Genomic DNA, 139,443 nt, shown 5'->3' with positions numbered 1-139,443 from the left:
CGGGACAGCTGATGCAATCAGCAAAGAAGTTCTGTGAAGGAGAGAGTGGGGCTTTATGAAAACAATCTAAACAGTCTGTACATTTCTAAATGTGTCTGTATCTTTGTTGTTTTCTGCGGCGACTTGACAACTTGAAAACATTTGTGGCTGTCAGGAAGCGATTGTTGTTGTGTATGTCGGTGTGTGTGTATGTGTGTGTGGGTATGTCTGTGTGTACGTGTGTGTACGTGTGTGAACGTGTGTGAACGTGTGTGTGTACCTGTGTGTGTGTACGTGTCACACAGAGCGGTGCTGAGTATGGGATGGCGTTGGTGGCCGTGCTGCCTCTTCCTCCACGTTGCAGCAGGAGGCCCAATCAGACAGGACCAGGGGGTCTCAGCCTGTCTGGCCTGGTAACAGGCCTGCTCAATGGGACGGAAGGGGGGGGGGTGATGACATGGTGTGTGACAGAGGCTCATCATTTGAACGCGATACAAGTATTTGAGCGGCGCGGCTGCAATGTTGCCGCGCTTGTCTGGAAAGATTTATTCCAGATTGCTGAGGACCCGGGGGTCAAAGGTCACACATGTGGGGGAGCAGAGGCAGAGGTTTAGCAAGAAGGAGTGGACTCTACTAACATGCTCTATCTATCTATCTATCTATCTATCTATCTATCTATCTATCTATCTATCTATCTATCTATCCCTCTTTCTCTACCGCTTTCTCTACCGCTTTCTCTGCCTCTTTCTCTCTCTCATCTCTCTCTCTCGCTCTCTATCTCTCTTTCTCTCTTTCTCTCTGTCTCGCTCTTTCTCTCTCTATCTATTTCTATGTATCTATCTCTTTTACTCTCTTTCTCTTTTTCTCTCTCTCCCCCTCTATCTATCTCTCTTTCTCTCTCTCTCCTGCTTCATCTCAGTCTTTAGTCTCATTCCTCTGTTGCTTTCACGCTTCATCTGCATGCGTCGTCCACTGGAACACAATGAATTTCTCTCCCCACCAAAACTTCAAATTACAGGCTGACTCCCGTCTGCCAGACAGGAGCTTTTATTTTTTGCAGTGAAAAAGAAGATGTTTAATCCCACACCCACTGGGAAATGAAAAACTAATGCGTATCTCACATTTCCCTCCTGTCTCCCAGAGAGAACAAATTGAAATTTTAATGCATTTCAGTTTTTCAGCTTGTTGTTGTTGTCGTCGTGGTGATTCTTTTCCAAATGGATGAGCTGATAGACGCCGGCACGTCATATTTACAGTATGAACACCCGCAGGTTTAATGCACTCACACAATCCCGCCGTCTCCAAGTTCCACTGAACAAAAACATGGAACATAAAGGGAAAGCAAAGAACAAAATTATTCCTCCAGCTTTCCATCAAGCTTCTGCATTCATGGCAAAGTCTAAAGGGCATGTCAGCCCTCCTGCCTCAGAGAGAGAGAGGTAATTATCCTTTTCCTGTCAGAGAACAACAAATGATAGCCAGCGACGAGGGGGGAGGGAGGGAGGGAGGGGGAGGGGGGGGGGGGGTGCATTTGCAGGAGCTGAAATTTGTCAATAGCAAGGACAACGAGGTTTAATTTTCTGGCAGCTGCATATCTACTTTTATCACGACGCGTTCAATGGTCATTTGTTGTGTTTTTCTCTCCATACGTGCTGCAGGGCCGGAGTGCTGTTTGTTTATGTCTTTGTGAAATCCCCAGGGCGTATTTACCTGGCCTCTACATTAACATATCTATTTATAGTCCTACACTTTCTTACAGTTATCTTTTTTCTTTTTTTGTTGTGACCATTTCACACATTATATATTGCCCAAGTAATTTCCCTTTCAGCATCTGTGTTTTTTACCTTTCAGAAAGAGCAGTGAATGGAGGGAAAATTATCACAATTACTCATATAATTGAGCCGTCTTTGTAGCAAGTGCAGCTTCAGTAGCCCTTTTTTTCCATCAGCCCAAAATGGTTTCATTATATGGGTTTTTCATATTCCCTGACACAGCGCTCTGCTGAGGGCCTGGCGCGTGGATGAGATGCAGGGGGAACAGAGCCAATCATTAAGGTCACAGTAGGAATAATTATCCCAGCTATGGAAAGAGCATCTACAGCCTTTTCTCTCCCCCGGCACAAATGCGATGTCCACGGCTTTTAGTCACAAAGAACTTTGTAACAAATGGAGCTTCCACCTACTACTTATACAAAGAAGAGAGGGGGAGAGCAAGACTTGTATCAACATGACAATTTTCCATCATTAACACTAATGACAGGCACAGACTGTGGGGATCAAGGGGAGCAGAGAAAAGAGAGGCGCATTCAGGTGTTGGCTGAGTGCTGACCTCTTTCCTGTCTTTGTTGGCGACTTAACTCTTAACAAAAACTAAAAAGGGCTTCCAGACTAAAGGCTCAGTGGCAGCTGAACTTCAAGCAGCCCGGCTCTCCATGGGCAAATGACTTAATTGGCGAATTTGCATGTTTTCCATTTGCAAAGGAAATTAATTCAATGAGAGGCGAAGAAAGCTTAATCAATCATTGTTTTAACGTGGATCAGAATGATTCCGCAGCTCGTACGTCACTGTCCAGTTGTCCGCAGAGGCTTTGTCCCGTCCCGCTGACATCTCTGTCCCAAAAAATGGATCCTCTGATTATCTGATGCCACAGTTTTCCCACTTAACACGCGAGACGCTGCAGCAGCATTAAAAGTACGAGGTGTGTGTGTGTGTGTGTGTGTGTGTGTGTGTGTGTGTGTGTGTGTGTGTGTGTGTGTGTGTGTGTGTGTGTGTGTGTGTGTGTGTGTGTGTGTGTGTGTGTGTGTGTGTGTGCGTGTGTGTGTGTGTGTGTGTGTGTGTGTGTGTGTGTGTGTGTGTGTGTGTGTGTAACTGTAGTTTCTTTTACAGTTTAGCTGAATTAAGTAAAAGCCATATTTTTCTAAGTCCTCTCTCTCTGCAGCCTTCACTCAGGTAATTGGTCATTTTGCAGCCTATTTCAGCAGGTTGGAGACTTGCTGCCATGTCCCGACCCCTGCTGCTGCTGTAATGGGGAAAGCATTTCTACCAGTCTGCTGGGGGGCTTTCCACACTGTGACCCCGGCTCCCAGCACACACAGGGGACGGGGAATCTGTAATATACAACTTATGATGGACGCTTTACACATGTGGTAATGCTGCTTTCCTTATTTTCAGAATGTTTTTGCCACTGCTAGAGGTCTGGATCAGGAGGCTTGTGTGTGTGTGTGTGTGTGTGTGTGTGTGTGTGTGTGTGTGTGTGTGTGTGTGTGTGTGTGTGTGTGTGTGTGTGTGTGTGTGTGTGTGTGTGTGTGTGTGTGTGTGTGTGTGTGTGTGTGTGTGTGTGTGTGTGTGTGTGTGTGTGTCACAGAGAGATAACAGATTAATAAAGGGAAGGATTTGAGATGTAAAGGACAATACACATGTGTAAAAATTATTTGGATTTAATTCAACACCACATCAAGCATCATCATAATCCTTCTCCTTACCATCTTTAGTTCAGTCCATCCAGTCCAGCTTGAGGTCCATCAGTTCAGCCTGAACCGCTGTGATTCATTTGTAGAAAACCAAAACCAAACTAATCATCATTTTCCTCTGAGCCCTTAAATTTGCTTCTTTATTTTGCTGCTTAATTTCACTGGAAACACCTTTAAGATATTCTCCAACTCCAAAAAAGGTGAATGATCCTGTTGGTTTGGTGCTTTAAAATAAAAATGTAAGCAAAATGGCAGCCAGAGCATCAAACACCTGCTGCCTGCCTGCATCTCCCTGATCCTCGCCTCTAAATCTGCATCATTATCCTCTTCTGATACTCGCAGCTTTAAACAACCAGGAAATCTCTCAGGACATGAAAACATACAAAGCATACAATAACAATATGATTTACATATGATGTAGGTAAAAATACATTACACTTATACGAGCAAAATGTCCCTTAAACCAGAACATGAGATACTGACAGTTCATAATATAATATAATATAATTACAGACAAGACTATTGAGGAAGATAAAATAAAGTTTGTCATTTCTAGTGTCTTTTTATAAAACAATAACTTTACACACTGTTTCCTCCTCTTGGTTCTTATGATAATGTGATCAATGAACCAATAAGGCAGCTTTGTCTCCGGCTCCTGTGTTTATCTGAGACTCAGTAAACAGAATCCATTCACGTTTAGATGCCACATTAAACATGAAAATAACATGACACTGAATTGACTTAATTGTAATGAATCTGCGTGCAGTCAAGCTGCAAATGACAAAATGGCAGCAAGCAGCAGAGCCGGAGACTAAAGGGGAAATCTTTAAGGGTTTTTTGGAAACATTGGCAGCGGATTAAAATGGAATAAGACTTTACACATTCACTCAATCAATGACTTATTTGTATAACTGTGTGTGTGTGTGTGTGTGTGTGTGTGTGTGTGTGTGTGTGTGTGTGTGTGTGTGTGTGTGTGTGTGTGTGTGTGTGTGTGTGTGTGTGTGTGTGTGTGTGGCCGTGTGTGGCCGTGTAAAGGGGATCACTGAGGGATAATTTGCTTCCTGAGCCTTAAGTATTTTTCCTTTGATATAGTGAACACATGTACTTTATGCAGAAACATGAACATTTGATCAAACATGAAAGAAATAATTTAATTTGACATTTTCATCATCAGAAATCATCAAAATAAAATTCAAATATTTCTTTTTTAAAACGTGAAGTCAAAGTCATTTAGCAGCAGTTCATTTCAATTCAACTTCTGTGTGTTACTTGTAAAAGATAGAAGTGTGTGTGCGGCAAAGGGGAAGAAATTAAAAGCCACATTTATAAAATAAAAAAACACATTAAAGGGAAATCGATAAGAACAAAACCAGCAATTGTGAAGTGAAGACAAATAGTTAGGAATTCGCAGATTTAAGAATTTGTAAGCTGAAAATTGCGTGATAATTATTTAGCAAATAAACACAAACACACACACACACATACATGATCCAGCACGAGCAGAGCTATACAGTCACAACACACCTGAGCTGTGTGTGTGTGTGTGTGTGTGTGTGTGTGTGTGTGTGTGTGTGTGTGTGTGTGTGTGTGTGTGTGTGTGTGTGTGTGTGTGTGTTGCCTTGGGCAGCAGAACACCTTCATGCTCGCTGGCTGATAGTTGGTGACTGTTAAAAATGAGGGTTTGGCTTTCTATCTGCGGACTGAAATGAAGTCTGTGTGACATCTTGGCCCCCTCCCCTCCCCTCCCCTCCCCCCTCCCTCTCTCTCTCTCTCTCTCCCCTCCACCTCTGGCACGGCTCGCTCGCCCTCAGGTGAAGAGCAGCAGGTGTTAAAACACTCTGAGCCGCGGAGCTCCTCACTCCTCTAATGAGTCCTGCCTCCTCGCTCTCCATCCATGCATGGAGGACTTTATTTTTAGTGCAGACTGGTTAGGGCCCCTGCCATGATTCACCCATGTCCGCCCTCCTACCCCCCCCCCCCCCCCCCCCCCTATAAGGAGAGGAGGCCCCCCGTGTGCGCTGCCCTGCCGCATGAAGACAAATGAAGTCTGAAGCTGTGCTATTCCACATTATCTCAGCAGAGTCTGGCTCCACTCCAGCTGCACCCAGAGGTTCTAATTCTTATTACCCTTATTATTGTTTTGCCATTTTCTCCTAAATTCCGTCTCCGGCTCTCCTCGCGGGCGCGTTGCAGTCTGCAGATACTATAATCGTGAGGAAAATAATGACAGTTATCAGTCTCACCCACCAAGTGCCCATAAAAAATCTGTCCTCTGTTCTGGAAGATGATAATTATTGGTTGTACTGGCATTATCATGGTCGTTGTTGATAGCGTGTGTGTGTGTGTGTGGAGGGGGGTATGTGGAGGATGAAGGGGGGGGGGGGGGTCTTGAAGCATTTTCCCAAAGTAATTCCAGAGAAATCACTTCAAATTGGCCCATTTCAGGGACAGAGAGCAGCTTTCCTCATATACCAGAGAAATCTTTAAATCCGCACATACGGATGCTTCATATTGTGCGCGGTGATGTCAGCTGTGCATTTTTTGGTAACACAACTTGCTACTTGCGCGTGTGTGTGTGAATATAAGTGTGTGTGTGTGTAAGTGTGGTGTGTGTGCGTATGAGTGTATGCGTGTGTTTTTTTTTTTTTAGTCGACTGGCGTAATTAGACCGATAATGACAGTGATGGAATTTAAGTGGCTTTAATTTGTTGTTCAGGTGGAGCTGCATGCGTGGAAGGGAGCGCGGATGGAGCAGCCAGCCTGTGCGGTCGGTGTGAGCTCCGCACAGACACCAAAGCAGCTCTGCAGCCCTGCAAAGCAACAAAAAAGACCACAAAAACAACAACAAAAACCCGTGAAATGAAGAGTTGGACCCTTTTCTGCTTCCACCCTGCGGAGCGGCTCTGCGGCGGGACTGATCACCTTCCTCCCGTCACATGATTCCCTTAAGTAAGTGCACAAACATTGATCTCACGCTCTTCTTCTTCTTCTTCTTCTCTCTTTGTCTCAGCTTCTGCTCTTCAGCTTTTGTTGTTTTTTTTGTAGTTTTTTTGCTGCGGAGGTTTAAACGTATCGAGGAGGAACAGAAGCAACGTGTGTGTGTTTTTATTAAGCCGTGTGTCCGTTTAATTAAATGAAATGTCCGTGTGTGTGTAATTGTTGTCGTGAGCCTGTGGGGGTTTGGCCTCACCCCCCGTAGATCCACGCTAATCAAAGATGCCACTGTTTAACAAAACGGCTCCTTTTAATGGACACAAGTGAGGGGGGAAGTTGATTTTAAAGCGTTTGATTGAGGACAAAACGAAGCGATAAAACTCAAACGAAAGAAGAATTAAAAATATGCAGCAAAGTGCCAAAAGCTCAATTTCATTTTTGTAACAAATCGGTCGTCCTGTGCCATCTCGGTGTGTTGACATTTGTCTAGAATAGAAGATAAAGTCATAAACCTGAGGGGATCATTTAGTGGATTGCCACATAAATTCAAACACAATTAAAAACTAACGTATCCCTCTTTTCAGCACCATTATGTCAGTATTGAAGATATAGTATAGGAAAAAGTCGTCATGTCATAAATGATTATTGTATGTGAGCCAATGTAACTTTACATATTTCAATCAGGTCCGCTGCACATGCAGGTGTGACTGAAGTGTTAAATACATGACTAATTACTGGCCTACTTATGATAATTCAATGCCAGTGTTATGTTTATATGCTAATGTTTCTTGCCCCAGATCCAGGGCTGAGCCTTTTAAATAGAAAGAAAAAGAAATAATAAGAAATAATAAGAAATTATAAGAAATAATAAGAAATAACGTTTAAATTAAAAATACAACAACAAATAGATCAAATTAACAGGATAATAATAATAATAATAATAATAACAATAATAATAATAATAATAATAATAATAATAATAATGGGTACGTTGCCATGGTGAAGGCACAGTGAGTGTTTTTGCTCTCCCCAGTCTCGCTCGCGCTCTTCGGACCCAGCCCCAGCGTCGCCAATCGGCTTCCCTCTTGGAGAGAGCGGACCAATCAGCGAGCGTCTTTGATGAATATTCATGAGTCCGAGATTCAAACCTTTGAGCGAGTTTGTCTTGGTCCACAGCATCATACCTTGGACTTTTCACGGAGACAAACTCCATTTTCTTATGAATGGAAAGAGAAAAAATCAGTTCGCCTTAAATTGGGAGCCGTCCTTCACTGAGATCATAGGAGCAAAACAACAAAAGCGGGAGACGGAGATCAGCCAGAAGAGATGACAATGACTACAATACCAGAAGGTCTAAACAGTCCTGCCTCGGGAAAAACCGTTTTCATGGAGTTTGGACCCCCAAGTCAACAAATGTCTCCGTCCTCCATGTCTCACGGACACTACCCCATGCACTGTTTACATTCTGCAGGTCATACCCAGCACGACAGCTCCTACAGCCCTGCCTCGTCCTTCACCAGATCGCTGGCTTATCCATACGTCAACTCGGTCGGCAGCCATTCCACCAGTCCGTATCTGAGCACAGTGCAGACTTACCAGAGCAGCTCGGCGCTCACGCAGACGCGCCTAGAAGATCCAGGTAAGAGTCCGAACACACGCCGCGTCTTGCTCCTCTGTGCCCGGGTAGAGACGCTCGGTTCTGTCGGAGCTGCTGCACCTTTCTAGTCCTCGTTGCATTGAAACAACGACCCAGATGTTGGGGAATTAGGCTTGGTAATTATTTATTGCGTAATGCTATAAACAATGTATGCAATTAAGGGTAATTATACCTAAAGTACAGGCTGTAAAACTTGCGCTGGAGTATTCATCGCTGCGCAGCACAGTTGGACGGAGCTGCCTCCTTCCTAACTTTTCTCCCCTCCTTTTCACCTCTTTCCCCCAGCGCCAGAAACGGAGAAGAACACGGTGGTGGAGGGAGGAGAGGTTCGGTTTAACGGCAAAGGGAAGAAGATCAGGAAACCGAGGACTATCTACTCCAGTTTACAGCTCCAGGCTCTCAACAGGAGGTTTCAGCAGACGCAGTATTTGGCGCTACCCGAGAGAGCAGAACTCGCCGCCTCGCTGGGTCTCACCCAGACACAGGCGAGTCCACCACGCACACACAAACACAGACAGACACACACTCACACACACACAAATAGCTTCACTCTCACCAGAACCTTCATCATTATTATTATTATTATTATTATTATTATTATTATTATTATTATTATTATTATTATTATCGTCATTATTATTATTATTATTATTATTATTATTATGCATCTTGGTGCATTATTTTTAGCCTATTTGTGTGTATATCTTTAATGTTTGTAGTGTTTTTATTTTTTAATATCATTCAAATTCCAATATCAATTACGTCACTCTCATTAAGTGAAACGTTGCATATCAAAAATCTCCATATTTGCTCATTTGCAGCTTTCCCACACATCCCTCGCCTGCGTAAACCTTGCGTCACACGCGTTAAAACGCTCTCTTTAACAGCCCCGTCCATGCTCTGATCCAAACTCTCTCTCTCTATCTCTCTAGGTGAAGATTTGGTTTCAAAACAAGCGCTCCAAGTTCAAGAAGCTGATGAAACAAGGCGGCGGCACCATCGACCCCAGCGTCCTCGTCAGCGGCCTCACCGGCGGCCTAACCGGCGGCCTCACCGGCGGCCTCACCGGCAGCCTCACCGGCGGCCGCGGCCTGTCCGGCGGCTCGCCCACGGTGACACCTGTGTGGAGCTCGCCCACCACCGTGAAGACGTCAGTGGGGACGACGGGTTCTTACATTCCCAGCTACACCTCCTGGTACCCGAGCACACACCAAGAGTCTATGCAGCAGTCACAGCTGATGTGAGCGCAGACTGGAGCGTCCACGGCCCCTGCGTCAACGGCTCGCATCGCGCAGCCGCTCTGCGTGGCCCCGCACTGCCCAAAAGCACGACACGTATCCAGGGGGTTTGCTCCCGAGCCGCCGCCGCCGCCGCTACCGGCCTCACACAGCGGCCTCCTCACGGCAGGCAGTGGAAACAAGGAGCCGAGAGACCGCATAGGCACCCAAAGCAGCGCGCCCAAGGGAGACACTCTGTCCTCTCTGCTCCCTGACAGGCAGCGGAAACAAACACAGAACACACGGATCCTTTTTTTGGCTGCTGTTCATCATTTTTGTGACTTTTATGTTTTTTTTCGTGTGTGTTCGTGAAATCGCAAATCTATAGTTAAGATTTATATACGTCTCGCGAGAGCTGCAGCGCGTTACCGGCCCAAGATGACGACATGATACAAATCAATTAGACTGTGAGGGATTTAGTTTTTTGGTAAACATCCCATAAATTCTCCCACGCGGGCCGGAGTGCAGAAGCTCAGATCGCTGTGTTATGTTGTGTTTGTGTGTTCCGCTATTTAAGTTAAATTAAATTATTCATAGAGTTTCTTTCTCTGTTAACAGTCTGTGCTCATTTTTGTAAGTGTGTGTGTGCGCGCGCGTGCTTGCGTGCGTGCTTGCGTGCGCGCGTGTGCGTGTGCGTGTGCGTGTGTGTGTGTGTGTGTGTGTGTGTGTGAGAATTGACAACAACGCGGTCGCCGCCGTGTTGTGATGCTGCACTAAAGCTGCAGAGCCCCGACGTTATGTGAACACGTGAACGCCACGGACGAGTTTGCTGCTTAACATTGAAGAACAAAAAAAAAATATCCCGGAGTTCGAGCAGCTGATTGGTCACTGTATTTTGTACATAATAATATTAATGATAATGATAATAATGGACATTTTCACCTTTGTTGTGTGCTGTATTGGATACGCTGTGAAACAAACAGGGTCTTAGGCTTTCTTGTATTCGTCCCAGATGTGTGTTTGTTTTTTTTCAACATAGACACATTTTTGGTTTTGTATTGATCCGTTTTAATTTATTTCCTCTGTTCCTGGAGTTTATGTACAGAACGTGCAGAAAAGCAGTAAAAAAAAAAGTGATTTAAATGATGTAAAGAGAAGTGTCTGATTACCCCCCCCCCCCTTACACACACACATGCCACACACACACGTGTAAAAAAAAAAAAAAAATCTTGACCGTGGCTTTAATGTGAGCTGACACAAAGCAGTATCATGTTAGTTATTAATAACAGGCAGCAGAAGCCTCGTCATATAGATTTATGCTCATGTTAGCATTTAGCCTCTGCAGGGGTTTGCTGCTGTTGCTGCTGCTGCTGAGGGTCCAGATGTTACCAAACCTCTGGACTCCAATCTAACTGAGCAAATACAAATCATTTTTATTTTAAACTCATTAAACTAAATGCACGTTTGAGACCTATGTCACAATGGAGGTTTATGGAATATATCTTATTATTATCTTATATATCTTATATTCTTGTTTACTTTCTTAGCTTCTATTCTTTGTGTTCTTCTTCCGGCCATCTCCGCAGTTTCACGCCGTGAATACAGGACAGTGATTGTGCGCGTTAAGTGAGTAATTGGGGGAAGAAGCAGGTGCTGCTAAAGGAGCAGGAGCCGGACACAATGTGGATCAGAGGAAAGTTTATCGCTTCATTCCTGACACAATAGTCCACTTTTCTTCAATCATTAGTTTTTCAAAACATTCAAAAGTGTGTCGTTTCTTGCTGCAGCGCCAGAAATTGAAATGATTCGCTTTTACAAAAATATGAGCCTGTAAAAATATACACGAGACAAAATATGATTTGATGCTACAACTTGTTCTCAGCGTGAAGAGGAAGAGGAGGGGGTAAATATTACTTAGATGAAGATGATTTTTATGTAATACAAGACAAAAAGATAGAAAGAAAGAAAGAAAGAATCCTTCAGTCAACAAATGTTTTGCAATTACAGTGACAAATTGTATGTGATCTGTAAAATGTAAAGATTCAAACCTCCCGAGATTAATTTAACATTGAATTTCTCTCCCTGTTATTATTATTATTAATATTATTATTGGTAAGAAATTAAAGCCCTTTTTGTTTAGTTCTCCAACCCTTTTTGTTCTTTTTGTTCGCCTTTGTCTATACACACTTATGGAGCTGCAGCCTGCACGCTTTGAACACTCTGATGTATATTTCCCTACCTTTTAAAAAGAGAGAAAGTGTCCTCACGCTGGAGCAAACACACATCTAGAGCGGCTGCCTGCAGCTCTAGAAAGAGGCGCAGCTGCACATCCAAGAGGGTCAGTGTTATTTCGCTGCATTCTCCCCTTGATTACGAGCTGAGCCCATCAAACCCAACATAATTACAGTCATTTTGCCCTTATTTATTCTAATGCAGTTTCCTATCTCTGAGGTAATTATGAGCAATTTTTTTTTTCTCGCGCTGAGAATCTTTCTGCGTTGACAAAAGAGATAGAGCTCTGAAAGAAACGTGCTGCTGCAATAGAAAAAAAAGAGCGAAATAGGTGAGCTGCCATTTCGTCACCGTTCCCTTAGACTTAGTCTATGTATACGGCGGGCAAATTGCTTGCAGGTGTACATCAGCGAGCTGTCAATTCCGAGAGGAGGCTTCAAAATTAGCAGAGCACAATGCAGCAGTAATGAAAACGCAGAATACATCAGCGAGCATCTTTATATTCCCTCTGCCCGCCTACGTTACATATAAGATACATGACCTTCTTCCCTGCAAAAACACGTTATAAAGGTAGAAAGCTTGCGGGGAGAAATGTGCGCAAATCTGATTTATTCATAAGGTAAAAATGCGCCAAATATGACTTGAGGGATGAGGATGGAGAGCAGGGGATATTTAACAAGCAGGGGAAACGCAGCAGCAGCAGGATTAAACCGGAGGAGAGTAAAAATAAACACATCTCTGCTGGCGCGTAAACATCAAAGCCAAGGCGCCAAAAAGCGCGATAAAGAGGAATAACGGGTTTATTACACAATTATAACGATCCTTAATGCATCCAGGCTGCTTTTTTTTTTTTTTTTTTTTATTGCTCTGCCTTCAATGTTATAAGAAACAAAAAAATAATCATACATACCATCCTCTTCCTCAGTATTACAGCCCCGGGGGTAAAAGTCAGATAAAGCAACAGCAGCAGCATCATGCAAACGGAGCGTAAATCCCATCCAAAAACGCGTCCCGGTGCTGCAGCGAGAACAGCAGACAGAGTTGAGAATATGACTGCAAATGTCTCTTTATTTCCCCTCTTTATAGCTGATGGGGAAAAAAATGTAGATTATTAGCATAAATGTTTACTCCTCATTACGCTGATGACATTGTGCACTCGAGATCTTGGTAATCTTTGGGGGGAAATTATGAGTAATTTTTAAAAATTTAAAGCAGCAGTTACCGCGCAATTCAGGCTAATTCTGCGTTCTAGGCTCGGCGCGGATATAATTACCGCCGAGTCAAGATGTTATGCTAAAAACTATGCATTGATATTCCCATTTATTATGTACATACAACTTTGACAATGTTGATGCTTGAAATAGCGGGAAAATTGTCTTGCGTAAAAATTACACCCCATATTAGGACATCTGAAATTGCGAAGAATTATATAGTAATTGCAGGCTTTCACATCTGAAAGCCAGAATGCTCAAACCAGAGCAAATGTGGATGAAATTACAGATGAGGGTATAAATTAGGATATGGGGGGTATGTGGCATTTACAAGTTGCCTCACCGGAAGTATCAAACCCACAGCAGCTGTAATCCACAGATGAGACAAAAGCGCGTGGAGACGATGAGAGATCCGGTTTGGTGATGAAACTGCTTTGATTTGTTGTGTTGTTTTGCTTATTTCTCATACTTTCACATTAACTAAGGCAGTAAATAGCAGGTGAGCAGTTTGGGTGTAAAATCTGTAGTGATTGCGTCAGAACTGGAGGGGAAAATCACATCAGATCGATACAGAATGTGATGAAGAATGGGATTTAACCCGCACAGACTAGTACACTGCGTTAAGTGTGTGTTGTTTGCGTTGTTGTGTGTTTTTTTGGGGAGGGGGGAACAGGGATCTGGGACCCCCACCCCCCTCTCCCGGGGAGGATCCTCCATCATGGAGCCTAATAACGCTGACAAGCTGCAGTCCTCATTATGGGCGAGGAAGCGGTGCCGCTTTAAAATGCGGCCCGTGGTGGTTTCAGGGGGGGATGTGTGTGTGTGCGTGTGTGTGCGTGTGTGTGCGTGTGTGTGCGTGTGTGTGTGTATCCTGAGATGCACTGTCAGGCCAAATATAAGTCATATAACGAGTTAAACACACCAGGTTAAATACAAACATCCCTCCATAGATGCTTATTTTGTGTCTTTATAATGTTCATGTGTGACGTCACTCTGGTGTTGTTTATGTGACGATAAATTAATCGTCATTTTAATATAATTTAGTCCAATAACAGACTTACTACAGGACCTCCTCAAATCACCATAGAGACGTCTACACATTTCAATAACTGAACTTTACAGTGACGATGCACAGGTGTACCTAATAAACTGGTACCTTGTGTCAGTGTGTAGAATAAGAAATGAAATAAAATAATGTTGAAATAAAATAAAATAAAATAAAATAAAATAAAATAAAATAAAATAAAATAAAATAAAATAAAATAAAATAAAATAAAGTAAAGTAAAGTAAAGTAAAGTAAAATAAAATAAAATAGAATAAAATAGAATAAAATAGAATAAAATAGAATAAATCGTAATAAATGTATGGTTTTTATTATGTGATCCCTCTGTTTTCCATAGAAAACACTTTTTCCACATAGGCCACACAGATAAATAGGTCAATGTGCTGCTGCTCAGAGATCAGAGACTTTGCTTGTGTGTGAGTGAGAGGTGAGAAATGTTTCCATGCTGCTGTAGCTGCAGGCTGTGCTGGACCTACTTTCTGTCTGTGTGTGTGTGTTGGGCTGGGAAACATGCAGCTCCGTGACTCCACACAGTCTGAGGAGCTGCTCTCTCTCCCCTCTCACATGCCAGGGCGCGTCGCTGTGTTTGTATGTGTGTGTGTGCCCCGGGCTCTGCTGCCTGCACCCTGCTCAACTAATCATCTGTTGACTGGGGGAATATTCAACATATTTCTTCAAATCTAAATGACGTAATTGCTGAATGACCAAAAATCTCAACAAATATTCATTTATGTGTTAAAATCGATCCATTCCATACATCAATATATGAGGCGTTTGAGGTCCACACGCTTTTCGGTATAAAAAAATATGAAGAAAAAATGTCTTTCCCCTTCAACCCATTCAAAATAAAATAGAATAAATAGCTAAACACGTTATTTTGGCCTATAAGAACAAGAAAAGAGTGATAGATTTGCACAGAAAACATTTTATTTAAATAACGTCTGATCATATATGGAACACTGCTAAAATAAATAAGACAAAAATACAATAAAGAGGTGATACAAGTAAATCAGAATGTAGCACGATCGGGATCAGTAGCTTACAATGTTTAATGGGTCTGCACCAAATATAAAAGAGTCAAAGCGACGTGATCTATCAAAACAAAACCAAAAAAAAAAAATACTGTGTTTGCAAAATATTTACAAAGGTGGATTCAGACACTTACCCTCCTCAAACAAGCAAATCAAGCAAAGACATGAAGATGGACAATGGATCAGCTGTTTGTTTGTTTGTTTCATCACAACAAAATGAGGTCATATTGATCAAAAGGCACCATAACAGTTAAAACTTGTGCTACATTTGTGACGTTTCGTTCCTGCTATAGACGAACATTTGACTCGCAGGAAATGCCAAAAAAGTGACGTCCGTCCGCGTGAAAAAAAGGGATCGAGGCTCGGCCTGGGCTGTGATTGCTTTGGGTAATAGTGGTTCACTCATCCCTCGACATAAACAAAATAAATAAATACAAAAATAACTGTAGAAATCTGTGTCTAGTGCGTAAACTGGCAAAGGTCCATCAACTCCTCCATGGGTCTGCGCGTAAAGTTCACACCAGCTCAGCAACGTCCGACTTAAACCCCTATTATTATTATCATTATTATCATCATCATCATCATCATCATCAATCATTTTTTGTTGTTTAGAATAGCGTCCCGGCGCTAATGGCGGAGTTGTGGTGATGCTGGACCAGAGGAGGCTGCAGATGAGCCGTAGAGTTCGTGGCTGAGTACCAGGAGTAGTTCGCCAGAAAGGAGGAAGGCGCAGCCGCGTTGTGGGGGCTGCTGCCGGTCTGAGGTAAGCTGGAGGAGACGCTGGTCATCCGCTGGTTCTGTGGAAAGTCCCAGGCTGCTGCTGCTGCGGCTGCTGCGGCGGCGGCGGCGCTGATCGGCGGGGACACGCAGGGGGGAGAGTCGCTGGAAGCAACATGCTGCTCCGGGGGGATTTCTCCACTTTTCCACAACTTCTTAAACTTGGAGCGGCGGTTCTGGAACCATATTTTCACCTGCAGAGATGGAACATGATTGTTAATGAGAGAGATGATGCGTTCAATGACCCCCCTACCCCCTCTCTGCAAATACGAGTTGAATTCAATTGGGCATGAAAGTGATGTAAAGTGTGTGTGTGTTGTGAGGCTCACCTGTGTCTGTGTGAGGCCCATTGAGGCCGCCAGCTCGGCCCGCTCCGGTAGCGCCAAATACTGCGTCTTCTGGAATCTCCGTTGAAGTGCCGCCAGTTGAAAGCTGGAATAAATGGTTCGAGGTTTCCTGACCTTCTTTGGTTTTCCATTAACCATCCGGATCTCTGGCTCAGTCTCTTCTTTCTCTGAGGGAAACATTCAAAAGCAACCGGCGTCACCACATGAAGGCATGAAGGGAGAGTTTCAGCCGCATATTAGGCTTTTCTCTGGGCGTCACAGTTTAACTTTGAGTCCAAGTTTGATCTTATACATTACTGAGCAAAGAACACAAAGAACACGGAGCAAAGAACATGCAAACCTATGAAAACACATCTGGATTGGGTTCATGATTGATCAGACTTGTTGTCCAGATGTTTCCATGTTAGTTACCGCCTGTGAGGCAGCAGTCAGGCCGCACAGGAACTCCTACTCACCGGTGTCTGCAGGAGTTGGAGAGGAGCTGGAGCCGTAGGAGCCGTACCCGCCGTAGGAGCCGTTGAATCCGAGCTCGTACGGCTTCGCGTTGTACGGCACCGTGCCGGACGCAGCGCCGTGGTACTGGTACGAACCCAGCTGGCCGAACGGAGAGCCGGCGCAGTGTCCCGGCTGCTGGCCGTTGTAGTAGCTGCTGTCCGTCGCCGTGGACACCGGGAGCGTCGGAGACTCCTGCGATTTGTGCAAGCTGTGGTAACTGCTTGAGGTAATTTGGTTCGAATGCATATCAGTGTTTAGATTCTCGAACACTCCGGTCATCTTCAGAGCGAGCCGAGGACGAAAAAGCCGTCAAACCGTGGAAAACAAACTCCTGCGTAAACTAAGAATACGAGTCAGGTCTGGGACTAGAAAGAGCTTTACGTGGATTAAAACGCATTCCTGTGAAACTTTACCCAAGAAAAGTGTGTGTGTGTCCCCTCACGGTGGTTCGCCGTGTGATTATCTGCTTGGCTCGGCGGTGGAGGCGCATTTATGAGGGAGTGTGAGAGGCAGAGCTGCTGTGTGTGAGGCGACCAATGGCTACGAGCGGCATGACTGACAACTCCCCACTCCACGACCGCCGGCGTCCAGCCTCCATTATTGGCTCAGGTCGGTGTGTTTGTGTGTGTGTGTGTGTGTGTGTGTGTGTGTGTGTGTGTGTGTGTGTGTCTGTGTACAGAGTTTTTCATCAAAGCATCTCCACAGAATCAGAGAAAGGTACCGTGACCAGAGCCCGTAGAGGCCCAGTGTAAGTTCGTAATTCACGCTGACATCCGTGACACACACTCACACACATACACACACGAGACATAATGTGACTTCAACACGTGGATGAAATGTGTACATCAGAAAAACGCGCTTTTTCACGGTAACGAATCTGTTCATTTTACGCTCCTTCCGGATATTTTTGCGTATTACGTCATGTTACGCAGGGCTGATGGACATATATGAACCTAAAGGTCTAAGTACATTATGGTTATACGCACGCACGCACGCACGCGCACGCGCACGCACACGCACACACACACACACACACACACACACACACACACACACACACACACACACACACACACACACACAAGAAACAGGCTCTGTGTAGTTAAGACCAACTCCAAACTGATGCTGAAGGTTTGTGAGCGATGATTTCAAACAGCTGCAGCGCCCCCAGGTGTTGGAAACCCGAACTGTACCAACTTTCATGTTACACTTCCGTTTGTCTGAAACTGATGAGAAACTGAACTGTTCTACACACAAAGGCATACAACTGCACACGAAATCAACCACTGCAGTTATACGCAGAGTTCGAGTCCCGCTTGTTCTACATTGTCACGAGTCTGAGCGCTGCAGACTGAGTGAGGGAGGAGACGGAGCGGTTTGGAGCGCACCTCTCTGTATGGCCACAAGATGGAAGCAGAGTTCCTTTTATTAATACAGATGCCCACTATATTGCTACAAGAACAGAAAGCAATTATTACTGTCATCGATTGACTGAATAATGAATACAACAGTTGGGGAAAAAATGGAAATTGAAAAAAACGTAAAAATGTTAACCAGAACATAACTGAGCAATGATTTATACCAGTGGAGATGGAGCAGGGACCCCCTACTATATATATTGTGTAAATTTGTGTTTTATATTAAACTGGGCCCAGTGCCATGTATAAACATAGCTACCCTGTTATTGTGCATTCAATTCTAAGCAATTCAGTGACGTGCTGTGAGATTTACGGAGAGGTTTGTGGCTGGGGAGGCACTGACTCTTTCAAAATCAGATTTACAAATATATGCATTCAAGAGAGAGAAATGCACTCAATTGCAACAAATTCAACCACATCTAGATGCAGCAAATGATCCTAGTGCCATCTAGGTGATGTGTTTTAAATTCTGGAGCTCCAGCTCTTTCCTTGTCCAAGATATGGGCCTTTTACATAAATGACCCATTTGGTCCATGGTTACTATGAAGTGCCAAATAAATGATACCATTGCAGCCTGGAGGCTGTGTCTGGCATTTTAGCTCTATAGCTCCTTCCTTTTCCAAGATATGGGCTTTAAAGTATTTCTCTAAAAAAATTCTCACCAATTGCAAATGGGGAAAAAGTTGACCCCGCAGTCATCGTTTTGTAAAACTAGAGGAATCCTTAAATTAAAATAATATAAAGAAAAATCTTATCAAACACAAATTTCGCGACCCCCCCTGCAGTACCTTTGCAGACCCCCTATTGAAGACCTCTGATTTATACCATTATAGGAGGTATCACTGCTATACACTGTGTTAGATATGTGTTTGCCAGGCTCACAACTCTACAAAACCCACATGCAATCAAATGGGACTTGACCCCTTTTAAGCAGATAAACATTTGTGGCTCATTTAATCACCACAGATCATTTTCTTGTTCTGTCTATGTGTCCGCCATGACATGCTGGCTGCACTCTGTCTGCTCTGTGGCAGCTTAAATCCAGTGGATGTTTCTGTCTGTCCATTGTACTCCAGAGATGAAGCGCTCCTATGCCACTGTGAGCCAATGGGGACAGCATGTCACTGCTCATTAGGGGAGCACAGTCTGTGCATTCAGCAGCCTCAGATCACAGCCAGATCCTGTACGGCCTGAGAGAGACTCCACCAGCCAGAGACACAAACTGGTTCCAGTCATTATGTTCATAGTTACACTGGAATATTCTAGAAACCGTTTTCTAAGCAAAACAAATCACCCAAGCACCTTTGTCCTTTGAAGCTTCTTAGTGTTATACCTACTTTTAAAATGTGTTCTCTATCCAGACATGGGCTCTAGATGAGGAGGAACACGTGTTAACACAAAGTGTGACTCAAACAACTTGACTCAATGAAGCTGGTTGAGATTTGTTGCAGCACAGTCCATCAGGTCTTCTCGTCCTTATGTGACCCCTGTGTTTCTAGAACAACTCGGGTTGATTGAGTGTCAAACATTCCCATCTTGTATAGAGTGAATGTAAATGCTGTCAGATGATGATCATGATTGGAGGGAGCAGGTGGTTTCTGTGGAGAATGCTTGAGTCATCAGTATCACACAGTGGACTGGAAGGGTTTCACGATGTACTTCTACAGTCTGTAGTGTGTTCACGCTCGGCGGCAGGATGTGCCACAGTGAAGCTCAGGCTGGAGCCAACCACCGAGCAAATCAGCTCGGAGTAATTCAAACTATTTTCCATCCTTCAGCGTGAAATTGTCACAGCTCCTCGTATTCTGGAATCGTCGCCATCAGCGGTTCTATTATCACGGCGGTCGTGTCCGCTTAGCTGATTATCATCCTTGTGTTTCATCCTCTGCCACTGAGCAGCTGGTGCACTGGAGCTTCTCGGTGTTCAGTGACATGAAAATGATGCCAAAAGACAAGACACAGATGTCAGCGGCTCTCACAACGTTTTCCAAATTCTTTCTTGTACAGCGAATCTCCTTGGTTTGTCCCTCGAGCAAACCGATCGATCAGATTTGAGTATTTAGCAGCGTTGCTTTCCTGTACAGTATAGTTCTTGGTCACGGCTCATCTTTGTTTATTTACTGAGTGGGGAAAAGCATAATGTAACTTTTAGTGCCTCTCTGTTTGTTTTGCTCGGCTATCCATTATTTATCCTGACGCTTATTGAATAGTTCATCCATTATTTATTCCTTCTCATTGCTGTTGGGGCAGAAAGTTGGAACATTGCTGCTTATTATTAGTGATTATAGATAAAATGGTCACTTCATGTTGTCAATTTTGGAGTATTAACATGTATATTAGTGAGTTTCATCATCTCTAAAGGGGCCAAACTGTCTTTAAGGAATACGAACAAAGCGCACAACTTTATTGATCATTGATTTGATCTAACTTTGCCTCATGATTGCGCAAGCAGCCAAAGCCAAGCACACCTGACACCTCACTTGTGTTGGAGACTGTGATTGATCAAAGCCCCATGTCTAATCACAGCACATCCTCACCACAAACACACACACGCGGCCTCCTCCTATTTAATTACGCTGCAGCTTATGTGCATCAATATTAAATTACAGCCTGTACAGCGTTTCAGCTCCTCTGCTCCCCTGGGAAAGGTTGTAGCTGCTCTCCTGCCACCTTAACACCGGCTGCTATCGACTTTTTGTTTTTTGAAGAAGCAAAGTGCGCGCAACAGGAAGTCATTATGGAAGATAACAACCCTGACATTTGCAGCGCTTGATTGATCTTTCAGCGTCTGACACATTTGATCTTGAGCTCCGTCTTGTTATCTGTCTTGTTGCTGGTTTTGCAGGAGCTCAGAGGAAATATGAGGGTCAAGCTGAGGTCTGTCATGACGCATTGTTCCTTTGCTCGGGGGTTTAAGAAACATGGACAGAGGTCGTTAGGTTGTTAGAGTTCTGTTGTTGTAATCACTGCCGTCTGCCTATTCTGCCCCTTACAGACAAGACAATGCCACTGCACTGTAGGGAGGAAGCTGAAGAGGATGGAAACACTTCCTTCCTCAGGTGCAGAGTTTGATTAATTCAAGGATAAAGTGAGAAGTTTCCTCTGGGATCATAGAGGAAACGTTGCAGTCGATGGTGATGAAATCGCACTTACACATCACCTGTATTTGACAACGTGTAGACAGTTTATTTACTCTACTACTGCATTTCAACTTGTACTTGTGAGACATTTTGTTTGTATCCTCTGTATTGGATTGTTCAGTTTGTCTTCTGCAGGGCAAAGCGTTATTGTGTCCTGGTTGGCAGTGATTGTCATACTCTAGATTTGAATGAGGATCCACGTCTCTGTTCTGCATGTGTGACAGATAATATTGACTATTGTTGAGTTTATATTTTGCTGGATTGAGTGACTCTCTCACACACACACACGCGGCAGGCGGCAGGAAACAGATGTGATGTATAGATATGAACCGTCTCTGGGGCCAAGCTGAGTCAAACACGGTGTAAGCATGCAGGCAGGTTTGAAGCTCAGCAGGGAGATTTGGCCGCAGGAGATCAGCTAAGAGGAGCATTCATCGCCATGGCAACACCTAATCACATTACTTCAACTTTCTCAGCTTTGGTTTTAAAGTTTGAATATAAATAACGCCAAGAAAATGCTTACATAACAAAGTATTGTGGCAGAATAACCTCAAATAAAGAGAATCTACATGCATCAGGATGAATCTGTCACAGGATCAAATGTCTGCAGGATTTGTAAACACACCGTCGTCTTCAGTTTGCTTCTTTGACCTGTTTGTTCTGAAGGGTTCAACCTGAGCTGCAGGCCTGCGGATGTGAGCGGAGTTGAAGTCAGAATCCTTGGCTGTGTTGACGTTGGAGCACGTGCTTCCTCAGCATTACTCACACTGACTTTTCCCCCTGATGAGACGCTATTTTTAACAACAAAAGCCTGCGGAGGGGAGCGCTGGCAGACAATAACAATTGAAAGGAAGTCCTCAGTTTTGAGCTGATAACCGATGCTCAGGTTAATGCTTAATACTTGATTGTGGGACATCCTGTTTTGAAGATCACTTATGTTTGACTGACTAAATCTTTACATTAAACAAGTGGGCTGAAAAGGTTGAAGTTGGGAGTGAAAATATATCAATTGTCGGTGATTTGTGTTCTTTTCCATGATTTGATTCTGAACTTTAAAGCCTGAAAAGACCTCTGACATTTTCTATAAAATGCTGTTGAAGCCGCAAAGTGAGTTCCAGCTCAGATGTTGTCCCTCAGGGCACGGCGGCGTAACACTAACACACACTAAAGGCATTCCACCGTGCCAAAGCTGAACGATCCCGCACTTTGCCGAGGCAACAAAGGAATCCCCAGAATGCCCTGTGTCATCCGCACGGCCAGCCTGAGAAAGAATTCATTGAGGTCTGCCGGGTCCCGCTCGCTTCATTGTTGATTCAGCGGCACGCACGCATGCACACACACACACACACACACACACACACACACACACACACACACACACACACACACACACACACACACACACACACACACACACACACACACACACACACACATACACACACACACACACACACACACACACACACACACACACACACACACACACACACACACACACCCCACCCCCCACACCCCACCCAGGACCCATAAATGGAAGCGGCCCTTTTGTCAGAGGGGAGTGGAGCAGATTTACTGCGGCTGGTCTCCTTACAAAGGCCCAGGGCTCTGTCACAACAGGACCAGGATCAGCTGCCCCACCTCCTCTCCCTCACACTGTGATTTAACGCTTCACACAAACACTGACGCACACACAACTCCTACACTCACACACGTCCACTGTGCAGTAGCGAGAGCTCACCGTCTGCCCTCTCTGGACACTGAAATGACCTCACACACACAGGCACACACTCTGTCACAGCATCTCGCAAAGATCTCACATCAATCTCTTCCATTCGTCACATTTCCTCCATTTTAACCTTCAACCTGCCAAGTTAAAACAGAATGACACATCACTGACGGCTGTGGATTCACGTCTTGGCTCGGCCGGTGGAATGTCCGTGCCAACTGGGCTGGTTGGACATGTCTCCCTTCCTGTTCCGTTACTGGTGGGCTTGGTTTCCTCCTGCAGTGTGTCATGTTGATTTCATTAGGCTGACACTTAAGACGGTGGACACCCACTCTAATCATGGCCTCCAGTTTCAGAGCTTAGTAAATTTAATTCTTACAGCACCAAGGTGGCAAATCAGTGAAACATAACTAGGGCATGTGCTTGTTTGACCTAAACCTGCTGTAAGAGCTGGAAGGAGGTTTGTAAATTATTATTATGGTTTACTGTCAAACAATGTGAAGAAGTCGGGACACGGTAGAGCCTTTGAATCCTTTTGTGACAGATTCACTTCACACTTCTATTAACCACAAATCAGCACCTGTTAGCTGATTCTCAACTTAAATTACAGCTCCTCACCCCCGGGGTCACACAGAGACCTTTGCTCACCTCACCCTTCATTTTTGCTCCTTTAAGTGCAGCTAATCAGTGAAGAAAGGTTTGGTCACCTGTAGGGGTCCACCTGTGCTCCCAGTTCAGGCTGCACCATCTCTCCGGTTTCTCCCGTCCCAATGAACCCAGACAAAGCAGGGCGGGTGGGTCCACCTCCCCAGACAGCTCAGATTACACAGCCACCCGGGGCAACAGCGGACATGAAAGTGCCGTTTGTGTGGTCGGTTGAGCCCAGGTAAAGAAAAGGTGTTTAGCCTCTTTAGCTTCACAGAATCAACCAGGAGACACAAAACAAGCCACAACTGGATCAGATGGAATCACTGAACCTAATGACAATCAGACCCTCGATAGAATTTTGAATCTTTACCAGATCCAGATTGCTGCTGAAAGAAACAAAAGCCAAATTATGACCAAAAAAAGACAAGATATGATTACTCTGACAGTTACAGCTGTTAGTATGATGTGTCTTTATAGTCTGCGTCCTTTAGAACGTGCTGGCTCCTAAGTCTCACAACCTCCGGTCACGTTTTCAGGCGATGCACAGTAAACGTTAGTCAGAGCTGCACGGAGGCAAACAGGATGACATCAGTGGGGAGGCTGCTGAATGTGTCAAACCACATTATTTAGGTCTGATGCATCTGTTACCAAGCCCACCACAACAGAGATGCCATTCACATATCTTACACCAGAACCTCCCAAGTCATTTGCTGCAATTAGGAATGTGGCCAGACCCCAAACTAGAGCCTGCCGACACACACACACACACACACACACACACACACACACACACACACACACACACACACACACACACACACACACACACACACACACACACACACACACACACACACAACTTGAACAATGCTCACATTGTTAAATTCAAACTTCATGCCACTGTCAAACAGCGGCAGAAAAATGAGCAATTTGTGTTTCCGCCTCTCAAGTTCCTGTTTTTTGGCGGAAAGAAGAAGATGCTGAGTTTGTTAAGTGTTGTTCCGTAGCAGTAGACATGATTTCATCACAGTCTTCCTCATCTTTGGGTGTAATCCTTATGTTAGAACCTGAACATCACTAATCTGAGGAGCTTTTGCCATGAAAACAGTGCTGTGTGTGTGTGTTAGATAAAGAAAGGAGCCACATCGTATTTGTGACTGATTAATTATTTATGGAGATGGTTCTGGTTCAATTACTCCGAAGTGATGAAGCCACACATTAATATTTTATTAGATTTTTCTCAGATGGATGATCATGGAAGCCCAAAAACTGAGAAGATCCATAATAACAAAACCACAATTTCAAAACAGTTATTGATTCAATTTCTTTTTCAGTCAATCATCTCTGTTTCCTCTCCACTAAATGCTGGAACTGACATGAACCTTCCGCCTTTCGAAGACATCCAGAGACAAATGTCCAGATTCTCAGTCAGTGTGTCTCACTGTCTGCCTGCTTTATTTGTCCAGCTGAGCGACTCACTCCACTTGTTGTTTATCTGCTTCAACCCAACGAAAATAGCAAAACAACATTCATGTCTGTGCTCTTTGGCTGCTCCATCTGTCGTTCTGCTGTTTAAGGACTTAAACCTTCAATAACATGGAGATGCTTTGTATCAAAGGTAAAATATGAATACATCTACAATATATAGGTCAGCTGGAGGTGATCACTATGACATCATCATTTGGTGATAAGCTTGATTGTTTTTAAAAGTTAATATACTATGAGATAATGGTAATATTCAAAACAAACACTAAACATCCTCAACATTGAAAAAAGAAGAAGACTGAAGTAAATATAGCTTAATTTATGTAGTGGGTGTCACTATAGCAACACTGTCCTTACAAAGGTCCTTGATTCAGCTTCAAATAAGGCGTTTAGTGAATGTTTACAAATGTTTCATGCAGGTTACGTGAAACAGTCAAGATGCCCGAACGTGTGAATTGTCTAAGTGTGTGTGTGTGTGATGCTGGGATATACTGTACTGTATTTCATGTGATGTGATTTTGTATGAAGTTCCACCTGACCGCCGACAGGAGCGCTAAAGAGCAGGAGAAGCGGGCAGAGTTCTGGGGGTAAAAGTGAGCGCAGTGGAAGAGAAGTCAGTTCACACACACTCACTCATGAGCCGCATCATGCTGCTGCAGGGAGAACACACCGCGGCGTGGGTCACACTTTTATATTTTCTCCATCCCGCGCTGGTGTTTAGCTTCAACCTGGACACCGGTAATGTAATCAGGAAAGCCGGGGAGCCGGGCTCTCTGTTCGGCTTCTCTCTGGCTGCGCACCGGCAACTCAACCCGGATCAAACAATGTGAGTGATGCGTTTACTGCTCCGCGTTTAAACGGTGTTTCAAAGTGTGACAGCGGGTTATAAGCTTCAAACTGAACTTTTTACTGCTATAATGACTACAAAAAGAAGACTTCACTTTTGAATTAATCGCAACTTGAACACTTTTTGTTCTTTTACTAAAATGCCTATTTTAGACCGATCATTTCTATTATCAAACTGATTTTCTACCCAGTCCGCCCCTGAAATACACAGACGGCAGCTTTGTTGCACATTGTTTGAGGAGAATTTATGTGTCATTGTTCTAATTTTCAATGGGGATCGACTGTCTCCCCGTGAAGCCTTGAATATGAAGTGAGAAACAACAAGTGAATCATCAATGGTTATTATTGTCATGCAGATTTAGCCTATAAGGTCAAACTGAGGGAGCAGAGAGGAAGGTGGGGTAGCAGTTCCTCTTTTCACTTTCAGTCATACTCTGATTCTCCCTGATTTCAGCAGTTGCTATCTGTATGTGGTGTGTGTGTGTGTGTGTGTGTGTGTGTGTGTGTGTGTGTGTGTGTGTGTGTGTGTGTGTGTGTTGAGTAGAGGATGGTTACTGGTGTCTGCTGCCACACCTTTTAGGCAAATATTCACACATACACAAAGAGTCAGAGAGGTTCTCAGGATGGGCCAAAATGATAGTAAACAGCACTTATCTCATACGGTTCTTCTCCATCGTGGCATTTTAAGAATGCCAGCTGGTGAATAGGATTGAGGGGGTTTATCCAGGCATACACTGATTCATTTCCTTTGACCGACCCTCAGGGGGCAGAGAAGAGGCTGTCGGCGCAGAGAGGGGGGTTCCTGCAGGTTACAGTGTAGTGTGTGTGATGGGTGGTGTGTGTCCGAAGCCTCCGTGGTGAGGCTCATTAAAGTTATTGTAAAGACACTGCAGCAGCATGTTGAGACACATAAAACGCTTGTGTGATTTTATCTGGATGATGTTTTGGCTACTCCCAGTGCAAAGCAGCTCCCGGTGCAGTGAATGCATCACGCACCAACTCACTCAAAGTTGCAGTTTTCTACATTTTCTAGTTTCTTTTGTGGATCTTTTTTTCTCGCATTTGTTTCAGCAGAAGCCTGCATACAAAATAAGAGGCACTTTAACTCTCCCAATGGCTGCCAAGTGTGTAAAGAGTGAAGAGTGGTGGAAGTGAAGGTGATATTTGTTGAGCAAACAGAGGTTTGGAATTTGACGGTGGCCTGAAAGTTGGTCTGCAGCCAACAAAAGTCAGAGGAGAGTGAAGTTTCCTCCGGCCTGGCAGACAAACTGATTCATGACAAAGCTCTCCCATCTCTGCCAGATGTGCTGCATGATTGCATGTTTGTATACATTTGCAGTGAAGTTAACCAATAAAAGCCTTTAAAATCACACAGCTGCTCACATGAAGCTGTACTTATCCACATTTATAGCTTGATTAAAAATGTATGGAAAGACTTTGACGCCATCTAAATGCCACATTAGTGAAATTGAGGAAAGCCTGGAGAACAGCAGCTCAGGCATGATCTCAGCTCTTAATCCTCATGTGACCCTGGGATGATCAGCCGACCAAGTGAGAGCTCAGTGAGCACAGAAGTAGATCATGAAGAGCTCTGTGTAACTGAAACAACATCTTACACTGAGCTCATAAAGCACCAGTCAGCAATGTCAGACAAACTATGAATCGGCCACTTTAGTTCTTTGGTTTATATGCTCCTTCTCTCCATTCGCTCCACCTGGCCTTTCATCTTTTCGTTCCACTTTACTAAGCTGCCTGTGTGATGTTCTGCAGCCTCAGAGGATGAACCCTCTCCCCTTCACGCTTCCTGTCTTTGTGCGCATTGGAAAACAATAATCCAGTGATGCTCTATTGTTTGTGATCGTAACTTTTCCTCTAATAGATTTAATGAAAACGCCACTCCGGATTAACTGTTGCAGTTTTCTTTAGGGGGAAAATGGACCTCAATGTCTCGTCCATGAATAATCTGTGGGGTTAAGAGCACGGCGGCATCGTCCTCCCACTGAAACCGGAGAGAAATCCATCTGACTGGACATGTGAGGCCATCTGTGCACGTGTAACCTGATCGCTCCAATGCATCACTGTTTCATCAGATGAGACATTCCAGGGAAAATCAAGCATCCGAGTTTTACTAAAACACAGTCAGGAATCAGTTTGTTGATAAGTTGATGAACTATATGTAAGTCTATTATTACATAATCCTTTGGGTAAAGTTGCACTTAAAGAAGAATCCATGCATTCACTAAGCAGCCAATCACAGGTCAGCACCAGGCACAGTGCATGTGTGTGTGTGTGTGTGTAAACTGAAACAGTTAGAACAGCTGCAGTGGTCCTTGTGGCAGTGAGTGCACAGCTGTGGGAGCGTTGGAGCACATCTGTTAACAAAGGCCAGTGAGCTCACTGTGCTCGCTCATCAGTCACTCTGTTCTTCCGTTTACACGCCGCAGCGACAGACGTGCTGCATAATGTGCCGGGCTCTCTGCTCCCGTGCGGCCTCGCCACCCGTCGCCCCTCCTGCTCCTCCTTTCTTCTAACAGGTGACCGTCCAGGCAGAGAACACGGCCCGCGGCTTCCTTTGGTTGAATTTCACCGCTTGTCAGTGTAGTTTGATGTTGCTTTGAGTGTTTTGTTTCTGGATGTCTTGGATTTGGAGAAGGGATGTGTGTGTGTGTGTGTGTGTGTTGTGGGGGGGGGGGGGGGGGGGGGGGGGAGGAGTTCTAGCCTTAGTATGTTTCATCCTTTTCACAAATTCTACTTTGGAAAAAACGAAAAGCGTAAGATTCAGGCTTTTTTCTGCAAACTGTAAACCCGCCTGTTGCATGTAATTGTCAGTGTCGGCCATCAGTTACTTGCTAAATTCTACACGTGTGGGTGTACAGAGCAGCAGAGCAAACCTCCTGTGTTCGGCATTACAGCGCCCATATGTGGTTTCCTGTCCCATCTCTTCAAAAGCATTTAACAAGAAGCTCCACTACACAATACTAGAACTGCAGACTTTAGTACATTATTGCCTATAAATGTACTGACGCATGCATTTTTGAGCCTTGAATCTGGGGAATGCAACCTAATACAGTATAGTAATCTCTTTCCTCTGCTCTCTGCTCCCTCACAGCAGCTCTGATCACACAGACTACATTAGTTGCAGGCATTCCGCTGAGTTATTTACATCACCGTATAATTCAAAGTCGTCCACCTCAACAAGCTGCAGTGTTACAATGACAATACCTCTGTCATGGCTGTTGTGCGTATTTGCATTTCACTGGCTGTTGTTTGATGACCTCCTGAGAGGAGACGTTGTGGGAGCAAATGAAGAACCACACGGTGTCCTTCAGAGCGAGAGTTTGGTTCATTACAGGAGGAGCTGCAGCGTCACCGGGAGAGGAATAGGGTGGAGAGGATTTCCTCCCCATCCTTTGAGTAAATTCCCACTCTGCACTTGTAGCTGCTCAGTTCCCACACTACTTTATATATATATATATTGTACGTACGTCTACAGCAGACTCTATACATCTGACAGCCACCCTCCTCCCTCCTCCCTCCTCCCTCCTCTCCTTTGCTTCCTCCAAGTTGTAACATTTTCTTTAGTAATGTGTGTAGATCAACGTTGCTCTGCCTCTAACGTCTCTCTCATTCTGACTGGTGGAGCTATAGATGTAACCAACAGGAAGGTTTTGGTTTGTGGTTCACAGCCTCTCTAGTGTCACACACTTATCAGCAAATCCGTCAGCCTTTAAGACATTTAGTTGTGTGCTTGTTAAGACTCAGTCAGAACATTGTTGCCGTGTTAAAATGCTGGACAGAACAATTCCTGTATTGAACACACTTCCCAATTAGATTGTCTGCCTCAGTGCTCCTTTGCCCTGTGAAGAATGTTAGCACAGCACACTGCTCCTCTGTTTGCTGTTGTTTCTACTGAGCTCCACTCAGAGAGAAGCAGCCTTTCTCCTCTGAGCGCCGCTGAATTCTTACACATATACAAAATCACTGACTGATGATTCCTCCAGTACACAAGTGTGTTAACCATTATGTTTGTGTGTTTTACTTTAGGCTGTTGATTGGAGCGCCCAGAGCCAGAGCCTTAGGCAACCAGAGAGCAAACATCACAGGGGGGCTTTACAAGTGTGAGATCACTGAGGCCACTGGCTGTGATCGCATCCAATTTGACAATGAAGGTGAGGAGCCGGTGTTTACATTAATTTACAGTGTTGGTGCTGGATTAGATTAGCCAAAGCTGATCTGTAAAATCGTTTCTCTTTGTGGCTGGATCTTCAGAGGACGTGCGCATTGAGAACAAGGAGAATCAGTGGATGGGGGTGACGGTTCAGAGCCAGGGCCCGGGGGGAAAGATCGTGGTGAGTCATGCAGTCAGAAAGAGTGTCTGTGTCCTTCTCTCCAAAGATCCCGTCCTCGTCCTTAAAGCTTCAAACTCTGTTCTGATTTCAGACCTGCGCCCATCGCTACCAGAGGCGTTTGTTTGTAAACACACCCCAGGAGTCCCGTGACATCACCGGGCGCTGCTACGTGCTGAGTCAGGACCTGACCATCGACCTGTCCTCGGACGAGGACGGGGGGAACTGGAAGTTCTGCGAGGGGAGGACCAGGGGCCACGAGAGGTTCGGCTCGTGCCAGCAGGGTCTGGCTGCTACCTTCACTAAGGACTACCACTACGTTGTGTTTGGAGCGCCGGGAGCTTACAACTGGAGAGGTCACTGTCTGAGCACTACTGCCAGTTAATGCAGTCAGCTTGTTAATATGGCCGTCAAGCCGTTTGTCCAAATGAAATGATTTTTTAGAAGAAATGATGTCTGAGCTAGATCACTGACAGGTGTCTTGTAAGCTGGAGCAGCTGTGGTGATACTCGACGTTCACTTACCAGGTCTGTAGTAACGCTGTCATCTGTCCATGGTCCCATATAGAAGCACAGAACCCAAGGAACGCGTGGAGAAGCTTCTCAAACCTATTATGAATGACATTGAAGCACAAGTGTCTACTATGTTCTTGTTCTGTTTTGATTTTACCAACAGCCTTCTCTCAAACTGCTGTGTGTTTGGTTGTGCAGGCACGGTGCGGGCGGAGCAGAAGAACAACACGCTGCTGGAGATGGGACACTTCGACGACGGCCCTTACGAGGTCGGAGATGAGAATCTGTTGAACCCCGACCTTGTGCCTGTGCCTGCCAACAGCTACCTGGGTGAGTGTCTCTCTAACCACAGAGCTGAGTCAGCATCTCTGCTAAGCTGTCTCTGTGTGTTCTCATGCTTCCTGTTAGTCTGCAGCCACATATTGAAGTTATATCTGTCATAACCAACTTAGAATTTACTTACATTAATGTGTCTCAATGGGGTTTGTGTCCTGCGTTGCCTCTTTCATCTTCTGTAGGCTTCTCCCTGGATTCGGGACACAGCATCACCAAGAGCCGCGGCCTGATCGTGGTTGCCGGAGCACCCAGAGCAAATCACAGCGGAGCTGTAGTCCTGCTGAAGAAGGACAGCCTGTCTTCATCCCGACTCTCCAGCGAGCACACGCTGTACGGCCCGGGGCTGGCCTCCTCTTTCGGATACGACGTGGCAGTCGTTGATCTGAATGGCGACGGGTGAGTGATCACACATCACGGCTCTGTCACGTCTGGATCCAGATCTGTCGAGTTCAGAAAGTTGAGGAGTTGAATAGTGACAAATGGTGAAATTAGACTTGATTATCACACAGAAACAGAGTCTGAGAAGCAGAGAGAGAAGACAGCTGGAGGTCACATGATCTTCCATGTCTTACCTCTATTTGCTTACATTGATTCCCCTCCTCTTTGATCTAGATGGCAGGATATCGTCGTAGGAGCTCCTCAGTTCTACATGAAGGACGGAGACGTGGGAGGGGCCGTTTATGTTTACATCAACCAGGCGGGGCGGTGGGAGAAGGTCACTCCAGTCCGTCTCAACGGCACCAAAGACTCCATGTTTGGCCTGGCAGTGGAGAATATCGGCGACATCAATCAGGACTCTTATCAAGGTTTTAGTTTTGATTGTTTATTTAGAGCCAAAGAATCTTTATCTGTGTCTGTCGCCGTCAGATAAACTGGGTTCGTTTCTCATGCAGACATCGCCGTCGGAGCTCCGTATGATGACGCCGGAGCCGGGAAAGTCTACATCTATCATGGCTCTGCTCAGGGGATCAACACCAGGCCTGCACAGGTTGGTAGGGACCCAGACTCAGGGTATCTATAGTTGGAATTTCCCCTTCTTCAATTTGAATTCCCTCATTTTCTCTTGGCAGATCCTCTCAGGAAAAGAGCACAACATCCGGATGTTTGGATATTCCCTGGCAGGGAACATGGACCTGGACGGCAACTTCTATCCCGACCTGGCCGTGGGCTCTCTGTCAGACACGGCGCTCATTTACAGGTAAGTACTCCCTCATTCATTACAGGTCAATTGAATCCCTGCTGCCAGCGGTCACAGCTCTGGTTATGCTTCCTTTTTTCTTTCAGAGCGCGTTCGGTCATTAGCATCAAGAAGGACGTCAAAATAAGTCCAAAGGAAATTGACCTGACAAAGAGAAACTGTGGCGACAACATTTGGTAGGTTTTTTTTGTACGATTTAATCTTGGGTTTCGTTTCAAAGAGAGTCATAATTGGCCAATAATCCATTTTGTGTCCATAGCTTCACAGTGGAGGCGTGTTTCACCTACAGAGCAAACCCAGCGTCCTACAGCCCCAGACTAAGTGAGTAAAGATCACTCCAAAGATCACCGAAGCCCTACGAAGAAATACAAGACTATTGATTTGTTCTTTCCCCTGTACAGCAATCAGCTATTCCTTTGAGGTGGAGGGGGAACGGCGAAAACAAGGTCTCCTCTCCAGAGTGGTGTTCCTGGACAGAACCCGCACAGACAAAGACTACCAGTCCACCGGCACCTTAGACCTGCGCGGCCAAAACAAAAGAGCCTGCGTCAAGGCCACGGCCCAGCTCAAGGTAACGTCTTCACTCAGCCAGCAGACGATGGAGGAGTTTGTGCAGCGATGTAATCAGACTGCAAAATGGGAAAATATAAAACATTTAGTTGTTGCGAAGAAATGCGCCCTTCGTCTCCTCTTCCTCCTCCTCTTGCCTTCATGTCCTGCACATAACAAAGGCTCGGTTGTAAGCGCAAGTCTTATTAGTATCCATGGAGACGGGCGTCCACTCATAGCGCAGAGAAGCGAGTGTGTCCCACAGTCAAACAGTTTTAATCAAACACACGTGCATTTATCTGCCATAACTGCTGCAGTAAAAGAAGGGAACTTATCTCAAGATGTCTCCAGATGTCAGATTTATCAAAATGTAGTAATTACAGTAAAAACACAATCTAATCAAAGAGGGATGCCAGCCATGATCACACTTGTTATGTCACAGAGGTCAGATTCATGTCAGCCAGCTGTTCTCACATGCTGAATAGACTCGACAAGACCAGGAAACTCAATTTGATGCTCACATTTATATGAAAGTGGAGTCCTTGCTCCTCTAATCCGACCCATTTAGCTGTAATTCTGCTCGTGTGTCTCTTCTTTGCCCAGGACAACATTAAGGACAAACTGCGCAGCATTCCCATGGAGGTGTCTGTGGGCATCGTGGGCACCAAGCGGCAGAAGAGACAGAACAACCTCCCTCAGCTCGTCCCCATACTGGACTCCTCCCAGCACAGCAAAGTCCTGAGTGAGGTAAACCTTCGCTCCACCGCCCCTGCAGCTGAACACAGGGAGACTATGGATGAGATCACCTGCAAGAAAAGCTCTGCATACGTGTGTGTTCTTATTCTGGCAGATCAACTTTGTGAAAGAGGGATGTGGAGGTGATAATGTGTGCCAGAGTAACCTGCAGCTGCAGTACAGGTTATGCTACAAAAAGAGCAACCAGGACGTGTTCGCCCCGTTACCCATGTGAGTGTGAAAGTGTGTGTTCTTCTAAACCACCCAGGATGTGTTCAGAACTCATATCTCAAATCTGACTGGTCCTGTCTGAGCGGTGATGTCATTGTTGTGTATCTGCAGGGAGAACGGCGTCCCTGTGTTTTCTGTGAGTGACCAGAAGAAGGACTTGGCGGTGCAGGTGACAGTAAAGAACAGGAACGGAGACGACGCCCATGAAGCAAAACTAGTGGGGACGTTCCCACGCACGCTCTCCTATTCTGGGTTCCGCTCGCATAAAACAACGGTAAGAAAAGTAAAAATGAAATGGTGATTTATAAAAAATAGTAGTAAGTCAGATTTGTAACAAAATGTCTATGATCTTCTCCTTTACAGAAGGAAAAGCAAATCATCTGTATAGCCAATCAGAACGGTTCCCAGGCCGACTGTGAGCTGGGGAATCCCTTTAAGAGAGACTCAGAGGTGAGTTGAGTAGTTGAGTGTTTCCTCCAGCTCCTCCCTGCTGCTTTACAACTGTCAGTCAAATGTGAATTTTATTTTTTACCTTTTGTTTCCCCAAGACAACATTTTACATCATCCTGAGCACAGCAGGCATATCTCTGGACACCACCGAGATCCAGATCGACCTGCAGCTCCAAACGTAAATACAGCCGCTTAACTACCGCTTCATCTTCTGATCTGGGATGGGTTCTGTTCTTTGTAATGACTTGAAAATGATAGCCAATGTCTCTATTCTAGCTTGACAATGTTCTTAGAGATATGCAGAAGTAATAAATATTGTCCAATGTAACCTCGATTAATTCACAAGTTAGGGTCACATACTCAGAAAGAAGATGTGAGCTCAGGGCTTGTATTCTGAGACGATGGTTATTTGACTATGTGCCAAACCTAAGTACTGTTGCTGTTAGTGTTGATCTTCGTTGCCCTGTGCAGTAAAAATGTTTAGACAACACAACATAATGACATACAACATGGAGTTTAAGAAAATAACTCATTTGTGTCCTTTTACGTCTTTCAGAACCAGTGTGCAGGACAAGCTAGCCCGGGTGAAAGCAAAGGCTCAGGTCTTCATTGAGCTGTCTCTGTCGGTCAGTGGGTAAGTGCTGCTGAAGATGAGATTGAAGTGCTGGATGAAAGTCTAGAGATAATATACGGTGCTTGAGAAGGTTTGGCTTGTTTCCCTCAGGACAGCCAGGCCGTCTCAGGTTTACTTTGGAGGCAACGTGAGAGGAGAAAGCGCCATAAAGACCGAAGATGAAATTGGGAGTTTGATCAACTATGAATTTAGAGTAAGTTTACCTGTCAGATGTTTAGATAGGATCGTTGAATTGTTCCTTTAGTCTCACTATATTGATTTTCCCCTCAGATAAATAACTTGGGCAAGCCTTTGAAATCCTTTGGCACAGCCTCCCTCAACATCTACTGGCCCAAAGAGAACGTGGACGGGAAATGGCTGCTGTACCTGGTGAAGATCGGCACCTCGGGCCTGGAGGACATCCCCTGCTCTCCAGAGACGGAGATCAACTCGCTCCAACTCACACAGGTTCTGTCTCTGTCCCTTTAAAATGGAGGCTCCAGTCGTGACCTTCCCTCAAACCTAAAAGTGTGAGCAAACCTTAGAGCAAATCCAGTTGAAATGACAGTGACTATGTGCTTTCAGGAGGCGTCTGTGTCCAGGAAGAAGAGGGAGACGCCAGAAAGGAAAACAGCCGGGGGGAAACTGTCCTCACTGTTGGACCAAAGGAAACGCAAAGTTCTGGTGAGCCTAGTTTGGACGTATTCACAGTCTAACAGAGAGATGAGATGAAGATCAGATCTGATGTGGCGTGTCTTTGCCTCTTAGATGTGTGGGAACGGGTTTGATGCCAGATGCGTGGTGATCAAGTGCCCCCTACAGGGACTGGACAGCACTGCAGTTATCTCACTGAGGTCTCGCCTGTGGAACTCAACGTTTTTAGAGGTAAACACACCTCTGAAAGGTCGTTATGGTTACGTGTTTCCTGTTAATGTAACAGTCAGATTCGCAGGTCACGTGATCGTCTTAACTAACCAGCTCTTTTTTGTTTTTAACACAGAATTACGCAGCTCTGAGTTACCTTGACGTCATCGTGAAGGCCTCTCTAACGCTCGATTCTCCTGCTGAAAACATGATCCTGAGAAACGCAGAGACTCAAGTAAGAAGCTGGAAAACCTGGAAAACACCAACACAAGGATAAACACATCACAGCATCACCTGACCTTCCTCTTCCTCCTCCTCCTTTTGTCTGGCAGGTGCGAGTGACGGTGTTCCCAGAGAAGACGGTGGCTCAGTATGGAGGCGTCCCCTGGTGGATCATTCTGGTGTCTGTGCTCGCCGGCATCTTGATGCTGGCATTGTTGGTATTTCTGCTGTGGAAGGTGAGTGTGACTTCATACAAGACCACAGAGAGGGTAGATGATGAAGATGTATCCTACAATTGGGCCGAACTGACTCTGTTGTCGATGATGACAGCTGAGTGTCAGCCTGCGGCCTTTCCTCAGTGGCCTGTATTCACTCTGGTGTGTGTGGAGATGTTTAGTTTGTCACCCTTGCTTCCTCCCCTCAGTGTGGTTTCTTCAAGCGAGCGCCTAAAGACCAATACGACGCCGCCTATCACAAGGCAGAGATCCACGTTCAGCCGTCTGACAAAGACAAACTCACTGCTGAGGCTTAGACTCTGCACCGGGGTAAAGACGTCGGCATGAGGCTCAGACCAACCTGCCGCTCTCTCAGGGCACAAAGCCTGAATCAGCGCACAAAATTCATTCAGACGCACACTGTAACTGTAACAAAACCGTTTCACACAAAGCTCAAAGTTTGTCAGAAACGTTGTTACAGTCGGCGTCTCTGAATTTTGTCAAGAACTCTTAACATTTTCAAACCAACAGGCTTAAATCGTTTCTTCTTCCTCTTCCTCAAATCCCTCTCATGGATGTCGCCCTGCAGTTGCTTTGTGCTGACCTGGCTCTCCTGCTTTGCTTTCCTCCTGCAGAGCCGCATGCTTAACACTCCCACCTGTGCACCTGAACACAACGCTCTCACTCCTGTGTGTGTGTGTGTGTGTGTCTTAATCACGCCCCGTCTCTCTTTCAGTGCGGCTTCTTCAGACGCTCCAAGTCGGACGACAGCGTTCCTCGATACCACGCCGTGCGCATCAGGAAGGAGTCTCCTCGCCATGACGACAGAAAGCTCAAGATGGATCCCTTTGAGAGGAAACACTGGATGACAACTTGGAGTGAGAATGAGAGTTACTCATGAATGAAGGAGGCCCAACCAGTGGTCTGTACATAAACTCTCATGCATGTGGATCAGAAGGCCTTGGTCATGTAAATGTTGTACATATATAAATACTTCTGCACACTGTATATTTATTATTTTGATATAAAATCATTTTTCTGCTGCCAAAGGTTTCTTCTGTCTGCTTTGGAGCAGAAGTGTAAATGTTTAGGTTTTACTACTGGAGCTGTACAGGAAGAAGAGTCAAGCTCACTGTAAAGATGACAGGAGTGTGTGTGTGTGTGTATAAGGTGTTCACAGCTCCAGGTACACTCAGCTGTGTAACATGTTAGTGTTTAAGCCTTCATGTCTCTGTGCCAATCAAGTTAAGGGCTGTTTGAGCTCCCAGGGACATTTTGGTACAGAGCTTCACTCTGAGTAAAGATGAATACTGGACAATGTGAAGAGTTCAGTCAGCTGGTGCAGATCTGCTCCTGCCGGTCTCCTGGACTCTGATATCAGGTCCAGGTAGCAGCTGCTGCACTGTCGGCCCTCACTGAAGGAAGGAGGGATTTAGGTTTCCAGTGGCGGAGCTCTGAAGGGAACCCGGTGCAGAGGAGGCAGAGCGACTCACCTGATTCTACATGAATGTCTTATCTGTCTGTGTAGCGTTTAAAGATGTCTTAAACATAAATGCCTGTAAGTACATGTCTCTTTGTGACTGAATAAACGGCATTCCATGTTTCTATTCAACTCAAGTGCTGTGTTTATTTATAAAACAGCGTTGCTCCAAATATTCATTTCATCAGACTATACAGGCCAAACATGAGGAGAACAAATATTACATGAAGAGGTGAAGTACTGCAAAGCTGAAACTCATCCTGGGTCTAAGCACTGCAAACAAACAGAGCCTGTGTGTGTTGTGATATGTTAGGTGTGAACCCCTGAAGTCCATGTTAAAGTCTAACTGCATCACAAACTCAAACACAAACTGTAGATCAGTCGAATGTTAGACGAAAGGTCTTCTCCTGCTCTTTGCGCTGGTTGTCGCACAGCTTGGACACGTCCTCCACCCGTCTCTGCAGCAGGACCGAGTTCTGATCGATCCACTGGAGTGAGTCCATGTGGGCGTTGAGAATCTTGCAGATCTGCTGAAGCTGAAGACAAAAACAGGAAGTGTGTTAGTTTAAGATGCAGCAACACATTCTGGAGTCAAAGTGAGGTCTTCTCTCAGGACCAGGACAATGTGCGGTGTCTTACCGGGTCACTGGTGTCTGATGGGCCGCCGGAGGTGTTGAGGTGCTCGATGATCTCCTTCAGGTCCTGTGACATCCTCTTCAGCTGGGCGTCCACGTTCTCTGCCAGCTTGTACGTTCTCTCGCGTTCCTCGTCGGCATTCTGCATGTAGATGGTTCCGCCCTGCTCCTTCACAGAGTCCTCAAGCGGGCAGAGCAAGTCCTCCAGCTCCTTCTGCTGGGAGAGGATGAAGTCCAGCTCCTGGTTTAGCCTCCTCTGATCCAGCTTCACCTTTTCCATTTCCTTATGGAGGGACGTGATCTTCTCTCCGTTCTCCACCAGCATGCGGTCCCAAGCGTTCACCTGAGTAGCCTGCTGTAAGAAATGCTTCTCTTGGTCCTCAAGTTCAAGACTCCACTTGTTTATGAGACCCTCTAACTGAGCGTAAGTCATTACAGGAGGAGCCGCTGCTGCAGCGATCGTGCTGATAGTTGCATGTGCTGTACCGAGTGTGCTGGACACGGGTTTGAGTCCCAGTGAGAAAGCAGTGGCAGCAGCAGCCGTTGTTGCAATCGTAGGCGCAGGTACAGCAGCTGCAGCGGCGGCAGTGGCTGCAGGGGTTGCAATGGTGGCCGGAGCCCCCAAAGGTTTGAGCATAAAACCCAGACTTGCACTGGCTGCCGGGGCGAGTGCAGGGGCGTTTGTTATTGCTGAGGTTGCTGGGGTGCTCATAGAGAAGCCTGTGGCCGCAGCAGTGGGGGGGGCCCCCATGGAGGCCGTGGCACCAAACAGGGAGGGGACTACAGCCGGGGCCACTGCAGCCTGGGTGGTGGCAGAGGGAGCTGGAGTTAATGAAGGTTTTATTCCAAAGGCAAATCCTCCACCCTGGGGTGCTATGGCAGCAGCAGCAGTCGGGGCTGGGTGGGGTTGGGCGCCCAGGGTGAGGGTGGGCGCAGTGCTGCCACCAAAGCTGAAACCCCCACCTGCTGGAGCCGGAGTGGGGGCGGCTGTGGTTGCCTGGACCTTGGCGCCACCAAAGTTAAAGCCACCAAAGAGGCCGGCGGCTGCTGTAGGTGCTGCTGCTGCTGGGGCCATTTGGGTTTGGAGCTGGGTTTGGAGCTGGGATTGAAGCTGGGCCTGGGCCTGAGCCTGAGCCTGAGCCTGTGCCTGTGCCTGAGCCTGTGCCTGAGCTTGGGCCTGTGCCTGAGCTTGAGCTTGAGCTTGAGCTTGGGCCTGAGCCTGTGCCTGAACCTGAGCTTGAGAAACCGCACCAAAGGTCATGTCCCCCCCTGCAGGGTTGGGTGCGGTCATCTGCGCGGACATACCCCCGCCCAGGGTGAAGCCTGTTGCCGGGGCGGGAGCAACCATAGCAGCGGGGGCAGCAGTGGAGCCCAGGGTCATACCCGGGACGGAAGCCTGAGCTGCCGGTGCCATGCCGAATGTGCTGGCGGGGTTGCCGAAAGAGAACCCTCCTCCTCCGGCTGGAGCTGCTGCTGGTACCGATGCGGTCTTGGCGGGGGCGCCGAAGCTGAACCCTCCTCCGGGGGCGCCGCCGCCGCCGCTTTGGGGCGGAGTACCAAAAGCGAAACCCCCGCTGGCCGCCGCTGGTGTGGAGGTCGTCATGCCGAAGCCCGTGGTGGGGGCGGCTGGGGTCGTCTTCGGGGCTCCGAAGGAGAAGCCCGTATTACCGAAGTTGAAGCCGCCGCTCATTGTGTTTTGCTTTTAAACGTATCGAGTAAGACAAACTTCCTCCACCGGGCAGCTTTTGGCGGGCAACAAATGACTACGAGCCGCTACCACCGAAACTACGTCCGGTATTTAGCCTTCTAGCGTAACAATCTTCTAGTTGGTAACGTTTGATGGATTGACTGTGTGTGAACGTTACCGTAATCAACGCAGCGAAGTCATTCATCACATATTCTTCTCAAAACGTGGCTCACAAACTCGACAGTAGTTCCAACAACGTTGTTCTTCTCTTTCTACGCAGTTTCCGGTAAACTGCAACAGGCTCTCCGTCGCGATGCTGCTCCCTACAGTACAAAGCACGCACTCTTCGGCCAGTGAAACGAAACAAGATTTTAGATTGTTAATTATAAACACAAAGCATGATAAACAGAATCCCGTAACCAAATACAAATTAAACATTCAAACGTTTAATTTAGGTCCTGATACAAAACGTTTGTGTTTTTCCTGCAGGCATTTCTGCAGTTGCCTAAAGGACAGATCTTTTTTTTCATTTCAAACTTTATTTATAACCATAGGTCCAAATAACACCAAGGTACTGTACATTTTGTTAGTAAATGTTGAACAGCACCACAAAAGGATAAAAAGTATATAATTGAACACCTCTTTATGCGAAAAATGATTATTTGGATCAAATTAAACTAATATGATTGACAGTCTACATAAAGTAATTATTTTGATAAACTAAGGTCAACAGTTTCTCTGATTGCATGAAGTTACGATTCTTAAAATAGGAAAATATTTTTTGTACTAAAATACCAACGCTGATAAAAACAAACCATCGCGTAAATCATTCGGAACATGTCACCGGAGTTTCTTCAGCGCAATTTAAATTAATCCGTAAGAGCGACAAAGAAGAAACGCTACGAACTTCAATTAAACACTCAGGACTTTAAATAAATCGACTGGAGAATAAGAAGAATCTACCGGTAAAGAAGCAAGCTGACGGAAACCAAACACGGTCGTAAGTGCTACACGTCTTTCTCTTGGACACCTTTAATCTTTGGATGAGCTAAGTGCCCCTGACTCCATGCTGAGCCACCTGGACATGTTGGCACATCGGTATGCGACATAAACAACGGACTCTGCTCATATTATCGCATTATTTCGCACATTGAGCTGTAATAAACTCCGTGTGTGAACCTGTTTAACAAGGCTGCTCGGTGACAGGACGGTACTTTAACGGGCGCGTTGCAGTGCGGTGAAGAAGCTAATGTCATAGCTAATCCTGTGCCTAGAGAGGCGCGTGCGTCCCGCTTCCTCTTCAGCTAAAATGCATCCTTAAATGTTACGCACGCGACAAGACTAGATAATCTTCCTCTAAATAGTTAAATAAGCACGAAATTGTCAAGTTAAACGTACTGTCAAGACCCCTGTGTCGCTTCCAATGTTGCTAATAACACTGTCAGGCTCTAAAGTGCCTAAATAAACAATAGTGATGTCACCAAACTAGCAAAGTGATGTCATCCCAAACAATCGTAGTTACAACGCCAAATTTGGTTCGTCTTTGGTTCTTCCAGTACCATTACCTAATGTTTGTCATGTGACCAGGCAGAGATTGACATGTTGATGATAGCTGAGACAAATGCAACTATACTTCCAAACAGGTGAGGATCTGGATCAGACAGGATGAGGATCTTAAGATTCCTGAGGAGCAGCATCTCCATAGGGAAGGACATCGACTACTACTCCAAATTCTCCCCATCTCCTCTTTCCATGAAGCAGTTTTTGGATTTTGGTTAGAAGCCGCACCGACATGAAACTGACATTGAATCCTAACATACCACATGTGCGCGTTACATGACATGAATCACTTTGTTTGCACCCGCAGGTTCAGAGAACGGCTGTGAGAAGACCTCCGTCGTCTTCCTCAGACAAGAGCTGCCGGTGCGGCTGGCAAACATCATGAAGGAGATCAATTTGTTGCCGGATAATTTGCTCAGGACGCCATCGGTCCGGTTGGTCCAGAGCTGGTATGAAGGTTTGGCTCACCCTGTTCTCGCTCATGTCTATGATGATGGCACTTACGTGGGAGATTGATTGTTTGTCTTCTTCATCCAGGTACATGCAAAGTCTCCAAGAGATCCTGGAGTTCAAAGACAAAAATGCAGATGATGAGAAAGTGACATACGAGTGAGTTGAGCCACACAGACGCTCTTGTTCTGTCCTGTGAACCCTCTGATGTATAACTGTCCCTCGCTCAGTTTCACAGACGCTGTCATAAATGTTAGAAACCGACACAATGACGTCATTCCGACCATGGCCCAGGGAGTGGTGGAGTACAAGGAGACGTACGGCACCGACCCCATCGTCAGCCAGAACGTTCAGTACTTCCTGGATCGTTTCTACATGAGCCGGATCTCCATCAGAATGCTGCTCAACCAGCACAGTGAGTAGATCTGTTAGCGTGTTGGACTCGGGCCTGCTTGTGTGCCGATGAGGTGAAACTTCAGTCCTACATGTTTGCTCAAGGGCTCATGTTGCATATTTGATTGAGCCACTTTGGAGGGCGGCTAAGTTAAAGCTGCACTGTCAGCATCAGCTTGTTTTTCGGTGCACATGATCTTTGTTTTTCTGAAGAAACCGCACCCAAAGACATTTTGAAAGGCACAGCCAACCTCGCTCTCTCTCCCTCCCTCCCTCTCTCTCTTAAAAACAAACATGATAAGACGTGTACTTTGTATGAAAGAGCAAACACAGCTGTGTATTGATTAACTACACACATCTCACTACACACACCTGTGATCACGTGCGTGTCCTTCCAGCTCTGCTCTTCGGTGGGAAGGTGAGGTTGAATCCCGCCCACCCCAACCAGATCGGCAGCATCGATCCAAACTGCCGAGTCAGCGAGGTGATCAAAGGTGAGCGGGCGATGACGTGCAGCATCACGATTAAACTTTAAACTGTGTCGGCTCTCTCTTAACAAAATATCTCTTTCCCGCAGACGCATACGAAAACGCCCGGAACCTCTGCGACCGCTACTACATGAACTCCCCCGAGCTGGAGCTGGAGGAAGTCAACGGTAACATGGACGCAGACAAACTTTAAAAATGTGGCACATGCTGGGCGAATCAGATCGTGGCATCTTTTCTCCCCCCAACAGTGAAAGACAAGGACAGTCCCACCACCGTGGTCTATGTTCCATCCCATCTGTACCACATGGTGTTTGAGCTCTTTAAGGTAACTCTCCTCCTCCTCACTGGCAGCAGCATAGTTACCCATGATGCATTTCTCACGGTGAAGCTCCTCTTAAGTGCGTGCTGTATCGTTGCAGAACGCCATGCGTGCCACCATGGAGCTATACGGCGATTCCATGGACTATCCTTCTATCAAAGCACAGGTCGCTCTGGGCTCTGAAGATCTGACAGTGAAGGTAAAAGCTGCTCTGCACGCTGTCTGAAACATTGAAGCGTACGGCGTTCATACAAGTTCTCCTCTTCCTCAGGTGAGCGACCGCGGGGGAGGCGTCCCACTGCGTAAGATCGACCGGCTCTTCACCTACACCTACTCCACCGCACCTCGACCCAGCAACGATGCAGCGCGGGCGGCCCCTCTGGTGAGCTGATTCATATAGAGCAGTGTTTCTCTAGCTGCTCTAGTCAATGGATAGAATTGAATGGAACTCAAAGTGTTTCTGTGGTCAGGAGAATTCAGGACCAAACCATCTTGGCAAGTGAAGAGTTGGTGAAGCGTTTAATTATTTCCACAGCTTGGTTGCTATAGGAAACCAGGCAGCGAGTGTTGCTACTGTCGCTGAGTCACCGTCTCAAACTTCACTTTACCACGGAAAAGTTAAGGCAATCTTGGAATATAACAGCCAGGTAATTGCAGAGAAATTAACAATGCTTTCTTTTGTCTGCAGGCTGGTTACGGGTATGGCCTGCCCATCTCTCGCCTGTATGCCAGGTACTTCCAAGGGGACCTGAAGCTTTACTCTCTGGAGGGCTACGGGACCGACGCCATCATCTACATCCGGGTAACGAGCACAAACTTCCACTTTAAAGGACAAGAGAATAAATGTGTAATATACCTGCATTTCTAATTTTCCTCTCTCCATCGCCCGCCAGGCGCTGTCTACAGAGTCGGTGGAGAGGCTGCCGGTGTACAACAAGTCCGTCTGGAAACACTACAAGACCATCCATGAGGCCGACGACTGGTGTGTCCCCAGCAAAGAGCCCAAGGACATGACAACGTTTCGTAGCTCCTAGATCCTCACTGCTCAGACTTCACACAGACGTATAGTACATTTGTTGTGTGTGTGTTTTGCAAGATTTAGTTGGCGTGCTGTGGTAAATGAGTGAATGTGTGTGTATGTGTGTGGAGGGGATGTTACAATGGTCAAGTAAGATTTCTTTTTTGTACACAAAGTACAAAACATTTTCTAGTGCTGCTGCTTTAAGGAATAACATCTGGTCACTACACACAGCACTTCTTAATTCCTTAACTGTTTACGGTTTAAGGTGTTTACAGTGACAACATGTTTTTAGCTTTTATTTGTTTCTGCTTGATTGCTTAGCCGCTCTTATTTAGCTGAAGATGCAATTTAGTGGTTATGGTCAATCTGTTATGGTCAATCTGTTTGCAGCTCACAGGTTCAGACGCTTCTACTGCTAGAAAAGTCATTGTGCTTTTATTTATTTATACATGTATATATTTTTTAACATATAGGGATCATCTGTAACAAGAACAAAATGTTGGGAACTTAAACAAAAAGCAGCATTAAGTGTAAAGGGGAGGTTGGTGAAGCATTTCTACATTCATTGCTCATCAAATGTGTTCTGATCTTCATCCAAGTCACAGTAACAGAGTGAAGCATAAACAGTCTGGGTCTTAAAGTGAAGTCAACCTTTTTCAAATGATTATTTAAGTCAGATGGGATTGAGGTTTGGGTTCCATGCTCACAAAATCTACGTACAGACTCAAGAAAAGCTCTGTTAATGTGAACAGAATAAGTCTTAACAAAATGTCAATTATGATATCAAGATTACATCACACCGAGCAATCTATGCATGAGTTCACGATGGTCCTACCTTTAGGTGCCACAGGTAATCTGTCTGTTTTCTTGTCATTAAGAAAAGGAAACGGCATCACTAAATTGTAGCGACTGAATTTATAAAGCGGAGGAAAAAAATGTATAAATGATTACAATGTATTGAAATGATGCTACAAAACAGAGATGGTATTTATTTCCCACAGAGGCACCTTTGGTTTGCTCTGATTGTACAGTTGTGACGCCTTTCAGATAAGCTACTGTAATACTTACTGTGTACTTCTGTCAACTCCATAAACAGCTGTTTGGAACGCCTCACTGTCCTGTAGTGGGTTTAATAATGAAACATGAGTGAGTCCAACATCAAACTGCAACCTTGCACCTGTGATCATCTTACGTATAGTACGACACAGAAAACACACAACCATAAAGTGAAAATTAATTTATTGATACTGAAGTACAGAATGTATCAAGACACGTTTCAATTTCAGAGGGGGTGGAAAAAGTGTATTTGCCGTCAATCGATTGAATTGAAGGAAGATGAAGCGTTTGCGTTTTGGCTGTGAACACTCAATCGTGCGCGTTCATTCGTACTCACACATGACATCGTGTTCCGACTCAGACAAGTCCTCGTCACAGGCACATTTGATTCTTTGGACCAGTGAGGTGTAGACCAGCATGTCGTGTATTTACATGTGTCTATGTACATCACGGTACCATGTCAGCGACTCAGTGCATCACCCAGCAGCCACAGTCAGGGACAGAATAAAGCAGCATCCACCTCCTTACCTGACATTCAACACAATAACATTACTATTCTACTTAGTAGAAACAAGTAAGTATAAAATGAACCTAGGTTAAAAAAAAGTTATGCAGTTAACAGGCACGTGTATAAAACGTCATTTTACATTTAAAACGTCGTCGATTGAAGCTTGAAAGACAAATATAGTGCTTTTATATGTACAGCAACTGTTCCGGCGAGACGTTTGTCTGTGGAAGCGGGCAGTTTATAGTTGCAACAATAAAATCAAATGTTGAATAAGCAGAAGTGTGAACATTTGACTTGAACAGGTTAATGTGTCCCTCGCCTGCAACAACCACACCTCATCTAAAAACACCTTCAATTACAGCCTCCAGCTTTAAAGTGGTCAAAAATGTTTGGTTACATTTTTTGGTCACATACCTTTTATCATTGTTTTGACATTCCCTCTCCCAGTGTAAACGGATCATTACAATTAAAATTATCTTTACTGTTTGAGGGGGGAAATGGATGAAAATGTATCCAGGAGAAACAATCGAAACCAAAAACATTCACAACAAAAACAGTCGCTAAGACAGAACCTCAAACTGTGCCATCGCCCGTGGTTACCCATGACTTGTGCACCATGGGGCTCCATTAGATATGAGCTTGATGGCACTAACAGTCTGCTCAGGGTTCATGATGGACACAGGCGTCCTCAGCAGACAGAGTCTGTGCCCAGTGGTAGTTTCCCGCTGCGCCGGACCTCTTTCTCCCTTTTCTCTCTCTGCTTCTCCAGCTTCTCCTGGGCTCTGCGTATGTCCTTCAGCTTTTTCTTGATGGCTGAACGGTCACTCTGACTCGACACACCAAGGACCTGAAGGAAAATAGCACACAGATACTTTTTAATTCTCTAGTCATTGTACCAATTCAATGTTGTCATGCTCCTTATTGCTCTAAACATGATCTCCCTCACTGATGTGAAGGTAATGGGAATCAGACTTATTTGTTACCACAGGGTGGCAGTCACGAGCTGATAATCGCTGACCAAACAAAGACTTGAGTGTTAGAGAGACTTTCACCATCTTACTGCATCTTGAAAAGTTTTTTTGTTTTCACCTTTAACTTGTCGCTGTCCAGCTGCATGAGCTGCTGGCCGTCCACTCCTTTGGCGGTGAACTCAGCTGTGTACTGCTCCATATTTATGCCCATCAACCAATGACAGACCTGTTGATTAGTCCAATCAGCTACGGGGCGGTTCTGCCATTGATACTCTTTTCCTGTGGGCAGTGGTTCATCATCTAAAGTCTACAAAGGAACAAAAAGGTATTAGCACTCATTACTTTTTAGAATTCTCACCATCTACCTGTGTGTGTGTGTGTGTGTCTGGATCAGTGGTTCTAGTCACCATGCCAGTAAGAGGCCATGCTCAAAATCACAATTTCAATATAATTTTGCATAAGAAACCTGTTAGTTGTGTTTCGGCTAAATAAATGCATCCCAAATACTTCACAGCTGAATTGTTGTGTAGCTGCTGATGTTGGCCAGCGCCCGACTGAAGGAGCAAAGCCAACTACAGTGTGTACAGCAAACAGAGTGTAGTACAAAGAGCACGTAGAGCCCCGGGCCTGGGCTGTATGACCTTAAGTTAGTGTGAATAAAATGTTTAATAGATATTGTAATACATTTAAGTGCATAATTAGAATTTTACACTGAATACCACAGCGTTTAATTCCACTTTTACAATTAAACTATTGAATACATAAAACCGGTCACTGAGCAAAGTCCTGATGGAATCAATGAGTGACATAAATAGCTGTCAGAAGTGGAACACGTTTTAAAAACAGCACTGCAGGGAGGAAGTAATTGGCGCAACACACAGGTGAACATTTGTTCTGGCTCTGACTTCTAAAGCCGTCATTCTCAAGCACTGAGCTACAGAGAGGATCAATCCAGCAGAACACATAACCATGACTGATTGACAAAGCCCTCCACTCTGACTAATGCTGTGTTGGAGCTGTACTGTAGCTCTCTTCTTCTTCTCTTCACACCCCTTCAACAGTGAGTGTGTTTAGTCATGCGGTGAAGCTGATGGTTGTGTATTATATCCAGCCTATGGGAGGGATTGTGGGAGCAGACAGTTGCTCTGGATAGACGCATTATGCATCCAGCATTATGAAACTAAGCATGCAGAGGGAGCAAGTCATGATACCAGGTACATTCACCGCAGCATGCCAATGTGCATCTTCATGTTTGACTGAAGCTTTAATACTAAAGACGAATTCTACTATCATCCTAACTAAGATTGAAACAACACTGAGCAGGCAGCAGAGCAAACAAACAAAGCATCTGTCCATTGAAAGAGGCACAAGTACAAACTGTTGTCATCCCGGCTGATCTAAGAGCGACAAGACTTCTCTTGATAACACAAAATAGCATCGACACACATGCAACAGCCCTCTGTGCTCTTCCATTCAGGATGATTGAATCAGCTATGAAGGAGGGGGGGAGGGGGCGGGGTTTCAAAGAGCATGCTTGATAATGTCTCCGTTCAGCCGCATCAAGGTGGCCCACACAGCTTTTGTGACTGTGCAACAGAAAGAGCACTCACCTCGCTGGAAGAGAAGATTAAAGTGTGTGAGCGCCCAGACAGATTGGGTTCAGCGACTAACCCCGAGAGGTCTGAACTGGGACTGGCAGGGTTGGAATCGTCTATGACTGACAAACTCTGGAAACAAGTGGAGACAAGGAACGCAATTACCCAATTAACATAGGAACAAACACGTCTTTGACAGGGGAGGTAAACAAGCGCATTGCTACTGAGGGTGAGGGAGGGGAGGGGAGGGAGGGGTGAGTTTAAAGAGTGATCCCTCTGTTCTGCAATGATTAATCAGATTAATCATCCAAACTCCCAATACAGCAACAGCAATCCATATCAGTGGTTTAAAGATTAGGGCTCATCACAGGTAAGGCAGGGAGGTCACGTGTCTAGATTAAGCACAATATTCAAAACACTTAGACAAACAAACACTACACCGACAAAACTACAGCTACACCCTCTACACACATCTAGAGGACGAACACAAACGACACACACAACACTGAAGGTATGGGGTAATGTTTCCAAACAGACCAGGGTGCAATACTTGGTATTAAGTTAGAAAAACAATAAGTGTGTTTACATGTACAAGTTAATCTGCGGCTGCTTCACCAGACATGGATTAGTCTAAATCCTGGAATAAAGGAAATATTTGGCAGAGCAGGACGACTGTAGACTTAATCCATTTCCTCTGAGACGGGCTACCAGACTTGGATATTGAGCAGCTACAACACTACACCACATACCCGCTACAACTACAACTACAACTACTGAAAGACGCTTTGACAAAGGAAACACTGAGATGTGGATCTAGGATTTGTTAGTGATGTTCTAGGGTGAAGAAAGTATACTGTACCAAATCTAACGAGCGACTGAATAAAGAGGACCAGGAGAGATTTGTCTGTTTGAAAGAAGAATGGTTAAGTCAGAGCAGCAAAGAGCCGACAAAAAGTGTCAACTGACTTAATATACACACACATAACACGCACAGACACAGTGGCAGAACCAGCATCCTTCCTTCTTTAGCTGGTGTCCTAGATGTAATAAACAGGATCATAACCGCAGCGAGTATGACAGAGAGTATGTGCACAGTTGTTCTAACCATGGTTCAGCACAGCTCACTGGGAGAGCTGGTGAGTGACAGCTGTACAGAAACAGGAAATTGTCCGCTTCTTATTTGCCCTTTTCAATTATCAAAATAACATAATGACAATGGAAAGTAGACCAAGTCATCGGTGAGCTCAGGCAGGGCGTTGTTAGTGGTCCAGTAGATGTTGGTGCATTTAGTGTACTTGTGCTTGTCTAATGTTGCTATTGTGTTACCTTGGTCTTGCGATCCTGGCTTTGCTCGCTGCAGGTCTCGGCGTACGGTAGACTGCTGCTGGAGGAAGACGGCTCCTTGTCTCTGTCCCTGTCCCTCTCTTTGTCTCCAAACCAGGAGAAGGGCATACAGGTAGGAATGGAGGTCATGGACTCAGCAGGGGACAGATTCCCTCCAGACTCCTCCAGCAGCTCAGCCGAACCCCTTGACATTTGAGAGGGATGAGAAAACCAACTTGAGACCTTACTTGCTCCCAAACAAGAAGAATGTTATAATTAGTAACAGTTGAATATAAGCAGTAGAGCACCTGCTGTCCAGAGATGCTCTCGTGGCCTCCTTGTCATGTTTCTTCCCTTTGCCACCTGACTTCCGGAGGCCCCTGTGTGGATCATTAACATTGGATCAATTGTTAAAACAACAGTGGCAATTTGAAACCTAACAATAATAACGAATGTGGAGACTTACCCGAAGTCTGGGAATCGTCTTTTGGACTTTCCTCCTGATGGGGGTTCATTTAAATCCTCTGCAATGGAACACAAAGAATCAGGCTGCAGGCTCAGTAACAGCGTGAGAAGCTGAATCATTCTGCCCTTACATACCTTTGAGCTCTTTGCTCTTCCCTTTAGACTGTCTCTTCTTAGTGCTGCGCAGGAACCCTGAGGGGGAATGTTGCGAGGTGCTGTCTTTTTGGGGCGACAGTGAGGGGCTTCCAATGCTCTCCGCACTGTCTCCCTGGGATGGCGACAAAGATGGGCTGCTGGAAAGCTCCAGCTTATTCCTGGATCCATTCCTACTCTCAGGTGGATCATCTTTCTGTCCATTACTAGGATAACAGACGGGCACTGGCAGGGACAGGCTCTCCTGAAAGGAGCTCCTCCTCCTGGGAGCTTCCTGTTCCTCTTGCTCCTCCTCCTCTTCTGTTTCCTGTTGAGACAAAAGTAAGCAGTGTTTACAAGAACACAACGCTATGCTCAGCTGTATTTTAGGACAGACACTGGCTTTTTACCAGTATTCTGCTTTCCATCAAAAGTGCTGACTTGTACTGTATTCTGTACTAATAATACAAAAAGTGGTTCAGGGAAAGTGTTTCTGTTCAACTGGTACTGTTAGTATGAGCTACACAAACAAAATCACATTTATTTTACACACACAAAAAAGAAGGTAGAGGAGAAGCCTGAATTAATAGTCAGCTACCTATTTGATATGAGATGTAAAAAGACATTTATATGTACATTTAAAAATGACAACAGTTTCAGCATAATAACCTAACTGACCTGAGAGTGACACGAGGACACTGCCAGGTTCTCCTTCAGTTTGCTCCGTGAAGGAGGCTGACGCTTGGCCTTCAGAGCCAGCAGGCCTTTGGCTTTATGGGCACTGGTGTCCAAGCGCTCCGTCTCTGGGAGTAATTCATTCCAGTCTTGATCTGTAGGAAATCACAAAAAGACTAATTCAGACTACATAAGTGACAGACGCTGTATCCCATTCTTGTCAATGTCAAGGCTTTCATACAATATAGACACACTTGTGAATGTATGCAACTCCTTCTCATTCACTCATATAACAAAACACACCAGGGAAATTGTGACACATGCATCGTTCTTCCACTGAATGCGAGTGAATGTACCTAGCAGTGAGTCAACAGATTGTGTAGGGGGGACTTGGCATTGACCAAGCGAAGTCTCTTCTGCTCCTGTGTCCCGGCCAGGCTGATGCTCCACACACTCACTTGACGGCCCTCTGGACTCGAGCACGGCTATCTATGGACAGAACAGCATCATCACCATCATTAACACCATCAAGTCCTTTGTGCGGTGTGAGCGTTTGTTCTTTAAGCTGCTTTCTTACCCTGTCTTGCAACGTCTCTAGTTGCTCCACATACCACTTTTCCTTTTCATCCAAACTTTTCTTCAGCTCCTCCTCTCTCTTTACGAAGTCGATCTCCCTGGGTGAGACACAAGGACACGGTTTCAGTCCAGTCATTGAGCCTTTGACCGTTTAAATAAAAACTAAACAGTTGATTGACGGGATTCATTCTTCCAACAGTCCATTTTCACCAAAACGTTGTGCCCTTGGAGACAAACTCACTTCTGCTGGTAGTCCTTGAGCAGTTTCTTGGCCTTATTGTACTTCTTGTCCAGGGTCTCATACTGGGCCTGAGTCTCCGCTAATTGTTCATTGACAGTTTTACACAGAGTCTGGGCCTCGATCCAGTAACTCTCCAGTTTCAGGATCTTGTTGTTTCCATCCTCAATTTTCTGCTCCAGCGCAACTTCCCTGGCATCCCACAATGATTTGTCCTCTTCTGAAGCCCTTAGCTTTACAGAAATGGGAAAATGATTGTTGTTCTGGTTGGCTGAAGTACATTTGTTTAACATACAACACTATGAAAAGTCAGGGTTTCACTTTTTATACAAATTCCCATAACTATTTACATAAAATACTTTGTAAAAGAATACTATATTCATAAATACAATCCTTATAGATCACCAAAGGTTTATAAAACAATGTGTTGATTTAGTTTTGATCATACCTGTTCCTTTAGTTGGCTTACGTCAGCGACTACAACACTATGTTTGAGCTGGAGCTAAGGGATAGAAACAGATCGGTTATATCCATCTGATTTACATTTCAGAACAACACTCACAACATTCACGATGTGGGCAATACCTCTTTAAACTTGCAGCTCATCTCAGAGTTGCTCATTTTGGTGGGCAAAAACAAGTCCTCTGTATCGGGCAGCTCGAGCACATCTATGGTCCTCCCTGGAAGGAAACTAGAGGCAAGGATCTCCTCCTCAATTCTGTCCTCATCCTCCTCATAGTGCTCCTCCTGAAAGATGACATCATCTAGCATTAGAAGAGTCACCGGTCCACACATGAAGCGTGCCCACCATGTGTCAACAACACCGCTCCCAGTGTTACAGTTCACCATGGGCCAGGTGGAACGTTACAATAAATGACATCATATCCAAACTCCAGGAGGGGCAGCAGAAGTGAAGTTACACTGAAGGACATGTGAAACGTAATAAACATTCTGTTGGATACAACACACACACACACACACACACACACACACACACACTCTACTTTTCTTTTGTGTCCGCAATCTCCACAGTTAAAATGCCTGTGGGTGGTTGTGCCTCAAAAATATATATATATTTCACAACCCCAGCAGACAGGCGGTGGTTGATTGCACCTTGCAAACACAGCAGAATGGTGCCACGTGGCTTAATCACGGGAACTATTCATTTCCTGTTAGAATGTCTGGGATTGGAGTGGGTGTAACAGAGCGACAGAGGTTAACTGGGCCTTCTCCGGCCTCCCAGACAAGTTGACTGACCTCCTCTGTGGAGGGTTCGTAGGGGTCGTCCAGGTGGTCGTGCTGCTGGTGCTGTTGGTGAAGCTGGTTCTTCTCCTGCTCTAGTGTCTCGCTGATGAGACGGGATACCTCGCTCTGTGTCCCCGGCTTCTCCCGACCAATCAAGAACCTGTATGTGAGAATTCAAGTTATTCAAGTCATATCAAAGGAACTTACTTGTTGACATGAAGTACCATCACAGACTAATAGACTATTTTGCTATCCGACTCCCTATATACTGGAGAGATGCAAATGTTGGGATTTAGTACAGACCTGCCATTGTCAAATGTGTGTGCTTCATTTGACTAAAGTAAATCATTAACATACAGTATATCACGGTCCTCTAGGTCAATCTCACAGTCAGTTGAACAATTTTTACAAACCTCTCTTAATCCATGGTCGCTGGGCTTTCAATACTGAAACATACTTTAAGAACGTTTTAATGGGGTTGTTTTTAGAGCCCCAGGAAGAAGGTACAAGAGCTTTGAGCTGACCTCACTGTGCCTTTGGTGTTCTTCAGAACTGTAGCAGCAAACAGCTGTGTGACTCCCACCAGACTGACGCCATCCACCTCCACTATCTGGTCATTCACCAGTATGCTGGAAGGACAGAGAGGTGTACCCAGTCATTAGAACCATACACTGCAATGTACATAGTCATCAAGCTGGCAACAACATCAAATTGGCTTAGAAGTGGAAGTAGCCATTAGCGTGAGTCTGGGTCCTGGGGGAATAAGGAATCTTTAGAGTTTGACTTTTAAAAGCATTTCAATGCAGTACTGTAACTCACCGTCCATCTCTTTCTGCTGCTCCTTGTTCTGTTATGGTTTTAACAAATATGCCGAGCTTCTCCAGGCCCTGGTCAGCTCCCACTCCCATACCAATGATACTGATACCCAGGCCATTGTCACCTTGATGCAGAGAAATGATCATGTCAAATTTGTGCTTATTGATAAAACGAAAAGTGTTTGATTGGTAGAAAATGACTGAGTGTGTGACTTTAACACTAACCTTTCTCAATTTCCACAGGAAACACATCCATCTTCTCCACTCTCTTTTCCAGCTCATACTCTGCTGATGCTGCCACAGGGTCCACATCATCGTTTCGCCGATCATAATCCTCATTAGAGTAGGTGTTGAATACCTGTATTGGTAGAAATGAAGATGCAGATTAAACACAGTCCACCCTTTGATTTCTACAGGCAGAATCTGCAAACAGCTTCTTGATAATGGAAACCAACTGTATCCGCTCAAATATGAGATGTCTTTTCCTGGAAACTGGAAGCATTACACTGCATAGACATGACAGCCTTACACCTGAACATCAGAGGTCTACTGCACTATTTCAAGAACACTTCAGCAACAGCTTTAGAGAGATGACAGCCCTTTGATGATGAATGTATCGGGTGTCAACAACACTTAAGGCACTACATCAGAAGAAAAAACTAAATACATATCACTGTGGACATTTGTTAGACTTTTGAGGATCTGTGAACTGTGCAGGCAGGTCTAACAAAGCACTGGACCAGTCCCAGAGGCTGCTTCCTGGTTGGGATTATACAACACACACACACACACTCCCTCTATGGCAGAGCTTGAGCAGTCCTGAAAGTAGGACACAGCTGGGGAGAGCTAAGCAGTGCATGCAGCAAGGATCAAAGTTTGTGGATGACAGGAGCTGTCATCAGCACAACAAAAATAAAGATACAATAAAGACTGATACAGATTAAATGAAACCGCTACCACGAAAGTGCTCAACACCAGCCGCATGAAAAATTATATATATGTCACATCACCATGTGCTATTTACTTTGCATAGCACTGATACTACAACTAATGAGAAATGAGATTACCACCTGTTGGGACAAAGTTGGTAGAGTTACTAAGCATTTACAGATCATTCCTTTGTCTCGTAGTTTATTCTTAACCTAAGGGAAACACCGGCTTGATTAAGTCAATAGATTAAACTGTGCTGTGCACTACTAAGCCATGCACGACCTTAGACATGTGGAAGTGACTAATCCTTGTCCAGTCATTTATGCTCTCATGAAGTCGACAGTAGAACGTCAGGTTAAACATTCTAACAGCGAGCAAAATTGGCCATTTAGAAAATAAAGAAGAGGGAGTGAGGATATAGGATTACAGAATTCAGTGAGAGCTTTGCTGTGAGTAGGTATGATGTAATCCAGTAAACATTTCCATTCCAGTCTGAGGTTTACATCTTGCAGCATGTCGGGACCTGAAGACCCAGTCAGGAGCAGCCCTGTTCTCCCTCTGTCTGTCTTCCCGCTCTGTAGCCTTTGGACTCAGTCCAAACTAAGTACAGATAGTAAGTTCCCCGTATCACTCAGCCGATCTTTTTGGTTGTGAATGGGAGCCTCTGCAATTTGTCAAAATGAAATACTGCTACTGTTTCCATTTTAAAATAACACGCTAATGTCTTCCCACTACAGAATCCTATTGTGTTATCTATAAGATCTACACATGCTGATATGGATACGAGGCACCTGCAGGTCCCTTTCATTCAGGCAGCGTCCCAAGAAACGGAAGACTTCGCTCACTGCTGCAGTTCTGTAGTGAATGCAGCAGTGAATCCATTCCATTTACACTTGAGCATCTTATTTTGTCTTTTATTCTACTTATATTATTATCATCATAGATCTAGACCTCTTTGATGCTTCAGCAAATAACACATTCCATGTTTCACCTGTACCATAACGGACAGGAGTAATACAAATCATATAACTATTGAAATCATATTTGCCTCGCGTCTGTATCTGTATTATTTTAATTTTGAGCTCTAGCTGGAGACCTTTGTAATGCTTGACTGTACATTGAGCCGTTTTAGGTACTGTCTCTTTAAGGACGTAAGCGAGGACAACACAAAACAAAGTATTCAGGGCAGATCAGGACCTATGGGTTTGTTTTACTGGATGCATTTCTGTTTTGTGTGAATGCCGAGCTTAGCACCTGTGTGGGAAAATGTTTAACACATACTCCCACACTATCAAAACCAGGAGGAAAGGATATGAATGTTTCAAAATGCAGGATAAGAGAATAAGGGAACTACAGCCCTGCACACTGGGGCCCTGTTGTACCTCTGCAACAGCAGTTTGCCTTCTCCCCTCCCGACTTCCCTGTTGCCAAGGACTCCACAGGCTTTTTCAAACAATGTTCTGTTCTTTGCTGAAACCTAATCACTCAACCACTGTCTTCCTCACAAGAACGACAGAAATCAACCTCTTTATTAGCCAGCCCCCGAAAACCAGCCCAAACAAAAACAGCTTGCTCGTTATCGCCGTCTCTACTTTACACACCAATTTGATATTGTTGTTCAGCACATGTCGCATTCATGTCCCGGGAGAAACACACACTGTGGGTGAGGTATGTAGTGAGTGTTGACAGGTAAAAGAGGAAAACCTAAAATGACTTCTCTTCAGCTCCACACAGAACGATACACCCACTGCTTTCAAAGCCAAATTCTTCCCCTGAATTATTCAAGCGGTCACTGAAATTGTGATGTGGGTTAGTGAGCTGCTATGGCATGTTCCATTTCCAATTCTGTTTCCAATTTCTCCAAAAGTCTGGCCCCTAGCAATGTGTGTGGGCCGTCTGTCGGTTAGCATTCATCCACCCAGTAAGAGCTACAGATGTCTGGCCTCCGTACCTGTGCTCACATGCACACATGTACACGTGCCCACACCCAAACCAAAACTCTTTACCCCCATTTCCTCATTCCCCCCTCTGCACAACAAAATACCAGTGTGGGGAAATGAGTCAGCAACTGTGAGGAAAGTAATCTAGAGATCTCCTGCCAGCGCAAATGGAGGGCTGACCACCGAATTGGGGAACTCGTCATGTAAACGGGTCTGCGAAAGACAGACGATTAAAACGCAGGGAGTGTGGGAGTGCGCTGGGGCAGGGCTGGCAGCCGAGCACGGATCACGGGGTTATGAGGAAAGAAAGCACCGGGCCCAGTTTTCCAGGCATGTATGAACACAACAGTAAAGAGTTCTGCGTGATCCTATCTGCACACTCCTGGAATTATCAGTATTTTGTATATCCACACTGACTTTCTACAACCAAAACAACAGAGTTTATTTTTGGTAGCCTCAAAGGTCACAGTGTTTAGGTAGGAGCGACAACGGGAAGAGGTGGAGTCGGAAAAAGAGCAGAATTCCATAATGGAATCACGTATCCAAGGTAGTGCAAAGATAAACAGGCTGAGCAGGTTTGTATGCAAATGGACAACAATAGTTACTTTTGTCCTGCGAGAGCTGCTGCAAACTTTAAGACAAATAATCAGTTTTAACCGAGTGAAAACACAGCACCCACTGATGTGCTTCTTTGTAATCATATAATGAAACTGTTTAGGGACATCGCAATCAGACCTAAACTCATCCCATGCCAGGCTGTTTTAATGAACAGCATTGAGCCGGCTGCATTAGTATTCCACTCCATGTTATCAGACAGCCACCCACAGTCGCAGGTGCCTGGAGGAAACCCAAATCTTCCCAGTGCTTCTTTGCTTGGTGGAAGAGGGCGGAGGCTCGACAGGCACAGCAGAAGACCCAACTGATCTCAGATAGGAAATGGAAAACATAACACAGAGGAGAGAGCCTCGGGCTACTCTCACAACCGCTGGTAGATAGTGTTCTCTCACAGCAGTCCCTTTGTTTACATGCATGTGACACAATACTTTATACATAATTAAAATGTATACATGGACATTTATAATCACATAATCTAGGTCTGTAACTCCGACTGTGCGTTCTTCAACTTGTAGCACTAAGTCATAAAAAGCGAGTAACTGATAAACCACTATCTAGGAGTAGACACCTTCACCTTCAGGCACCAATGGAGTCACACTACAGTATTTGGACACACATCAGTAAGCATCAACTTTACCCCGACACATGAACAAGGAGCTCTGGACAAAGTACTTATTGAAAGGACACAGAGTTAAACTAACAGACCAAGGTGCAGAGTTGAACACGGACCGTTGTGGATGGTATGATCAACCAAAGGGCAAACAAATAAAGAGATGCCCAATTTATTTTCTTTTTCAGTTACAATGAACCCTCGCCACAACATTTGTATTCGAGAGCGGACAATGCCTTCAACTTCCTGGGACAAATTGGGGCAAAGCAGCAGGTGCACATCCTGGTACCAGCCGGTTTCTTTTGTGTTGCGATCAACTGGTATGTTACGATTCCAAATGTCCTAGTCTGCATCAATGTAAATATTTAATAACAACCTGCTTTATAAAGGTCCTTATACAACAAAACACTGAGAATAGTTGTATAAACTGTGTGCAAACAGGAACACACCTGCGCAGGGAGTGTTACCTGTTCTATAAACCTTGGCTTGAGGCCATACCGTTGGGCTCAAGGCAAAGGTGAGTGTGAGCAAATACAAAGTTGTGCGCTGCAGGACAAAAGAGATCGGAGGATTAAAGTTTATTTGATAAGAACATGCCCGTACTAACCAGTGGCAGAACATTTATAGTGCTCCTATTGAGGGTATAACAGACTTATACACTGACACAGCAGGAGAGGGAATGCAGCCTGTAAATGTCCTACTAAAGAGAGGCTGTGGGTTGATTTGCTGCATATCCACAACAATCCTGTAATCAAACAAACTACAAGAACAAAATAATCTCCAACTTCCGACTAAAACTCACACCCAAATGTGCGCAGTGCTCAACACAAACACTGAAACCTTTCTGACCTAAAGGTTCAAATAAAGTATAACCCTACCCTGCAGATACATGCTGAGAATGGACTTTGGTTGGGGAAAAGGTCTTTCTCACACAAAGGACACCTCTGTCCACGCTCAGGTTACTGAGGGAACCTAATCGTGTTGTGAGGCAGAATGGCTCAGGTCCTCAGCTGTGATTGAAGGGTACTGTACATCACTGTACATCATAAAGCAAACTATCTGTCCATACATACCACCAGACACTGGATCCAAGAGCACATCAGTGCTTTGACGAAGCTCTCCATGTGACTTTATGCAAAAAGCACAAAGGAAGCTTCATCAGCAAATAAGTGGACATTTTCTGGTTAGCTTGCATTTAGCATGTTTTTCACTTTCCATGTTCTCCCTGTGTTTTGCTGACAAAAGGTAACAAATGGACAGAAAACCATTTCCCTCTGGAACTCTAACTTTCCATTGCAAGTTTTGTGCACATGGGCAAGTTTTTACAAGCTGACAAATTTCACATGAAATGGGGTTTTCCATAAAATGACGTGGGGAATAAAGGCTTGCTTTTCTCATCCCAGGATATTAAGATGAGAAGCTATCAGAGCAGGTTTCACACAATCCAGTAGCTCTCTGAGAATGAGTCTTAGAAATCTGTTTCTCATAGCCCAAATGCTTGGGCTATCAATGTTACTTGTACTCTACAGATTCTCTTGCAGCTCTTGTTAAATTCTTGCATTTGTGCTGTTGCTCTGTGCAGTTGTAACTACAAATCTCAGTCTCCTTTTTGGACACACACACACACACACACACACACACACACACACACACACACACACACACACACACACACACACACACACACACACACACTAAATATAGCATCCTTCTGCAGACATCAGTTACACCCCGGAAATAAAACACTAGATGTCATGTCCTATGTAACCACTTTTTTCAGATGAGTGTTTCTATTCACAATGTATCAATACACAACTTCAAACTGTGCCAAACACACGTCAATGGTCAGTCCTCACTCTCACTGCTACAAGGATTAGTTTGAGTCCTGCCACAGAGACTGAAACCAGTCTAGCCTATTGTTGTGAGTTGTAGAGACGAGTTCATCATGTCTATCACTCCCTTCTGTTTTTCGTGTCCCCCTCGGGGTCAGTATCTGGTCCCCTCTCCCAGGACCCCCTGCTGTGATGGCTGGGGGTGGAGGGTTCCACACCCTAAGATAACAGCACATTGGAGGGCCCCATCCAAAATCTGTTTGTCACGGACTGATGTGATTTATCTTCCCTTTTTCTAGCAATGTTGCTTGATATGGTTAGAATGGAAGATATCACCAATCAGCCTCTATTTTTACACCACACCCCTAAAACACACTGACAGTGTTTATCACACATGCTGTGGGGAAATCACCTAAAGAAGAAATAGCCCCCGATTCCACATATCCATATTAGTCAGAAGTGTAAATTACGTATGTATGACAAATTTCCACAATGGGATATTTAAGCAAGAGCAAAACCGCTCATCTGGTAGTGACTCACTGATGTGACCATGACGAGTCACAGTAAAGTATATCTCTCCTCATTGTTGCTCTGGTTGAGCTTTGGCTCTGCTTGCACAAGTTTCCATGCAGTGACAATCTGGCCATAAATACCATATAACCACATTCCGACTAAAACCCAGACTTCTCCAACCCCCTCTGATCTTTACAGGGGTTAATGTACAAGAAGATGAGTGTACCAAACTTCAGCATTCCTGGACACTATGACTGAATACATCACCGTTTTTCTGACACGGCTTGTCTGATGAGATCAGTGTGGAGCGGCGGCTGCGATGTCAACACGTCACACAAAAGCATTCATTCTCCACCTCCGCCGGTTTGTTATGTGTGTCACTTAGCTCAGGCGTCGGTGCTGAATCAGTGAGCCTGTGGTTTTTAATATGGGTGCTGTGTGACATGTTTTCAGACCTTGCATCACAGGGGGACTCCGCTGAGACGACACATTGCATTCAGTACACTGGTCAACAGCTCCACGTGAAAACAACTAGCTGTCATTAGTAATGTAAGCATAATAGAAAACACCTACCAGGAGCGGTTCTGTTGAGAAGTTGATTTTCCTCTTTGGGGGAGGCTCCTCCTCATCTGACAGTCCAGGGATCTCAAAACATTCACCATACTCCATACACTCCTCTTCCCAGTTTTCTCCTTCCTCTTCCTCCTCATCCTCCTCCTCTTCTTCCTCCTCCTCCTCTTCCCTGAGGATCTGGTCTACATCTCTGTCGTCCACAAATGCCGCGTTCTCAATCCCGTACACTACTGGAGAGGCCGCTTCTTCCTCCAGCTCATTCTCATCCTCTGCTACATCCTCATCTTCACCATCTTGACTCACCACAAAGGTGTTGTTCCTTCTCTCCTCTTTCAGTCCGAATCTGTCTTTGTCCTCCGAAAATCCTACACTTCTTGTACCCACAGTGTCTGCTACACTTTGTGCCACCTTTTCAACATCACTCACTCCTGCTGGAGTTCTACCACCTAGTTTATCTGCTGATAAGCTCCTATTCGGATGTGTTGGTGGGTCTTTAGGGCTTTGCACCTTCTGATCCTCAAACACACTATCTTCAACATTCTCGTCTTCATTTTCCTCACCCTCTGAAGACTCATTCTGAACTTCAACCAGTTCGGCCCGTACTATGCCCACCCCCCTGGAATCCAATGAAGAGGCCTGGCTGGGCGACTTGTCCTTGGTAGAATTGTGCGCTACGGTGCTCTCAGTCGTATTGGAATATCTGGATCTGTTACCGTTTTGCTCACAAGGCTGTTGTCCATCCCTTGGTGGCGGGCTACAGGGTTTGCCATCACTGGATGAGGAGGAGTGCTTGTACCCCTGGTTGACTGAAGGTGTTTGCTCTGCTGAGGGGGGTTTGTGAGTGGCATGAGTGGTTGGAGAATTTGATTTGTACGCTGCGGATACAGGGGTGGAGGTTTTGTTAATGGCACATGACTTCTGAGATATGAGACTGGCATCAGTCACGGGTGAAACAGGGCTTTTAGTGGCTTCTTTACCAGGAGAAGTAGGTTTGTGGAAGCTGTCCCTCGTTGGAGAGGTAGGCAGAGAGTGTTCGGTGGTACAGTGTTTAGCAGACACCTTTCCCCCCTTTGCAGTGGTTGTATTGGTACCTTCTGAGTCATTCTCTGCCATAAAATTCTCCAGCCTCTTGGAGATGGGTCCAGCATTCAGAGACACCTTTGACCCTTGCTCCGCATCAGCTTTCTCCGTTGGTCGACATTTACCTGTTGACGTAGGAGAAGGCTCTGATTTGATGCTGGTTTCCGATGATCCAGATGTTCTCCTTGTGGTTTTCCCCTCATCAGAGACACTTCCAAAGGACAATCGACTCACTACTCTGTTTGGAGACTGCTTCTCGGTCCCTGGCTGCTCTTTGCTGCCCCTTTCAAAGAGCTTTCTGGTTACAGAAAACTTCTCTGCCAAAGCCACTTTGTCAATCTCAACATCTTCCCCTTTGGGAGCTTTATCTAAAATGAGTGGTTCTGGGCTTGTAGCATTGTTGAAATTAACCCTTTGTGTGTTGGCTTGAAACGGAACCTTCGGTGGAGAAATTGGGGGCAAATCAGGTTTTGCAGTTACTTTCACATCTGGGCATTCCTGTTGCTGGCCATCCATTTGGAGGAATATGTTCTTTATCTTGTGAACTCGAGTTCCAAATGGCCTCCCCCTCGAGTCCTCCCGGGTATCACTGGGATCATTTGCATATAACTTGGCGGAACCCTCAGATTTAGCCCCATCAAAGGAACACTTGATGGCTTGGAAGTCAGACTTGTACGCGTTTCGGTGAGGGGACGCGCTCCTCAGGCTTCTCTCGCCGGCTTTGCTCTCGCCTTTGATCATTTTCCCCCTCGATTCTGTCTGCAGCCCAATTCGAAATTCCGTTTAGAGAACTGTTGGTGAAGTATCCCTCCCTCCACCCCCGGCTACTGCTGTGCAGACGGTGCCATGGTCCCGGCCAAGTGTCCTCGGAGCATTGTTGTCTCAACTAAGCACTCAGAGCGAAGTCATCTAGAAGAAACGACAAACCAGTAAAACCTCTCAGTAAAGACACATGATAACATTCCCTCTGAATTCCATTACGTCACGATCAAACTCCTACAAGAAGAATCAAAACATTGTGAAAGAAAGAAATTGAATTTGAACTAAGTGTTGGTAACGCAGAGAGCTGGTTAGCAAACAGACGACTCGAGTGTGTCTGAGCTACTTTGTTGTTAAAACTCAAACAACTCAGAAGCAACCGTGAATAAAACTTTCAGCATATCAGTTTCGCCTGGTAACGCGCTGTAGTGAATTAGCAACACACAGCTAAAAAACGCTAAAACTGCGAAAGAAAGTTGAACAAACCGGGCCGATAGTTGAATTCAGACCCAGCGCCTCTATTCATTGTTGCTGGAGCACTAACCGTGGGATTTCAGACGGCTCCCACGCACACGCACACACACACACACACCAAACAAACTTTGAAGCCTCTCACCTCCCACTCGCCTCATCGTGCTGCGCGCCCAAAGCTCGCCCCGTAACGCCTGGATAGTCCCGGTCTAACACTCTCAAACTTGCCCTCTCTCCGTACTCACCGCCATCATTCCGCTCCGCTTCCAGCGTTTTCCTGCTTCTTCCTACTTCCAGACCTGCCGCGAGGTGCGCGCGCACGAGGCGTCCGGGGCGTCACGACGACAACTGAGGGGAGTCGGGAGCGCGCGCACATTCCAGGACTGTAACCCACCTCCTCCTCCCCCAGCCCCCCTCTCTCTTTCTCTCTCCCCCCTTCTCTCCCCCCCCCTCTCTCTCTACTCTCTCACTCTCCCACCTCTCACTTTCTTTCTATTTCTCTCTCACCCTCCCTCTTCCCCTTCTCTCTCCCTCCCTGTTTCTATTCCCCCCTTCTCTCTCTCTCTTTCTATTTCTTTCTTCCTTCTTCTCTCTCCTCTCTCTCTTTCTCCCCCTCTCCCCCACCTACTCTCTCTCTTTCTCCCTCCCTCACTCTCTCTCCCCCCTCTCTCTCTGGGTAAGACCTCCACTGTATATCACGGCTCACCTTCACTTCTCTACTGCTGGCCTACTAAAACAACACGGCAGAGTTCACTTTCTCTGAGTCTGTCTTGGAGCCAAAGCTTGACTGGTTGGGGCCCACTTTCCCCTTTCCCACCAGTCAACGCTCAGTGCTCACTGACTGATCTCAGCTATATGATCGGAGCATTAAATATGCTGAAATAACAACAGTCTCTACTCTGGGCAGCCAACATCACAGGAAGCAACATCAGGAAGTCACAGGTGTGCTTCATGATATTACTGTTGGCTCGACTCCATTGAGGTGTGTCAGTGCCAGGGTCCTGTGTGTGTGTGTGTGTGTGACGCATGCAGTAGCTCACTGCCATAACTTCCTGGCATTTTAAGACCTGAGCCATTGTCATTTTTTTAATGATACCTTAGTAACATGAAGGCATGATCACAGCGTGCACTTTGATTGATTCACATGTAAACAAAAGGGCTGGCACATCACCAACACACACCAATGCACAAATGCTTTCTCAAACCGGGTTCTTATAAAGGCTAGGAAGTATATAGAATATATAAAACAACATCTAGGTCATCTTTAGTGCTTGTGTATAGCATATCTTGATATCTATGATAGCATTACTGTACTGACCTAAATGTATATCCTTCATGTATCTATGGCTCAATGATACAGAGATCTCTCATACATATTGTTCTTAGTCAAAAGAGGTCTCTTCTCCAGGGAGAACTATATAAGGCAGCATACAATAAACATGAACACTGACTGACATCATAAAGGGTCTCTGAGTTCTTAGCGATCAGTCAGAAATATACTGAATGGGACTGAGATTGGAGTCAGATTTCCTTGGTGGCTGAGAACCTAGTTAGCAAAAATATCATCCAATCAAAGTGACCTTGAAGACAGAAGCCAGATCATATGCTTTGATATACAGAATGCTTCTATGGATTTCACACGAGGAGAAGATAGAAACCAAATTCATTCTTTCAGGCAACATTTGTCAAATGCATCAAAACATGGATCTTCTTCTCCACCATATTGTTCCCACAGTCTTGGTGGCTCCTTATGCTACTGAACATGAGTGAGAGGACATGAAGGGTAGAAATTATTGATCAAATATGAAGCAGACTTTGCGGCGAGTGAGACAGATGGCGATCTGTTTATTAGGCCATTACATGTTGAACATTATTACAGTAGCCTGAAGTGAAATCCCATCTACATATTTAATCGAGCAAAACATTAAATATTGAACCAATTTCAACTCTCAGAGCTCCTTTTTGTGTGAGGTTTATGTACATGTGAGTCCCACCGTCATTAAATTGTGTTATTAAGATTCTGCCTTCAAAGCTCCTTTAGTGCAGTTTATCAAAGAGACATTTTTCTGTAGACGTTCTCATTCTCAGGCATTTCCTTTGGAGTTATCTCTCTCACATTCCATTGACTTCTTATCAGATATGTGGGGTTTCATATAGCTTCTCCAAGTGCCTCACGTCGATACTGTACATGGAAATGTGTTGTTCATGCTCACAGTGTAATGTGGCTTTTATAGTAATTTTTGTCAAGTTACTTTGCACAAATCAGTTTCATTTGGCTGCTTCATCGTCGGCTCCTGAACCTCTCAGGATGTGAGAGCTCAGACTTTGAGGGAAATGTCTAAATGACATCAACTGTGGGTCACACCAAACATTACATATCGTTACATATCTATTTGTTTGGACTCATTGTACCAACTAACTATTTTAATTATGGCTGATGTGTTTACATAGAAAATATGACTGGAAGAAACAAATATATTATAATAGGACACTGATGATCAACAATAGTTGGACATACCAGAGGAAACAAACTTTGTGCCAAATGCTCATCAGCATCTGAAATGATGCTTTGTGTGCATGCATGTGTCCCGTGTTTACCATTACAAGCTTACTGGATCATATCCTAGCAACTGTGGGTCTCAAAAGCCATATATACACACACACACACACACACACACACGCACACAGAGTCAGCGGGCTTTCTCCAAGGGGGAACATGGCAGTGGCAGGCCCCAGGAAAGCCAATGGTCCCTATGGTAACCCTTCAAACAACATCTAATGAACACGACAAGTATGCTTAAATCAAATGGAAACAGGAGGACGGGAAGATACTTGGTCCATGTGGCCAACGGAGATTATTAGTCAACGTCTCAAACTCGGTCCAGACGGGCAGCTAAAAGCACCAAATGACCGTTACACCTGACATTTCCCTGCTTTCCTAAACGTCTCTTAAACTAACTTTGGCTGAAACGCTTTTAACTAATGAGTCTCAAGTCAACCCTATGAAGGATACTGGGATGTTGGCATGTGGGCCATAAAAGAGGAAATGATCTTCTCTTCTGCATCCTCATCTGAACTAAACAGGACAGTCTTCCAAACTGGATATTTAAATGGTTGTCCTGCAGTTACGGTGAAAGGAGAGAGACAAAGTAGTCAGGGCAAACTATAAGTGCATACGTACAGTGACACGCCTTTGTTATGCTGGTTGGTCTGTAGTTGCTGTGAATTTGGGGTATGCAGTATTGCAGGAATGTGTCCTGTGTGCTGTGTGTGCTGTGTGTGCTGTGTGTGCTGTGTGTGTGTGTGTGTGTGTGTGTGTGTGTGTGTTGTGTGTTGTGTGTTGTGCATGCCCAAGCGTGAGCGTAGCTTTCCATCCCTGAGGTTTATCTGAGCAATACGGAGGGAGGGAGGGAGAGAGGGGGGGAGAGAGGGAGGGAGGGAGGGAGGGTCACTATGGTGGCAAGTGCAAATACTGATCATTCTAAAAGTACCATAAATATTTCAGTGCCAGCACAAGGCCTTGGGTAGGATCCAAAATAACATATATACAGTACACATATCCAACTTAAGTCAAAGAAGAAACCCACAGGTATACAAGTGTGTTTCAAACATGATTTCACACACATATATTTCACTTATTTTGCACAAACAATGGGGTTTGAATCAGAATGTAAAGTGTTACTGACTCAGCAATTTACTGAGGAAATGCTGCCACCCTCTGGTTCATAAAGGTACACGCGGTTACAGCGATACATTGCAGCAATAAAGTGCAAACTCCAGGAAGAAAATATCTTTAAACAGACTAATGTGTGGATACAATTCAAAGACTGGAAGGGTTGGACATATTTAAAATCATATGGAAGAGACTTAAACATTTTCAATCATGCAATATCTATAGTTGATGTACAGATTGGTGCAGTATGTGCCTTAAAAACATCATCTAACCTGTTACTTCTTCCTATCCTATGATTTGCTTAATTCTAATAACATATCAAGAGGGTTCATCTTACTCTGATCCTCACAAAATAAGAGTTTTTAAGCTAAGACACATTGTAATAATAAATTCTAAGACAAAGCCAGACATCTAGTTATTAAGACACTAAAAAGAAAAACTAATTACGGAGCCATAAAGACGTTTGCCTGCACAGTTTTGAGAATGTAGTAAACACTGAAGCTGCACTAATGAAAGCATCAGTCTCCGCACATGCAGTTTGTTGCCAAGGTAACTGGCAAATGACCCTTCACTTTATGTGTCCTCTTATTACAAAGCACCGTTTCCCAGGGCCATTATAGATACATTAGCACCGTTATAGAGTGCGTGCCTTCATCACACGGGGAGAAGATGTGGAGATGCATTCAGGGACAACTGCTTTTACAATCAAGCATTTCATTATTAGCCCGGATGCGTTTACAATAGCTGAGAATGTTTCTATATATTCCTGCTCATTCTATACCCATAAGGCTGCCATCATGCCGTCTGTCCCGCTCTCTCACAGCATACTAATATCCTGCAGTGGAGAATCCCTTAATGTGCTGACTGGTCACTTTATTCCTCCAACTGCAGGGAGTTGCCATTTGCTTCATGCCCACTTTTTCAGCCACACACCATCTGCATCTCAGATCTGTTTCTCATCTTCAGTTCCATGTCCCTAGTAGAGTGTAATCACTCAGATTAGAATAATTCTGTGTTAGATAATATTTCTTCACCCAAGGGAATCCATAGATTTCTTGGACATCCTGCCAAATAATGCAATTTGTTATATTCAATGGCAAAATCTTTTCTGTGAATATAAACGCACTGCAAAGATCAAATGGAACACAATCTGTCTTCTGATACTGTAGTTTTCAGCAAACTGTATAATTAACCTTCTCATATAAGTAGTGGACTTCAGTGTGTTGTGGGAGGTAAACTGGCAGAGTCTCTGCTTTGAGCCGCCGCTGCTGCATGTAGGCTACATTTCACACTAATTGTTTAAGCTATTTATATTTTTCGCCAACAGGGAATTCTCAGTCTTGCACGACCAAAAACAAAAAACAATAAATCAACACAAAGGCACATGAGACTATTTGTTATTGATACAGAACAAACAGCCTTTTTCACACAAAACAAGAATTCAAAATAACCGAACTTGCCGTGACTAGAGAGAATTGTGGAAACTAGCAGACAGAAGACAGAAGTACTGGGCTGTTTACTCATTCAAAGTGAATAAAGAGCATTAGAGGATACAAACAACTATCAAGTCTGGACTAAGAGAATAACAAATAGCAGACAACAACTGAATTATTGAATTTATTGAAGTTTTCTTATGGTGTTTTACAAGGAACTGTATCTATTATATGCTGCAGTAAAGTATGGATACAGAAGAGGTGCAGCCATGATTGTTGACAGAAAGTTGTTCACATTCAATCGAGGAAAGAATAAGAATAATAGAATAGAATAATAGGATGATTATCTGATATTTAAACAGAATGTGGGTCAAACATTGGCCATCACCTGCCATCTATGCCATTAGAACAGAGCAGTTGCCGCCTCTCTGACAGCAGTGTGTGTGTGTGTGTGTGTGTGTGTTGTGGGGTGTCAGTGGGCAGAGTGAGCAAACTGCGTCCTCCACATCGATCCACAGTGAATCAGTTTGGTCTCCGGTTAATGAGTGCGGAGCCCGGTGATGCTCTTCTCGGTCAGGTGAGAAGCAGCAGCAGCAGCATGATGATGATGATGATGATGATGTTGATGGTGATGATGGTGATGTTGCTGGTGGCCTCTCTGCTATGATCAAGTGAGTGACAGCTGCTGTTGCCGCTCTCTTCCTCCTCCTCCTCCTCCTCCTCCTCCACCTCTTCCTCCTCTTCTTCCTCTCAGCAGCGACATCAACATGGTAGCGGAACACACTTCGGCGCATTCATCCGAGTCTCCAGAGTGGATTATTTGTCTCGATAAGAGGTAATTTCTGCATTTCTCTCTGCATGACTGTGTTGAAGTCCACGTCCGTGCAGCAGCACCGTTCAGAAGAACGATGCGCGGTGATACGACTGCACCCAAACTACACACACTTATCGATGCGAGTTGTTATAACTTCCCAACGCAACCGGGTCTGGAATTAGGACATGAGTGAGGACATCGAGTGTGTGTGTGTGTCGCAACGCTTATAACAAACGGGACACAGATAAACACATTAGTGTGTGTGTGAGGGGGAACCAGTCCTTCACCTCTGACAGGTGTTGGATGCTTTAATAGAGGAATGGCTGCTGTTCTGTTCCTGAGCAAATGCGGGCTCATTGTGTCTCTCAGAGCTGCAGCAGTGTTGAGCTTCATCTTGCTGGATCCTCAGAGAACCTTGATGGTGCTTGACTCAACAGAAAATGCATAAATATGAAGTTTGTCAATATTCTTTGCACCACTTAGAATAAATGAAATTATTCAACATATAGCTTTGTATGTTTGAATGTCACAAAGTAGGGTCATATAGAACACGCACGCACATGCACACTCACACACGCACACACAAAATCACAGCATGTCATATATAGAGTGTGTTGGTGCAAAGTGGTGACAAACTTCATATTTATGCATTTTCTGTTCAGTCAAGCACCATCAAGGGTAAACAAAGATCTACAATCCGGCCCAGTTTAAGTCATGATTTGGAAGTAAAGGTTTACTGAGGGGACAAACACACCCACACACACACACACACACACACACCCACACACACACACACACACACACACACACAAACACGCACCCTTAAGAAAGGTCCAAAGTACATCAGCCACAAATAGCCAAGTGACGCAGCTGACCAGATGTGTTTACACAGCCGTGTTCTTTTGTTGGTGTGTGGTGATGTCGACTGTGACGACAAATCAAGTGCTTCTTGTGTGACTAACATTTTCCATGACAGTAACAAGCGTGGCTCTTCTTATCACCCTGCTGCTAATTTTACACTGAAATGCAACATGTGTGCGCACTGGAACACAGGATTCTGGAGATTATAATGTTTTGAGATTACTCAGAGACGAAGAAGAAGAAGAAGAAACCCATAAGGAAGGAAGGAAAGAGATTGATACCAGGTTTTCTGTCTCTGGTATGAGTTTCCACGTCTTTGTCTCCACAGTGCAGTGTTTGTGTGTGTGTGTGTGATAAAGTACACAGTGGGGAAGGCTTGGAAAACAAGGTGTCAGCGAAGAAATTGGCAATATTTAACCAGAGGCTGTAACACTGCAGAGGTCTAGAGCAGAGAAAATGTGAAAAAGTAGATTCTTCTTAGATTTTCTTGAATGTTTATCATATATAAATATGACCTTGTTCTCATTTAAATGTTTCTTTTTATTCCTTATGTGATGCTAACAGCTAACACGGTCTTATCCACTTGCGAGTTATGACTCATTGATGATGCCTTTAATTCAGCATGACTGCTCAGAGAAAACAATATCAAACAACACGCAGGCAATCGTATTAAGAGCCACAGGATCAATAGTGAACACAACTGAGGCGAGGGCTTGTGTTCCTTCTTAAAAGACTGATAGGTTTGGTTTCTCTTTATGGAAATACAAGCTGACGTAAGCAACATCCACATGCTGCATTCAGGTGCACTGTGTAATGAATACAGAGCCATTTAACCACACAGAAATCTGTCCAGGTCTGATTTGAGTTTCGATTTTTATAGATATTCTAGCATGAAGCCAAAGGAGTGAATCTGTATTGGTGTCACACATATTCTGCCTGGTTTCAGGTGTTTTTTAGAATCTAGGCCATGCTGCACTCAGGCTCTCCTGCTGGCTTTATGTTCATTTATTCACCTGTATGTCTTCTTCTCCTTCTTCCCTGTGCTGTCCTCCAGACCAGCGGAGCGCTCGGGGGAGGACGTTGACATCATCCTGGCACGTCTGAAAAATGTCAAGGCCTTGGAGAGATTCCACCCGAGTCTGCTGCAGCAGATATGCCTGTGTGGGTTCTATGAATGCCTGGAGAGGGGCATCACCTGTAGGTCCACTAAGAAGCTCACAATCTGGAAAAGCAGAGAATAGAAAAGAGAATAGTAACGTTTCTCAAACTGTGCCCTTTCTTAAGTGTATCGCCAAGGAGACATCGGCACCAGCTGGTATGCCGTCCTCTCTGGTTCACTGGATGTTAAAGTTTCACAGACAGCAAACTATCAGGTGTGTATGACACAAATCTACCAGCATGATGAAACACAACAGAAGTAAGAATTCAACTTAAAGAGGTCATTTTGTGTTGCTTTGTCGCTTTGCCTGAGTGCTGCGAGTGGCACAACGTAGCGCTGCATCCCTGTCTTCCTCATTGCCTCATCTGTTGTCTCCGTCTCCTGTAGGACTCAGTCATCATATGCACGCTGGGGGCCGGCACAGCCTTCGGGGAGTCCATACTGGATAACACTCCGCGACATGCAACCATCGTCACGCGGGAATTCAGCGAACTCCTCCGCATCGAGCAGAGGGAGTTCAGGTCTCTGTGGGAGGTGAGTACCTCTGTGAGCTCCATCTGTACTCAGACTCAGCCTACGGATATGTTCTCCAGCTACAGCACAGTTTGTCACGCGCTAAAAGAGATTCAGTCAGAGCGAGTGCAGGCGTCAGGAGATTGGTTCGTTTACTTTAGTCTGATTTGCTTTGTTGTGTTCCAGGAAAAAGGAAATTGATTTGGAATTTAATTATCCACATTTCTCAGTAACAAAATTGATATTCTTGTAATGTATGTTCTCTCTTATTTAATAGGAATAGAACAATCAGGAAACCAGCCAATCGTCACTGTCAGACGAAATGTAAATTCTATCTGTAAAGGCCTCTGACATTGATGCTCTTTTGTGGCAGCTTTCTTACTTGACTCATGACCACTAGATGGTAGTGAAGAGCTGTAAAGAAACAGACCCATCCTCCATTGTGTGTACTGATTCAGAAGAATCCGCTCACACATGAATGAGACTCACTCACTCACAGCATCTCCTCATAGCATCACACCATCTTATGAAGTCTATCTGTATCTCTACAAACATGAATATTATAATTATTGCAGATATTTGACTCCAGCTTGCAGACGAGATTCTGAAGAGGAAGAGACAGCTTAAGTCGGAGGCAAAGTCAGAAACTAGTCGTGTCCCAAACTCCTACGTCCTCGCACAATAACATCCCTCAGCTAAGCAGGAAGACAGCATGTTGTCTTGTTGTTGTCAGGGGCCCCTCTACCCTCCTCCCCCCCCCCCCGCCCCCCCGATAGAGCGACTGCACCGCGTGAGGCAGCTTGCTCGTTTCCTCCGGGAATGATGAAGGTCGCGATGGCTGTAAAACGATGGTGTGTGTGTCCGTGTCACTGCACTGGCCCCACACTGTGAGTGGATACTTCAGCCCTGTCAGGATGCGTTGTGCTGAAGACCAGGTGGAGATATACAAGAATACACAATCGACCTCTGACCTCTGAGCGTCCTCTTTAGAAAGATTGGTTTCAGCTTCTTCTGATTCCCGCTCGCAGAATGTTCTATTCTATTTAGATCGTTTGAAGAGGGATCAAAGGGGAGAGCAAATACGAATACACAATCTCTCCCTCTCTCTCTCTCCATCAAGACGTCTCCTCAGGGTTTGACTTTACATATCGTTGCGTTTGGGGCCGTACAGCCGTGACGAACGCTGGCGGCATTAACATCAATCTGTTGAGCCGTTGTAGTCAGATGTGCTGAGCCGACTGTGTTACAGAAGTTGGCCACCCTGTGACCAAAGGATTATTCAGGCAGAATTCCCAGTATCAGCTAGCCGACCTGCTGCATTACACAAGGCTCCCAATATTTCAGTGTGACTGTCGCTCCCTTAACAGTCACTCTGCCTGCCAGGGGTGCCGGCTCATTTCTGCCTGTGTCGCCTGCCGCAATGCAGAAAGATTTCTTGCATTGTGTTCTGTCACTGGCGACATCAGCCTTCAAACTTTCTTAAGGCGTTTAACAGTGTGGTTAGTGTTACAATACATCACTCTGCACTAGGATACGTCGCAAATTAAGTTTGCTCCCGACGGCTACAAGCTGCCTCCGACTTCCCTCAGTAGATTTGTGGTTTAATTGGAGTTCACTTACTTAACACAGGCGTTTATTAGAGCCGGCAGCCATCTGTAAATATGTTAAAGTAAGATAAGTATTCATTCTACTTCCTCTGCTGGAGAAACACTTGAAATGGCTTTAGTGAGGAATACTGAGCATTCCTGTATTGATTGATGCCAACTGATGTGTGGGAGAGATGGCATGGGAGTGAAAGAGGAACCTCCTTCGCCCGCTTCGAGACACACACACACACACACACACACACACACACACACACACACACACACACACACACACACACACACACACACACACACAGCACACACACCTCCTCCTCCTCCCACATAGATCTGTCTCCCTGCAGAATGCCTCGGGGCTGAGCACTCTTCCTCGTATGCCAGAGTGAACACAGCAAAGCCCCAGTGAAGGAAGGGATATTATTTTTTTATGCGTAGCTGCCACGGTTATTACTTAAAATGAACTCTACTATTTGTTTAGTGTGTTTGTTTAGTGTGTGTGCGAGCATCTATGAGTTAATGTTAACCACAGGCTTATACATTTGTGATTTGTTTTATTATTGTGTTGGTTTTATGTCTGGTTCAGGTTCAGGACTGCTGCACATTAATATGCATGTCAAATTTCCTGAAATCTTGGTCGTCCTTGGTTACCACTGGTGTCTAAGGTATTAATATTGTATTTCATTATAATGTGGACCAGTAAAGCCACCGTGTCGATGGCTTTGGAGCAACTTGGCACATGACAAATGCTGACTCCTGCTCTCGGTGCAGTCGCTCTGTGGCTGTTTGCTTAACAGAGCAGACATGAGTTGCTCTCAGCACAAACACACACACTGGCCTAAGCTCCATCATCTCTCTACTTTGTTTCCTGCTTCCGATGGCCGGCCTGATAAAAACAACACAACTGTGATTTGTGTTTTTAGGGTCACAAGGCAGCGTCTTAACTGGATGTGACAAACCATGCATCACATGAGCTTTTGCAGGCACATGTACTGTGCGTGCTTAGAGCTCCGTCACGCCTGTAGTCGTATGCATGCTGACTGTTTGTTGTTTGTTTATGTTAGGTGCTTCGCTGAGAGAGTGGGTGCAGGAATGGTTTGTCACCGTATCATCAGTCTGTGGGGTCGGCCTGCTGGGCAGCCAGGGCAGCGGGCTGATGAACAGGATGTGGCAGAGACACAGTTTGCCCTCTGGGCCTGGAGGACTGGGTGGAGGGGTCAGAACAATGAGGTCACATGGAGGCTTTGCATCAAAGATTGTATCCAAACATTTGATTCTCTTATCTCTGCTCGCAGAGTAATTACTTTATAAAAAGCTCAGAATTCCATCCTGTAAAACAAAACAGGAGAACAGAAACTCTATTGTGCTGAATATTATCAACAGGGATTTACTGTACTGCTTAGATAAGTTCATTCAGAAGGAAGTTATGAATGATATGATGTGTATACTCACACTCTCTCTGACAAAAACACCAACACATTGTTTATAGTGCACAGTAATGTGTCCAGCAGACAGGAACAGCACTCAAGTACAGCAAATCAGGCATAAACTACATTTCTCTTAAATTTTTTCATCCATGCATCCGTCTGTGGAATGTTTGAGTGTGTGTGTGTGTGTGTAGTTGTGACAAGCGATTTGCTTTGTTTTTTGTTAAAGCTGTATTGTGAAAATTAATCATAAGGTGTGGGAGGTAATAAAATGAGCTCAAACCAGCTGTCAAATGTCAAACAAATACCAAAAATTAATTATGTAACAAAAGGAGAAAAGGAGGTGAATTGTCCTTCAGTCTAATTGACGACATTTAGCAGAGAAATGACATTTGTTCTTTAAAGATCTCCTGCAATTGCAATGCAAGACAAAAAATACTGTTCAGTGACTACTCACTATTTTCTTCAGTATGTTTTTGTCTTTATAAATATGCAAATATGGATCCAGCAGCTAGGTGACAGTTGGGACAGGAAATCTAAAACCTATTCGAGTTCAAGCTTAAAACTGCTGACTTGGCACGTTCACACTGTACTTACAGAGGGTCAGCAGCTCTGCAGAGGCATCTGTATCAAACTAATGTGCACAGAGGTAAATGAGCGTAAGGTGTTTGTGTGTCAGCTGTGATACGGTGACACACATTCACACCTGCTCCACCTTTATTCTTACCCTGTCCCCTCTGTGTCCTCACTTTCCTCTATTTCTGTACCTCTGTCTGTCCCCCCAATACCTCAACAGGATGGATCTCATATAGCCTACCTATAAATAAGGCAAAGGTACAAAACAAAGGTAAATTCAGATATAATCACAAAAACTAGATGAAGTTTAAATACTGCAGAGTTGACTTGTAACGCAGTTTAGACAGCGGTGTCCCAATAACTCAAACACGTTAAATTTCATTATTGAGATTCGTTGTTTGAGCCACTTCGCCTCAGAAAGTGTTGAAGAGTTTAATTTAAAGAAGCTGAGCATAATTCCATAGCCACTCTACGATGCTTGCTGTCATTACCACAGCTGTGTTCCATACATAAGCAGGTATTGGTGCTGCAGGCCATAGTGCAGCTCCACCTGTAACTATGAGACATACATATGCAAGACAGGATCATGTTGGTCTGCCTGCAGCACTGGGTAAGTTTGAATGCAGCTGTCCTGTTGCTTTGATAAGTTACAAGGTTACAGATAACAAACACAGTCTGCTCTCTGTCCATCAGAGGAGGAAGGAGCTCAGCGATAGGAAGAGGATACTGGACGCATTTTAGGTTTGGCATGGATGCAAACATGATGAATGCCAAATATAATGGTTCTATAAAGTTTTATTAAAGATTTGGAGGGTATGTTTTACATGATCTATTATTAATACTCTCAGACTGGGAGAGTAATTGATCACACTCCCTATTTTGGTTCTTAGCTGCTGACCTTGCTTGAAGTTGTTACTCTATATTGTTCCCTGTGCTGCATGCGTAGATTAGGCAGGCTACTGAGGGAGGGAGTGAGAGAGAGAGGGGAGAGCGAGCAAGAGAGAGAGAGAGGGAGAGAGAGAGAGAGAGAGGGAGGGAGAGAGGGAGCATACACTCCAGCGTGCTCAGTGATTGGAGTTGAGTAATCACCTAGCAACTGCTGCTCAAAGGAAGTCAGGCTTGTGGCTGGCAGTGTGCTGGGCTCTGTGGCTGCTCACACTACTGTCAGAGTGGCACACAGGCTGCACACACTGCACACACCGAGCTGCTGATGGACCATGAGTGACCCTGCTGGATCTGACCCCTGACCGGTTTGTCACTGTGGATCTCTTGGACTCATTTGCTTGTAGGATTTTGTAAACACCTGGATTAAGAGAGTTTGCTGGACCTCCAAGTCCTAAACAACATTCAGAGGTGAAGTACAAGCAGGTAAACTTTTTAACAATGCAAAAAACTTCAATTTCATGTGAAATGCTGTCTAATATTAACATGAAATTTATGCCAAAGCTACTAATAGTAATACTAACTTTAATTTGTGCATAACTCAATATTGCTGAATATTTTGTTATTTAATCAAAATGAATTGAAATTGATTATCATCTTAAAAATGTAATAAAAAACTATCTAATTTAAAATGGATCTGTTCGGTAGAGATCTTAATATTGCAGAAGTTATAAGAAAGTCTACAACCTGCATGTGTCGCTGTGAGGAGCTGAAGTCCAGATTAATCTCAGAATGTCTTGAGAGCTGTTTGCTGTTATGTAGGTTATGTAATCTGAGGGTGAATAATTCAATGTACATGATGTGCATCCATGCAGAGTGATGCGCATAGAGCAACAAAAACATGCTCAAGCATGAAAGAGTAAAGAGGTTTAAACTGTGAACACACTGAGACTGAGCTCATTATCCCTGATGTGCTGACTGGATACAGAGAGGAGAGATTTAGCAAAGCAACGGGACCAAGAACGTTAGATTTTCACTATTACATCAAAGTTTTAGTGATATTTGAGAAACGTGATTGATTGATAAGGCTCTATCTATCTATCTATCTATCTATCTATCTATCTATCTTCATGGGCAGTCATTAACCCTGGTGATTCCCTACACAGAAGGTTGTGGGTTCAAGGCCCCATAACAGCATCAGGTCTATCTGGCCTGACCTTTAAAAGTCTGGGCTCAGCTTCTTTCTTGCTTTAGTTTGTATGATGCTTAGAATTACAGCATCTGAACTTGACATTACACGCCAGACGAGTCTCCTATCTGACAACAATGACTCTGACCGTGTGTGAGTTAGGGGTAAAGGGTGAGATAACTAAATAGAGGAGATGTCCAGATTGCGTATTAGAGATCTGCCTGATACATGATACATCTAACTGCATCTTCTCCCATGTAGCAGCGAGGAGCTCCTGTATCTCCTCATTCAAACATCTGCCCCGCCCGTGTCACAGGGGTGAAGGACGTCATTACTAACAAAATAAAAGCAAAGTGCTTTTTACACACCTGACAGCAGCTCTGATCCTCCTCTAAACCAACAAACCCCGCCCTGTCAAATGCGCCCAGCCCTCTTGGGAGCGTGGCTTTATTGACTCAGAGGGGTCTGACTTCATTTGTACATGTGCTGTTAAGTTTAAGTGCTCCTCCCTAATCCTAAATCCCTTAATTGTTGACAAAGACAGAGAGCGAAGTCATAGCGGCTCTGAAGGCTTTGTTTGTGTTCGGTGGCGCTGATTAACCTTGAATAATTAATGCGGGACACAATTTCTCCCTAATGCGAGTGTGAAGTTTCCATTAATGTGTTTTATTTATCGTCTCAGTCGACCGTACAGATTAGGTGGAAATGCTTTTAAAACACTGAGGTCACTCCGACGTTTTCAAACAGCTTCTTAATCGAGGAGAGGAGGCTGTGTGCCTCTAAGGGGGCGCTAAAGTGATTAACTGACATCAGAGGGTAGAATTGAATTGAACCTCTGAGAGAACATTACCATCCAATGACAAATGACTCTCCAGTTGTCGCTTTCACTCTCTGTCTCCTCTGAAGCAAAAGGTGGGCAGGTGGAGAGACGCGGCCGGTCACCAGTCGGCTCTGCATTGACTAGAAACCTTGCTTGACTTTGAACTCAAATGAATCTGAATTAAACAGGAATAATCCTATTGTCTATCTGTTTCAATTAGAAGGAGATGAAGCAGAAATGGGTCTCAAAAGATGAAAGTTTTCCTGTATACTTGAAGATCTGAGCTCTTTGGCACTTTGATGATCCAGCATGTGTGTGTGTAAACAGAATAGATTTGTTCACTCCAAAGATCATCTAGTCCTGCTTGAAGCCTCATCCTGTCCCTGATTGGTCTGGTTGACCTCCTCATGCACCGGTGTCATGCACAGTGACTTTTATAAGAGCACAAATGCATGCAGTATGATTTCTTACATAACATCTTTGCCGCTCCAGGGCACAATGATGGTGATGATGATGATGGTGGTATAAAGGCGCTTACAGCTCTGTTGTCATGCTCCGTTTCCTGTTTCCTCTGTTGCTCTCTGAGCTTGCACGAGTACAGTGTGTTCACACAGTGTAGGGTCGTTACAAAGAGGAGGAAAACTAAATTGTCACAGAAATTCCAGAGTAGAAAAAAGACACTTATCTGGCGTCTTTCTGCTTTAACTCTTAATGTTTACGCCTTGAAGCTGTTATGCATGTAAGGACCAATGAGAAGAAAATGTCAACAAACACCCAAAGGCTCCTTTACTGCATTTGGTCCTCTCAGTGATGTCAAAGATGTCCCACAGCTCCCTGAACTAGCCTGGAAGCTTGGTTTCTGATTTGTCCGTTACTGATTTGTCCTTTCCTTCTGGAGCATGATGGCACGGTCGCGTGACACACTTCACCGCTTACACCCCCGCAAAAGAGACGCAACTACAAAGAGCGAGGGCGGCATGCTCTGTCTGTTTGTGTTGACTGTCCAGGCCCGATGAAGCAAAGTGTTTTCACTCAGTATGCACAACAAAGGAGAATATGTTATTTCTCCACATTAAAGCTTCCTTTGTTTACCCTTAGATCTGAGTTACATCCTCTTTAAGATCTGTCAGCGTTAATAAACTGTTGCCTACTAAGTTTAATGTGATGTTGTATCTTTTCCTTCTCATAGAAATATCATCAGTGCATGGCTGGACTGCTTGCTCCTCCCTACGGTGTGATGGAAAGTGGTTACAGCAGCGACAGTAAGTAACCCTGGGTGACGGCGTTCAGTGTTTCAGACAGGGAAAAGAATACAAAGTAAAGTATTGATACAAAGTTAAGGATTTGTTACTTGACTTTGGATTTGTGGGCCAAAAAATGTGACTTACTACACTCTGTGAACAACAAAGTAAAGACTTGATGGCCCCTTTGCTGACTGATGATATGATCCATGTTACATTATTGATGCTGCATCACATCAGGGGGTGACTTGGATTTTGTTCACATTATTTACTTGATAAACAGAATAAATGCAACAATTTCTGAGGACAAAGGAGCTTTGGAAACATTGTAATGTCCTCACCAGTGTCTTGTTTTCACTCTCACAATATTCTCAGAATGAATCCTCCAACTTTCCCTTCACATCTTTATGTTAGAACTCAAACCCCTCCACCTTCAGTCAGTTACGCTGTGATAAAGACATGTGATGTTCCCATTTCTGCTTTTATGCTGCGAGTTAACTCAATATGGCCTGGGCTCTGCGCACACAGAGCACTTTAACGGCCTCAGAGTCACTTTCCATAAAAATGATGAAGAGCAGCAGCGTCTAGCCACAGGAACATACGGGCGACTGGCGAGGGCTTTAAGCTGCAGTGTTGGCAGGTAATTCTGGATTAGAGATGCCAGGATTGATTGAATATATTTAAAATGATCACGGCTTCTTTTCAAAAGGTGTGTGTCACTAAAAAGAGCAGAATATACAGCAGGTGACATATTATCATCCATATTATTATTGTTGTGCTATTTAATTGTCTCCCTCTGAAATTCAGCATTTGTCAACAAAGACTGCAGTGACTTTGGCATCTTGTTTTGCCAGACAGTTATATTAGATTTTGAAGAGAATCTGCTCTTTAATTAATCACAACATACTTGCTTTCAACTATAATTTGATCACATTATTTTTGCACAAAACAAGGATTTGTTGCTCAAATCTGATGTTTCTATGTGTTACTGCTGTACATGAAGCTGGACTCTGAGTGAATCGGGCTCTGTTGGTGTGTTATCCTGTATATATTTGGTGTGTTTGTTGCAGGAAAAGGTTAGTTAGGGACATGGATTCCTTCTTACACACACAGGGAGTGAGTTGACAGACAGATAAAGGGGGTCAGATAAAGATATGAGCCTGAAAATGGAAGAAGTGAATAACTAACATCATCATCATCATCATCATCATCATTAATAAGGGCTCTTGCTCTTCTTTCTCTGTTTTTATGGACGCTGCAGTCGCACCCCCAGACGCAGCTCAGTCGTTTCCCTACTGCAGCGGCTCAAGACATGAATAAAAGATGTTTTTTGCAGCTATAACATTGTGCTTTTAGAGCACTTGTGTCGACCTGCAAGAGCTTTTAAAGTTGTTTCCTTCACTTCACTTCAGTCCAGTTTGGGGCTTTAAACTGGTGTGAGCGTTCTCTGCATACATCTTCCTTTCTTTACAGACTAGGATGTCCCAGGTTAAACAACAGGTTATGGATATTCTGTGATTGACAGTTGTGCATGTTAACGTTCTGAGTTTAAAGAGTAAGACATATTTCTCAAAGTGAAGGGGATGTTTTTGAGCAGCGTTTGTTTGGTTTTTCGGTGTATTGTGACGGCTCTGGACCCATTTCTGTGCTATCAGCAGTCTAAGAATAGCCGATGCAGATAGGATTGTGAGTGAACAGGCTGGACTGATTGTGCTGTTTGTCCTGGAGGGTCTCGTAGTGCGAGCTGAGAATCCACCCCGCCCATCCAACAGACCGTCTGAGGGACACACACGTGAAACAGACACACAGAAAACGTTTCTTCCTTGTTTGTCCTTTGAGTAATCACTTTATAAGAGGCTATTTCAGAAAACAATTACTCTAAATCTGGAATCAAATTTCTTTATAATTGCTTCAGTAGCAAAAAAAGGTCACAACTGAAAATGGAAATGATGGAGCTCGTTTCGCAATCACTTTCCTAACACTTCAATACACACTTCCATCAGCAAACACTTACATATAGTGTGTCACTACCTATTTCACTTAACAGTCCTAATAAATAGCTTTACACTGTATCTAAGGCATCGTTTTGTTGTTCTGGAATAAAGATTGCTTTGCTTTTGTTCCCTCAAGTTTCTAATATTCTCTGTTTGCGCCTCATGGTGTGTTTGTTGCATGAAATGTTTTATATAAGCGAGTGACATATTTCTTCATTGAGATCGAGGTTTTGACTGACAGACAGACACACACTCTGATTCAGCCTTGGAGGAGCAGCGTTGAATCTGATTGACCTCTATTTATCTATTTTCCCCATCCAGGACTGCTGGAGAAAGAGAACATAAGCAACAACTCCTTTGTTTCAGCCTCCAAACATCAGACTAAGGTAATTCCTCACACACACATGAATCACTCAGTTTAAATCCATAATGTTCTACGTGTAGTGATGAAAGATGGAGTTGCTGACAGTGCTCAGCTTTGTATAGCGACCTCGTTTTTTACTGTATAAACTATTTGGCGGCAGATCAACATGTCAGAGCAGAACTGTATTTGCTGTGACGCAATCGCATCCTTTCCTCTCAGCCAGAGGATGGAAATAAGTCTGGAATGTGGAGTTTGTTTAAAGTTGCTCTTGTCTGCATCTGGAGCACTTCCTGTCCCACCTTGCTCCCGTGGCCGTTTCCTGTCCGCTGCACTGATAACGCGGCGCTGCAGCAGATTTATAGCACTTTGTCCTGCGGGAGGTCAGACTAAGCGTGACTGCAAAGTTCAAGTTGCCGTATTTAACAAGTCCAGATTGTCCTGTGGTGTAAAAATAAAAATTGATGAATTGTTTTCCTGTTATGTAATGAAGAGTCACAGCCCCACGCTAGAGTAAATAAATGACATTTATGTAATCTCAGCTTCTGTAGCGAGTGAGTGGACTGATTGCCTAGTAAATAAATGATGACACTTTAAAGCTCTCACATAAATGCATCTTTACTGCACATCTGTGACTTACTCTGCTCTCTGAAGCATAAAGAAAGCATTTCAAATGTCACACACACACACACACACACACACACCAACAACAAAGTGCATCAACTGCGGATGCACCAACAAACATATGATTGATGGATAAACAGACCCTTCTGTTTATCCATCAATCTGTCCACATCACCGACCTTAATTTCTATTCTGCTTTGTGTTCTATTTAATTTGTGCTCCAATCCTTTTTGTTTGATTTTATTTTGCAGAAGTCATTCATTGACAGTCCAGCTAAACCTCACCCTAAACGCATTTCCCAGGTAGTAAGCATGACCTCACCTGCAGGGCCACATGTACCTGTACGCTCTGAACTCGGCCTGGGTTGTGAGCTTTGTCCCGTCTCCCTCTCATACCTGCTAGGTGCCTTCAGAGAAGATACTGCGGGCGGGAAAGGTCCTCCGTGATGCCATCCTCTCCTGGGCACCGCACATGATCAGAGACAGGAAGTACCACCTAAAGACGTACAGGTTAGTCAGACCTCTCATAATCTGACATGTGAAAAATGTGTGTGTGTGTGTGTGTGTGTGTGTGTGTGTGTGTGTGTGTGCAGATTTAAGTTAAGCACAATGAAGGATAAGGTGTAGGGAAGGAAACATTTTATGTCCACATATGAGGACACTGGGTCTCAATGATGTGAATGTATGGCATACAAAACAATGTGTGTGTGGGTGTTTGCTTTGTGTGTCCAGGCAGTGCTGTGTGGGGATTGAGTTGGTTGACTGGCAGCTGCAGCAGAGCTCGTGCGTCCACTCCCGCATCCAGGCTGTGGGCATGTGGCAGGTGCTTTTAGAAGAAGGCGTCCTCAACCACGGTGAGACCCCGGTGATGTGGCGGTGTGAAGTGGGAAGCAGAGGGATGTGAATGTAACTGTGTGTGTGTGTGTTCGTGTGTGTGATGCAGTGGAGCAGGAGTTGAGCTTCCAGGACAAGTACCTCTTCTACCGCTTCCTGGAGGACGAGCAGGAAGACGCTCCTCTACCCAGCGAGGAGGAGAGGAGGGAGAGCCAGGAGGAGCTGCAGGACACGCTGCTGCTCCTCTCACAGATCGGCCCTGATGCCCACATGAGGATGATTCTGAGGAAGCAGTAAGGTTCTACAGCAGAGACGTGATGTTAACTTAGCAGTAAAGTGATTCTGTGTGAACTCAGTTGCATGTTTTTCTATTTTTCAGTCCCTCAGAAAGATCAGCAGATGATTTGGAGATTATTTATGAAGAGTTGCTCCACATAAAGGCCTTATCTCACCTGTCCACCACTGTGAGTACACAAGGTTTGACTTACTTACTTAGTTACTAACTCACAAACACACAAACCCACACACTACTTACTGAATCATTGCTTTTTCATCTTCTTTGCTCTGATCCACTTTAGTCTTTGTTCACTGTGTCAGTTAATTATGCAGTGTATAAAAATCTGTGAGAAAAATGAGTCAAAAAACGATGACTTCCCATCTCACACACTCCTGAGAGCTTGAGACTCGTCCTGCTTCATGAGACACGGAGGAGGAAGCAGCTATCCAGAGGAGAGCCCAGTGTGTGGGGATGAGTGTGTTTAGACAGGCTGTGATTTGCAGTGTGTCATGATGGAGTGTGCCACAGGAGGTGGGACCAGCCTTGGAGGAGCACACACACACACACACACACACACACTCTGTTAAGATCTGAAACATGACTGATCACAACAGCGTTAATGTCAGGATTTATGTGCTGCGCTCTGTATATCTCCCCTCTGTCTGCTCTACACACACACACCTGATTACGTCTACATCAGACAAGGTCAGTCTACAAAAAACACCTGATTGTGCTCATCAGGTGTAAGCAGAGCGGGAAGAGATCATTCAGTGCTGTGAGAGAGAGAGAGAGAGAGAGAGAGAGAGAGAGAGAGAGGGAGAGTTAGAGCTGAATAACAACCTTGTCTCCTCTCCTTGCCCAGGTGAAGCGGGAGCTGGCAGGCGTCCTCATCTTTGAGTCCCATGCAAAGGCAGGAACAGTGTGTAAGTAACGTGACCACACACACCTCCAGATCACAGAGACAGAGAGGCGTTTGCACAGGTTGATGCAGATCTGTGTGTGATCCCTCTCTCCTTTCCTCTCCCAGTGTTCAATCAGGGGGAAGAGGGCACGTCGTGGTACATCATCCTCAAGGGCTCGGTCAATGTTGTCATCTATGGAAAAGTAGGAACTCATCTTTATATTCTGTTAGAGCCTCAGCCGAGCCTCACCGCACTGAGTCAGACAGTGTGTGTTCATCTGTGCATGTGTGTGTGTGTGTCGCAGGGCGTCGTGTGCGCGCTGCATGAGGGGGACGACTTTGGGAAGCTGGCGCTGGTCAATGACGCCCCCCGAGCTGCCTCCATCGTCCTGAGGGAGGACAACTGTCACTTCTTGAGGGTGGACAAGGAGGACTTCAACCGGATCCTCAGAGTGAGTTTGAATGACATCACTGCCATCTCCTGGTACAAACTCAGCATTACAACTATAAACCCTAGAAGCTAATCAATGTATTATCTCAGTGATCACACTAATGATGTTTAGAACCTGGGCTCAGACAGAGAAGGCAGATTCACATTTAATTAGCAGCAGATAGAAACATGAGGGGGAACTCTGTCTGGAGCTGCAGGGTCATGAATTATTGACTGCTCTGGCTGGGACAGAGCAGCAGAGTGGGTGGCAGTTATCTGTGAAGAGAGAGAGAGAGAGGGTAATATACGATACAAAAGATGGGGCTGTGCGGCTTGTAAAGCTCTAAATGTTTAAAACCGGTCATAAAATGTGATTACTTTCTCTTATTATTACACATGATGGAGCAGTTTTCAGTATTTTGCACTGTGATTCTTCCTCTTTCATGCTTCAGTATCACATGTGACCAGCGTCTCTGTGTGTGTGTGTGTGTGTGTGTGTGTGTGTGTGTGTGTGTGTGTGTGTGTGTGTGTGTGCAGGATGTGGAGGCCAACACAGTGCGCCTGAAGGAGCACGATCAGGACGTCCTGGTCTTGGAGAAGAGCCTCAGCAGCAATCGCTCCTCCATCCATGGAGCCACAACATCACATTACAAGTACATACACTCTCTCTATCATATCATAACTCCTCTGCTCGTCTTCATCTGATCCATATACTATACTATAATGACACAAGGGCCACAGAGCACATGCTGGCTTCTGATTGGCTGGCAGGTGTTTCCTCCTGTGCTCGCTATGTGTCTAAAGTCAGGTTTGGGAGTGAAAACATTGCGGGTGTGAGCAGTGAGCACAGGCAGCAGGAGCAGCAGGAGCAGCAGGAGCAGCACGGTGCAACAAGCCAGTGTTTTCTTAATGGAGGCGTCTGTCAGCGAGCCTCGGCCGCTGTAATACAGAGAGACACATTAATGGTAATGACGGCCTGCCTCTAAGGAAAGGCAGGCGGCCTGGTTGGCAAGTCACAATTACACGCTGAGGGCTGCGCTCTAATCAACTCTGCTCCTCGCACCAAACAGTAGCAACAGTGTTAAGCTGGTGTCCTCCCTGCTGAGGGGGGACGACACAACACGGCCTGCAGCTCCCTCTGCTGATGCTGCGGGCCCAGAATGAAAGCCGCCGCCGCCGCCGCCACCGCCGCCGCCGCCGCCGCCGCCACCGGCCCCGTTCGGTGTTGATCCACACGCGGGGCCGCCCTCACATTTGGCCGGCTTCTCTCGTCAGCACTTAGCCCAGACGCCCCTTAATCGTCGCCGGGCCGAGAACTCTGTGATTGTAAATGGGTTTGTTATCAAATGAAGCAATCAGGGACGCACGAGTAACGAGTAACGGGAATCACTCCAGGGCCGCGGCGGTCGTGTCATTAAGCATTAAGAGCCGGGCTTCTCTTGATTAGTGAAGGGTGGTGTTTATATTCCCCGTTGCTCCAGATACACCATCATGTCGGGGACGCCGGAGAAGATCCTGGAGCACCTCCTTGAGATGATGCGGATGGATAGTGCCTTCACAGAGTCAGGTATCCCCTCACTGGGTCACATGACACACACATACCACCTGTAGCTGTGTGATGCTCTGGTGTCATGTATGTTGATGTGACACGTCTGCTTCCTGTTCCTGTTCCAGACACGGCACTGGACGACTTCATCCTCCTGCACTGCGTCTTCATCCCAAACGATCAGTTGTGTCCGGTGCTGATGACCCAATATCCTTCCAGCGTTCTGTCCCTTATTCACACTCTTTTCTCTCACGTGTCGTTGCTGTGGTTTTGTGTCTTTAACCGCCGTGCACTTACCACGCCCAGGCCTCGCAGGGCTCTGAACAGGAGAAGCTGGACTACACCCTGAACAACAAGCGCAGGGTGATCCGCATGGTGATGCAGTGGGCCGCCGTGCACGGGGATCGGCTTCAGGAAGAGGACGTCTCAGTGTCTTTCCTAGAGGTCAGCTTATGGGAACGATTATGTAGGAATTAGAGAGGAAGTTAGGAATTGGGGAGACTATAAATATGAAATTGTTTACGTCTGTGGACTGGAAAGGTTTAGGCACCATCACATAAGACTTCTACACTATAGGTGAAGGACAATAGGAGGAGGAATAGTTTTATAGACCTTTTATTGACTTACCGCTCGATCCAAACCGCCTGGTGGTTCTGCTCTTGTTGTGTCCTGCAGGAGTTTCTGGTGGTGGTTTCTCACGACGCCAGGACGATTCCACCCCTGAAGGATCCACTCACCCAGCTGGAGAGAGTCGTAAGGCACAAGTAGGTAGAGAAGAATCATTAGAGAGGCCAGTGTGTTGTTCCAGTAAAGAGTCATCTATTCATGATTCCTTATTTCTTATTTTAGTAGTGAAGATGCCAGATCCTCACAGAGAAAGGTAATGGAACAGTGAAGCATCTCCCCTTTCAAAATAAAGTTCACATGCAGATTTATTGTTGATAGGAAGTTGACGTGCTGTCGCTTTACTTCCCAGCACAAAGTCCTCCTGCGTCAGTTCTGCACAGGAGAGGAGAAGCTTCACAAACGGCAGCCTATCAAGAGCAACGATGAAAGTAAGGAGAAGTATCACAGGATCTACTTCTGTGGTCGCAACACACACACAGACATTTATGATGGACATTCCTTCCTTCCTTCCGTCTGTCCCTCTTTCTCCAGTCCTCTTCAAAGTCTACTGCTCTGACCACACCTACATCACCATCCGAGTCCCTGTGGCTGCTTCAGTCAGGGAGGTCATAGGCGCTGTGGCCGACAAGCTGGGCTCGGCTGAGGACCTGCTGCTGGTCAACCTCAGCTCAGCCGGAGGTGAGACAGGCTGCATCTGATCACATGATAGGAGACAAAACACAGGGACGTCCAAAACTCATCAGTGTGTCAATACTAGAAAATGTGAACATTCTCTTTCCTTTGTGGTTTGTTTTTCTCTAGAGAAAGTCGTCTTCAAGCCCAATGAAGTCTCTGTGTTCTCCACTCTCAGTGTAAACGGGCGTCTGTTCGCCTGCCTGAGGGATCAGCTGGATTCACTGGTGTGTTAACAACTCACTCACCATTATGTTCTCATTGTATGTGTAAGAGTGGTTTACAAAGTCTGTCTATGCCACAGGATATTTATTACATATTTGTCATCTCTTGTTTGTTTTGACATCTTGTCCTCGCAAAAACAATACAAATGCATTGTTCTGTGACTTGTAGACTCCTCTGCTGGAGCAGGAAGGCCCGCCTGCAGGCTCGCTGGGCAGCTTTGAGTTGATGAGCTCTAAAGATGTTGCCTATCACATGACTTCATACGACTGGGAACTCTTCCACTGCGTTCACGAGGTACGGCAGCGCATAACTGCACACTGTTAATGTATCAAATACCTAATCACTCCTCCCCTGAGCTGTGCGTCTTCTGTTTCTTTTTGGCGTGCGACAGTTGGAGCTCATCTATCACACGTTTGGGAGGCAGAACTTCAAGAAGACCACTGTGAATCTGGATCTGTTCCTGAGGAGGTTCAACGAGATCCAGTTCTGGGTGATCACAGAGGTGTGTCTGTGCTCGCAGCTCAACAAACGGGTGCAGCTACTCAAGAAGTTCATCAAGATCGCGGCTCAGTGAGTGGATCAATATACACAACATCTGCAGTGATTCTTTGATTTGTGCGTTTTTAACTCTTCCTGTTTTGTTGTGTCAAAGCTGTAAGGAGTACAGGAACCTGAACACCTTCTTTGCCATCATTATGGGCCTGAGTAACCTGGCAGTGAGCAGACTGAGTCAGACTTGGGAGGTGAGTGTGTGTAATCAGATCACATGTTCTGTAATCTCATATTCAGACTCTGAGTTTATGTCTCCTGTTGTTGTTTTTTCACAGAAACTTCCCAGCAAATTTAGGAAGTTTTACAGCGAATTTGAAAGCCTGATGGTAAGTAGAGGCAGCAGTGGAAGTCACACTCTCTGTCTTTGCAGCAACAGCGTCTCCACAGCTGCAACATTAAATTGAGAACTGGCATTCTGCTGGCATGAGTTAGTCTCTGGAGTCCATTAGCCTTGGCTGGGACAGTGATGGATCTGTTAAATGCAACCATCTCACAACTGTGTGATTGCCCCCACAGGACCCGTCTAGGAACCACAGAGCTTACCGACTGACAGTTGCCAAGCTGGAGCCTCCCATCATTCCATTCATGCCTCTATTAATCAAAGGTCAGAGCGTCAACGTCACCTAAGAGAAAGACTTGGATTGTATCTAGTGAGGCGTCATTTACTCTAACTTCCCTTGTTTTATTTCCTTATCGTTCCAGATATGACTTTCACCCATGAGGGCAACAAAACATTCATCGACAGTTTGGTCAATTTCGAGAAAATGGTAAAGCTCCAGGGCAACAGATTGCTCTCTAACAGGTTTCATGTACTGTAGCAATTTGCTGACAATTCAGTTACTGCTGATTTCTGTGGGTGATTGTGGGCTTTTGTGTTTTAGCGGATGATAGCCAACACAGTGAAGATAGTGAGATACTGTAGGAGCCAACCGTTCAGTGAGTATGCACCTCTAACCATGACATCATAGAGGGGAAGTAAGATAGGAAAGGATTCAGTTTTACCTTGTAGAGAACACTTGTTTCTTCCTTTGCGTACTGTAGGTCCTGATTCACCTCAGGCCAACAAGAACCATCCAGAAGTGCGGAGTTACGTCCGGCAGCTCAGTGTGATGGACAACCAAAGGACGCTCACTCAGCTGTCTCACTCTCTGGAGCCTCGCCGCTCATGAAACCTCTAAGCCACAGGAATGATGCTGCTTTAACTACTGGACATGTGCTTGATGTGTGTGTGTATCTGTTCACATTCAGGCGCTTAACTACAGCAGGAGGACCTAAGGATCATGACATGTTGTTTCAGATGCCATAGCCAGTTAATGTTGGATATGTTACAGTTAGTGTTGGCTGGTTGTTACCTCTCATATCACTGCAGATGTCTTCGTCGTCTCCAAGCCAAAGAAGAGGGATGTTTGGAGGAATAAAGGATCTTTGCTGGATCTCATTCATCAGATTATTATGTAACATTTTAGACGTAAACACTATGTGAAGTTCATTGTTTCAAAATGCAAATTCTAGATACTGTATGTATTCAGTTGTTTCATATGTTTTGTATCAAACTATATTTATAAATATTTGAGTTTGTGACTTAATTATTTGTTGTAAAATGTGTACACATTTTTTTTATGAAGCATGGAAAGTGTTACGATCGTTTGACTGAATATTTGTATTGTTACATTTTTCTTCTTTAAAAGTGAATATCCAGTAAATGTCTGAAAATGTAAATATTAAACTATTTAGATTATTTATTCACAGTTGTGTCATTATTTGTTGTTTTGGTCTTGATGTCTTAATGTTCAGGACTCTACAGATTGATTTGACTTTGGGCTCAGAGACATTTATGATTTAGTAAAGATTGCAGAAAACTGACTTCTAAAGATTTTGAACTTTACTTTTGGTAAAAATGTAATGAAGCCTAGACTATTGCAAAACATTAAATGTACAAGGTGTTTAACCAAACTTAATTTAAGGGGAAATCATGAATTTATGCATTGTAAAGCTCCATTAAAATGATTTTGTCTGCTATAGTACATTTCATCATTTCCTTTGAGATCAAATGAGTAAAAATAGGACAAAAATAGACCTTCAGTTCCCAGACAGACAGGAGTATGAATTCTGCTGGACAGCTTCCAAAACAAACAACACACAAAGCACAACGAGGCAAAACCAAGACAGAAACCCCAGTGAACGCGTGCTATTCCCATCGCGTCCAGCGGGGGGAGCTGTTGTCATCGGGATTCGTGCTCTGTTGATGGCTGCCAGCGGAAAGTTGAGCAACTTGTAAATCAACCGACGGGGGAATTCGGGACGTCACGCGATTTCCCGGAACTGAGAAGAACCGCGGCGCTCACACTAAGTTTACTTTCTGACCGGTAAGACGCTTTACCCTCACACACACACTTACACACCGCACAGGGCAGCGCGTTAATGCTACTAATTGGAGGAAAGTTAGCTCGCTTGTTGACATGTCTGCGTGTTGCCTTCAGTGACACGCATATGAGTGTAAATCAGCATTTGTAATAAATAGCGCACACACGGGATATTAGGCTGCTGTGTGAATGGATGCGGGGTGTTTACTGTCATGTACTTTATGTTTCTATGTTTCTGCCTTCTGTCGCAGTTACAGCAGCGCAAATAAGCCTTTAATAGAATATGTCTCTGCGCCTTTCCTCCTAATATCACCGATGTAACTGTGTGTACTCTATGCTTTATTTACACGCTTTTATAACATGTATGCAAACTTCACACCTGCATATAATTAATGTATTACCGTCCTATAATAAGCGATATGTGTGCAGTGTGATTGAAACATATCGATCGTGTTTTCACTCACTCTCCCGCCTGCAACTAGTGATGTCCTGCGACGCGGCTTTCCATTCCGTGTCGATCACATTAGACATATCTTAGCTGCCATCGGGCCTTTTCGATTGCAACATTTGCAGCTGTCAGCACGGAGGCTCATGTCTCAGTCAGCGACGCTCCTCCGGCGGACGCACATGATGGCTGCTGTAGTGCTGTAGAGCAGAGCAGATTGGTGTGAAGCAGGGAAGTAGTGCACGAACACAAGGGGACTGAGCAGAGAGCATTGGCTCCCCTCTGTGACAATGGATGCATTCCCTGCTGGGATGGATAGCAATCCCAATGAACACCCAGGTAACAGCCTTTTAAAAGCCATAATTGCTGTGCTGTAAATGGGGAAACCTATGAACAATAACAGAGCTACAATTTCCTGTAATGACCGAATTATTTCTTTACAAGATGCTTTTATGCTGTTATGCACAAACAAAAGGGAAAGCTAATTGTTTGGTGTGGGCTCCAGTTTGGCTGCATTGTGTTTGTAACCCTGTCGTACATAAATACAGCGGATCTGGGGTTTCCACAGGCCAGACCAGCTCCTCTACTTAGTCTGGCCCTCAAAGAGAACACCAGGGCCGAGACACTTTATCATCACAAATTGTGTTTTTTCTTCTGCAGTGACACTTCCCCCCGATTCTCTCCCCTCGCATGCGGCCTTTCAAAATAGACTGCAGCTAGAGTAATGCGACCCATGGCAGCATATCAGGCATGCCATCATCCTTATACAAGCAGAGTCTGGCCCCTCAGCTCACTCGGGGACCAGGCTAAGATCAGGGAGATCACACTGGAACTTTGAGGGCACTGCGGCCTCTTTGGGGTCACGTTAGTCTCAGTCGCACGTGTGGCATTCAGGGTGGCTGTTAACCTCAATCAATGTCTTCCGCCCTCTCTCGTCCTCCACCAGAAGCCGAGTCGTTGCCCGGCGTCACTATGAGATGTCGTCTCCCAACGGCTCCTTCGTGTTAATTAAGTTCGACGACGTCCTGTTCCACGAGAAATGCGGCGGCGGAAGCTTCGGGAGCGTGTACAGAGCCAGGTGGATCTCGGCGGACAAAGAGGTGGCGGTGAAAAAGCTGCTGCAGATTGAAAATGAGGTAGGGCTCATAATTGCCTGAGCTTTTCATATACTTTTTAATTGTCAGTATAGTAATCATTTTAATTGCCGGCCCATTTAGTGGGATGTGGTGACTTCTGTACCCATCACTCATGGTCATTATACTCCCCCACTCTTAGTCTGCAAGATTGTGCTTCAAAAGAAACATTATTGCCAAAAGAAAGAATGTATTTGGCCCAATTAAAGCGCAGGCAGTTCTGGAAATTACTTTCAAATGACAGCCTCATTGTCTTTAAGACAAAAAGAATTATCATCGAAATCTTTTCAGGGAAATTCTATTACATTTGTTGGCTTGTGATAGCATGTTCAGCAAAATTAGTCATAATTTCTTTTATGAAATTCCGAAAGATCAAAGATATCCATTCAACTTCACTCAAGTGTGTGTTTTTTTCTGAGAGATGATTGTTCCGCGGAAAATAATAATGTAATCTCTTCACATTCAACCGATTGTTCTTTTAATTACAGTGTTTGGCTACAATTAGATGAATTGGTTTCGTCAGGGTTCTGTTCTCTCTGGCAGCCGCTGACCTCTGTGATCATTAAAGGAAAGTTTCACTCCCGTTGTGTCGTCGTGTTTAACTCGCAGGTTGAAATCCTCAGCGTCCTCCGCCATCGCAACATCATTCAGTTTTACGGCGCCATCGTCGAACCGCCCAACTATGGAATCGTTACGGGTAAGTTATTAGGCAGCCTGTGTGCTCTCTCTTTCATATGAATCTCTTATTAACACCGGCAGAGCTCGTGGTCCTGCTGTTTCCACCTGTGATGGAGCACGCCGCGGCTCAGACGGGCCTGTATGATGTCGTCTGCTTAACACTGAGGTTTCTATGGAAGCACGGGTGAATGTGTGAGAGTTCAGGAAGCGCACACATTGATACAGTAGTTGTGTGCTCTTTGTGTGTGTGTGTGTGTGTTGGGGGATGGAGGCAGAGGAAAACCTGTAAGCAAACTCTCTAATGGCAGGAATGTACAGCAGGTGATTGCATAGAGATCTAATTAAAGTGTCATTCTGAGCTCTTATCTGTGCTATAAAGGTAAACATGAGGATTTAGGAGCGATCGGCAGATGTTTTTGTTTGAGCTTCATCTGAAATCTGGATCAGGCTGTGCTGTCTCATCGTGTGTGATGGTTTGAATCCTTTATGCGGAGGCACAACACACTTCCAGCAGCATTCATGGAAGTGTGTTTTCTCTCCATCAAACACCGTTTTTCCCTTTGTGGGGTCAAATTACAAACACTTTCTATCAGATACGCTGCTGCATCATAAAACCTCTGTTTACACTCTGAGACACAGTGGCTGCAAATCTATTTTTAAATATTATTTCCAGCCTGCACTCCCTCCTCCCTGTCGGAAGAATTACACTAGAACAAACAGGCAACGCAAACACACACGCAGACCCCAGCTGATCCCTGAACACCAGGGTGGACAGAGCCCCAGACAAAAGGACACGGAACACTGACCTGAGACCTGGAAAGGGGCTTTTAGTTGGAGTCTGGTTTACATCAGGAGACAGGAGAGTTGGAATGTGACAGAGAGAGTTCAATGCCAAGCTTAGAACTTATCAATCAACCCAGGTAGAGAATGCTGAACATCTCACGGGACATGTTTGGACTTGTCCCAGACATGATTTGTTCCACTGGTCAATAAAAGTGATTAGCAGCCACGTGGTTCATATGAGTCCGTGGCTTTATGAGGCCTTATCTGATAGTGTGTGTGTGTGTGTGTGTGTGTGTGTAGTAATATATATTCTGTTTTGCTTGTTAGTGTTTGTACACTAAGGACTTTGTGCTCAAGTGAGTTTTGTCTCTCCATTCACACACAATTACAATTACCTGTGTCACACACACCCCCCCCCCCCCACACACACACGGAGGTCGCTCGCTCTCCATCAGCTTCCCCCACCTCAGAGTTATTGGATGACACCAAATGAAAGTGCAGATTCCCTGGAGAGACAGGAAAGTTATTATCTATGGAATGTTGGTGGACGAATCTCACTCAAAGTCCATAATCAAGTTTCTACAAGCAAGCAGCCTAATCCTGACTGGCTGTGTGTTTACTGCAGCACTGGTTGATCAGGCCGCGTGCCAAGCGTGTGTGATTACTGGCACAGTGACGTAGGAGATTGATGGTGGGCAAGCGAGGGTTTCCCGTGTGGTTTAGCTGCTGTCAGTGTTTGTTTGAGGTCTTTTGTCCTCATTGAGGTCCCCAGATATCTCTAATTCACAAAGCAAAGACCGGACGTTCACCCACTTAATGTTGGTGTTTCAATAAAGGCCTCCAAGCGTAAATCCACGTATTTTAAAGACATAATAAGGAATTTTCCTCATTGGGATCTGAATTGTTGGTCCTGCTGGTTTGGCCTTGGTGGAGGTATATGCCACAAACCAGGTTACGAGATGTCTTTCCTTTCCCCCCGCAGAGTACGCAAGCAGAGGGTCCTTGTATCAGTACCTGTCCAGTGAGGAGAGCGAGGAGATGGACATGGATCAGATCATGACCTGGGCCACAGACATCGCCAGAGGTGAACACCACACTGACGCCACACGGACGCCACACGGACGCCACACGGACGCCCGTCCTCCAAACACGCTGCTGATCATTTCCTCACGCGTCTCCCTAACTTTTCGCAGACTTGACTAGAAGAAATGTGTTTATTTAAAAGACAAAAAAGTCAAAACAGTGAGAGATGTCTTCTTGTTTTGCTCATTAGCAACGACCTCATAAAAGAGAAAACAAGCAGAGACACGGCGTCCCACTCGGAATGTGTGCGTGTGTGTTTTGAAGACGCGGTAGGTTTTGCGCGTGATCAGCCAGAGGCCCGGGGTTTAATGAGCGGCGGGTCGGGAGAGACGGAGGGACGGAGACGTGTAGGATGTGCGGCCGCCTGCTTATCTTTATCTTTATTTCCTCATTAGGAATGCACTATTTACATTCAGAGGCCCCAGTTAAGGTCATCCACAGAGACCTGAAGTCCAGGAATGGTGAGGGACCAACATGTCAACACATCTGACTGGTTTCTCCTTAGATGAATTCATAATCAATAGTGTGTCTCTTTTTCTCTTTACAGTTGTTTTGACATCAGATAAAGTTCTTAAGGTGAGTTTCCCCTCAGTGCTGCCTGTGATTCAAACATGGATGCTGCCGTTTCTCTGCTGTGTGTGGACACAAGAGGGCAGCGGCTAACTTAGCTAAGGCTCAGAGGAAGGAGGCTGAGGAGGAGGATGGAGGGGAACTCTGTGACTCATGTGGGGATCAGGACTGTACGTGTAAATGTCTGGGCAACAAACTAAACATCTCACCTGTGTTTGTCACCTCAGATCTGTGACTTTGGGGCGTCCAAGTTCCTGACCCACACGACGCACATGTCCCTGGTGGGCACGTTCCCCTGGATGGCTCCTGAGGTCATCCAGAGCCTCCCAGTGTCCGAGACCTGCGACACCTTCTCCTACGGGGTGGTGAGTTAATGGGCCACATCCACACACACACACACACACGACAGCTCCTATGAACACCAACATGAATAGAATTAGACAGAAGGCAGAAATCACACAACGTTGCAGTGGGGTGAAGTGTGTGTACCTGTGCTGAGCGTCTGTGTCCTTGTGTCCCAGGTGCTGTGGGAGATGCTGACCCGGGAGGTTCCCTTTGACGGTCTGGAGGCCTTACAGGTGGCCTGGCTGGTGGTGGAGAAACACGAGGTGCTTATGTTCCCCTTATGTTGACCCTCACAGCCTGAGGAGCATCGCTGTCACAGCAAAGGCTTCACACACTCAAACACACTCCAACTCTACAAAAACAAGGGAATAATGTTTCCAAATGAATACACCTCCTCATGCCTGCCCATACATGCATCTATACATCAGTCTGTTCTTTGTTTTCCTTCTTCCACTGAGGTGAAAACATTCAAACCTGACAAACCGGCTTCTTGCTGAAGTGAAACTTAACTTAGACTATCACACCAAGTACTTTCACTTATTATACTGCTGCAGACTACAGGTTTACTTATACTTTTGTACAAAGCAGACTTATGTTTACTTATATGTTTACATCTTACACACACTCTGTTTATCTGTGGGAGGCAGTGGCTCAGTGGTTAGTGCTTCTGCTTTGGAACCGGAGGGTCGCCAGTTCGAGCCCCTGCCGAGGTGCCCCTGAGCAAGGCACCGAACCCTCAATTGCTCCCCCCTCTGCGAAGGGTGGTAATGTAATGTAAGTCGCTTTGGATAAAAGCGTCTGCCAAATGAACGTTATGTAATCTGTGGTTTATATTCATACACATTTATCACTCATATCTATTTGACATACTGGATACATTTACCATCAATTCTAACCAATCATAGCCTTTTATTATTAACTTTACATCACTTCTGCTGCTTCTCCACTGTGGTGTGATTCCTCTGTAGCACCTAATCTGATCCAATCTGGGTCGGAGGTCATTTGTCCTTCAGCTGTTGCTTCACCCGGCTGATCTGTGTGTGTTTCAGAGGTTAACCATCCCCAGCTGCTGTCCTGCCAGCTTCGCCCAGCTCATGAGAAAATGCTGGATGACGGAACCCAAGGTGAGAGGTCAACGAGGTCAAATCAGCGCCCTCGTCCTCAAACTATGTGTGCGTGAGATACAGATGTTGTAACCGTTCCCTCTGTGGGCGCAGGAGCGGCCGGTGTTCAGGCAGATCCTCTCCACCCTGGACTCCATGTCGAACGACACGCAGCTCCAGCAACAGTGCAACTCTTTCCTCCACCACAAGACTGAATGGAGGTAATGCCGACGTATTTATAACTCTCGCTTTCCTCGCTAATATACCGCTTCAGCCTAAGGAAATGTGCCACTGTTTGGAAGAAAGCAGTGGAAATGTAGCTGACGGGGGCTGCGAGATGGAAAAAAGGAGTTGAGATCATGCATATAGATCTTTAATAATCACACTGATAGCTACATAAAGGCATGAAAAACTCCAAAGAATCATCCATCTGGGTATACTTCCTCTCTTTACCCATAAGGCCCTAAAAATAATCACCATCTTTTTCAAGTAGAAGTGTTTAATTGGCCTGTATGAGCAGCTGGAGGTTTGGTGGTGTTCAGCACAGCCTGAGTCTCAGCTGTTACTTTATTATCTCTCTCCCTCTCTCTCTCTCCGTGTGTGTGCGCGGCTTGTCTGCGCCGAGGCTTTTTACTCACAACTTCTAGTGAGCGGCGACATCGACCGCGACGTGGTTGTCCAGGCGGCCACGCTCGGGTCGTAGAGGTCGAGCGAGCGTCAGACATCACAGGATGATGTCGCTCCTCTTTCCAGGATCTTTGATTGTGTTTGTCTTCCTGTTCCGTCCCTCGCTTTGTCTCTTTCTTTCTTTGTAATCGCCCGCTTCCCCAAATATGTCTCCCTGCGGCCATTCAGGAGAGGAAACAGATTCTTTTTGGGCATCAGTTTGAGGTTTTTATGGAGCTGGAGAGGTTCTAGGTTGAATGTCAGACAGAAAGAGACGAGGAGGAGGAGGAGGGGAGCAGACTGAGATGAAGGTTGCCGTTTTCTTGTCCCTCTTATGATGCTGAATTGCTGGACTCTTAAGAGAACAAGTTGTTCAGGAGGTGAACTGAATGAGTCCTTTGAGGTAGGAAGCAGGGAGGAGCAGGCGTGGGCCTTCCTGACAGACTGCATGGGAACTTTGCATGGGAGTTGTCACTTGCTTGTAAACTCCCAGCATGCAGTGCAGCCCCACCTGCTGGACAAAACAAGTCTCCATCCAGTCCAGCTTGATGTTAAAACAATACATCAGTATAAGTGTCCATTGTCATTCTAACTGAATCGCTCTCTCGTCATCAGCCTCACATGGCCCTCTCTTCTCTCCTCTCTGTGTGCAGGTGTGAGATTGAAGCGACGCTGGAGCGGCTGAAGAAGCTGGAGAGAGACCTGAGCACCAAGGAGCAGGAGCTGAAGGAGAGAGAGCGCCGCCTGAAGATGTGGGAACGCAAACTCATCGAACAGTCCAACACGCCGGTGAGCTCCTCAGTGTCCCCAGCCCGTCCTTCTGTCCGAATCGGTCCATCTCCATATGTTAATGTGTTTAGGCGAAACAAAGAGCAAGGAGGCCTGAGGGCAACATGCAGGCAACAAATGAGAGGCAGCAGAAGAAGAAGAAGAGCAATATTTCTAGTGTGAGCTCCGAGCTTCGTCTTTATGTAGATTTCATCACCGTGGGTTTTGTTACTGAAGCTCTATTTGAAGACGAGCCGCTTAATTATTTCATCATTATTTTGTTAATCACCTGCGTCTCAGCACCTCAGGCCCGTTTCTTCTTCTTCTTCCTCTTCTTCTCTGCTCAGCTTTTATCCGCGGTGTGCACTCTCACTCTCTCTCTCTCTCTCTCTCTCTCTCCCTCCCTCACGGTGAAGCGAATGCTCAGCGCCACACAGACATGTAGAGCGTATTCCAATCCCTCCACCTATGGATAATATGAATGTCATTTATGCCTAATGCACTGGATTGTGGTGCCATGCTGTGCACAAAGAGCCGCCTGATGCCCGCTTGCTTAGAGGAGCTGCAGCTTTTATGATGAAGTGACATTTTGCTGACATTAAGATTGGCCAATTTGTTCTGGATGTGGAGCGCAGTTGCGGAGTTGCAGTGTCTCACCAGGATAGGAAAGTACAGGTTTTTATCCTCGGGCTGACCCGGGGCTCACGTCAGCGGGAGAGGAACTTCCTGTTTCACCTAAGCGTGCACGACTCACGCCAGAGGAGGAGAAAAACTTCATTCCGACAAACTTAGAGCTGGATCGCAGTGCTGCTGTCTGATTGGCAGAGACAGGAGAACACACCACACAAACAGACACACACAGACACACACACATACAAACACGTGTCATCCTGCACTGTATGTTAGAGCTCAGGCAGGTGTTACGGTTCATCCGGGGCTTTCAGGCTCTAATCTTGAGACTTGTTTGATTCTTTCGTGTCATCAAACAGTCGGATTTACATTTTCACAGGTGGAGTTGAATCTATCCCGAAGGTTTCAATCCCTCCAGACATGCGCAGCGTCACCGGGCTTCAAACCTCAAACCTGCACGGAAACTCAGCTGCGTTCTTTACTCACTACGCCTAAAAGTTGCGTCTGTAAAGTGATGCGGGTTTGTAGTAAAACATGGAGACGGCGCCACGTTTGGATTCTCTTTAGGATTTGGTTCAGCTGCTTGTGAGGCCACATGGGGGCAGGATTGTGTGAATTAAACACAACTCTAAAGCATTTACAGCCCTCTAAACACACACACACAAGCAGTCACACACACACACACACAAGGCGCCACACACTGACTTTACAATTTGTACCTCTTGTCAACAGAATGTGGTGGATCCCAATAAAAAGGAGCTCAGCAGTTCATTTGCGGAAACACAATGCGCCGGCAGAAAAGTGATGTTATGTCACTTCAATTAAGCCACATCTGTAGTCAGACTTTCTGCCAGAGTGTTTTTGAATCTGTTTACTTCCGACTGCAGCGCTGGAGTAGGCGGAAAGTGCTGCAGGGGCTGAGGGGCTTTACAAGGCGGCAGGCTGCACAGAAGTGTGCGCCGCTCAAATGGCTTCTATTGAGAACATTCAGCATCATAATCTAAACTGTTATCAGATGTCATGGGAAGAAGACGGTGAATGGGGGGGGGGGGGGGGGGGGGATTATTCATTCATTTAGTCGTCTTTCCTCCAATTTCCCATCGCATTATTTCTGTTGTTACACACCAGTCTCGCGATCATAATGATGAAATCTTTATTTTGGCTGGCAAGTTTCTGCCTGATTACATTTAATGAGCGCAGGAAAAATGATTTATCGCTCAAATAGATCACGCTAGATCAGTCAGATGGACATATGGGGTTGGATGTAGACCATTAGAGGCGAGACACGGTAATCACACAGCACAATAACCGGAAAAATAATGGCTGTGAGCGCAGGGAAAACATGGTGATTTTCCATTTTAATAAGGTTTATTTACATGCTGTGATTTTTGTTTTTGACTTTCTATATCTGATTCTAATGTTGTCTCACTCCTGTTTATCTTAGCTGCTGCCCACGCTGGACATCTACACCTGGACAGAGGAGAATGTGGTCAGTATGAGTGATGTCATCATTGAGTACGACTCTCACCCCAGGTTACAAACTAACACACCACTCTTTCTCTCCCGCAGTACTTTTGGATGCAGCAGATATTCGGAGCAGGTTTGTTTGTTAGTTTCTCTCATTTGATCTGTTTTAAATCCTGTTTCTTGGTGCGTGTGCTTTTTTTTCTGAAGCGTTCCGTGTTTCTCCCTGTCGTGTCTCAGGCGAGGACGAGACGCAGCTGTACGCCGACCTCTTTAAGGAAAATCACATCACCGGCAAGAGGTTGCTGCTGCTCGGGGAGAGCGACATGAGGGACATGGGGATCAACTCCAAAGGTCACATCATGCACATCAAGGCAAGGCCCCGTTACACACACACACACACACACAGGTCTCACACACATATGCACACACACAAAGCGACAACCTTTACATTTGTGTTGACCCTCTGTGTTTCCTCTTTGGCAGGATGAAATTGAGAATCTCATTAATAAATACCTCGGGCTGGTCCACTTCCCGCCGCTGTTGAAGGTAAGCTGCCTACGCTACTTTACCGGCTGTATCCTCCAGTAAGATGGATCTCTGTAACGTCTCTTCCTCTTCATCTCCTCCCAGGATGAGCTGGAGCAGAAGGAAGAAAGCAGTAAATCAGTGAATCTGGAGCTGGTGTTTGGTTACCACTGGAAAGCAGGAAAGGGGAAGTCTGTGAGTTTGCACCGATCATTCAAATACCACCAAACTAACCCCCATACCTACTTTGATCCGGACTGTAAATCACATTTTTTACCAGTGAGGTCATTATTTCTGGTTTCCAAACCCGAAGTAGAGAATGGGCTGAATGGCCCTGCAGCTGTTTGCTCTGAGGATTCTTCTTGATGACCATCTTAACGTCGACAGCCGTTACAATGACCATTGACGCCGCCGGCAGACAAATAAAACATTTCATCCTTCAGCCTCAGTCGCACATCCACCTCCATTTGCTCGCAGCCCCTTTGTTGGCGTCTCAAAGTGTGGAGAAAGGTTTGGCTCTCTCCACTTGCTGTTTGAATTTAAGCAAAAATAGACCATTTAGCCAGAAGTCATTTTCTTTTTAAAAGGCAAATGTTATTTAATCTTTCAGCTGTTCATTGTCCCATCATAAATAGTCCTCTTTCAGTGTGTTCGGCAGGGCTGAAACGAGCCTGCTAATTGCCTCCCATTTCTTCTGACATGTGGTGGTTTAGTGGGTAGAAAACACAGCAGGGAGAAGGAAACAGGAGGCTGAGAAAATGAGAGCTAATTATTTTCCCCTGCCTGGTGTCAGGTTCTGTGTCAGCCTTGTTTTTACAAACTGGAAGGTTTTTTGCACTAAATAAAACAAACCCGCACTGCATTTTTTTTTTCCTTCGCCCCTCTTTGCTGGCGATGTCATGGAAGCAGCTGCACTTCTCAAAGACAAAATGAGGGCCTGCGATTGTGCGGCCACCATCTGACAGCCACTGAGGGTCCCCTACTAATGAGGATATCACCGAGCAGCCAAGTGAAAGGTGCTGAATTATGTATGAGTTGTCATTAGACGCACTTGGGTCCTAGGCATCATTACCAGACATTGTTTCTGCTGGAGTGATTAGACTAGCATGGACCTGGGAGCCCCGGCGAGACCGGCCAGGGCCGACACCGGGCCAGCGCGAGGCCACTGGTGCGTCTCTGAGCCAGAGGCATGCTGATGCTTCCCCCCCCTCACCCCCCCCCCAACACCTTTGAGGCTTTTCCAGCCCCCGGGGACGATGCAGGAGAGGGCTAAAGGCTCCTCAGACGAGTGTGTCAGAGCCACTCCTCTGATGTGGTTCCCTGTGATCCCTGCACAATAGATTGGCCTGTGCCATGAACCCTGTGTGGTTAAGCAGTGACCTGTGGCTTCCTGGCTGGATTTTCGGGATCGGCAGAATCATTACTTGCTTCGTCAGCATTCAGTATGCAGGGGGGGTTTGGCGCTGGGGAATTGTTTAGATTTGTGCCTCACGGGTTTGATGTATGCGGGAAGCTGCAACTCATGACAAAATGTACAAATGTCACTCATATTACCTCAAATCCACCGATTCAATGTCTGCAGAAATTCATCCTGGAGCCCATCGAGAAATAGGATTCTTATTTTGGTCATTTGATTGGTTTTCTCACCATCATCATCTTGTAGCAGTGCAGTAACCATGTCTGTGATATTGTGCGTCAGACTCAAACAGGATTTTGATCAGATTCTGTCCTTTGTCTCAACTTCTATTTTTTTTCCTTCTAGACGTATTTGTTGTTAGAATTGCTGTCTGCTCCTGTGAGCTTTGTGTCTTTAGCTTTCCAATGGCAACAATCTACCTCTAGGTTGTGCTGTTGGTTTATGTACAGGAGTGAGCATCGTCTCCACACAGAGTCCAGCCTTGTGTAACTTTTTCCTACAATGCAGTGGCCAGTTTGTTTGTGAAAGTGCCAGAATGGCTCCGCTTTCACGTCATTACCTCTCTCTTTAAGGACTGCAAATGGAAGATGTACTTGGAGCTGGATGGGGATAACATCGCCATAACCTACATCAAAGATGTCGTCTTTAATGCAAACCGCCACGATGTGGAGACTCTCAGAATGACCAAGGTGCAAAAACACATTACTCACATTTTAGGAAGTTGGATGTTTTTTTTTTAGCAATATTGTTGTTGTATTTTTTCAAATTTCTCTAAACCAATGTTTTTGTAATCCAGCCACCTTTTGTGATGGATAAATGGATTGTTGGACTTGATGACAACCACACTGTGGACTACACCGTCACCTATGAGGTAACACCAGGGCCTGTTTTGTGTTTATGTATTTATATTATGCACCAAAGTCGCTGAATGTGCATTTTCGACTCCCTCTCTCTCTCTGCACTACAGAACGATGTTATGTCACCAAAATCTACAAGACACAGCTGCCCGGTGAGGTGGAGTCTCATTGCTGCTCAGGATGAGATCAAGACAGTGGAGTTGGTGATTGAAACAACACCAGCTACTGACGACTGGAGCCCCTGGAGCAAGTCCAACTCAGGTACAGGAGTGTTGGGTGATGTAGTTGAGATCCAAGCCACTACTGCTAAAAAAACATTTGTTGCCCTTGATTGTGAAAATGAGCAGTATCAGACAGACGAGGCCTTTAATCCAACTCAGGTGATACAAAAGCCATATTAACTCTCTGTGTCCTTTGTTTTAGGTATTGATCCCACATGGATGTACAGTGTGAGCTTGAGACAGAAGAATAACCAAAAAATCAAGCAGCCGAGTCCCGGTAGCTCTAATGGCCGTACGGTGCCACAGTACCAGTCTGCTAATTATCTCCAGCCCGCTTCCTATGCTGCTGCCCTGCGTCTATCTCCCAGGAGCCCCCATTCCTCTCTCTGGAACGACTCGCGCAGGTCCTCAGCAACTAGCAACCTGTCAGCCAAGATTTCCCAGCTACACCTGGGGTCAAAGGGCAGCAGCTGTTCAAGCACCACCTCAGAAAGCGCCATGGAGAGAGAGCGAGAGCGCCGGCTCAGTGCAGGGGCGGTGCAGGACTACTACAGGCACAGCTCAACTCCTAGAGGAGGACAGGGGAGAGGACACGCCTCCACCAACACTAGAAACAACTCGGCTCAGAATAAAACCAGCAGGACGTCACAACAGCCGTGGAGGCCGCGGTCCAACAGTTACACCGTTGGCACACAGAACCGCCCACCCAAGACCATACCAGGTATGACGCCTGTGACAGAAAGCTCCAGCTCCAAAAAAGAGGAGGCTAAAGCCGGCGAAGGAGGGTGGACCAAAGTGGAGCGTCCAAAAAGACCACAACGTCAGGACATTAAACCAGTCAGAGGGCGACAGAGGAGGGGGGGCAGAGGAGGAAGTAGTGGAGCCGGAAAGTTCTAATAGCATGTTGGGCTATGATATATGACATATGACGTGACACTTTGCTTCTTATAAGAGAGAATCTGGCTCAGTTTATCCCATAGATGCCTGTGATGTATGTCTGCATGGTTACTACTTAAAAATGTGTTGTTCTTATTTTTAAAGTGTGCTGACATATTGTGTGTGTGAATGAAAAAAGGCACCAAATATTTTAAATAAATGAAATCAAAATGCCCAATGAGTTGTTACTTAATTATTACCTCTCTACATCAAGTTACTTCAGTTGGAGAAGACTCTTCTTCTGTGTAGTTTAACAACAAAGGCTGCATTACCAACATCTTCTTATTCAGTACAGACAACATGTCACACACACAAACAAACCTATCAAGATTCATGTTTCATTACTTCATATAATGTGCCGTCTAACCCTCCGTGTCCATGTCTTAATCTATTTATAACACACTCCTCTTCCCTTGTTCTCCCACCACATTTCATAATCCTGACCGGTGGAGGGACTTTACCCGCGTAGGATGCAAATTTACAACCCCAGAAATTCGCGCCACGTTAAAGCACCCGGAAGCGCACTATACGTACAATTTCAAAACGTCTCAAATAAATCATCTATGGGTTACGATTTAAAGTCAAGACACGCGCATCATTTTAGCAAAAATACCAAAAGATTTTCAATTCTGTGTTTGACCTCCAGTTGCTTTTAGATTCTGCATTTGTGGTTCGTGTTGCTGCAAACATTTTACGTACCTTCCAGGACTTGTCTGTGGCGCGGGAACCGAACCTCCACTCTGCCGGTGTGCAGCTCGCTCGGCGCATTGTTCGACTCTCTGCAGGCTGTGTGTGCACGCTACTGCTGCTACTTCTGTGCGTTTGTGTTTACGCGGGTTTCTTCAGGAACAAAATGCCTTCAACTCGATCTAAGGTAAGGAAAAAAACAACACAATGATGCACGCGTCAGATCAAACTGTAACAAATAACTTATGAACTTATTTTGATCCAGACTGTAACGACTAACTCAACACATAAACCGTTTTTATAGTTAAGATCCCGCTCTTATCACAGTGTTATACACAGTTTATATTCATCACCGCTGCAGCTACAGATAGTTGCATTTGATGCCATTACACTTTCGGTTCAGTATTGCGGTTAATTCCGTTTAACAGGCGCCAGGATTTACAATGAATGAGCCGTTTGGGGTTAAGATATTACACAGAGTAATTGCGTGTTAAGATAACTGCCTGTCATGGAAACAAAGTAAGTAAGTCGCGTCTTCCATCGGTAATACGGCACAACCTCCACATTCCGATGAATGTTGTAGCTTCTCGGCCTGGTTTTGTTGCGGGGTGTGTCCGTCAGCCATTTGCTTTAGAATTTTAAACCAATGCTAGCTGTTAGCCGCTAGCTGGCTACATGTGCAGTTCAGAGAAACTTTGTCACGGTAAATGTTAAATTAAGCGACTTATTTTCGAATAGCTTCTTGTTTTTAACCGTTTGCGGGGTCCACTTTCCAAACTACAACACTAAACTACGTTGAGTTTTTCAAAAGTGAAGAAATCTCCATATTCTGTGTGTTTCTCCTTTGTCTGATCTTCTTCTCCCATGTTCTCCTCAGACCCTCGCAGCTCAGGCTCCATCCACCAGGATGAGTCTAAGGAGCTTCCGCAGCGTCCCTCTGGTTCCCATGGAGTCTTCCTCCTCCTCCTCTGATGATAGCTGTGACAGCTTTGGCTCTGATGGCGGCTTTGCAAATACGGTAGCAGTCTAACACCGAGTCCAATCTTCAATCGAGGCCTTCAGATCTGTGTGTGATGTTTTTTTGCATTGTTTGCTGCGACTAACAAACTCTCTGTGTCTGTCGTCTGTGTAGAGGAGCAGCAGCTTGAGAGCGGCGAGGCAGATGAGGGAGAAGCCAAAGGTGTTTGAGGATGAAGAGGATTTCTGTAGCGGGTTTGAGGACAACGAGATCAGCAGTCAGATGGGCACCATGGTGAGTTCACAGGGGCGAAGGCTGCTGGCAGAGGAGCTTCACAGGGAGCCGTGTCGGGCACCGTGAGCGTTCTGTCTCTCTAAGCCTCTAAGTAAAGTCTGTGTTGTTGCAGAAAGTGAACTCTGGCAGTCGGAGTCGCGGCCGCAGACCCAACACGCTGAAGATCGCCATGAAGTTTCCCACCGGCAAGGAGGGAAGGAAGAGGCCTGCGCCTGAACCGCTCCCTCCGCCCACAGTGGTGGACTCAGACAACGAGGAGGAGAACATCATGGACAAAAGAGCCCTGAACATAAAGGAGAACAAAGCCATGGTACGACCTCACACTTAGATGTTCAGTCTCTGTGTGGGCGGAGCTTCGACTGGCAATCGCCTGAATTTGTCTTGTTTTCTTTCAGCTGGCAAAGCTCATGGCGGAGCTGAATAAAGTGCCCGGCCTTTTCCCAAGACGTATGGAGACAAAGGTAACTAACCCAGAAGAGAGAACCATCAGATTGGTGGAGCGGGGCAGCGGTGACTAGCTGAGGTTTTAACTCGTTACTGTTTGAATCATTTCAGCCCCGAGGCTCTGTGCGGACGTCTACCTTATCAGTTAGAACTTTGAGGAGATACCCAGTGAACACGAGTCGACCCCACACTCGGTCCCGCGCGCAGGTGGGCGGACCCCCCAGCCCCACGCCAGAGGAGGAGGAGCCAGAGGACCGCTTCAACCTGGTGCGCAGGAGCCGCCTCTTCGAGGAGACGGACGAGCGGGTAACAGAGCCGAACGCGCATTAGAGCGCCCCCCGATCTTAAGCAGGGTTCATATTGTACATTAACCACATCTCTGTGGTCCAGCCCACTTGTACTCTACCTCAGGGTCTATGTATAAAGTTCAACAATAATAGTAGGGATGTCACAACCTTCCTCTCTTCTCTCTCTATCTCTCTCTCCATATAACAAATGGTCTCAAATCCCCTAAACCTGTATGCACAATGTCATGAACATCTGCTTCAATAAAAAGAAATTGCAAAAAACAAACAAAAACCCACATCTCTGCCCGCCGCAGCCGTGTCGCCGTGCCTCCTCAGGCATGAAGGCCATCCCCCACACAGTGATACCGGTGGAGGACATCACCGAAGCAGAACTCCAAAACATCTGTGAGAACGTGCGGGAGAAGGTCTACAACAGCTCCACCGTAGGTCCCACTGTTGCCACGGAGATCCAGTCTGGCAGGTGTGAACGCTCGGCCCAAAGTTTGAACCTTTTTCGTGATCTCCCCCTCAGGGCTCCACTTGTCACCAGTGCCGCCAGAAGACCACCGACACCAAAACCAACTGTCGCGACCCGGAGTGTGTGGGGGTCAGGGGTCAGTTCTGCGGCCCGTGTCTCCGCAACCGCTACGGAGAGGAGGTCCGGGACGCTCTGCTGGATCCAGTGAGTACAGAGTGGTTACGATTGGACCATGTTAGAGAGAGAGTGAGAGTGTGTGTGTGTGTGTGTGTCTGACCTGTCTCCATGTTCCTGCTCAGGAGTGGGTCTGTCCACCGTGCAGAGGGATCTGCAACTGCAGCTTCTGCCGGGCCAGAGACGGCCGCTGTGCCACGGGGGTGCTGGTGTATCTGGCCAAACACCAAGGCTTTGACAACGTGCACGCCTACCTGAAAAGGTACCAGGAGCATTCACAAGCTCTAACATCTAACAACATCTCACATTAACAGCACATTTAGCACCATGAAGCGTCCGTGTGTCTGACCCTGAGCTCTCCTCTGTGCTCTGCAGCCTGAAGAAGGAGCTGGAGCAGGACGGTGAGTGACGCCTGGACCGCCCAGCTGCTCTCCATCCTGGACCTGACTGATCACGACCAAGCTTCTTCTCTCCCATTCCAGATGTTTCCCCTGCACAGGCCCACAGCAGCACCACGTGTATATACTCCTTTTTACCGCTGTATCATAAAACGCTAAAGACTTTCGCCTTGTTTACTGTCGGGAATGTTGGTGACGCTTTTAATTACATTGTTCTAAATGTATGGATTGTTTGGATTGAACGTAAATCTGACTTTAGGTGAAATCGTGGGCTGAACTGTAACGCAGTTTAATGTTGACATGCCGTCTGTTAAGACGCTGTTTCTGATTGCAAATGTAATTATGCTTGTGTTTGTTGTGGATTCGTGACTTTTGCACCTTCTGATTAAAGAAACTTTCACTGCGCCTATTTGTTTGAATCGGTTCTCATGTGCGGGCCTGCTGGTGCCCCCCCCCCTCTGAGGTGGGTCGGGTGGTAAAGGGCACACACTGGGCTCCATTGCCTTCCTGCAGGAGAGAACTGTGATATACTACAGCGCCTAGTTAAATATCCTTCATTAGATAACTGTCACTAATGGTGTGGAAACAATTAGCAGCCTCTAATGGGAATCTCATACCTGTAAATCATTTGATCCTGTTTAAAGCTCATTCTCGCTCTGCTTCAGTCTCTTTGGCTCATTTTCGGGGCCGTGCAGCACCGTGTTAAGCGTCGCTGAAGGTGGCAATGGAGTTATGGGCTGCATTTTTCTTCTCAAAAGTGATAATCCACGTGGAATTAACCTTGTGTCACCGTTACCGTAGAAACGTACTCAGTTTGACCTGCACATGACTTCACACTAAGGGGTTTCTGTTGAGGGTTGGAAGTTATTGGACTGTCTGCTTGAATTTGTTGTCACACGCTTAGATACAAACAGGAAGTGCGAGTGTGAAATGCTTGTGTTGTTCTGATTGGATTACCTGAATACTTCCATTAGGGGGGTTTCTGATGCTGCAGAATTGAGCGTCACTTGTGTCTCCCTTGGCGATGGCTGCCTGCCCGGTGCAGAGGCCGTCTGTAATTACTGTTATTGAAACATGGAGGCAAGGCAAGTTTATTCATACGGCCCATCTCATACACAACGTGCTACACAACAGGCGGGGAATACAGAAAGTGACATGGGCGTGATTCAATGATCAATTATAATAATATAGTAGAAATATCAGATTGAACTGCCACTGTAATAAGTTGAGACCTGATTTAGGGATTTGAAGCGTCAGAGCTGCTTGTCCTCTCTTGTTCCCACCCGGGAGTGCAGGTAGCAGGACCGGAGACCCCACAGCTCTGTACTGGGCTCACGCTGCACCACGCAATTACATCATTTGGTATTAGGAGCCCCAAATAAAAGAGCAATAGAGCTTTAAATCGTACTGGGAGCCGGTGAAGTGATCTGAGAGGAAACACGCTGCTGCAGACCTCTAGGACTGTGACAGCTGGAGGCTGGAGTCTGGATTTCTATGGAGAGGACATTGCAGGGGGTTTGTTCCTAAATATAGAATAATTGTGGTAAAGTTTGATTTAGCTGTTGGAACAGCAGCAGTCCTTAGTCCAGTGACTGAACTGTTGATTGATATAAAGGCCCGGACTCTGCCAAGCAATTTTCCATCATTACTTTCCTCTTAGGACATTCCTCGAATAGATATCAGCAGCAGTGTCGGCCGGCTGCTCCCCTCAGCTCTCATTCTCCAAACAACTCCTGCTTTCACTTTCACATATAAACACATTAAGCTACATCAGATCAAACCTACATGTCTCACACTGATTTCTCCTGCTTTTCTCCCTCCAAAAAGGAACATTTCAAAAACTATTATTAGTGTAATAAAGATGCACTTGAAAATGCTGGTCCTGTATTAAATACCAATGATCATCCACTTTGGGGTGATGAATATTTAGGGAAATAATTGTTTACAACGCTCAAGCATTGAGCTGATCTGGTAATCAGGCTATGAAATACAATATTTATTCATTAGAGCAGATTTAATGAGGCCTTGCGGCGCTAATTATGAAAACCAGTGTAGCAGTAAATGAGTAGCGCGCGGTGGCAGGCTGTGGGGTACCTGTGAGGAGGGACTGGGGGTTGAAGTGCCCTGAGTACCATGGCACACTGAGCAGCGCTGCACGGCTCGGAATGCTGGCCGTCCAGCCCACAGCCATACATCACCGGATCCCCCTACCCCCCCCACGATACACCCCTCCACCCCCATCCCCCCTCACCACATCCCAGCATCCAGCTCCCAGGAATTACGGCCTGTATCCCCCCCCCCCCCTCACCGCAGAAGCATCCTAATGTCCAGATTATCTTTGCTCTATTGTAAAAGCAGACACGCAGCAATCTCATACCTCCACCAAGGCCGAACAAGCCTGCAGAAGAAACAAAGCGTGTGTTAATATACAGGCACAGACGACAACAAACAGAAACAACACCACCACCAAATCTTCACCAGGTTTCATATATGTTGATCTAAACCAATTTTGACCCATCCTGCCATATGAGTGAAAACACCCAGTGCACTCCCAGTAACCCCCCCCCCCCTACATTCCGCCGTGTGTATTTATATTCAGCTTTGGAGATATGCGCTCGTATTTCACATCAGAATTCTATGGGTTTTGATTGACTGATATTTTCATTATGGCTGCAGGGTAGCGAGGAGACTGTTAATTTGCTCGAGAGTCCTGCAGGTCTACAGTGATTGTAGCAGAGCCAGAAGAAAAGCTGCATAAATGAAACTCACAGGGCACAATCACAATCCGTGGGTCAAAATCAACTGATTAATTATAATTTAGAGCCAATCTGTCAGGCCTGTGTGATAAACACGCTTTCAAGCTCGCTGCTTAATAACCAGCTACAAGGTTTCAACATCTAAATGATCTACCAAGATAAATATAGAACAATTAATGACTGAAAGGGACCTCAGCTGTACTAAATATGATTTTACTTTCCCCCACGTTGTGAAATGAGACAAAGCACTGAGACGGAACGGCACAGACGCCGGCGTTTTCTTTCTCTTCCTTTTCTGATGATTTGGTGACCAGTGGAGAGTGTCCCTCTGCCTCTGACCTCTTCTTCCGGTGAAGTGCAGTGAGGAGAGTGCTGTTAAATGCACACTGAGTGACTCCGGGTGGCAGGAGGCATATGACATGTTTCTTTCCTCCTGCTCCAGCCGGTGTAGTGATGGAAACAGCAGTTTGGTCCAGATGTCAGGGACATTATCAAAGAAAAGGGCTGCCTGCAGTCGCTCCATCTCTGGGGAAATTGCCAACTCACCCTAACAAAGGGAGGCATAAGTGCACTCGCTGCTGCCTTCAAGGGGAGCGCGAGAAGATGACATTATAAATAGAGAATTGTTCACGGAGGTGGAGGAGGCACGTCGGGCCGCTCCGCTTGACAGTTCTGTTATTCCATGTGTACCTCTCAGGCCCGCACGGCTCTGTGTCCAAAACAAAATCTATTTATGTACGATTCATAATCATATATAAACTGTAATTGTAGACGTTTATACTTTATGAGGCTTGAGGGAAGGTTTATGTATTTTACAACTAAGGACACAGGGAGAGAGGAAGAGCAGAGATCTGTGCTATCAGAGTACGACTCATTATAGAACAGAGGAGCTAAAGATGAAGCAGAGAGAGAGAGAGCCTCCTGCACACCGTATACATGCTGGGATCTACACAGAGAACACATATGGAACATTGTGCTTTTATGATGTCAACATCCTGAGGCTCAGAATTGTGTATTTCACATTATAAATGCCTATATTTGCTGTTTTCTGTGCATGTGTCACCCAAAACCAACAGTCAGGTGTTAAAGGGGTTCAGGTGTTAAACTGAACATCAAGTCTGGAAACCTCTCAATCACAAACATGTCATTTCTTAATCTTCCTGCTCAGTAATGTGAGTAATGCTGCAGCTCGTCAGGATGTGGACTCACCTCGTCTCCTCCTGCAGACTTCCTCCTCACGCCTGAAGGGGGAGCTCTAATACAGGCAACTCCCTGCACTTCAGCTAGGTTTCAACTTTCAAACAAAGTCTGCAGGAATGGACGAGAGAGAAAGAGAGAGAAAGAGAGAGAGAGAGAGATATCAACATATACATCAATCAATACATCAAAGTATCACACATGCATTTATAATATTAACCAGAGAAACACGAGTCCAGAGTGTTTAAAGAAGAAGTCACCTGAGGAAGATTCAACGTCAGACCGGACTCACAATCTGATACATGAGACATCTGAGGAGTCCAGCAGCACCTCAGCTACAGGACAGTGTGTGTGTGTACGTGTGTGTGTGTGTGTGTGTGGTAATTATGAGCAGAGGAACACAGAGCCGTAATCTGTAAATCTAATCTTACTCTAAGTGAGAACTGGTACATTGGATTGATTTTATAGAGATCATACATTATAAATGGGGCATGTAGGAGCTTACAGCCTTTGAGACGGTGGTGCTCACGTGCTTCATTAATTTTTACTTCATTAACTCTCTCCTTCAGAAGACTCCCCGCACACAATTCATCGCCGGGCCGTGAATCCAGAGTCGGGAGGCGAGCGGATGGCCGTGCTCGCTCTCAGCCGAGTGGAGTAACACTGTCAAAACAAATCAGTAACACGTGAAACACACACACACACACAAGCTCAGTGTGTGTGTGTGTGTGTGTGTTAGTGTGGGTGGGTGGATGAGGTCGCTCCTGTTGACCCCCTCGTATGAAACGTGCTTTTAAGGCATTGAAAGGTGTTTGTTCCTAATTCCACAGTGCAGCCATGTTATGTTCTGACTGGAGGATTCATATGCTAATGTTTCAATTGATCCTTCTAGAGGAGCGAGGGGTTCTCAACCTGTGGTGTTTGGACCGCCAGGGGCCACCACCTCCAATACCCATTGAGCAGATAATCAAAACAAATGAAATCTTTAGAAATTCAGGTATTGCAAATTCAACGTAAATAAAACGTTAATTCAGTACATTGAACATTTTTTCCATAGGTGCTTAGGGGGTTAGGAATTCCAAACTTCCCTGTGCTTCCTGGATCATTTGTTTAACATTGTGCCCTCAAACTCAATGACATCAATCAGTCATGAGAGCACCTGTGCACGCCGCTCTGCCCCACGCCGCAGCCGCCGAGCCGCAGACGAGTGACGGCGTCTGCAGGCTGTTTTGTTGAGGGATAGATGGATGGCGCTCTCACACACACCTCACACACCTTTCCTGCTCTTCTTCCTCTTTGTGATTGACCTATTCGCCGATAGTGGGAGTGCACCTCTTGAGTGATAGTAACAACTCCTGAGGAAAGTTGGGCTGAGACTCTACGTGTGAGTGTGTGTGTGTGTGTGTGTGTGTGTGTGTGTGTGTGTGTGTGTGTGGTTTTTGTTTTCTCCATGCAATAAAGAGGAAAAGCTGCTGGTAGGCAAACTTGGGCAATAGGGGAGAGATAAATGAAAAAAACTGAAATATTAGAACACATACCTCTGCCAAGACCGAACAAGTCGAAACAAAACATTGTTTTACGATCCAACACTTCGTCTGTCCTCTGCCTTTCCAGTCTGGTGTTGTGGTCAGGAGCTTTAACTCCACACAGGAAGGAGCAGGGCCAGAGCCAAGGACCTTCTTCCTGTGAGGCAACAGTGTCAATAAGAAACAGCAGATATAAAACTGTCTCACATCTATAGACAGCCTATTGTGGGGATGAACATCATCAAAATTGGTTGAGAACTTTTTGAGAAGCAGCGAAGAAAGAATGCTGAACTGAATGGTGAGCGCTGAGGTTAGCCGTCGCTATCTGTGTCGGTGCTGTTGTCATGAGAATAGAACACACATCGCTGCCTTGAGTGTGTGTGTGTGTGTTTTCTCTCTCTCTCCGAGGCTGCACAAAAAAACTTCCAAACATTTCAGATCTGGTGACGGCAGCTGTCCTGAGGAGACGCGCCGCACCGCACATGTTGAAATAATGATTCCTTCATTACAGTCAAATATCTGAAACGCCAACAGTTGACAAAATCCAGCTAAAACATTTGGCACAGGCTCTTAGAGGGAAGAATTAATGGGAGCAGAAGAAAAACAACTCTTAGACAATTAGCACCAGAACCACTCTATAATCTTAAGATTATTTTCACCACTTAAAAGCAGCACACATGGTTTGTGTTATTGTGGTGGGGCAGAATGAACAACACTTGAGTGGATTTGATTTGGTGTCTCTAATCTGCATTTCCTTTAACATGCCTTCTCTCTGCTCTGAAATGTCAGCCATGATCAACTCCAGCTGGAATAAGCCAGTGTGTGTCATCGCAGCGCATTGATCTGCTCGTCCTGCTCCGCCGTGTGTGTGTGTGTGTGTGTGTGTGTGTGTGTGTGTGTGTGTGTGTGTGTGTGTGAAGCCTAAATCAACATTGACCTCGGACAAATTCAGCGAGCGGATTAATACTTGATTTTGGTCAATAGGAGGCGCTGCAGAGAGGAGAGAATATTTTTTACACACAGCTCTCATGTGGATTTGTAGCTTTAACACTGTAAAATAAAAACATTTCCTCCATTTTTGCTATTAAAGTGCAAAAAAGTCAAGTAGGTGAAGTTCAAGACGCTTCGATTTACTGATTGCATCAAACAACATGTTATTCAGATACAAAGTTTGAGTTTGTCTCATCTCTCCGACTCTTTAATGATGGAATATAGAGACGTCTCTCTGCATTCTGACTGTGTGACATTGTGAATTATAATAGAGTGAAATTGATCTACAATTCATTTTACTTGGGAAGCCCTAAGGCAATCTGCCAAGACCCACAGGGTTCCCCCAGACCTCACTTTGAGAACCCGCCGCAGCGAGTGTGGTGAACAGAGAAACCTCCCCGAGCCGTGTTCATTTAAATAACATGTTGTATTTTTGCGGGGTAAAAAGCTGTAATTGCAAAATTTGAGCCGTAACCCCGGGGATGGGTGCTTAACCAAACATGCTCTGGCTGGTTAGGCTGAGTCACAGAGGAAATGTCTGGCACACAGATTGAATTTGTTCTCTCTGAAGTCAAAGGCAGGAAAACAATTAAGTGTCTGCTGCACATTTCGCCGTGTAACACTTGACACAGTTTTCACATCACTGGGGCAATTGTCTGCAGAGAGCGAGGAGACAAAGCCATTACTTCCAACGTCTCCCGAAGATGGCATTGTTATTTTCTCATTTTGAAACATTTCAATTAAGCGGCTGATGGAGATAATAAACACAGTGGTGTGAGACTTACACTGTTTCCTTTTGTGCCGTCACGTCCAACGTCAGGACGCCGGCTGCTGCTAAGCCAAAGGTGTTAAAGAAGGAAGCTTCTGTGCTTAAGGGGCACATGTGTGTGTGTCTCCATCCTTAAGACCTCCTCCTCCTCCTCCTCCTTCGCCGCCTCCTCCTCCTCCTCCTCCGCCTTTCATTCAGCATCCAGCCCTTTCAAAACAAGGTGAAGTTCAGCAAAGTTTCTCCGCAGAGATGATCAAACAGTCACATCACTAATGGCAGCGGGTGACAGGGGCAGTGAATACAGATCAGCTTTAATTGTGGTGGGTCTTACTGCCACTGTCTGTCAATCTGAGCCTTTGAATTGGTGAAAATTTGCTCTGTTCATTCTGGTAAATGATGTATCCAATTAAACGCTTTAGAATTCATGATCTTCAGTCAAGGTTAAATGAAAGCAGTTACTCCTGTCAGTAAGGTGATTAAAAGCTGCCGACATCAGGCACATTTTGTGCAAAAATTTAAATTTGGCTCTAAAGCATGAATCTATATTCATTATGTGCAGAGCTGCTGTATAAATGTCCAGCACATTTTTCCTTAATCGCCTTGTTCTTTCTAAGTCTCACTTTAGTCACCGCTAGATGAAAAGACGTTTCAGTCTTCAGATTACAGTGTTTTACACGTTCACATTCATCTGCAGCCAATACAAATACACTTTCAATAGCAAATATAGCACTTTTGTTTGCACTGATTATACTGCACAGGCACGGTTTGAGGCAACAGAAGCTTTCTATTCTTCCACTGCTGCCTATTTTATATAATGCAAAGTAAAAATGTGTCCCATGACTTTTTGAACAATGACTGAAGGACTAAAACACACCCATACTCTCCAAAACAAAGAATAAGGCTTCCGACAATCGGCTTCAAAGAAGCAAGGAAATTAATTTCCTCTTGTAAGATGAATGTTGTAGAGGGTTATTAATGAGAGCATAATATGCTTGTGCATGTAAGTTTTCCATGGTTGCGGTGATGAATGTGACGACGGAGGTGAAGAGCACGTTGACTAATGAGTACTGTCCCAGGATCTGATCTGGGTGTCCTCTGGGGAGAGAGTCTGCGTCTGGATTTCACACCTCACATGACGTTAATACCCCCAGGTCCAGGAATCAAGCAGCTTGTTAGAGGATCCCAGCACACAGACAAATAAGTTGAGGAGCATCAGGAGCTGTAAACCATCACTGCTCCTTCTCACCACAGAGGTTATGCTTGGTTTATCTGCTCCAAAGATTACTGACAGATTTAGTAATTTTCAATGTAAATTGGCAGAAAGGTGGGACATGGCCTCAGGAAGAATCCATTACATTTTGGTATAAATAGGGGAGGAGCCAGGAATATTTAAAATGATTTCATAAAACTGTGAGTGAGGCTGTTTTTCAATACTATTTGTCAATTTCTTCAAATGGAAATGGAAGAGAATAATCAGATCAACTGATTCAAGGATAAACTATCAAAAAGGAGGAATTTGGTCCAGCTGATTATTATGACATATGAGGCCATTTTATATTATTGGAACAGGCCAAATGTGGTTTCTCTAGTTAACACATATCTTTGATTTACATGAATGTCTGACATCTCTTAAAGAATGTTTGACACATGAAAGACACACAAACTGTATGCAAGTGATGTCATGTTAGCTTGTTTTTGGCACAATCTGCCCACGTTACGAGGAATGAGGCACGTAGCAGCAGATATATGATCATCTTAAGCACGCGAGAGGTAACAACACTGTCTGAGTCTTGTAGAGGCTTAATGGCACACAGGCTTTGGGGAAGAAGATGCACATTTTGAATGACTGCCAAACGCATAAGCTATAGACTTACTCAGGGGTTCACGGTGAATAAATAAGGCTGTGGATTACATCAACTCTCTCCTCAAACCGCTGCTCCTGCACACCACTCCCAGTGTAGAGACCATTTAAACTCTAGAAGGGGCCAAACATCAGCAGTTGGTCTCCTTTAAACAAGTCTGAGTAAAGTAGAAAAATAAATAAAGCCTCCGGCGCTCTGCTTTAATGTATTCAATTAACTGGGGTCCCTCTAGAGAACTCCAGCGCTCACTTGGATAAAGAGAGAGCATATCGCCTGCAGATGAATACGCTGAATGCACTCATTCTGAAGACCATGATTGGAAATCTTCCTCAACAGGTTCTTACTTAATTAAACTTCCCTTCATCTGACTTTCTGTCGCTTTCGAAGGAAAATTGGGAGAGGCACATTGAAAGCCTGGGGAAACTTTGTTCGCTATACCGCGTGTTGTTTACAGGGCGACTCGGGGACTTGTAGGGTCTGTGATAACCTCCAGCGCCGCCGCCGCCGCCGTGATGGAAAGTCATCGGCGGCTGAAAAGAACAGAAAAAGTATGTAAAATGCCCAATTCAATCATAGACAATTATGTTATGAAATGAGAGAAATTCAGCAGCCGTCAAGTCTGAGTGGGAGGATAATTATCTGGCAGTCATTACTGCTCCCATAATAGCATTTAATGACATTCATATACTGTATGAACATATTGCTCTTACTGGAAACATGTAAGGTGAAAACAATCAGAGCAGCCTTTTCTACAGAATATATGAAACCCAGTGTGCTGAGGCTGAGGACGTGTTCATCATGTCCTTGGGTGAATGATGTATTTTAGCGAGGAATTTATCTAATTATCTAAACTATGTCTCGTGAGGATCCATTCAGCGTCCCTTTGTACTTTACACTCTTTCCTCTCCGCGGTCCCATTGTGCAGCGAAGCCCCAACAGAATTTCCTATCTATTAAAATCAATCTCTCATCACATCGCCTACATCCACCATTTGCTGCATTTTTTTCCATAACAAATCAACTTAATCAAGCTCATTAAGTGTCATTATTAGCTATTTATTGTTATCTTCCTCAATGTAGCCCTGACAGGCCCACCCCGCCCACCCATGTCCCCCTGATACCGGGGCCGTTTTGCTTGTCACAGCCGCTCTGCACTCCGTTCTAATTGGCCCTCATTGTGTTGCTCTGGTAAGAAGAAAGAAGTGTGGCATCACTTAGTTCCACGAGTTCTTCATCAGAGCTTCAGTACGAACACCGACCCATCCCGCCGCCCTTTATGATGATGATGATGTCATCTTATTGTGCTTATCCAAGGGAAGTAGTTTCATCGACATAGAGACAGATCTTTACCCTCATTTCCAGTGAGTTAGCCATCATTTGGAAAGTCAAGTTTGATTATCTTACAAATGAGATCCAATTCAATCTTAGAAGATTCCAGAATCCAGAAACTTAATGGCAAAACTTTGATATTTGGCAAACTAGCCAGAGTGTGTAGATGAAAGAAACGACACAATATCTGCCAAAGCACATGAAGAAGAAGAAGAGTGTTACGATATTTGCTTTAAGTCTTTGTCAGATATTATCAGAGTACTTTCTTTGTTTTTACCCGGGGGTTTCTGTACTGAGCAGCTGTTCAAACAAGTTCACATTGTGTAAGAAAATTATACACCCAAATAAAATCATAACCTCATAAACAGGGAGGATGCAGTGCAAAGACTTGTAAAAATGGGCACGACGTTGCCCTGGGGGGGCGAGTGCTCGACTCCTACACTCCTTTTGTGCGTGAGTGTGTGTGTGTGTGTGTGTGTGTGTGTGTGTGTGGTGTTTAACAGGGTGGATGCTCCTGAATGCGGCATGGCCAATGTATTTCCGCAGCTGTCAGGATGATGGACAGAGGGGCGAGTCGGCTCCTCTACGGCAACGTGCTCCTACCTGCACACAATAGACCCCAGGGATGGGAGGGTGGAGGGATGACAGAGAGGGAGAGGGAGGGAGAGAGAGAGAAGGGGAGAGAGAGGTGGGGGAGGGGCAGGGAGTGAGGGAAGTTTGTCCCATGGCAGGAGTTATTAAGTTTGTCTCTCAGACACACTTGGTTTCACCAGGGTGCTCGTCCCTTATTCATAATAGATGCTAATCTGTTCAGGGCTGACTGATGACAGAGCTTCCTGCCCTTCATAGAATTAGTCCTCAGCTTTATCAAAGGACCCAAACTGCCTGCTAATTAGACTCATTTCCTCCAGCATGAATTATTTATTCCCATTGTAACTGATCAGAGGCGATTGTGACGCATCGCGCTGCCACCCGTTTTCACACAGATGCGCACCGCCGCCACAACTTCTACTGCTACTGTTTGCACCGTGCAGAGAGGGAGAGAGAGAGGGGGGGGGAGAGAGAGAGAGAGAGAGAGAGGGAGAGAGAGAGAGAGAGAAAGAGAGAGAGAGAGAGGGAGAGGGAGAGGGAGAGGGAGAGGGAGAGAGAGAGAGAGAGAGGGAGAGAGAGAGAGAGAGAGAGAGGGAGAGGGAGAGGGAGAGGGAGAGGGAGAGAGAGAGAGAGAGAGCTAAACAAAGGGACGCCATTTATGTGAGCACTAACACACACAACACACTGGAACTCACAATACTCATATCAACAACTACATCATTTTAGATCCATAACATAATAATCTGAGTTGATCTGATGTTCTTTGGTTCCTCTTAGCGTTCTGACTCTCTCGTCTCTTGATTTCCTCTTCACATGTTAAGGTATTTTAGAGTGTGTGTGGGCCTATAAAGCCTTTAGAGACACATAAACAACCTGGCTTTGATATTCCAAACTAAACAGAGATCTTAAACACCAGACTGATATGAAAGGAAGCTTCCTATAGCCGCGATTCCACAGCGAGGACGCTTATGGATGTATTCCATAAGTTCTGTTCTCCTCATCAAAACATCCACTCCCTAATTACATCTACTTAAGCAATTTTGCCGAGGAAAAAAAAAAGAAAATGTTGTGCTTAATTGCATTACTATCTGGAAGGCAGAAATATGCAGAGCGAAAAAACGTATAGCAACGTGAGGGAACTGCTAATTAGTCCGATATTTGGTTTGCATTACCAAATAGGGCCAAACAGATAGGAGGCTCAGGAGTGCAGGCGCTCTTCTTCACACTGTAATCAAACAAACACAGATGTACAGATAAACACTAGAGAAAAGTTTGGGATAATCGTTCATCTGCTCGGATCGGCTCTCTTTCCGTGTAAAGAAGGATCAGCTCATTACACACACACACACACACACACACACACAGACACACAGACACACACACACACACACACACACACACACACACACACACACACACACACACACACACACACACACACACACACACACACACACACACACACACACACACACACACTCCTTCCTCCACTTTCCCATCTATAAGCTTCAGGAACCCTTTTCTACGGCTGCAACAATAACCGTCGATAAGGTTAATAAACGAGGTCGGAGGATTACAATGGCAACACTGGATTTGACGAGCGTTTGAAATATTCATGGAGGAGTTGTTGTGCCGCATTTCAACACCGTGTATTTACAAATCAGCCCAAAAGAAAGTGCGCTCGGGAAGCCTGCCATTTTCTCTCCCAGCAAGGGTCAGCGCATAATAAGACGCGATTTCTTTTCACAATCTCAAAGTTTAATCAGACTTTGAAACATTCTGGAAAAGACGGCGCTCTCTTCACAATAACACTTAAAATACTCCTTTGTGTGGCATTTCCCGGGGAACAATAGGAAATTATGTTGAAGCAAAAATCTTTTATAATGAACACCACATTTAGTGATTGCAAGTAATTGCGTTAAGTGGCTTATTTGCCTTAGGTCGGGGAGGGTGACTCCTGTGTAAGTAATATGAGGATCTGAACTCATAGCCTCACTGATGAGGCCTATTCACAGCTCGGCTGACCTGTGCCCCCTCCCAGCCAGCTTCTTACACTCCAACGTGATGATGAGTGTGTTGTTAGAGTCCCAATCTGTGAAAGGTTTCCAGTGTCCCCTCTGGTTTTGTGTCGCTCAGCTCTCATTCCTTCAGAAGCACGAGACAGAAAGCGTCGCCGTAGAAGCGGCAGGACAGGGACTCCATTCCCTCCTCGAGATATTAAACAACTTTTATGGATTGATTATTTTAGAAGCTTTCCAATCCTCCTCTTCCTTATGGCAGCAGCACAGTGCACACTGAGTGAGAAGAGTAAATCTCATCACTTTAGTGTCTTTAAAGCTTACATTTTTGAATAGCTGCTCAGTTGTGATTGTGTGTTGTGAGACCCAGCAGACTGTGACTCGCTTGCTTGGACTTTGTCTGTGTGTGTGACCAGGTGTGTGTGACAGGTGTGTGTGACCAGGTGACCTTTGGGCTTGTCTAGTTGTCTAGTTCTATAGGGTTTTCCAAATTTGTCCAACTTAAACAAACAACACAAAATGTCCTCTTTGAATTTATTTTAACAGTCTGAGAAATGTAACCTTGGTTGTTCTTTTGTTTATGCGTTGAGATGAATTGTCCTCAGCCATGCAGGCAGCAGGAGGGCTCAGATTCCCAGCCGCTCGTTCTCACACACTGAGCCGGGTCAGAACGTGAAGGGAAACCCGGAAACATGAACATTACATTACAACACGGCGCTCTAACTAAATAAAGAAGCTTCTCTGTGTCTCCTCAGCATCTGTTTGTCCGAGCAATCTGCCGCGATCTTGAAGCAATTTTTGAAAATAAATGTTGCCGTCCATTATTCATGCCCACACGCCGAGCAACATGAATCCCAGTGTAAACACACAAAAAACCTGATCTGTTTTGTTTTCGGCCCTGACCTCGGAATGCGACTGTGCCGGGGATGCAGCTCGCCCTTCCAGAGGAGAGAGAGGAGAGCAGAGGAGAGGAGAGAGGAGAGGAGCCTTAATGGGCAGAACCTGGGGTTATTAGCCGCATTCTGCCCCACGGTGGAAAACAAAAATATAGAAATGATTGCACGCATTGTCCTCCAATTGAAAGGAGATACCCGGGGAAATCATGGAGCTAACAAAAAAACAAAAAAAGCCAGGATGCTAGAGTAATTACTTGAGGGTATCCGCTGCTCTCTCATGGAATATATCAGCGGCCACCATGACTGAGGTTTGACCCGCAGTCGCTGCAGGAATGGTGGGCGAACAAGGGACCGGAGGAAGAAAAGGAAACTCCCATTATGCTGGATGGAACTTCTCCCTGTAGAGCAAGAAACTGCCCAGTCTGCCCAGTGTTCACTTCGTCTTCATCCGAGTCCTCGTGGAAAAACAAACACAATCTTCTTCAAGACGCTCCGACATTTCTCCTATCCAACTTCATAATTCCATGTTTTAGAGTTGGGATGAGGTTTAAATGCTGGTGTGTGTGTGTGTTGCCTCTCTCTCTCTCTCCGTCCAAACACTTTTTTTCCCATACACTATTGTCTCATCTGTCCAGAGAACATTTTCCCAGAAGCCTCCTGGTTCATCCAAGTGGTCTTTTGGAAACTCGAGACGCGTCGCAATGTTTTTAGAGCAGCGTTTCCACTTCCATCTCAGTTTGGTCCTTCCGTTAAAAAAAAGCATTTCTGTCGAGTGTTTAGTTTCTCCCTTCTAAGTGGAAGGACGAACATATTTGAGACATTTCTGCAGGACGCTGGAGGAGGTTTGGGACTGTTTGGGCAGGATGCGGCAGAAGTTTGTTGAGATCTTCCTCAGTCAACACCTCCGACCTCTTCACCTCTAATCAAGCTCCCATCCTTCAGAGGAGACGTGAAGCACATCTGCACTCTAAACCCAGACGGCGAATGTGTCGGCGTTACATCCTGTGTGGAAGAGGACATGAGGACATTACGTCGTCTGTGATCAGATGAGGCAGATTGTGTTTGTTTGTTATTGAGATCATTACTATTGGATGAAGATGAGACCACATCTTGCCTGTGTAAACATCCATGACTCATCACACAAGGACACCAGACTGGAACGCTCTTCTTCTCCTTCTTCTTCTCTTTACTGTGTCCAAGATGATGCTGTGTGTTTTCTTCTTCTAATATTTATGATTTTGATTACTTGGCTGTCACACACACCATGTGGCTCAGTGTAAGAATGTTGTTTTCATTATTTGAAGAAGCATATAAAGACAAATAGAGTCAAATTTGAACAACATCTACATTTAACCATTTCAGCTCAGGAATGAGTTGAGAATGTTGAGTGCTTGACTCCTTCTGTCCCACTAATGAATAAGATCTGGATTTTGTTTGCCGGCTTTAAACTCTTATAAATCACACTGTATTTGATATAATGGCGCCGTATTGACTGACTGGTGGAACTTCTCCGTCCTGAGTGTGTGAGGAGCTCTTCACACAGATCTTTATGACAGACACGCAGGGGAAACGTGGAGCGAGCTGATTGGTGCTGGAGAGTCTCTTCATGGGTCTGAGCTGATGGAGACACATATGTCATCTGATCTAACGTGTGTTACAGCAGAGTTTAACATCACATTAGTAAAATAAGAGACTGTTTCATTCTTGTTTTACCGACAGCTCAAGATTACAGAAGAACATAAATGTATACTTGATAATAAATTGATTAAGATTTCCTTATTAATGAATTTTCCATAGTTTGATAGTGAATTCAGCTGTAAAGGCTCATATCTAACATGTTCTGATAAAACCTATGATTTCTGAGGTGATTGAAATAATGAGCAGAGCAGGGCAGGGTGTGTGTGTGCGTGTGTGTGTGAGGAAAGTTTTGCACTTCATATACAGTGTGCGTGGTTGCCGTAGGAGCCGGCACTTAGCCTATTAGTAAGGACCGGAGCCACGGCGGCACGCAATTAAATGTCTCCATGCAGAATGAGCACTCAGGTCAGGTTTAATGGGCAGAGAGCTAATAAAGGTTGGGCTGAGCAGGAGGAGAGGCGACTCACCCTGCCGGAGCGCCGACAAAGGTGTCGCAAAGATGGGTGCAGAGAGTTGGAGGGGGGTGGGGGTGCTGATGGCGAGGTCTCCGGCGTCGGGCACCCTATCATTTCCCAGCAGCTACGACCTGGAACGCCACGCAGACTTCGATATGAGGAGTCTGGATCACGCCGGCTGCAGCCTGTAAAGCAGAATAAACAGCTGAGAACGTACACACACCTTCAGATAGGAAGCAGGGTGTGTGTGTGTGTGTGTGTGCTGTGATGTTATGAATGTGGTATTTGCTTTAGCGGAGATGCATTACTGCTGCTGCTCTGCTCCGTGTCTCCGCTCACTAACAGGGCCGGCAAACAGACAACATGACATAAAGCTCACAGTCAATACTTTGTTTTTAATGGAGAAAGATGAAAATATCAATACTCCCTCATTTACAAATGCGTCCTGTTGCCCAATTACTTATAGTTAATTGACTTTAACAGCCACATGAGAGATGTAGCAAGAAATCAATGGAGGTTCAGAGCTAAATGACTGCGTAACACATCAGTGTGTGTGTGTGGAGAGAGAGAGAGAGAGAGAGAAGACAAAAAGCCCAGAGGGGAGAATGTAACAGCTGAGTTTGTCGTGTAAAAGGATGTAACACTTCACTCTGTAACAGACTGCACAGCGCTAACACACTGGCAGGCATGAAAACATGAGCTGAGCTGGAATAAATCCTCCTGGTAAATGTTATTACAAACAATATGCCTTCATGAAAGGAAAGAGGGGAGAGCAATCTGCGTGGGGCGGCCATTCTGTGAACCGTTTATCAGCTTGAAATGCTATTTCATGCATTAATACTCCACAAACTGCATTCACCCCCCCGACATTCTCAGCACAAAAGCCCTCCGATTTATGATTACCGGAGAACTAAGCGATGTCCTCCCGGCCCCCGCCGACACACCACTTCCCTTTTGCGTGCCCTCACCTCGCTCTGGTCTCGGGCCCCTGCAGGCTCACAGAGGAGCCTGTCAGGGTAATGTGATCAAGGTGGATGCAGGCTGCGAGGAGCTAAATCGTGGCAGAGGGATGACATTCTTTGATTTTTAACCATTACAGAGTTTTCATAGAGCTGCAGTCAATTTATTTTATTTATTCTAATGAAGAGCATTAGGAGTGCCATAGTGTGCCGCACTGCACATTGATCGCCTCGTTAATCACACTTTGCAGACACTCGCAAATCAAGTTCTAACAGCAAGCACTGAATCAAGGGCAATGAAGCGTGAGCTCCTTCACAATTTATGATCTTTCAAATTGCATCTTTTCAACCATTAAATTGCAAGATACCATAAATTTTTATCCCCTCGTCTTCAGCCCCTGTATTGATTCTGTCGTGTGAAAAATAGAATAGTAGTAAATTCAGACAGTTAGACAAAATTTAAGCCTTGTCTTGAGGAGAGGAAGCTGAATGGCTGGAGGAAAGGTTGTTAATTTGCCATTGAGAACAAATATCAGGAAGTGATAAAAATGTTAAAGTCCATCCGGGGGCCCGAGGTGAGGCGGCTCAGATGGGTTTCGGTTCTTTGCAACCTTCAGGTCGTTTACTTCACTACCTCGGGAAAATGCCGGCGCACCTTCAGGGTCTTTTACCCTCCATTGTCTCAGATTAGGTACCTGATGTTCTGCGGAAATTAGAATGAAGTCCTCACCTCGTGTGAAAATGAGCAGATTCTCTCCTTCAGACGTCACACTGCCGTGAATCCGGCGGTTTCTGAGGAAGAAGAAGAAGAAGAAGAGAACAAGACAAAGAACCTCACATACTTTTACATTGTTACCTAAAGTACAGCGATGCAATCCTTCACTTCCTGTTCCCTTCCCCCCTCTAAGAAACCATCTCACACTCTGAAATTCAGCAGTTAGAGAAATCATGACATTTAACCTGAAAATATCCAATATGGTTCTTACCTGCCCCATACTGTTCTCAGGAAGTGGCATAATTGTTCCAAGATTGCATCTCAGTTGCACCGCGCTCACAGGCACACTTGTGAAACAATATAGTCAGATTAGTTCTTTGTGATTGAGCGCGTTGAGGATCTATCCAGCACATTATATATCTAAGAAAAGAAAAAAAGGCGCCTCCAAAGTGTCTAAATTGCTGTGATAAAAGCAGACGGTAGAAGAAAGCCGGTCCACAGGTTACAAAAGTGAAGAATTAACCTCTTCACATCCGTAACACTTAAGTTGTGATTGAAAAAGGAAGCCTGCTGCGTCGGGTCGAGAGAGCGTAACAATGCCGGCTACGATTTAACACCTTGTTTCAAAGATGCATATATGCGCCTTATAAGCTAATTCTTCCAATCAAATTTAAGATTTTCTCCGTCAGACGAGCAGCTTAAAGTCTAAAAGCAACAAAAGGTGAACCTGTGTGTGTTCTAAAAAACACTGAAGGGCATGAAACGGTTCAGTTTAGCAGAGGCAAATGTCGTTTAGAAATAGGTAAATTAACGTTGACCTCCTTAGAGTGCGAGCAGGAAGCCGTCAGTAATCACTGCACAGAGGAAACCAGGACACTGATTGAAAGAAAACTGTGCCAGGCATTTCTGGGAATGTTCCAAAAAAAAGAGAGGAGCACTGAAACTACAGCAGCATGGCCGACAGGCATGGACGCCGCCTCTGCCGCCGCCGCCACTGCTGCTGCAGGCGCCCGCTTCAGTCACCTTCATGGGAGGCGCCGCTCAACTCAAGACAACACACGATTTAACTCTGCCATCCCGACAGAAGTAACGCCGGTCAGGCAGCAAAAGTGTTTTGGGCGCGGACCCTCCCCGAGGGACGGCAAATCAGCAGAGGAAATAGCACGTAAGGAAAACAAACCGTAATAAAAGGCATAAAAGCTCACAAACATTGGATTGATCAGACAATTACAACCCATCTGGCTTGTTAAACTCAATCTGCTTTCTCACACACACACACACACACACACACACACACAGGGGCAGCAGGATGGATTCTGCAGTCGCACAGGCAGCGGCGGCGGCGACTCCTCGACGCAAAACCTGAGCGGTGACCATCTGCCGCTGCGGTTCAAAGGTAAAGCGCGTGGATCTCTGACTAAGTGGTGGCCTGGCGCTCTCCCGTGCTCAGCTGATCCTGAGTCCTCAGTCCCTCTTGTTCCACTTGTTGTGACGACTCAAAGTGAAAACCGGGCCAACGGCGCTCTAAGTGTTCAGTATAGGCAAACGCACATCAACAAGCTCACAATAGTGCACTCAAAAGAAAGACACTTTCCCCAGCAGCCCCACAAAGACGGGATGCTACACGCTTTGACAACTTCTTACGGACGACAAAATGCCGCCTGACAAGCTTTCAGGGAACGGCTGAGTCTGGCAGATTACACAGATCTTTATCTTTTCATAAAACCGAGTGCAGCATTTAAGTGCCAATGACTGAGAATACAATCTGAATTGTAAAGTGTGTCACAGCCATTACATGGAGATGTAGGGCCAGTAATGGTGAGAGTAATTGTGTGATGACAGTTTCACTGCACAGTGACGTTCTCCAGGGCATTGTCATCATCCCTGACAGGTAATACGGGTCCTCTGGGTATTGGATATGTCGTACAGTTGGAGTTTCTTCTTCATAAACACACACACACACGCACGCATGCTCACACACTCACACACACGCCATCTGTACTTACAGCTTTATCAAACCTCAGAACTGGCAATAGCTTTTCTATATAGCTGCAGGTCTGTGTGAGGTAATTAGGTGTGCTCTACCACCCAGTTTATATACTGTATGTGAAATAATGGAACCCAGCGTGTGTGTGTGTGTGTGTGTGTGAGAGAGAGAGCAGGGGGGGGGGAGGTCGTTACCTATGGAGAAATGCAGACTTTGGCGTGATCTCCGAGTGAAAAGCACAATTGCTTAAAAATCAAAACATGCTGTCAGCGGCTCACCTAAGCAGCAGAAAATGCCCTGACTTTGGAATACATTACAAAGGTAATTGCTCTGACAAAATTACCTTGTCTAAGATGAGCTCGACCAGACACCTGAGACGCGCATGTCGATTGGCTCAATTTCATGATCGTTTGGAGGCTGAAATCAAGGCCTTTATGTGGGAGAAAATCAGCGGGGAAATTGACATAAACATCTCATTGGAGGCATTATGCCGGGTGGTGGAGAGCGCTGCCTTTCTTCTCTCTGCTGCGTTCCCCTGAATGCACCGCAACTGATGTTATACATTAAACAATCTTTCCTTCAGATGGAGATAGATGGTAAGTATTTGGCCATGTTATGTTGCAGCAAGGGACAAAGTTTTGGTAAAATCTGGTAGAGAGAAAAAAAAAAGAATTGTGCATGATTTAAATTGTTGATGATTGTAAAACAAACAAACAAAACGGATTTGCGCCCTCTAGTGGTTAATTTCCCTTTTGTGAAATGGTTGAATGGACGTCGTCTGAAACGAGGGGAGATATGTGTTTTTGAGCATTTAAGAATAACAAACGGGAAGAGCAGCAGACAAAATCGAGCAAAAATGACTCGATAATTCAATAAGGACACACATGTCACACACAGACGCTGTCATTGTTTGCCAGTTGCAATTCTTAAAGTCCAGTTTCTGGGCTTTTGTCAGGCGCATCAAGAAAAGGGAGTTAAAATGCCTCTCGTGTCTGTGATCTGATGAGGATCACCTTCATCCATTTGAAAGGTGATTTCCTTGCAAAATTGTTTCTCCGAACACATGCTGCTTGAGCCGAGAGCACATTTTTCCAGCATGTTAACAAACATGTAATTTCCATAAACACGTCCAATAATTGACAGCTTGATTTGGGCTCTGCCAGGAAGCTGACAGACAGCTCTTGGCTGCTTTAATGCAGGCGGTACAGACTTAAGGCCTCACCATGCTGTAATGAGCTTCTCACAGCTTTGTGTGGATTAGGCACCCAAACACACACAAAATCTCACACAAATCCCATCTAACGCTCTTTATCTTGTTAGATTAGGCCAAAAACTGTGACTGATAAAAAAAAAAAGGAGAACAGAAATACAGCAAGAGGGGATTTCTCTTGTGTGGTATTTAATAAAAGTGGACGGTAATTCATTCATAATTCATAATTCATTGTAAATCTTGAGCCCTTGCACTTATTAACATCATTATTATATTCACTTCCCTTCTTTGTGTTCGTGTTAACATCATGTGGTCACGCTGTTAAACTGAATTTAACCCTGGGACGCTTGATCAATGTTATTGAAACGTTTATCCGCAACTAGAAGGGCATGAGAGAGCACATACCTCCACCAAGGCCAAACAAGCTGAGACACTGCGTGTTTGTTCCTGTGGTGACATTCATTCTGTTGCTGGGGCGATGGCTGGAACGTGAACCTAACACACACAAAGGGAATCGCACAAAGACACACAGCTATGAGGCTACAGCAATAAGGAGAATAATAATAATAGATTTAATTAAATTTTTACTTTACTTCACTTTAATAATTGAATAAAAATAAAATAATTGAATTGATTTTTTTTTTTTTTTTTTTTTTCATTGATTTTTTTAGTTTTCTTAATTTTTTTTCTTTTCTTAGTTTAGTTATTAAAATGCATCTGTATCCACACCAGAGTGCACATACTGCTGATGTGTGTTACTGGTGTGTCCCCTCCTTTCTGCTCTGTATCATCAATTTAAAATCAGTTCAGAATGTTTTGAATAATCCTGAAAACACAACTGTCTCTCTCTCAAATGACCCATACATACACATGAGGCCGTCCCGTCTGTCTGCTCTGGTTTTAAATTGTCTGCTGCAGCATCTTCAGGCTGAGGCACGCTGCTCCAGCTCCAGCCCCACATTCAGGCCCTGTCCGTCTGCAGAAAGCCGACGGCGGCGAGCACAAGAGGAAAAATAGACTCTGATAAATCTGTATTGAACAGTGTGTGAAGGATGTTAATACATATTAATGGTGACAGGAGTATTTGCAAGTGAATACACTGGCAAAGGGGATTAAACATAACTCTCCATAGAAGGGGAGGTATCATCACTCCCATTCTGGCGTGGGACTCGGCCATATCAGATTCATCCCCATGCACATTGGCAGCAAACACTAAGCCCTTATCTCTGCACTGGGCCCCTCCGGAGAGTTTACAATTTCTCGCTTCGCTGGAGCCTGAGCTGAGCTTGTTACTGGCACAAAGGCTGAGAGGTGGCCTGCTTGAGAGCACAAAGCCGCCCTCACCTCTGGACAGACACATTTCCCTCAGATAACGGACGACTTGTTGGACAGCGGCACTAGAGTGTCCCTCCGTATTGGTGTGACAGTCGCTCGGCCTTTTTCCACACGCCTGGGATTCTCTACAAAGTTCCAGAATTACATGACACCCTGACATGACCCCAGTAAAGGATCCTTACTAATGAGTGTGTTAGAGGGACACACACTGGGCAGATGGGCCGCGTCCCGCCAAGGGGCCGCGTCTCAGATAGCCTCTCATTCAGGACTCATTCAATGTGTGTGTTCAGTCATTTGGACATGAGCTTAGAAATGTACAAATACATTTCCAGCCTCTCTAAAATGGTCACTTTAGCTGTATGATGAGATATCTGATCATTAACCCATTAGTACTGTTACAAATGCTACAATTATAATAGAAACTATCAAAACAAGGGAAGAATTACATTTTCTTGGCATCACAACAAACACAAATAATAAGTGAGTGAATAAAGAACTTATATGAATAATAACTAAATAAATAAATACTAAATATAGACACAAAGTGGTAAATTATAAATCAGTAATGAAGCCACATAGGTGGTTTTTAAATTAATCTTAAACTTCAACTGCAAATTATTTAAAAACATACATAGTACTCAAGCCTGTCTATGAAGCATCAAAGCATTCTGTACTCGATGATGTCATCCATGTCAGTGTGAGTTCTGACACACTGCCTGCTCTGTCCCAGGCCTCCAACTACATCCAACCAACACCAACCAGACTCAATCTAAATACTGATATTGGTGACTTACTTCACAGGGTTGGCATTGTGTGATGAAGATGGCAGCTGTAAAGTAAAGAGTGTCTCTTTTGTGTGTAATATTGTCCTAAAGACAGGCTGAGTATAATACAGCTGCACCACAGACGAAAGGCACAAAAGCCTGCATGTTTCCATTCACAGAGGACTCTGACAACATGAAAGCTATATGTTCTTTCCTCTGCAACATAAAGAGAGGATGTCAATATGATTTCAGTAGATTTTGAAACTTGACAACGCTGGATTGCCGCTCGTCTTACAGTAGGTCTGGCAGTGGCGGCGGCGGCGGCGGTTTGATCAGACATGTTGCTGAGACAGCCCCGGCATTGTTTTCCAGGACACAGTGAAATTCTATTTTCAGTTTTACTTGGTGCAGTAATTATCTGCATTGTTGGTGAGAATAAAGAAAATAAAGTGCATGAATGTGTGCCGGTCAATTGGATTCTGTCAGTTCAAGCAGAATTGGGTACACAAGCGAGCAGCTTGCCAGCTTGTAATAACGATGGTGTTTGCGTGGAACAATTTCCCCTCTAAAACAGCTCATCAACAGCAGAGAGAGTCTGTCACCCCGGGTACGGAGTGACAAGTCTTCTGCATCTCCGTCTGTTATTAACATGTCTCTGACGACAAGCTCAATTATCTGACACTGCCCGTAATTTCCATTCCTTTTTCTGGCACAATGTAAAGTTCCTCTCCTTCATTTTCAAAGCTGGTCGTTTTGGATCCAGCAAACACTGATATAAGACGTGTGGGAGGAGGAGGAGGAGGAGGAGGAGGAGGAAGAGCGAGCCCAGGGAAAAAACATCTGCAAGTCAGAGCAAAGTTGCTACAGGCTCGGTTGGTTGATGATCCTTTAAAGAGGTTGGATGTCTGTAATATTTGTGGTTGGTTGGGTTTTTATTTCAGAAAGCAGGCGCAGCTAAATCAAAGTGGGAGAGCAGCTGAAATGTAATGATTCATTTTTGAAACAATTAGGGATAGAATGGTTACAGCATTACGAGATTAGACTAGAGGCACAAATGTCGATTGAAGACTTCATCCTCGTCTTCCCCAGACAAAGGAGACGTGGTAATATAACGACAACATGCCAAACACTGTGAAAGGACAAGAGCAGCTTTAAACTGTTGTTGATGTGTCTGTTAGATATACGATAACCAGAATCAAGATGCAGTTTTCGGTTGTTTTGTTGATCTTAAATCTATCTTATCTAATTTTTTTAATGTATTTTACGCTCTGTGTTTGTTTACTACATGTGCACCTGCTGGATGAAGAGCTTTACTTTGGGGACATTATATTTTAAGTAAAGAAAAAAAGCTTTAGTAAACAATAAAGCTGAGTGACAGCATGTCTTGATCCTTCTTGTATTTTGAGTCAATAACACAATGTTGTAATAATTGTGATTAAGCCATAGATGTCATTTAAACACCAACAATCTGAAGGAAGTCGAAGTCAGATCCTAGAGCTGCAAAGGAGGAGCTCTTTAGGAAGCGGTGTGTGTTAGCGTGCGGCCCAGAGGCGTCTTTAAGGTGATCGCTCGGCTTCATGTCTTCCTCCTGTACAGAGGGATGCATGATAAAAAGTGGAAATGTTCCGCCAAAGTGAAATATGGCTGTAAGTGGGAGTGTCTGGGTTGCTGTGGGGAGAACGTTAGAGGAAGTGGTAATGATGACAGCTCTAACTCAGTGCAGGTGCAGTAAAGCATGGCAGGTTGGTCAATTGCCCAGAACCCATTACTTCTCCCCGGAGACCAACCTTCTAATGTGCTGGGTACCTTCTGTAAAGGACTGACCTATTGTCAACAGAGAAATCTCTCAGGTTTTACATAGAGAGCTGAGTGCATCACAAGGTTACACAGACGGGTTAAGTGCATGTTAAATGTCTGACGGTGCTGTGTACAAACATTACACACTGCTCGGGAGAAACGCAGGGGAATGGAATTCTGCTACACTGCTGCGATTCACGAGTGGCTTTTGTTGCGTGTAGAATGGCTGTTTTTTGCAGTGTTCAGATGTTTGTTTGTTTGGTGGCGGGATTACTCAAAAATGGATGGGCGGATTTTGACTTTTTCGCTCATGGCCCCAGGAAGAACTGAATCAAATCCTGGTGCTGATCCTAATACAGGGGCAGATCTGGGGATTTTAAAATGATTCATGTTGTGTAAATAGGGCCATCTGTGTATATATTTGTAATTTTGTACGGGCTTGTTCAGGCTTGGGGGAGGTATGATCTCTAGCAGTTAGGTGCGTTCAGGCAGAAGGATTCACTATTGGGCAGTTGAGCTGCAATTTGGGTGCATTCTCTCAGGCCAGAATACATTTACAGCCAATGTTAAATTCATGATATTGTTTTTGTGTTGCGAGTGTCTGAGCGCAGACCCACACTGAGAATTGGAACGACCTTGGAAACCAGTTCCATCTCCGTTCCCGTGTCATCTTCAGACAGCCACTGTTTGACCACTATCTCCCCGATGCATTCTATCCGACACTTGTAACAATAGTGTAAATGGGAGGAAAATTGAGCTCACCTTAAAGGCGGACTTCAGTCCTCTTGAAGGCTGAAAGCCCTGGATGAGCCCGGTGCCCAGTGGCAGCTCAGAGTCCTTGTTTTGCTCCCTGAGACGTGTGTAATCAGAGAGAAAGTCCAGCACAGATTACAGTCTTCAATCAGTCAGGGAGGAAAATGATATGTACATCATTGTCTCTGCCGCACGTCCCGGGCACTGTCAGCCTGCATGCATATTACCTGTGTCAAAGCTGTCGGGGACATGACGAGAGAAACTGAGAGCCATCACAGAGCCGCCACTCAGGGGGGTGTCGAGTCTTTTCCCTTCTTAGACACGGCAGCCAGATTCAGTCTCCATGGGGACTGTACTCTGACCTCCGGGATGTTGTTGACACCATTTAATGTACATTTTCAGATACAAAATGCTTCCTTTCATATCTAAAATGGTTTTCAATGGGGCTGAACAACACTGGAGGCCAGCTCTTGTCACCAAAAAGAAAATATTGAGCACACACTCACCAGCTCTGCCCCGGACTCAAGTGTAAGTAAGCTGAAGCTGTTCCTCACATTTGACCTTGAGGCGTAAAACACAGACAAAGAGTTATTAGCTGCCTCATTGTGCTGCGGCAAAACTGCGTGACAGCTCGTGAAAAAGCAGAAAATGATCCCTCGCTAATCTCCCCAAATCTCTACGTCCTCTTGCAATTGTCAAGCAAAACGGAAGCAAACGGCGTTTAAGTACAAAGAACAACATGGAGTGGAAAACATAATGGAATTATCATTACTGGCAATTGCACTTTTCACAGTTTGATGTGGTAGGAATATAAAGATAAAAGCTAAACAGCAGGAGGATGGAATTTCACTCACCAACGCAACAGCAAACAAAGACACTCGCTGAAAGAGACGCCGAAGCCAGTCATTTCCCTGAAACAAGAAAAATTGCTTAATTAGCTCGTGAGAATAGACACACACAAACACACACACACACACACAAGTTTCATGCATTTTTCAATTTGAACATCCACAACTGAATGCAAAATAATTGTCAAGAGAGAAAATAATGACAAAATGAAAAAAACTCAAACAGGGGGGCCTTATCTGAGACAGCGCCCCCTCTTGGTCCGGGCCTGCTCACCTTGAGAAGCCCAGACTTACATACAATGTCAACACAAAGCGCTCTGTAGCTGGCCCGTCCTGCTGGGGCCGCACGGGGGAGGTCACCAAATTGTCTCTGGAATACAAAAAAGCGACTGACCTTCTATTAAATTGTCCACATTCAGAAGACAGGAGGGGGGGAAGGGGGGGGAATATTGGGTTATTGAGTTGAACCACGCTGCGTTTCCTCGCCGGGGGGAAAACGATCTCCTCTAGTGTCTCGCCTTTTTGCTGTTGATCAAGGGCACGAGTGTGTGAGGAATGCAGAGGCACGAGCGGCCCTCACACAGCTCCACAAGTCCCTAATGAGTTAAGATTAGAAACAACCATCAGCCTTTCCTGGTGTAAACAAGACATTAAAGTGGGACGGCGAGCGCTTATTTCATTCAGACTGGAGAGGAAATGAAGGCTTTACGTTCCCCCCCTAAAAAATATGGGGGGTTTTAACGGAGAGGAGATATTGTAAATGAATGCAGATGCCGCCTCCCCCTCTTCCTCCTCCTCCCCCCATCCAACAATTCCTCGCACTGTACTTTCAAGTTGTTGATTCCTTGAGAAAAAGCAAATAATAGTCATTTTGTCAAAATTGCAGGCCTATCCTTCAACAACTCGGGGGAAAACTGTTAAAATTGGGCAAAGCTGGAAATGAAGCGTCCCTCTCACTCAAGCATTTTGTATATTTGGGATGGAATAATGAAAGAAGTAATTTCTGCCAACAGTTCACATTACCTCCCCATGGTTAAGAACCATAATCCCTATAGTGTTTTGAATTCTATCACACATACAGTCAGATACGTTATTACATTATTACAGTCTTCCTCTCCCTCTGCAGTTATTGTATTTATGTATTTTGCACATGAATTGAACGGGAGAAGTTGAGCGCCACATACAATTACAGAGCTATTCAGAGGGAGCAAGAGGAACCAAAGCTGTTTGGTACAATAAAAAACGTGAAAACAACTTCCAGCATACACACACACACTCTGAAATGATCCTGTCCATCATAAACCACAATTACTCTTCTGTGTGTGCACATTTCACGCAAGATAGAATTCACTCCACATAATGGGCAAAAACACATCAACAAACGAGAGTGAACACCTTCCGCCGAGTCCGATTCCTCCTCCGATAACGACTCCGTCTCTCAGCCGTGAAATTTAACAGGTTATTGACTAATTCTATGACTTACGGTTCAAAAGTTATCAGCCGAAACCCGGTAATTACAGCGCCACCGCCAGGCCGGGGCCGGTACCAAACATTAATAGGTTCTTCCCTGGATTGCGTCCAACCTGGCCCCCGGGTTTCAGGCCCGTTTCCAAGGTCATAAAAAGCTTCACCTGCCATGCTGCGGCGTAAACGTCTATTTTCTTTGGATGGGAAGGAACGCTACACCACCAGAGAGAAGACATAAGCTGAAAGGTTAAGCTTTATATCCTGTAATTGGGCTGAAACTGTAAAATGTACTGCTTATTCTACTACTACACTGTGATAAAGTAGAGCCAGAACAAAGGTTGTAGGCTTTCACACAGCACAAATACCAGCGGACCGACAGACAAGAGGACAGATAGACGGTGGACAGTGTCACGCTCAGCAGCCACCTGATCTCTTTCCTCCTTTAACCTGCTGAGGGAGAATTACCGGCTGGCTGCAAACTGCCAGCGTTTTATCAGCAGCAGCCAGGGGAGAAAGAAGAAAAAAAAAACAGGCTGCTTTCCGTTTCTGACTCGCCGGCACTTTGTCAGGCAAGACAAAATGATCCGGGCGCTGTGTCCTCAACACACACAGACGTGGCAGGAAGCATGGCTGCCCTTACATTTTATTCAAATGACGTACCATTAAGTCTTGAAAAGTGCTATTTGGAGAAATGCGCTGCCACTACTGTTTTATGTCACTGAAACATGGAAAGAGTAAGTGGGGAGGTTAGACAGAAGGTTACATTCAAGTCAACATAAAGGCGATGAGACAGTTTCTAACAAGAGTCGGATGTTTGTCTGCAGCCAAAAAGCCTGGATGAGAGTGTGAGAGGAAAACCTAGCTGAGGAGACTGAGGAGAGAGAGACTGTTGGGCACCAAGGGAAGAAAAGGAGCTAAAATTCCATGTTGGCAATCATTTTGGCAAATCATAGCTGCAAAACAAAATGAGGCGTTCAAAGAAAAGAAGGCAGCGTCTGCAGAACGGTGAGGGACATTGTGCCGCACGCGTTTAAGAGCCCAAAACTCTGCAGGGGGAGAAACCAGGAAAAACATCAAACCCATGGAGAAAATTGGGTCTCGGTTGCGAGTCAAGAGGTCATAAATCCCAAGTTTCAGTTGGATTTAAATGTGAAAGACAGAATGGTGAGATACGGAGCGCTTGTGTCAGTTTCAGCTTAGTTCTGAAGAGAACATCAGGTGGGAGGGGGGGAAGGGCGACACTTTCCGAGCACGTCCCACGTTTCTAATTGCCGCCATGTTCTACAATTTCACGGCTGCAACCAGGTCACACAGAAACCGTCCCAAATCTATTTTTAAGGCATTCACCTTTTTGCGAACTGCCATGCAGCCCAACCTGGGAGAGAGAGAGAGAGAGAGAGAGAGAGCACGATCCTCTGAGCAGATCGTCCCTGAGGTCTGTGGATCAGAGATTTCATTCCTGCAGGGGAGCAAAGATTATTACAATATTCAGATTACCAAGCAGGGGAAATTAATTGGACTAATTAACATACAAGTAAATGATGATACCGTTAACACATTTCATTAACTCAAACTGTCATTGGATGTTCCTGCTGCACTTGGTATTGCATTACAATGAATCGAATTCATTAAATTATGCAAATGAAAGGTAGGGACAAAATGGACGAGTCCTTTTAATGTTGTAGACCAGGTTTCTCTGACGTGATTTCAGACTGGAGGAGCATGTGCTTTTCACTCGGATTTACCAGATGAAGCTTTTCACAGACTATCATTATAATTATGCTCATAGGCACTAAAACCAGGCAGGCTATAAAGGCATTTCTAACTCGCTTATGTAGATCGCTCGTCATATTAGGAGGGGAAGTAGTGGTAATGCTTCATTATTGAAACCCTGCTTTATGTATCGAAGGTAAAGAGAGGAGTATACGTGTGCTCGGCCTGTTTGATGGAAGATCAGTCAGTCAAAAACAAGTTATAATTATTTTTTGGGATCACGATGAAAGCTATAGTTCCTTGACATTGGTGTGATTTTAAAATCTCTTAAGCTTTGAGACTCATATGTAGCTGTCAATCATGCGTCACATCGTCATTCTAAATTGTAGAAAACTTTCCAAAGACGTGAAATATGTCTGATGCATTCTGGGGAAATCTGTATAAAATGATTCACAAAGCTTTGACATTAAATGAAGTAGTTTAGATTAATCAAAAAACAAAGGGACCTTCAAATTGCCACGGTTCAACAAGAAGGCGTTACTGAGACAAGTTGACAGGATTCATTGATTGGTTGATTCATTAATTGTCTGGTAGTTAATGGATTATTTTGAATGGTTAGGAATGGAACTTGTTTATTTAAGGGTTATCAATGTGAGTGACCCCACCTCACCCTGGACTGCTCTGCTTTGCGTACAGTACTCAACCTGATGATGAAGGGTAAACAACTTCAGTGTTGTCGTACAGGATTGATTGGTGTCGAGTGTTGGCGGCTCGTCTTGACCTCTGCAGCCTGGCAGGATGGCCGGTGGGGGCGGGGGGGTCAAACGTACCTGGAGTCCTGCTGCCTTGGCTGTAGTGACATCTGCTGGACTACTAACTCAGGGTGGCAGAGCGTCCAGGGGGGGAGAAGGCAACCAGCAACATGACTACAAGTCCTCCGAAAGACAAAGAACAAAGATTTCAAAAACAAGTGTACTTCTCCACGTTTTAGTCCTTTTAGTATGAAATATCAAGCTGCCGGCAAAAAGCAGACATTGTACAACCATGATACATAAGAGAAATTAAATAAATGTGTGTTACATAAAGGTTTGAAAGATGTTATAGTGACATATTGATGCAAAAGCTTGAGCAACGGAATTTCAGAACAAGGGAAACTAAAGGTACAGTGTTTAGTCCATGTGATGGCTTCTTTCTGGGAGAATCTTCGCCTTTATGTCCTAAAGAAATCAAATGTTCCAGCAGTAAATTTACTCCTCAGTGTTTTATCATTTCAATGCAATAGTTGAGTTGATACAAAACAAAGAAATAACAAAAAAACAGAGCAACATGGAGGAGGGACGAAAACCAAAAAGACTGAAAAGAGAGAGAGCTACACAAAGACAGAAACATTGTACATGTATGGACACATTTTTTAAAAAGGACAGCTTTTTGGGAAGTATACAAAACATTTCATACAAAAGGGATATACGATAAAAATGAAAGTGAAGAGAAGAAGTGATGTTTAATGTACCGCCTTCAGGAATAAACTTACACCATTCCAACTGACTAAAAAAAGGGGCAGAATGAGCGAGATAGATGAGGGAGGGAGGGGTGGAGACTACCAAGCTGTAACACTAAGGTGAGGGGGAAGGAGGAGGGAGAAGACGAAGGGGGGTCTTCAGAAGCAAAACAACGGGCCGACATGATCCGATCCCACAAGCAAATGTAACATGACGACAACTCAGCTTTTGGTCCATCAAGTAACATTTCATCACAACATCCCCAGGCTACAGGGCTGATTTACTGTAGTACGCATGATCACACAGTACTGCAACACCAAGTCACCCTGAGTTTGTAAGAAATTTGGCAATTACGTCCCCCAAATGGCTTTTTTTTCTTTATATTACAATGCATTTAGTTTTTGAAGTACTTTAAAAAACTTTTACAAAAAAACACATCAGAATCACAAAGCATGAGGTCGCCACCAGTCTGGACCTTCATATCACAAATTCTGTCTTTCTTCTATGTAAAGCCTACTATAAA

The 139,443-nt window shown here is 45.2% G+C and overlaps 10 protein-coding genes across 21 annotated transcripts in view; 6 read left to right on the top strand and 4 right to left on the bottom strand.

The window, feature by feature from the left end:
• Positions 1 to 5,423: 5,423 nt before the first annotated feature.
• On the top strand, positions 5,424 to 11,379 carry dlx1a (distal-less homeobox 1a). 2 transcript variants are annotated; one of them, XM_076170088.1, is made up of 5 exons: positions 5,424 to 5,993; positions 6,166 to 6,398; positions 7,855 to 8,022; positions 8,326 to 8,525; positions 8,973 to 11,379. In XM_076170088.1, the coding sequence occupies exons 2-5, from the start codon at positions 6,386 to 6,388 to the stop codon at positions 9,282 to 9,284; spliced, it is 693 nt and encodes a 230-aa protein (XP_076026203.1). In that variant the 5' UTR covers positions 5,424 to 5,993; positions 6,166 to 6,385; the 3' UTR covers positions 9,285 to 11,379. The 2 variants fall into 2 exon arrangements, with proteins under 2 accessions (XP_076026203.1, XP_076026202.1); XM_076170087.1 differs by lacking the exons at positions 5,424 to 5,993; positions 6,166 to 6,398 and having other exon boundaries at positions 7,384 to 8,022.
• Positions 11,380 to 14,145: 2,766 nt separating this feature from the next.
• dlx2a (distal-less homeobox 2a) lies at positions 14,146 to 16,886 on the bottom strand. The gene is made up of 3 exons (XM_076169933.1): positions 16,375 to 16,886; positions 15,902 to 16,086; positions 14,146 to 15,766 (listed from the first exon to the last, which is right to left on the bottom strand). The coding sequence occupies exons 1-3, from the start codon at positions 16,691 to 16,693 to the stop codon at positions 15,404 to 15,406; spliced, it is 867 nt and encodes a 288-aa protein (XP_076026048.1). The 5' UTR covers positions 16,694 to 16,886; the 3' UTR covers positions 14,146 to 15,403.
• An 8,558-nt stretch (positions 16,887 to 25,444) lies between these two features.
• itga6a (integrin, alpha 6a) lies at positions 25,445 to 37,555 on the top strand. Of its 2 annotated transcripts, XM_076169904.1 has the most exons (26): positions 25,445 to 25,660; positions 29,725 to 29,849; positions 29,950 to 30,029; positions 30,121 to 30,382; positions 30,737 to 30,868; positions 31,057 to 31,270; positions 31,487 to 31,680; positions 31,768 to 31,862; positions 31,945 to 32,072; positions 32,159 to 32,248; positions 32,332 to 32,393; positions 32,474 to 32,643; positions 33,225 to 33,368; positions 33,472 to 33,587; positions 33,699 to 33,861; positions 33,951 to 34,037; positions 34,136 to 34,215; positions 34,594 to 34,671; positions 34,762 to 34,864; positions 34,942 to 35,118; positions 35,236 to 35,334; positions 35,419 to 35,535; positions 35,651 to 35,749; positions 35,847 to 35,972; positions 36,161 to 36,281; positions 36,688 to 36,828. In XM_076169904.1, exons 1-25 carry the CDS (start codon positions 25,470 to 25,472, stop codon positions 36,266 to 36,268), a joined length of 3,240 nt encoding a protein of 1,079 aa, XP_076026019.1. In that variant the 5' UTR covers positions 25,445 to 25,469; the 3' UTR covers positions 36,269 to 36,281; positions 36,688 to 36,828. The 2 variants fall into 2 exon arrangements, with proteins under 2 accessions (XP_076026019.1, XP_076026018.1); XM_076169903.1 differs by lacking the exon at positions 36,161 to 36,281 and having other exon boundaries at positions 36,688 to 37,555.
• nup62l (nucleoporin 62 like) lies at positions 37,239 to 40,285 on the bottom strand. Its single transcript, XM_076169905.1, has 2 exons — positions 38,071 to 40,285; positions 37,239 to 37,967 (listed from the first exon to the last, which is right to left on the bottom strand). The coding sequence occupies exons 1-2, from the start codon at positions 39,754 to 39,756 to the stop codon at positions 37,809 to 37,811; spliced, it is 1,845 nt and encodes a 614-aa protein (XP_076026020.1). The 5' UTR covers positions 39,757 to 40,285; the 3' UTR covers positions 37,239 to 37,808.
• Positions 40,286 to 40,295: 10 nt separating this feature from the next.
• On the top strand, positions 40,296 to 45,923 carry pdk1 (pyruvate dehydrogenase kinase, isozyme 1). 3 transcript variants are annotated; one of them, XM_076169907.1, is made up of 12 exons: positions 40,296 to 40,324; positions 41,397 to 41,527; positions 41,621 to 41,762; positions 41,851 to 41,922; positions 41,994 to 42,178; positions 42,555 to 42,650; positions 42,734 to 42,811; positions 42,893 to 42,969; positions 43,064 to 43,162; positions 43,235 to 43,345; positions 43,652 to 43,765; positions 43,857 to 45,923. In XM_076169907.1, exons 2-12 carry the CDS (start codon positions 41,419 to 41,421, stop codon positions 43,995 to 43,997), a joined length of 1,224 nt encoding a protein of 407 aa, XP_076026022.1. In that variant the 5' UTR covers positions 40,296 to 40,324; positions 41,397 to 41,418; the 3' UTR covers positions 43,998 to 45,923. The 3 variants fall into 3 exon arrangements, with proteins under 3 accessions (XP_076026022.1, XP_076026024.1, XP_076026021.1); XM_076169909.1 differs by lacking the exon at positions 40,296 to 40,324 and adding an exon at positions 40,353 to 40,753; XM_076169906.1 differs by lacking the exon at positions 40,296 to 40,324 and adding an exon at positions 40,781 to 40,851.
• On the bottom strand, positions 45,207 to 63,274 carry ppp1r9ala (protein phosphatase 1 regulatory subunit 9A-like A). Of its 4 annotated transcripts, none has more exons than XM_076169900.1 (19): positions 63,152 to 63,274; positions 60,597 to 62,585; positions 53,809 to 53,941; positions 53,588 to 53,708; positions 53,293 to 53,397; positions 52,781 to 52,928; positions 52,109 to 52,270; positions 51,972 to 52,025; positions 51,527 to 51,756; positions 51,287 to 51,383; positions 51,066 to 51,198; positions 50,713 to 50,864; positions 50,038 to 50,362; positions 49,904 to 49,961; positions 49,746 to 49,817; positions 49,441 to 49,642; positions 48,130 to 48,246; positions 46,638 to 46,826; positions 45,207 to 46,395 (listed from the first exon to the last, which is right to left on the bottom strand). In XM_076169900.1, the coding sequence occupies exons 2-19, from the start codon at positions 62,415 to 62,417 to the stop codon at positions 46,237 to 46,239; spliced, it is 4,278 nt and encodes a 1,425-aa protein (XP_076026015.1). In that variant the 5' UTR covers positions 62,418 to 62,585; positions 63,152 to 63,274; the 3' UTR covers positions 45,207 to 46,236. The 4 variants fall into 4 exon arrangements, with proteins under 4 accessions (XP_076026015.1, XP_076026013.1, XP_076026016.1 ...); XM_076169898.1 differs by having other exon boundaries at positions 63,052 to 63,224; XM_076169901.1 differs by lacking the exon at positions 63,152 to 63,274 and adding an exon at positions 62,922 to 63,010.
• A 5,498-nt stretch (positions 63,275 to 68,772) lies between these two features.
• Positions 68,773 to 90,125, top strand: rapgef4a (Rap guanine nucleotide exchange factor 4a). 3 transcript variants are annotated; one of them, XM_076170076.1, is made up of 31 exons: positions 68,773 to 68,847; positions 70,742 to 70,884; positions 70,972 to 71,060; positions 71,234 to 71,380; positions 79,044 to 79,116; positions 81,411 to 81,475; positions 82,326 to 82,376; positions 82,477 to 82,583; positions 82,806 to 82,927; positions 83,017 to 83,200; positions 83,287 to 83,371; positions 84,047 to 84,107; positions 84,212 to 84,288; positions 84,391 to 84,537; positions 85,053 to 85,168; positions 85,997 to 86,082; positions 86,190 to 86,268; positions 86,355 to 86,505; positions 86,737 to 86,825; positions 86,911 to 86,941; positions 87,038 to 87,116; positions 87,220 to 87,366; positions 87,490 to 87,587; positions 87,754 to 87,879; positions 87,977 to 88,155; positions 88,238 to 88,328; positions 88,413 to 88,463; positions 88,654 to 88,741; positions 88,840 to 88,904; positions 89,019 to 89,073; positions 89,179 to 90,125. In XM_076170076.1, exons 1-31 carry the CDS (start codon positions 68,780 to 68,782, stop codon positions 89,304 to 89,306), a joined length of 3,078 nt encoding a protein of 1,025 aa, XP_076026191.1. In that variant the 5' UTR covers positions 68,773 to 68,779; the 3' UTR covers positions 89,307 to 90,125. The 3 variants fall into 3 exon arrangements, with proteins under 3 accessions (XP_076026191.1, XP_076026193.1, XP_076026192.1); XM_076170078.1 differs by lacking the exons at positions 68,773 to 68,847; positions 70,742 to 70,884; positions 70,972 to 71,060; positions 71,234 to 71,380 and adding an exon at positions 76,041 to 76,316; XM_076170077.1 differs by lacking the exons at positions 68,773 to 68,847; positions 70,742 to 70,884; positions 70,972 to 71,060; positions 71,234 to 71,380 and adding an exon at positions 76,041 to 76,331.
• A 276-nt stretch (positions 90,126 to 90,401) lies between these two features.
• map3k20a (mitogen-activated protein kinase kinase kinase 20a) lies at positions 90,402 to 104,305 on the top strand. 2 transcript variants are annotated; one of them, XM_076169929.1, is made up of 20 exons: positions 90,402 to 90,503; positions 91,892 to 92,081; positions 92,688 to 92,775; positions 94,522 to 94,623; positions 95,018 to 95,083; positions 95,170 to 95,198; positions 95,420 to 95,557; positions 95,714 to 95,800; positions 96,587 to 96,661; positions 96,755 to 96,861; positions 97,960 to 98,095; positions 100,149 to 100,193; positions 100,274 to 100,304; positions 100,409 to 100,542; positions 100,655 to 100,717; positions 100,802 to 100,891; positions 102,686 to 102,802; positions 102,910 to 102,984; positions 103,081 to 103,231; positions 103,394 to 104,305. In XM_076169929.1, the coding sequence occupies exons 2-20, from the start codon at positions 91,923 to 91,925 to the stop codon at positions 104,086 to 104,088; spliced, it is 2,388 nt and encodes a 795-aa protein (XP_076026044.1). In that variant the 5' UTR covers positions 90,402 to 90,503; positions 91,892 to 91,922; the 3' UTR covers positions 104,089 to 104,305. The 2 variants fall into 2 exon arrangements, with proteins under 2 accessions (XP_076026044.1, XP_076026046.1); XM_076169931.1 differs by lacking the exon at positions 90,402 to 90,503 and adding an exon at positions 91,058 to 91,284.
• Positions 104,306 to 104,844: 539 nt separating this feature from the next.
• Positions 104,845 to 108,237, top strand: cdca7a (cell division cycle associated 7a). The gene is made up of 10 exons (XM_076169939.1): positions 104,845 to 105,001; positions 105,692 to 105,832; positions 105,947 to 106,066; positions 106,179 to 106,376; positions 106,462 to 106,527; positions 106,622 to 106,816; positions 107,112 to 107,240; positions 107,330 to 107,479; positions 107,575 to 107,711; positions 107,825 to 108,237. Exons 1-10 carry the CDS (start codon positions 104,981 to 104,983, stop codon positions 107,856 to 107,858), a joined length of 1,191 nt encoding a protein of 396 aa, XP_076026054.1. The 5' UTR covers positions 104,845 to 104,980; the 3' UTR covers positions 107,859 to 108,237.
• A 30,155-nt stretch (positions 108,238 to 138,392) lies between these two features.
• The window catches only part of sp3a (sp3a transcription factor), an 8,786-nt gene continuing 7,735 nt past the window's right edge, over positions 138,393 to 139,443 (bottom strand). For both annotated transcript variants that reach the window (XM_076169969.1, XM_076169968.1), the window contains exon 6: positions 138,393 to 139,443. This exon is cut by the window's right edge and continues 1,026 nt beyond it. The gene's annotated coding sequence lies outside the window, so the exon portion shown is untranslated.

The sequence above is a fragment of the Genypterus blacodes genome, unplaced genomic scaffold (assembly GCF_046128005.1).
Source record: "Genypterus blacodes isolate CSIRO-AG114 ecotype Tasmania unplaced genomic scaffold, CSIRO-AGI_Gbla_v1 ptg000214l_1, whole genome shotgun sequence".
NCBI classification, from domain to species: domain Eukaryota; kingdom Metazoa; phylum Chordata; class Actinopteri; order Ophidiiformes; family Ophidiidae; genus Genypterus; species Genypterus blacodes.
Note: the sequence above shows the minus strand (reverse complement) of the source record. Positions and strands in the feature narration are given on the sequence as shown.

Bases quoted from the DNA above. Each gene is read 5' to 3' on its own strand.
- dlx1a (XM_076170087.1), top strand. From the start codon at position 7,710: ATGACAATGACTACAATACCAGAAGGTCTAAACAGTCCTGCCTCGGGA. The intron at 8,023-8,325 runs GTAAGAGTCCGA...TCTTTCCCCCAG, and splicing joins GACGCGCCTAGAAGATCCAG to CGCCAGAAACGGAGAAGAAC. The intron at 8,526-8,972 runs GCGAGTCCACCA...CTATCTCTCTAG, and splicing joins TGGGTCTCACCCAGACACAG to GTGAAGATTTGGTTTCAAAA.
- dlx2a (XM_076169933.1), bottom strand. From the start codon at position 16,693: ATGACCGGAGTGTTCGAGAATCTAAACACTGATATGCATTCGAACCAA. The intron at 16,087-16,374 runs GTGAGTAGGAGT...TGTTTCCCTCAG, and splicing joins TCCAACTCCTGCAGACACCG to AGAAAGAAGAGACTGAGCCA. The intron at 15,767-15,901 runs GTGAGCCTCACA...CCATCTCTGCAG, and splicing joins TGGGCCTCACACAGACACAG to GTGAAAATATGGTTCCAGAA.
- itga6a (XM_076169903.1), top strand. From the start codon at position 25,470: ATGAGCCGCATCATGCTGCTGCAGGGAGAACACACCGCGGCGTGGGTC. The intron at 33,369-33,471 runs GTAAACCTTCGC...TTATTCTGGCAG, and splicing joins ACAGCAAAGTCCTGAGTGAG to ATCAACTTTGTGAAAGAGGG. The intron at 34,865-34,941 runs GTAAGTTTACCT...TTTTCCCCTCAG, and splicing joins TGATCAACTATGAATTTAGA to ATAAATAACTTGGGCAAGCC.
- nup62l (XM_076169905.1), bottom strand. From the start codon at position 39,756: ATGAGCGGCGGCTTCAACTTCGGTAATACGGGCTTCTCCTTCGGAGCC. The intron at 37,968-38,070 runs GTAAGACACCGC...TTTTGTCTTCAG, and splicing joins CATCAGACACCAGTGACCCG to CTTCAGCAGATCTGCAAGAT.
- pdk1 (XM_076169907.1), top strand. From the start codon at position 41,419: ATGAGGATCTTAAGATTCCTGAGGAGCAGCATCTCCATAGGGAAGGAC. The intron at 42,651-42,733 runs GTGAGCGGGCGA...TCTTTCCCGCAG, and splicing joins AGTCAGCGAGGTGATCAAAG to ACGCATACGAAAACGCCCGG. The intron at 43,163-43,234 runs GTAAAAGCTGCT...CCTCTTCCTCAG, and splicing joins CTGAAGATCTGACAGTGAAG to GTGAGCGACCGCGGGGGAGG.
- ppp1r9ala (XM_076169900.1), bottom strand. From the start codon at position 62,417: ATGATCAAAGGCGAGAGCAAAGCCGGCGAGAGAAGCCTGAGGAGCGCG. The intron at 53,709-53,808 runs GTTAGTGTTAAA...CTCTGCATCAAG, and splicing joins TCCTGTGGAAATTGAGAAAG to GTGACAATGGCCTGGGTATC. The intron at 49,643-49,745 runs GTGCTCTACTGC...TCAAATGTCAAG, and splicing joins AGAGCATCTCTGGACAGCAG to GGGTTCGGCTGAGCTGCTGG.
- rapgef4a (XM_076170076.1), top strand. From the start codon at position 68,780: ATGGTAGCGGAACACACTTCGGCGCATTCATCCGAGTCTCCAGAGTGG. The intron at 82,584-82,805 runs GTTAGTCAGACC...TTGTGTGTCCAG, and splicing joins TACCACCTAAAGACGTACAG to GCAGTGCTGTGTGGGGATTG. The intron at 86,942-87,037 runs GTAATGGAACAG...TTTACTTCCCAG, and splicing joins CCAGATCCTCACAGAGAAAG to CACAAAGTCCTCCTGCGTCA.
- map3k20a (XM_076169929.1), top strand. From the start codon at position 91,923: ATGTCGTCTCCCAACGGCTCCTTCGTGTTAATTAAGTTCGACGACGTC. The intron at 92,776-94,521 runs GTAAGTTATTAG...TTCCCCCCGCAG, and splicing joins CAACTATGGAATCGTTACGG to AGTACGCAAGCAGAGGGTCC. The intron at 95,558-95,713 runs GTGAGTTAATGG...CTTGTGTCCCAG, and splicing joins ACACCTTCTCCTACGGGGTG to GTGCTGTGGGAGATGCTGAC.
- cdca7a (XM_076169939.1), top strand. From the start codon at position 104,981: ATGCCTTCAACTCGATCTAAG. The intron at 106,067-106,178 runs GTGAGTTCACAG...GTGTTGTTGCAG, and splicing joins GCAGTCAGATGGGCACCATG to AAAGTGAACTCTGGCAGTCG. The intron at 107,480-107,574 runs GTGAGTACAGAG...GTTCCTGCTCAG, and splicing joins GGGACGCTCTGCTGGATCCA to GAGTGGGTCTGTCCACCGTG.